General features: G+C 44.9%; 2 protein-coding genes and 1 pseudogene across 7 annotated transcripts; 2 read left to right on the top strand and 1 right to left on the bottom strand.

Moving 5' to 3' along the window:
• Window positions 1-7,088: 7,088 nt before the first annotated feature.
• LOC112578220 lies at window positions 7,089-57,576 on the bottom strand (annotated as a pseudogene).
• On the top strand, window positions 21,298-25,993 carry LOC102399055 (antimicrobial peptide NK-lysin-like). Its single transcript, XM_044926011.2, has 5 exons — window positions 21,298-21,652; window positions 22,606-22,709; window positions 23,187-23,288; window positions 24,705-24,873; window positions 25,831-25,993. The coding sequence occupies exons 1-5, from the start codon at window positions 21,601-21,603 to the stop codon at window positions 25,839-25,841; spliced, it is 438 nt and encodes a 145-aa protein (XP_044781946.1). The 5' UTR covers window positions 21,298-21,600; the 3' UTR covers window positions 25,842-25,993.
• A 6,945-nt stretch (window positions 57,577-64,521) lies between the features above and the next one.
• LOC102397020 (antimicrobial peptide NK-lysin) lies at window positions 64,522-101,340 on the top strand. Of its 6 annotated transcripts, none has more exons than XM_044926005.2 (5): window positions 64,522-64,706; window positions 99,281-99,384; window positions 99,849-99,950; window positions 100,655-100,823; window positions 101,169-101,340. In XM_044926005.2, the coding sequence occupies exons 1-5, from the start codon at window positions 64,655-64,657 to the stop codon at window positions 101,180-101,182; spliced, it is 441 nt and encodes a 146-aa protein (XP_044781940.1). In that variant the 5' UTR covers window positions 64,522-64,654; the 3' UTR covers window positions 101,183-101,340. The 6 variants fall into 6 exon arrangements, with proteins under 6 accessions (XP_044781940.1, XP_044781941.1, XP_044781939.1 ...); XM_044926006.2 differs by lacking the exons at window positions 99,281-99,384; window positions 99,849-99,950; window positions 100,655-100,823; window positions 101,169-101,340 and adding exons at window positions 64,975-65,078; window positions 65,552-65,653; window positions 66,355-66,523; window positions 66,872-67,040 and having other exon boundaries at window positions 64,545-64,706; XM_044926004.2 differs by lacking the exons at window positions 99,281-99,384; window positions 99,849-99,950; window positions 100,655-100,823; window positions 101,169-101,340 and adding exons at window positions 64,975-65,078; window positions 65,552-65,653; window positions 66,355-66,523; window positions 66,869-67,040 and having other exon boundaries at window positions 64,548-64,706.
• The last annotated feature ends 24,903 nt before the right edge of the window (window positions 101,341-126,243 follow it).

Raw genomic sequence — 126,243 nt, 5'->3', positions numbered from 1 at the left:
CCCATCCTTCCTCTTGTTCTGCTGTTCCCCAGGCCTTGGGGTCCTCCCCTGGTTCCTCTGTATCTGGACGGCAGAAAGATGGGTGGGGAGTTGAGGATCAGGCCCAAGAGTAGCCTTCATTTCTGCTCCCAGTTCATGGGCCAGGACTCCATCACACTGTCCCACTTAATGGTGGGAAGGCTGGGAGACCCCAGGCTCCCGGGCGCCCAGGGGAATGGGACCTGGGGTTGGACACATGGCATTGTCTCAGATCCATCATGCTGAACACAATGCTGTGTGTTCTGGGGGGGGTTTTCTGGATAGTGTTTCCATGGCTCCCATCAAATCCTCAAAGAGCCGCTCTCACCTTCTGAGATAGCCCATGCTCTATCTGTGGAGTGTGTTTCTCTCTAAATAAATCCACTTCTTAGCTTTCACTTCGTCTCTCACTGAATTCTGTCTGCAATGAGACATCACGAATCTGAGCCTCATTAAGTCCTGAAACTCGGCACTGTGGATGCTTGCTGCTCTGGACTCACATCCTCTTGACATGGTAACTCCAGACAAAGGGGAGTCTCTTCCAGGGTTCGTGAATTAATCTCAGGGAAGCCTACATTTGGCTCTAATTAGGTCACATGTTTCCAAACCAATTGCTATGGCAGGAGGATAAAATTGGCCTAGGCAGCTTCTGGGGGTGGAGCAGGGTGGAGGGCAGAGAGAATTTCCATTTTACAAGGTGACCAAATGTCTCAGACAACCACCTTGAGGTAAAGATACTGAAACTCCTTCAAGTGGGAGAAGTTAACTCGTATGCTGCCCCTAAGCACATAGACCCCAGATAAGTTGGACCTGAAGATTAATGATGCTGACTCCCAACTGCTTCACCACAAACTCATCAGAAGAAAGTCCATGAGCTGATCACGCCCTTTACTATAAACCATTGTATGAATTGTATGTAGAGTATGAACCATTACTACAAAACTTCTCCAAGTTAGGACACGTAGTTTTTGAGGCTGGAGCCCACTGTGTCCCCATTTGCCTGGCAAAGTAATAAAGCTATTTTCTTCTGCTTCAGCCTCCCTTCACCCCCAAATCCTCAAAGAGAGATCTGGGTCACCACACTCTTTAGAGCTGTGATCCAAGAGGATAAAATAAACACACAATACCAGTCATTGGCTGAGCTGCTCTGGCCCAGGGCAAGGGTGAGATTGTTGGCCTCGTGGTCCCTGGGTGGGCCTCTGGTTTTTCCTGCTTTGATGTTACCTGCATCTCAATCTCTGATTAAAATTTTACTTCTCAGGGGTGGGAGGAGGGAAGGGTGGGTGGGCAGTTTGGGGTTAGTAGATGCAAACTATTATATATAGAATGGATAAAAAACAGAATCCTACTGTACAGAACAGGGGACTATCTTCAGCATCCTGTGATAAACCGTAATGGAAAACAATATAAAAAAGAATGTACACATGCATATAACTGAGTCACTTTATTGTACAGCAGAAATTAACACAACATTGTAAATCAACTCTGCTTCAATGTAAAATAAATTTAAAAAGAGAAAAGAAACCAAAAAAAATAGAAGGAAAAGAAAGAAAATAATATTGGGCTTCTACAGGGAGAGCCTGCATAGATGTGCTGTACAGCTAGTTGTCCTGACCCACCTATTTTTTTTTTTTTACCTATTTATTTTGTATTGAAGAATAGCCAGTTAACAAACAAGGTTGTGATAGTTTCAGGTAAACAGCAAAGGGACTCAGCCATACAAATACATGAATCCATTCTCCCCTATACTCCCCTCCCATCTAGGCTGTGAAACAACATTGAGCAGAATTCCTTGCTGGTTATCCATTTTAATCAGTGGTGTGTACATGACCATCCCCAAATCCCTAACTATCCCTTCCCCCTATCCTCCCCACCCACTCAAACTCTGAAACCACAACTTTGTTCTCTAAGTCTGTGAGTCTCTTTCTATTTTGTAAGTAAGTTCATTTCTATCATTTCTTTTTAGATTCCACATTTAAGGGATGTCATACAATGTTTCTCCTTTTCTGACTTATTTCACTCATCATGACATTCTCTAGGTCCAGCCATGTTGCTGAAAATGGCATTATTCCATTCTTTTCAATGGTTTAGTAATATTCCATTGTATACATGTATCACATCTTCTTTATGCATTCCTCTGTCGATGGACATTTAGGCTGATTCTATGTCTTGGCTATTGTAAACAGTGCTGCAATGAACACTAGGGTGTATGCATCCTTTTGGATCATGTTTTTCTAGATACATGCCCAGGAGTGGACTTGCAGGGTCATACAGAAGGTCCATGTTTAGTTTTTTAAGGAACATCCATACTGTTCTTCATAGTGGCTGTACCAATTTACATTCCCATTAAGATGGGCTCAATACAGGACAGAAATGGTATGGACCTAACAGAAGCAGAATATATTAAGAAGAGGGGGCAAGAATACACAGAAGAACTATACAAAAAAGATATTCATGACCCAGATAATCATGGTGGTGTGATCACTCACCTAGAGCCAGACATCCTGGAATGAGAAGCCAAGTGGGCCTTAGGAAGCATCACTACGAACAAAGCTAGGGGAGGTGATGGAATTCCAGTTGAGCTGTTCCAAATCCTGAAAGAGGATGCTGTGAAAGTGCTGCACTCAATATGCCAGCAAATTTGGAAAACTCAGCAGTGGCCACAGGACTGGAATATGTCAGTTTCCATTCCAATCCCAAAGAAAGGCAATGCCAAAGAATGCTCAAACTACCACACAATTGCACTCATCTCACACGCTAGTAAAGTGATGCTTAAAATTCTCCAAGCCAGGCTTCAGCAATACGTGAACCATGAACTTCCAGATGTTCAAGCTGGTTTTAGAAAAGGCAGAGGAACCAGAGATCAAATTGCCAACATCTGCTGGATCATCAAAAAAGCAAGAGAGTTCCAGAAAAACATCTATTTCTGCTTTATTGACTATGCCAAAACCTTTGACTGTGTGGATCACAATAAACTGTGGAAAATTCTGAAAGAGATGGGAATACTAGACCACCTGACCTGCCTCTTGAGAAATCTGTAAGCAGGTCAGGAAGCAACAGTTAGAACTGGACATGGAACAACAGACTGGTTCCAAATAGGAAAAGGAGTACATCAAGGCTGTATATTGTCACCCTGCTTATTTAACTTATATGCAGAGTACATCATGAGAAATGCTGGGCTGGAAGAAGCACAAGCTGGAATCAAGATTGCCGGGAGAAATATCAATAACCTCAGGTATGCAGATGACACCACCCTTATGGCAGAAAGTGAAGAGGAACTAAAGAGCCTCTTGATGAAACTGAAAGAGTAGAGTGAAGTAGTTGGCTTAAAACTCAACATTCAGAAAACTAAGATCATGGCATCTGGTCCCATCACTTCATGGCAAATAGATGGGGAAACAGTGGAAACAGTGGTTGACTTTATTTTTTTTTTGGCTTCAAAATCACTGCAGATGGTGACTGCAGCCATGAAATTAAAAGACACCTACTTCTTGGAAGGAAAGTTATGATCAACTTAGACAGCATATTAAAAAGCAGAGACATTACTTTGTCAACAAAGGTCTGTCTAGTCAAAGCTATGGTTTTTCCAGTAGTCATATATGGATGTGAGAGTTGGACTGTGAAGAAAGCTGAGCGCCGAAGAATTGATGTTTTTGAACTGTGGTGTTGGAGAAGACTCTTGAGAGTCCCTTGGACTGCAAGGAGATACAACCAGTCCATCCTAAAGGAGATCAATCCTGGGTCTTCATTGGAAGGACTGATGTTGAAGCTGAAACTCCAATACTTTGGCTACCTGATGCGAAGAGCTGACTCATTTGAAAAGACCCTGATTCTGGGAAAGATTGAAGGTGGGAGGAGAAGAGGACGACAGAGGATGAGATGGTTGGATGGCATCACCGACTCAGTGGATATGGGTGTGGGTGGACTCCAAGAGTTGGTGACGGACAGGGAGGCCTGCTGCTGCTGCTGCTGCTGCTAAGTCGTTTCAGTTGTGTCCGACTCTGTGCGACCCCATAGATGGCAGCCCACCAGGCTCCCCCATCCCTGGGATTCTCCAGGCAAGAACACTGGAGTGGGTTGCCATTTCCTTCTCCAATGCATGGAAGTGAAAAGTGAAAGTGAAGTCGCTCAGTTGTGTCTGACTCTTCGAGACCTCATGGACTGCAGCCCACCAGGCTCCTCCATCCATGGGATTTTCCAGGCAAGAGTACTGGAGTGGGATTCCATTGCCTTCTCCGCAGGGAGGCCTGGTGTGCTGCAATTTATGGGGTCGCAAAGAGTTGGACACGACTGAGCGACTGAACTGAACTGACTCTGTATGAGGGGTCCTTCTCTCTACATCCTCTCTGGCATTTATTGTTTGTGGATTTTTTGGTGATAGCCATTCTAGCTGATGTAAGGTGATGCTGCTGCTGCTGCTGCTGCTAAGTCACTTCAGTCGTGTCTGACTCTTTGCGACCCCATGGACTGCAGCCCACCAGGCTCCTCCATCCATGGGATTTTCCAGGCAAGAGTACTGGTGGGTTGCCATTGCCTTCTAGCTCATAGTTTTTATTTGCATCTCTTTAATAATTAGTGATGTTGAAATCTTTTCAAGTGCCTCTTGGCCATCTGTACGTCTTCTTTTTTTTTTTTAAGTAACAAATTGTTTTGATTTCATGATTTTTTTCATTTAGTTAATTAATTAACTTTTGGCTGTGCTGGGTCTTTGTTGCTGTGTGGGCTTTCTCTAGTTGTGGCCAGCAGGGGCTATTCTCTATCAATAGTTGCAGTGAGGGCTTCCCATTGTGGTGGCTTCTCTTCTTGCAAAGCTTGGGCTCTAGGGTGCTTGGGCTCAGTAGCTGTGGTGCATGGGCTTAGTTTCTCTGTTGCCAGCATCTGGGATCTTCCTGGATCAGGGATCAAAGCAGTGTCTCCTGCATTGGCAGGCAGTTCTTTACCACCAAGCCACCAGGGAAACCAGCAATGAAATAGTATGTGGCCATATGAAGGAATAAAATTCTGATGTATGCTACAACACAGACGAACTTTAAAAACAAGATGCTCAGTGAAATGTCAGACACAAAAGGACAAATAATGTATGATTCTATTTATATGAAATTCCTAGAGCAGTCAAATTCATAGACAGAAAGTAGAAGGGTGGTTGCCTGGGGCCGAGGGGAAAAAAAGTGTGGAGTTAATGTTTAATAGGGACATAATTTCAGCTTTGCAAGATGAGAAAATGCTGGAGGTGGACGGTGGTGATGGTTATACAATATTGTGAATGTGCTTAATGCCACCAAACTATATGCTCAGGATTGTTACAATGGGACTTCCCTGGTGGTCCACTGGTTAAGACTTCTCATTTCTAATTTGGAGGGTGCAGGTTCAATCCCTGGTCAGGGAATAAAGATTGCTAAAATGGTAAATTTAACGTTTTACCCCAATTAAAAAGAAATTGGGTGGGGTGGAGAGAAGAAAAGGCGAGAAATAAGTCAAGCTGGAGGAGAGTAAAAACTGTTTTCCTTTTCTTTTTTTCTGTGGCTCCGATGCATGTGGGGTCTTAGTTCTGTGACCATGGATCAAACCTGTATTCCTGCAATGGAAGCACAGAGTCTTAACTACTGGACTTCCCTGTTTTTCTTTCTTTTTGTCTTTTGTTTTCATCTTTTATTCCCCCCCCCCCCCAATTTTTCTTTTGATTGTGAGAAACACGAGGCTCCAAAGTGGGGACTTGAGAGCCTTCAAAGCTGAGACTCAAGAGGATCAGCCAAGAGTTGTTATAGGTTGCATATTGAAATCACTTTTATATCCTCTGAGAGATGAAAGTGAAGAGAATTCCTATCAATTCCTTCTGTGGTTTCAGGCTGCCCTTCCCCAACATTGCTCTGGGAGTGACTCATCAGGGTCTGTGACTTTCCTCCCCTCTCCCACCTCTGTTCTTTTATGGGGTATGCTTTTTAAATTAATTAATTCATTTCTTTATTTATTTTTCGCTGGGTTGGGTCTTTGTCAGGGCTTCCCTGTGGCTCAGAGGTTAAAGCATCTGCCTTCAATGTGGGAGACCCGGGTTCGATCCCTGGGTCGGGAAGATCCCCTGGAGAAGGAAATGGTAACCCACCCCAGTATTCTTGCCTGGAGAATCCCATGGGCAGAGAAGACTGGTAGGCTATGCCTGCGGACTTTCCCTAGTTGTGGAGAGCAGGGCCTGCTCTAGTTGCAGTGTTTGGGCTTCTCATTGTGGTGGCTTCTCCTGATGAGGAGTACAGACTCTAGAATACAAGGGCTCAATAGTTCTGATGTACAAAGTTAGTTGCCCTGTGGCCTATGGAATCTTCCCAGATCAGGGATTGAACCCCTGTTCCCTGCATTGAAAGGCAGATTATTAACTGCTGGACCACCAGGGAAGTCCTAGTGGAATGTATTTGAATATAGCTTCTGGGTTTGGAGTAGAACCCATGGGAGAAAACAAGGCAAATGCCATGTTTCCCAGCACAGTCCTTTCTTTCTTTCTTCTTCTTCTGCTGCTGCTAAGTCACTTCAGTCATGTCCAGCTCTATGCGACCCCATAGACGGCAGCCCACCAGGCTCCTCCGTCCCTGGGATTCTCCAGGCAAGAATACTGGAGTGGGTTGTTATTTCCTTCTCCAATGCATGCATGCATGCTAAGTCGCTTCAGTCGTGTCCGCCTCTGTGCAACCCAACAGACAGAAATCCACCAGGCTCCTCTGTCCACAGGATTCTCTAGGCAAGAATACTGGAGTGGGTTGCCATTTCTTTCTCCCTTTTTCTTCTGACTTCTACTTATTTTATCCTATTTTGTTGACTGCGCAGCATAGAATTCAAGATCTTAGTTCCTCCACCAGGGGTTGAATCTGCACCTTCTCCAGTGAAAGTGTGGAGTCTTAACCACTGAACCATCAGGGAAGTCCCAGCACAGTTTTTTCTTGTGTTTTACTTTCTTTCAAAAGAAGAAATTTATTTATTTGGGAGAGGGGAAAAGAGGGAGGGAGGGCAATGGAACTTGGAGTTTAGAAAGAACTTTCATTTGTTCATTCATTTGACCAAAGAACAGTTAATGATCTGGGAGCTTAAACCACAAGGCTCACTGCCTTCCTGGATACCAGGGTGAGCTCAGGAACTCCTGAGATACAGAGAGTGGAAGAGACGTTGTAAAGGCTGAGATTCTTGCAGTAACTGGAAGCAAGAGATACGGGAAGTTCAAGTTATTATGCTGGCATTGATTCCATTTTTAAGCCTGTGTTGTGATGACTTGGGGCTTCCCTTGTGAGTCAGACAGTAGAGAATCTGCCGGCAATGCAGGAGACATGGGTTTGATCCTTGGTTCAGGAAGATCCCCTGGAGAAGGGAATGGCTACCCACTCCAGTATTCTTGCCTAGAGAATCCCATGGACAGAAGAGCCTGGTGGGCTACAGTCCATGGGGTCACAAAGAGTGGGACATAACTGAGCAACCAAGCATGGGATGACTTGAAGAAATAATGACTCTATTTATTTATTTCTCTGAATTAAGGGGAATTCCAAAGTGGCATAGCGGTAAAAGAATCCACCTGCCAATGCAGGAGATGTAAGAGACACATCTTCGATCCCTGGGTCGAGAAGATCCCTTGGTGTAGGAACTGGCAACCCATTCCAGTATTCTTGCCTGGAAAATTCCATGGACAGAGGAACCTGGCAGGCCACAGTCCATAGGATCACAAACAGTTGGAAACAACTGAGTGACTGAGCACACACACACACTGAATTAAGAAAGATATAGTGATACACAACTGGCAATGTGCCAGGTACTGTTCTAGGCACTGGAGATACATCTGTGAATAAACTCAATATTGTTCTTACCTTCAAGGAGCTTCCCACCCAACAGGTGCTGTTTAGGGAGCCAGGTCAGAAGAAGCCTTTCTTCTCTGAAACCACAGCAAATATATCATATTGTGTGTGCGTGCTCAGTTGCTAAGTTATGCCTGACTCTTTGTGACTCCATGGACTGTAGCCTGCCAGGCTCCTCTGTCCATGGAATTTCCCAGGCAAGAATACTGGTGTGGGTTGCCATTCCCTTCTCCAGGGGATCTTCCCACCCAAGGATTGAACACATGTCTCCTGCATTGCAGGCGGATTCTTTACCCCTGAGCCACCTGGGAAGCAAGGTTGAAATTGGGATACATCCCAACCCTGAGCCCATCACTGTGCCATGAAAATGGGACACAGTGATTGGTTGGGAAGAGTCAGACTCTGTCCTGGCAGATGACTGAAGTGACGGGGGACAGGGCCCTCAAATTCGTGATAGTGACACAAAAGGAAGACAGCAGATACTGGGAGGAAACCCTGATAACTATTTCTTCATACATCAAGAGCCTCAAGCTCAGGAAATTATGACCATGAAACTCAAAAGCTTAGTGGTTTAAGACCACAGAGGTCTGTTTCATCTTCAAGTTTGTGTGCATAGTGGGTGGCCAGGGGCTAGCTCATCACAGCCCCGCCCTGGGGGTACAGGCTGACACAGAGCACCATCTTGAACATTTTCACTCACCATGCCAGGAAAAGAGAACCCTGAGGATTTCACACTGGCTGGCAAATGCTACAGCTCAGAAAGGAACACACTTGACCTCTTGTTGTTGTTAAGTCACTAGATTGTATCCAACTCTTGGTATCTCCATGGATTGCAGGATGCCAGGCTCCCCTGTCCTTCATTATCTCCCAGAGTTTACTCAACCTCATGTTCCTTGAGTTTGTGATGCCATCCAACCATCTCATCCTCTGTAGCTACCTTCTCCTCCTGTTCTCAATCTTTCCCAGCATCAGGATCTTCTCCAGTGAGGGTCTCTTCACATCAGTTGGCCAAAGTATTGGAGCTTCAGCTTCAGCAACAGTCCTTCCAATGAATACTAAGGGTTGGTTTCCTTAAGAATTGACTGGTTTGATCTCCTTGCAGTCCACGGCACTCTCAATAGTCTTTCCCAGCACCATGATTTGAAAGCAACAGTTCTTTGGCACTAAGCCTTCTTTATGGTCTGATTCTTGCATCCATACATGACTACTGGAAAAACCATAGATTTGACTATATGGAAATTTGTGGCAAAGTGATGTCTCTGCTTTTTAATATGCTGTCTAGGTTTGTCATAGTTTTTCTTCCAAGGAGCAAGCGTCTATTAATTTCATGGTTGCAGTCACCGTCTGCAGTGATCTTGGAGCCCAAGGAAATAGATGTGAGAGAAGGACCATAAGGAAGGCTGAGCACCAACGAATTGATACTTTCAAATTGTGGTGCTGGAGAAGACTCTTAAGAGTCCCTTGAACAGCAAGGAGATCAAACCAGCCAATCCTAAAGGATATCAACCCTGAATATTCATTAGAATGACTGTTGTGAAGCTGAAGCCTCAATACTTTGGCCACTTGATAAGAAGAGCCGACTCATTGGAAAAGACCCTGATGCTGGGAAAGATTGAGGGCAGGAGGAGAAGGGGGCGACGGAGGATGAGATGGTTGGATGGCATCACAAGCTCGATGAACATGAGTTTGAGCAAACTCTGGGAGATAGTGAAGGACAAGGAAGCCTGATGTGCTGTAGTCCATGGGTAACATAGAGTCAGATACGACTTAGCAACTGAACAACAACTAATAAGGGGGTCCTGAAGACAATGTTCCATTGGTCAGGGGCTTCTGGGAGCAAAATGGAGACAGATTAATGAAGGACATTGACTGAGAGGCTGCACTGTCAACCCCACTGGCTCAGATGGACAGGGGAAGTGGTACAAAGGATGAGCATTCGTCCTTCTAAGATGATTTATTACCTCTAATACTGATCTACTCTTCAAAACTTCAGCCACATGCTTGTTGACCACAAGCATGTGGTCAAGAGTTGGCAGTTTAAACCAGAGGGTTATGAGGACAAGACTCTGTGTGTGTGTGTATACCACACTTTCAGGGTCCACTGGAGACATAGAGGACACAATGCAGGTCCAGAGAAGCCTGTCTTTGGCAGAGTTCATTAGACCCTACCCACTTCTCCTCTCTTCTCTGGGAGCATTATTGGGATTATGAAAGTTGGGTCAGTCAGTGTTCAATGCCAGAAAGAGAAACATCCCAGGTAGTTTGAGAGTAGGGGACTTAACACAGGGATTTGGGTCCTTAAAAATGGTTGTGAACTGAAGAAGCAGGTTCTGAAATGGGCTTCAAGGAATACTCCTGGAACTTTAAGAAATTGCCCTCAACAATTGTTTCTGAAGACAATTTCAAGCTGGTTCTACAGCTCAGAGTTCAAGAATACACTGCCATCCAGGGATTGGAAAGCCAATTTAAGAAGACTTCTGGTACTGGAAATGCTCCTGCCCCCAAATGTCACACTTCTATGACCTTGCTTGCCAGCAGCCAAAATAGTCAAAAGAGAATAGAGAGATGGTCTCGGGGTCAGCGTCCCAAATCCACGTCAGTGCCATCTAATTGTAGACATGGTTTCACACCCAGACCCAAGTTGCAATGAATTCTGGTAAGTGTTGGTGTAACTTTCCAACCTCTTCAGGTTAAAAAAAGGAAGAAGAGAAGGTGAGAGAGTCTAACCATAATAGCCACCCAAAGGTGTCTTTGTCTGGTTTTCCTCTCTCACACTTATATTTTGAGTGGTAAGCTGCTGCTGAGAGGCTTAAAAGTTTGTTTTGTTTTATTTTTAATTGAAATAGAGTTGATATGGGTTTCCCTGGTGGCTCAGATGGTGAAAAAAATCTACCTGCAATGCACAAAACCCAGGTTTGATCCCTGTGTTGGGAGGATCCTCTGGAGAAGGAAATGGCTACCCACTCCAGTATTCTTGCCTGGAGAATCCCATGGACAGAGGAGCCTGGTGGGCTACAGTCCATGGGTCACAAAGAGTTGGACACAACTGAATGATTAACACTTTCACTGTCAGAACTGATATACAGTGTTTCAGGTGTACAGCAGTGATTGTTATACATATACATGCTGCTGCTGCTGCTAAGTCGCTCAGCCGTGTCCGACTCTGTGCGACCCCATAGACGGCAGCCCACCAGGCTCCTCTGTCCTTGGAATTCTCCAGGCAAGAGTACTGGAGTGGGGTGCCATTGCCTTCTCCATACACATACATAGATGTCTATTTTTTCAGATTCTTTTTGGTAATAGGTTATGATGGCATATTGAATATAAATCCTTGTGCTATACTGTAGGTTGGAGAAGGAAATGAACCCACTCCAGTAGTCTTGCTTGGAAAATTCCATGGATTGGGGTGCCTGGTAGGCTACAGTCCATGGGGTCACAAAGAGTTGGACACGACTGAGTGACTTCACTGTCTTTCTTTCTATAGTTCCTTTTGGAGAGGGAAATGGCAACCCACTCCAGTGTTCTTGCCTGGAGAATCCCATGGACAGAGGGGCCTGGTGGGCTGCAGTCTATGGGCTTCCAAGGAGTCGGACATGACTAAGCAACTAACACACACACACACACACACACACAGACTGGGGGTCACTGATAAAATTTTTGATTAAAATGTTTATTTAGACTCGTATCCTAAGTTTGCAGTGAATCTCATATTTACATAACAGTTTGCATTCAGTAGTTCTCTGGGTAACACAAATATCAGTATATCCAAAAATTAACTCATTTAACTTTAATAAAGTTAAAAGTTAACAAAATTAACTCATTTAACTCATTACAAATTATCATTTGTAATAACAATGTTCCTGAACAGGTATAAACTGTTTCTTGAAATTATCATGAATAGTATCACAGTCGTAAAATATGCATTATGAAGAGGTATGAAAGTTAGAGTGGAAGAGTTCATTTTTGTATGTCCTGTGTCTTCATTCTAACTCACTTAAAAATTGTGATTTTGTTGTAATTGTAAGTTTTGATTAGCATTAATATTAAAACTAAGTTGTTAAAATATAAAAGAATTATTGCTGACTTTTCAATTTGCTCAAGATTATGAATTAAAAGTGGACAGAGCAGAGTTTCCAGTTGACAAATGGAATTGCAAATAATGTTTTCTTTCTCTCTCCCTCTCTCTCTCTTTTTTTTTTTTTTTGAATGTCCTGGGTCACCGTTGAAGTGTGTGTTTTTTTCTTATTTTTGTCTAGTTGTGTTGCTCAGGCTTCTCTTACTGTGGAGTATGGGCTCTAGAGGGCTCAGGCTCAGTAGTTGTGGCCCAAGGGCTTAGTTGCCCTGTAGACCATGGGATCTTAGTTCTCTGACCAGGGTTGAACCCACATCCTCTGCATTGGAAGACAAATTATTAACCACTGGACCAGCAGGAAAGTCCAGTATGATGTCTCTTAAATTAAGCCTGTGACAATTGAACCAGTCAACTGTAGCAGTAAGAAAACAATTGACAAAGTAGAACCAAGAAATGTTCCTCTTCAAATATGCTGGAGTCTGTACTTTCAGTAAAAAGATGACTACCTGAAGTAGCACAGATGGTTACCAAGTACCAAGAAAGCAGATAATAAGCTTGGACAAGAGTATTTTTTAGAGCTCACGTTATAATTGGAGAGGGATAAAAAGCCAAAAGAGAGAATAGTCATCAGCCATACAGGAAGTCATCCTCAATAGCCTGTCCAAGGATCATAACTTCTGATCAGAGGTTATAAGTCATAGATAAAGTCATGACCGTGCAAAATGACAGGCAGTAGCCTTGAATGCTGACAAAGACTAAACAAGCTGTGTCTTCAGATTTTAATACATAATTGGAGCTCCCAAAACAAGCAAGAACTAAATAAAATAAAATTTTATTTAGAGCCCCCTACAACCAAATAGAAAAATCAAGGCTATGATTTTTCCAGTAGTCATGTATGGATGTGAGAGTTGGACTATAAAGAAAGCTGAGCGCCAAAGAATTGATGCTTTTGAACTGTGGTGTTGGTGAAGACTCTTATGAGTCCCTTGGACTGCAAGGAGATCCAAACAGTCCATTCTAAAGGAGACCAGTCCTGAATATTTACTGGAAGGACTGATGTTGAAGCTGAAACTCCAGTACTTTGGCCACCTGATGTGAAGAACGGACTCATTTGAAAAGACCCTGATGCTGGGAAAGATTGAAGGTGGGAGGAGAAGGGGACGACAGAGGATGAGATGGTTTGATGGCATCACGGACTTAATGGACATGAGTTTTAAACTCCGGGAGTTGGTGATGGACAGGGAGGCCTGGTGTGCTGCACTCCATGGGGTCGCAAAGAGTTGGACACAACTGAGCAACTGGATTGAACTGAACTGAACTGAGAACCAAATTAAAATACTGTACAGAAATCAAAATAAGTTTTGACATAAATGGAAACTTAATGATTTTAGAGAAATTCAGTACAAGCTATCAGGAAAACTGGAGGGACTTCCACTATGTCCAGTGGCTAAGAACCCGTTCTCCCAATGCATGGGGCCTGGGTTTGACACTTGGTCAGGGAACTAGATCCCATGTGCTGCAGCCAGAGATTCTGCATGGCACAACTTAGAGTTTTACATGATGCAAGGAAGTCATAGACAGCAAAGCAAATAAATAAATATTTCTTTAAATAAAAGGAAAACTGGAAAACTTACAGCTGCAAAAAGCTGTAACTCAAGGAGATAATTTGAGTAAACAGGCAGATAAACTATTTAGTAAACCTAATGCTTAAAAGTTAGAACTGGACATGGAACAGCAGACTGGCTCCAAATAGGAAAAGGAGCACATCGAGGCTGTATATTGTCACCCTGCTTCTTTAACTTACGTGCAGAGTACATCATGAGACATGCTGTGCTAGAGGAAGCACAAGCTGTAATCAAGATTGCTGGGAGAAATATCAATAACCTCAGACATGCAGATGACACCACCCTTATGGCAGAAAGTGAAGAGGAACTCAAAAGCCTCTTGAAAGTGAAAGAGGGGAGTGAAAAAGTTGGCTTAAAGCTCAACATTCAGAAAACGAAGATCATGGCATCTGGTCCCATCACTTCATGGGAAATAGATGGGAAACAGTGGAAACAGTGGTTGACTTTATTTTTTTTGGCTCCAAAATCACTGCAGATGGTGACTGCAGCCATGAAATTAAAAGACGCTTACTTCCTGTAAGGAAAGTTATGACCAACCTAGACAGTATATTAAAAAGCAGAGACATTACTTTGCCAACAAAGGTCCATCTAGTCAAGGCTATGATTTTTCCAGTGGTCATGTGAGAATTGAACTATAAAGAAAGCTGAGTGCTGAAGAATTGATGCTTTTGAACTGTGGTGTTGGAGAAGACTCTTGAGAGTCCCTTAAACTGCAAGGAGATCCAACCAGTCCATCCTAAAGGAGATCAGTCCTGGTGTTCATTGGAAGGACTGATGTTGAAGCTGAAACTCCAACACTTTGACCACCTGATGCAAAGGGCTGACTCATTTGAAAAAATCCTGATGCTAGGAAAGATTGAGGGCAGGAGAAGGGGACAACAGAGGATAAGATGGTTGGATGGCATCACCAACTCAATGGATGTGGGTTTGGGTAGACTCCAGGAGTTGGAGATGGACAGGGAGGCCTGGACTGCTGCGGTTCATGGGGTCACAAAGAGTTGGACACGACTCAGTGACTGAACTGAACTCAACTGACTTAATGCTTAAAAGTACAAAATCTCTATTTTGACCTCTCCCCACATTGTACTTCTGGCAGCCACTGATCTATTTTCTGTTTCTATGAGTTCTGTTTTTTTTTGTTTTCTTTTGTTTGTTTCATTTTCAGATTCCACACGTAAGCGAGATCTTGTTGTTTAATTGTAGTCATTTTGATGCCATCATTTCCTGGTAGTTTTAACATAGAATTCCCTCATGAGTTATGGTATTTAACACTTTTTCAAATATTCATTGGCTATTCTTCCTTTATGAAGTGACTGTTCAAATATTGTGCCTGTTTAAAAAAATCAGTGTTTTGGTACTATTATTAATGCAGTACTTGCTGTGATAAAGAACCTACGAACAGACCCACATTTATATAGTCATTTGATTTCTGACCCAGATGTCAAAGCAATTCAATGGGAAAATAAAAATCTTTTCAACAAATTGATCTGAAGCAACAGAATTTCAACCCAGCTCATTTGAGGTGAATCACAGACCTAAATGTAGAAAACATAAAACTGCTAGAAGAAACAAGAGGATATCTTCATGACACTGGGGAAAGCAAAGATTTCTTGAAGAAGATTGACTTGCAATGGGCCAGTCCATGGGACCCCACGACTGCAAACAGATAGAACTTGTGGACTTGTGCTAGGTTCGTGTCACGTGGGACCCCAGGGCCCCTTGTCCATACCCCTTAGCACCCCAGAAAAGGGCTTGCTGGAATATCTGATCTTACTGAATTCCCCAAAGATATTTGTATATGTGTGTATTTACTGATATGTGTATTTACTGAATACGGTAAAGAAAGACATGAGTCACCTTCTTGGGCTTTTCCCCCTTCACTAATGTGGTCTCCACATGTACGCCATGGTCTCTTTATGTGGTTAGAAAAGAGGAGGCTTATCGGTGGAGGTTGAGGGCAGTATCTGACCTGTTGGCCACAGGGGAAGCAGCTCTAGCCTGGAAACCTAGAGACAGGGCCAGTGTGGACTGGGGAGGAACTTGGACTTTGGAGTCTGAGTTCAAATCCCCAGGTCTATTGGATTTGAGCCGTGTGTCTTTGGAAAATTCACTGGACCTCTCTGAGTCCTGGTTTTCTTATATGAGGTGAACCAGTTTGACATCAGATGACTATATGGACTTAGGAATTAAGGACGGATCAGACAGCAGAAGCCAGGTGGTGCTCATGGTAAAGAACCCGCCTGCCAATGCAAGAGATGTAAGAGTTTCAGGTTCAATCCCTGGTCTGGAAAGATTCCACCTGCAGGGGGCAACTAAGCCCGTGTGCCACAACTACTGAACCCTTGCCCTAGAGCCTGTGCTCCTCAACAAGAGAAGCCACTGCAGTGAGAAACCCATGCACTAGGCTTTGCTTGCCGCAACTAGAGAAAGCCCACATGCAGCAATGGACACCCAGTGCTGTCAAAAAATTTAAAAGAAAATTTAAAGAAAGCTACTTAAAAACCATTTTATGGTATAAAATTATACATAAACATATATTTATCTATAAATATATGCATTTAAAGGTGTAAATGGGTATTTCTATAAATCTTTTATAATTAATTTCCAGTTTTATTGAGATATAATTGACATATAGCATTATATAAGTTTAAGGTATACAGCATAATGATTTGACTTCTAAGTCACTTCAGTCGTGTCTGACTCTGTGTGACCCCATAGACGGCAGCCCACCAGGCTCCCCCTTCCCCAGGATTCTCCAGGCAAGAACACTGGAGTGGGTTGCCATTTCCTTCTCAAATGCATGAAAGTAAAAAATGAAAGTCAAGTCGCTCAGTTGTATCCGACTCTTAGTGACCCCATGGACTGCAGCCTACCAGGCTCCTCTGTCCATGGAATTTCCCAGGCAGGAGTACTGGAGTGGGGTGCCATTGCCTTCTCTGAATGATTTGACTTACATTCATCATAAAATTATTATCACAGCAGGTTAGTGAATATCCATCATCTTATATAAATACAACAATAAATAAATAGAAACAAATTTTTTATTTATAAGAAGAGCTCTTAAATTTTACTATGTTTATAATTTTCATTTATAATGCACAGCAGCATTCATTATCTTTATCAGATTGTACCTTAAATCCCTAATATTTACTTATCTTATAACTGGACATTTGTACCTTCTGACCATCTTCACCCAATCCCACACCTTACCCTACCACCCCAGCCTCTGGTAACCACAAATCTGATCTCTTTTTTCTAAGAGTTTGTCTTTAAAGTATAATTGACCTACAACACTATGTTAGCAGAGTTCCAAAGAATAGCAAGGCAAGATAAGAAAGCCTTCCTCAGTGACAGTGCAAAGAAATAGAGGATAACAACAGAATGGGAAAGACTAGAGATCTCTTCAAGAAAATTAAAGATACCAAGGGAACATTTCATGCAAAGATGGGCTCAATAAAGGACAGAAATGGTATGGACCTAACAGAAGCAGAAGATATTAAGAAGAGGTGGCAAGAATACACAGAAGAACTGTACAAAAAAGAGCTTCACAACTCAGATAATCACAATGGTGTGATCACTCATCTAGAGCCAGACATCCTGGAATGTGAAGTCAAGTGGGTCTTAGGAAGCATCACTACGAGCAAAGCTAGTGGAGGTGATGGAATTCCAGTTGAGCTATTTTAAATCCTGAAAGATGATGCTGTGAAAGTGCTGCACTCAATATGTCAGCAAATTTGGAAAACTCAGTAGTGGCCACTGGACTGGAAAAGGTCAGTTTCCATTCCAATCCCAAAGAAAGGCAATGCCAAAGAATGCCCAAACTACCACACAATTGCACTCATCTCACACGCTAGTAAGGTAATGCTCAAAATTCTCCAAGCCAGGCTTCACCAATACGTGCATCATGAACTTCCAGAAGTTCAAGCTGGTTTTAGAAAAGGCAGAGGAACCAGAGATCAAATTGCCAACATCTTCTGGGTCATCAAAAAAGCAAGAGAGTTCCAGAAAAACATCTATTTCTGCTTTATTGACTATGCCAAAGCCTTTGACTGTGTGGATCACAATAAACTGTGGAAAATTCTGAAAGATATGGGAATACCAGACCATCTGACCTGCCTCTTGAGAAATCTGTATGCAGGTCAGGAAGCAACAGTTAGAACTAGACATGGAGCAGCAGACTGGTCCCAAATAGGAAAAGGAGTATGTCAAGGTTGTATATTGTCACCCTGCTTCTTTAACGTACATGCAGAGTACATCATGAGACACGCTGGGCTGAATGAAGCACAGGCTGGAATCAAGATTGCTGGGAGAAATATCAATAACCTCAGAAATGCAGATGACACCACCCTTATGACAAAAAGTGAAGAAGAACTAAAGAGCCTCTTGATGAAAGTGAAAGAGGAGAGTGAAACAGTTGGCTTAAAGCTCAACATTCAGAAAACGAAGATCATGGCATCTGGTCCCATCACTTCATGGGAAATAGATGGGAAACAGTGGAAACAGTGGTTGACTTTATTTTTTTTGGCTCCAAAATCACTGCAGATGGTGACTGCAGCCATGAAATTAAAAGATGCTTACCCCTTGGAAGGAAACTTATGACCAACCTAGACAGTATATTAAAAAGCAGAGACATTACTTTGCCAACAAAGGTCCATCTAGTCAAGGCTATGGTTTTTCCAGTGGTCATGTATGGATGTGAGAGTTGGCCTATAAAGAAAGCTGAGCGCCGAAGAATTGATGCTTTTGAACTGTGGTGTTGGAGAAGACTTTTGAGAGTCCCTTGGACTGCAAGGAGATCCAACCAGTCCATCCTTAAGCAAATTAGTCCTGAATATTCATTGGAAGGACTGATGCTGAATCTGAAACTCCAATACTTTGACCACATGATGCGAAGAGCTGACTCATTTGAAAAGACCCTGATGCTGGGAAAGATTGAAGGTGGGAGGAGAAGGGGACAACAGAGGATGAGATGGTTGGATGGCATCACTGACTCAATGGGCTTGAGTTTGGGTGAACTCTGGGAGCTGGTGATGGACAGGGAGGCCTGGTGTGTTGCAGTCCATGGGGTCACAAAGAGTCGGACATGACTGAGCAGCTGGACTGAACTGAACATAGAGATTCAATATTTCTATAAATTTCATAATGATCCCCCTATGAGTCTGTGTCATCTGTCATCTGTCAATATTCCTATAAATCTGCTTGGTGAACTTATAAGTAGTCTCATTTATTGTTTCTTTCTTATCTGATTAAAGTGTTTTCAATAAAAAACAAAAATAACAGATCAAAAGTGCTGAAAATGCTTGAATTCCTTGCTCTTTAGTCTGACATTCAGTGGCTTCCATACAGGTAGGAATAAAGACGGTGTGTTTCTATGTGTGTGTGTGTGAATTTAGAGTATTTGAAAGTGTGTGGCTGTGAATTAGTGTGAATATATGTGAATACGTGGGTGTCCAGGAGGGTGTGTGTGAGTGTGTCAGTTTGTGAGTGCTTTGGAGAGTGTGTGGCTCTCAGTTCGTGTAACCCTGTGTAAGTGTGTGACGTGAGTTAGTGTGAGTTGTCTGCTTGCCTGGGGTTGGAGCGAACAACCCGAAAGCATTCAGGGGATCCCCACCCTTCTCAGTTCAGTCCGGTTCATCGTAGGCTGCAGCACTGTGAGTGTTTCCCCCATTCTCGACTCTTCAGGAGGAAAAGAAGCGACAGTGAGGAGGACCCCAGCTCTTCTCCTCACAGAGAGGACAGTCAGGGTCCTGTCCCCCACCGTCACTCACAGTTGCAGAGAGCCAGTCACCATCTGCAGTGGCGCACGTCTGTCTGTCTGTTTCTTGTTTTCATGAAGATTGCTTCTTGGGCTCCAGAAGTTGCTAGGCCAGTGACCTTCCTGGTCACACAGGCCTGAGAAGGTAGCTGGATCAGCCACCATCTTTCAGCCCCTCAAATCCTTCTTGATCAAAAGATTTTGTGGCCGAAGTTGTTGGGAAAGGCTGAGAACTCAGCTCAGGATCCACAGCCCACCCTATCATGGGAAAGGTGCTGAGAAGTCCCATGGCAAGCACGTAAACCTGTGGAATCTTCTAGCCCTGCATTTTCACATGAGGACTGGTGCACCACCTCCCACTCCCCTTGACAGTACCTATTAATCTCCCACAGAACTGGCATTTACTTACAGAAGCTATGTTGGGGTTATCCTCTAGTTCATGTTAACAGCCTATATGTGCTAGCACATCTCAGGCTACCAAGCTTCCTCAGACACACACACACGCCGCCTTGGGGCCCTCCGAGGAGACAACACTAAATACATTTTTACAGATAAGGGGCCAGGGCAGCTAAGAGATGGAGTATCTTGCTTAAGGCACCCCCATTTCATAAGAGGCTAACCTGCCTTGGGACTCTATCCTTTTACTTCTCGGTAGAATCTCAGTGGAGAGCTTGGCCTTGCATGGGCTCAGGAAACATGCAGCATTTTATTATTTTATTTATATTTATTTTTATTTATTTGCCTGTGCTGGGTCTTACTTGCAGCACATGGGATCTAGTTCCCTGACCAGGGCTCAAACCTGCCCCCCCTGCATTGGGACCATAGAGTCTTAGCCACTGGACCACCAGAGAAGTCCCAACATACAACATTTTAGAGGAAGAGGCTCAGTTGATGCTTGGGACTCAGACATTGATGGGATTCCTAGGGAGGTGGGAGGAGGTGTCTTATTAGAGATAACACTAAAGGGGGTTGCAATTCCCCCATAATTTGGTGGTAAAGAATCCATCTGCAATGCAGGAGATGCAGGCTTCATCCCTGGGTCAGGAAGATCCCCTGAAGGAGGCCATGACAACCCACTCCAGTATTCTTGCCTGGAGAATCCCATGGACAGAGGAGCCTGGCAGGCTACAGTCCGTGGGGTCACAGAGTCAGACATGACTGAAGCGACTTAGCACATATGCACAGGGGGATTGAGGGGTGGGAGGTGCTGAAGCGGGGTGCTAATTTGTCCTGGCTGGACACCTCTGCCACTTCAGCAGCTGGCAGTGAAAGGCCTGAAGGAGACAGAAGGGAGGTTCTAGTCCCTACAATGCCTCCTGTCAGCCTTGTGGCTCCTGTCAGTCCCTTCTGTTCACTCAGTTTCCTCATCTGAACCATGGAGAAGTTGACTTAAGGTTGTCAGACAAACTACGGCATGCCCAGTTTAATTTGAATTTCAGGTAAACAACAAATACTTTCCAGTGTAAGTATATCCCATGCAATATTTGGGACATATGGATACTAAGAAATTATTTTTATCTACTAGTCAATTTTTCTGACAGATGAAGGCCAATGACCTTTATGACACAGATGACTATTCAGACACCCAGAAGTTGGGACCAGACCCTGGCTGGGGCTCCTGTCCTTCCCACCGGCTCTCTCTGCCCATCGGCCAGGTCACTGCCAGGCTGGGCTGAACCCAGCTCTGAGGGAAAGGCCCGGCCTCCTTGATGATGGTGAGAAGGCTGGTGTGGGTCTAGGGACCCAGGGTGCCCATAGAGCTCATGATCAGGGTCCATGAAGCTGGAGCATCCAGGGCTGGGAGGAGGAGCTTCAGGATCCACCCTGAGGGCACCTTTTTCTTCATCTGAATCAGGTAGTGCTACACTGGCTTAAATGGCTGGAAGGAGACCCAAGGGATGAGGAGAAGGATGACATGGCGACACCAGCCCAGACCTCTGGGGTGGAGGAAGAGATGAGGCAGGGGGCACGGATGCTCACCTGGCCAAGGGCCCTACCCGACCCCTCGGTAGTGGGGACTTCTCTTCCCGTTACCACATCAGGGCAGGGTGGGCATCATGGCGGCCAATGCTCTCCATCAACACCCGGCTCAGCTCAGAAAGTTCTAGTGCTGGGCAGGGTGGGTGGAGAGGGGTGTGTGGAAGCTCTGAGGTACACTCCTCCTCCCACTTCTCCACAGACCAGTACTGGTGTTTGTGGTAAACTCAGAAACACGGGAGGTGGCCAAAAAGAGGAAGAGGACCCTGCCAGGTTCCCAGCCTCTATAAAACAGGCTGTGGAGAGAGCCTGGGCAGCTGCCTCAAAATGACCTCCTGGGTTGTCCTGCTCATCGCCTCGGTGCTCCTGGTCTCCCCAGGTGAGGACATTCCCCTTGGGGTAGATCCCGATGGCTCCTCCTCCCAGCCCTGCTTTCTCAGGCTTTGTGGACCCAAACATGAGCTCCAAGGTCACCTCAGGTCCCACAGCCTTCTCACCATCACCACGGAGGCCGGGCCTTACCCTCAGAGTCAGGTTCAGCCCGGCCTGGCAGTGACCTGGCCAATGGGGAGAGAGAGAGCCAGTGGGAAAGAAAGGAGCCCCAGCCAGGGGTCTGGTCCCAATTCTACTGCTCAGGCTATGGGGCCCTGGGGGCTCCCTTTCCCTTCCTGGGCCTCTGGCTCTTTGTCTGCGTCATGAAGATCACTGACCCACCGGTGGGTCTGAGGTTTCTTCTGGCCCACAATGGCCAGGGTGATGACAGGACATCTGAGTGAATGGGGACCTCTCACTGTTTCAGACTCACTCCCTTGTCCCCATACCTTTCCTCTCTGCCAGTACCCGGGCTCACTGGAAGTTCTAAGGGCTTAGCTGAGTGCAAGGACCCTTCTGGAGGGGAGAGCAGGTTGGGCTGGGCCACCTGACATGAAGTTTTTTTTTTTTTTTGAGGAAAGAGAAAAAGAAAAACAATCCCTTGAAAGAAGATGAGGGAAGTTTCCTTTTAGACGGGCCCCAAATCTGTGTGTGTGTGTGTGTGTAAGACACACACACACACACACACACAGATAAGACAGAGAGACAGAGATGGTGGTGCAACGGTGATGGCTGGGGGGACTCATCCTCTTTGCTCTCCAAGGAACTTGAGAGTGTGTGTTTCTCCTGATAGTGGGTCAGAGCAGCCCCAGGGCAGAGCAGGGCAGGAGGCGCCCAGGTCCCCTCACAAGGCCGCCTCCCCATCCTGGGCTCCAGCTGCCTCCTGGGCTCTCCCCAGCCAGAAGCACTGACTTCTCTCCCTCTGTCTGTGGAGGGCTGCTCATGCTGTTTCTTCCCCAGGGCTGGCCTTTTCCGGTCTGACTCCTGAGAGCCATGACCAGGCGACGGCCCATCTGTGTGATGGAGACGAGTTGTGCCAGGGCCTGGCCCCGGAGGATCCCCAGGTACACGGATGGCTTCCTGCTGCCCCCCCCCCCCACCATCCCTCTCCTTCCTCTCCTCCCTGGGCAGTGCCAGGGGCGAGGGCCTGGAGACTGAACTGCTCAGGGGGTGGGGAGGCAGGGCTGGGAGCTGAAGATGCTGGTTTTGTTCACGCTGGTACCTGACTGGGGTGGGGGCTACACTGGTGGCTGGGCCCTCCCCAAGAGCCTCCTCCTTGTCTGACGGTAGAACAGCAGAGGGGCAGATGCTGGGCTGGGGCCGCTGCTGTGGGTGTGGGGGCAGGTCGTGGGGTCTCTCAGCCCCTCTAAGACAGGCTGAGAGATGGGCAGGGGCCAGCCAGTCTGGCTCAGGTCCTCATATGGACAGACAGATCATGGGTCATCCTACTGGCCTTGAAAGCCCCCAAGGGCCCCTTCCTGGTGCCCTTCCAAGGTTGGGGTGTCCGAGAGACCACTCTGAGGGACTTCCTTTCCTAACAGGGTGACCTGGTGCTCCAAAGAGAGGAGCTGAACCAATTCTGTGGTCCGTGTCAGAAGATAATGCAGATGTTGAAGTACATGGTGGGAAATAGGCCCAGCAAGGTGAGACTGGAGGCTTGTGGAGCCTGTTGGGTGGAGTGGTGCCCCTGAGGGGGTGGGGAGGGCGGCAGGTGGTGAGGAGGGCTATCAGAATGGCTGAGGGTCTGCAGGCTCCTCAAATGTGTGCCAATGGACTTTGGAGAATTCCCTCAACTTGAGGCATTCTGGGAGTGTGAAAGTGGGAGGAAGGGTGTGTGGTTTCCATCAAGTTCTTGAAGGGAACCTGTCCCCAGAGAAGGTAGGGACCTCCCATTCATGTCCAGGATATGGCTCTGGGAGGTTGGTTCCAGATCAAGCCTGAGTCAGGAAAGGTAAGTCCCAGGTTCTCCACATCCAAGCTGTATGGCTTGGACAAGTCATAAACACTTTGTGAGCCTCAGTTTTCTTACCTGTGGAATGGGGTGGACAAGAACCCCAAGTTGCCTAGGACTTTTTTTAAACAGATGATTTTATTTATGTATTTATTTGACTGTGCTGGGTCTTGGCTGCCTCTCAGACTTTCTCTCTAGTTGCTCTGAGTGGGAGCTACTCTGTCACTGGGGTGCTCAGGCTTCTCACTGCGGTGGCTCCTCCTGTTGCGGAGCAGTGGCTCTCAGCATGCGGGCTTCAGTAGTTGAGACACGCGGGCTCAGTAGTTGTGGCTCCCGGGCTCTAGAGCACAGGCTCAGTGGTTGTGGTGCACCAGCTTCCTTGCTCCCCAGCGTGTGGGGTCTTCCTGGACCTCAGATCCTCTCCTGTACTGGCAGGTGGATTCTTCACCATGAGCCACCAGGGAAATACTGCCTAGGCCTTTTGAAGGAGCTGAAAAGTGGGATGTACTTAGCTCCAACTTAATGCTTAAGAAGTGGATGTATCATCACAGGAATCATAGTTTCACTCTCCCCTTGCCCCCCTTAGCTCCCTTGACCTGCTCAGCCCTCTGTCTTCATCCTGGGATCCTCAGATTTATCCTCTTCCACTGATATGGCAGGATAAGATATTCCAAAATCAATGAACCAAGGCTTCAAGTTCAGATCCCCTCCTAACCCACTGCACCCACCCCCACCCCCCACCCCCAACCCAGCACTAGTTGGGCCCTGGACCCAGAAGCTACGTAGGCAGAGCCTTTAAAGTGGGTCTGGGCACCACTCTCCACCCAGAAGACAGGGCCCAGGTATATAGGAGCTGAGACTCGGCAGGACCAGTTGTCTTTTCCGTAGCCCCTGCTGGTCAGGCTTGGGCCAGGACTCAGGGATGAGGAACAGGGGCTGAGCCCTGTTTCTCCAGTCCCTGCTCCGGTGGCCACCAGGCACCAGCTCCCTGGCCACTGGTCCCATTGCCAGACCCGCCTGGGGACCAAAGCTGCCAGGGCTTGCAGAAAGGCAATGCCAGGCAGATTTCACCTGAGGTCTATTTCCCACCACGGCGCTGCCGCTCCAGAATGTCATCATCCATGTGACCTCCAAGGTGTGCAGCAAGATGGGGCTGTGGAGCATCCTTTGCAAGCAGATGATGAAGAACTATCTCCATCGCATCTCTAAGGACATCATGGCTAGGAAGACGCCTCAGGCCATCTGTGTGGACATCAAGTTGTGCAAGCTCAAGGCAGGTACGTGCAGAGGCAACAGAAGGGAGTTATTTCCTGACAGCCTCCCTGCGAATGTGCAATAGAGTTTACAAACACAGGAAGGCACCTGTCAGAGAGAACTTCCTAAGCAGCTCACACCTGCCCCTCCCAGCCTTCTGGCCATATGACACATCACTCCAACCACTCCCAACAGGGACAGTGTGGAGCAGATGGGCAGGTGGACCTTGGCTCCTACTAAAGTCCTTTCTCAAACATTTGAGAAAAACTCCTAACAGCCTGAGGCAACCTCCCCCCGCCCCTCCCCACACTCCCGCAAACAGTCCTGGACTAAAATCAGGTCCCCATTTCTCCTCAGCTGTGTGACTTTGGGCAAGCGGCTTAACCTCTTTGAGCTTCAGTTTTCTCGCCTGTGAAAGGGGGATAATGACCCCTGTTTCTGAGGTTGGGGTGAGGACTGAATAAGACCATCATGTATGACGAGGTTGACACCAAGGAAATGGCCCGAGACTAAGATACTGGAGACATCAGAGCCCTGATCGAACTCCAACCTCCCAGCCCACCCCTGATCCCAGAATGGGAGCCAAGGCCACATCCTTCTCCATGACATAGGGGCCTAAGAGCTGGGCTGGAGGAATCTCATGGGGTGGGGGGAGGGCTAGGGCTGCCCAGGCTATGCCTGGAGATTTCAGGCAATGGCTACAAGAGATGGGCCGGGGAAGGGGTCCTCCGTTTGGGTCTGGCAGCTCATCCACTCTCACTGATGCTTTGCGGCCTGATGCTTGCAGATTGCCCGTTAGTATGAGGTCCCCACCGTTTCCCGTGGCTTTTATCTTCAAAGCCCCACCACCCACACAGGCTCCTGAAGGGCTTCCAGGAGGGGACACTGCATGTGTACCACAAGGACAGGTGGCTCTGAGTCCCCATCCCCTCTAGAGACCCCACACACCTGCCCATTGCTGTCTCTTCTCTCCACACCAGGTCTCATCTGAGCCCCCGGATCCCCCAACCCCACCTTGGGGAAGAAGCACAGAAACTCAAGCATCCTTGATCAGCTCCTTCCTTCCTGAATCCAGGAGTCTTCCCTCTAGTTTCTCTCATCTAACTCCTTCCACTGCCTTCCCCGCTCAGGAGAATAAAATATCAAGCAAGAATTTTTGCAGCTTCTTTTCCTTTGCTGGGTTTCAGAGGAGGGGCACGCTCATCTGACTCATGAGTTCATTCAATAAACATGCTGTATGTCCACATGTGATCCTAGATGTTAGGCATTTAGCAGTGAACAAGACAACTTAGCAGCTCTCACACATGTGGTCATGAAATGCTTATTGTGCTGCATGTCACTCCAAGAACCTGGAGTACACTACGAATATACCCCCGGGAGCTCTCAGATCAGCTGGGGAAACCAGCCGGGTTAGGGTTTTGTTGTTATTCAGTCAATCAGTTGTGTTCGACTCTTTGCCACCACATGGACTGCAGCATGCCAGGCTTCCCTGTCCTTCACTATATTCTGAAGCTTGCTCAACTCATATCCATTGAATCAGTGATGTCATCCAACCATCTCATTCTCTGTCATCCCTTTCTCCTCCTGCCCTCATTCTTTCCCAGCATCAGGGTCTTTTCTAATGAGTTGGCTCTTTGCATCAAGTGGTCAAAGTATTAGAGCTTCAGCTTCAGCATCAGTCTTCCAATGAAAATTCAGAGTTGATTTCCTTTAAGATTGACTGGTTGGTTCTCCTTGATGTCCAAGGTATTCTCAAGAGTCTTCTCCAGCACCACAATTTGAAAGCATCAGTTCTTCAGTGCTCAGCCTTCTTTATTGTTCAACTCTCACATCTGTACATGAGTACTGGAAAAACCATAGCTTTGACTATATGGACCTTTGTCAGCAAAGTGATGTCTCTAGATTTTCTTTCAAGGAGCAAACATCTTTTAATTTCAAGGCTGTCGTCACTGTCCTCAGTGATTTTGGAGCCCAAGAAAATAAAGTCTGACACTGTTTCCATTTTTTTCCTCATCTATTTGCCATGAAGTGATGAGACCGGATGCCATGATCTTAATTTTTTGAATGTTAAGTTTTAAGCCAGGTTTTTTACTCTTAGGGTTAGAGTTCTTCTGGATATTAGGAACTGAAACTTAGCCTTTTACTTCTCACAGAAGGCAGCCTTCTCCTTTTTTTTTTTTTTTTTTTTTTTTGGCTGTGCCTTGAGTTTGGGTGAACTCCGGGAGTTGGTGATGGACAGGGAGGCCTGGGGTGCTGCAGTTCATGGGGTCACAAAGAGTCAGACATGACTGAGTGACTGAACTGAACTGAACTGAGGCTTGCAGGATCTTAGTTCCCCAACCAGGGTTCAAACCCGTGCCCCCTGCAGTGGAAACGCAGAGTCCTAATCACTGGGCCTCCAGGGAATTCCCAGGCAGCTTTCTTTTGCTGTTTTGGGGGAGTGTATTATTTAGTGCACTTTTGCCCTCCAGCAACTGAAGTTTTAGCTTATTCTGGCTTAAATAAAAAAGGTAATTTAATGGCACCAATACTTAACCAGTCCACAGAGCTTCAGGCACAGAATGATCCAGAAATCTGTGGTGTCACCAGAGCTTTGTTTCTGTGGTCCTACCATTTTCTTTTTTCTTCCCACCTCTGTATAGTAAAATTGACCTCAGGCCAGCTTCTTCTCAGCAGCAGAAATGGCTGCATTAGATCAAAACTTGCCATCTTTCCGAAGTGTCAACAGTAAACAGAGGGTTCTTTGGTAGCCTCTCGTTTAGTAGCTCCCTTGGAAGGGAAAAGAAACTTCTTTCCCAGAATCCCATCAGACATCTCCCAGTTTTTATTTGCAAAGGGGTCAGCTGCCCATTTTGAACCAACCAGTGTGTTTAGGGGCACGGCATACAATGGTTAGCATAAGCCAAGTCAGGGTACATCCCTGTGGCTGAGATGGAGTCCAGCTCACCCTAATCATTTGGTTGACAATGGACATGAAAATTTGGGAAGAGATTGAGGCTCAAAGAGGGGAAAATAAAGAGTTCAATCAGAAAAAGAGTTCAAATGATGAAATCTGGGGCAATTTGAGTATCAAAAAAGACAATGACAATAATAGATTATAACCCACTGAATAAGTTAGAATCCATGAAAGTGAAAGTCGCTCAGTCATGTCTGACTCTTTGTGACCCCATGGACTGTAGCCTGCCAATCTCCTCTGTCCATCCAGGCAAGAATACTTAAGTGGGTAGCTGTTTCCTTCCCCAGGGGATCTTCCCAACCCAGGGATTGAACCCAGGTCTCCTGCATTATAGGCTGATTCTTTACCATCTGAGCCACGAGGGAAGCCCAAGAATACTGGAATGGGTAGCCTATCCTTTCTCCAGGGGATCTTCTTGACCCAGGACTCGAACGGGAGTCTCCTGCATTGCAGGAGGATCCTTTACCAGTTGATCTCCCAGGGAAGCCCAATGAAGTCATATAAATAATAAATTAATAAGCAAGGGAAAATGGAAAGTGTTACCCTATAGTAGAATGCCAATGAATAAATGTAGACATAGTTATTAAGTCTACCTCACAAATTGCTTATTAATTAGATTTTTTTTGCAGGGGGGCTGCACCATGCAGCTTGAGGGATCTCAGTCCCTGAATGAGGGATAGAACCCCCACCCTCAGCAATGAAAGAATGGAGTCCATTGGAATTAATAAATAATTAATTTCTGGGTTTTCCTTTGCAGTCCAGTGGTTAGGACTCGGCACTTTCACTCTAGTGGGCCTGAGTTTGATCCCTGGTCAGGGAAATAGGATCCTGCAAACCTTGAGGCATGGCCAAGGAAAAAAAGCAACTTCCATTATTAGTTAACTTGACAGCAGAGAAACTTAGCAGACAGGGGATGCTACTAATGGACAAGTCAACATCATGGGGTTCATGACGTAATGCAATGAGAAGAATGTACAACTCATTTCTGACAATAAGCATAAATCATCAGGAAAGGTCAGAGGAACTCAAACTGATATTTTACATAGTAGCTGCCCTATACTTTTAAAAAATGCCAAGGTCAAGAAAGACAAGGAAAGACTGAAGAACTGCTCAAGGTCAAAGGAAACTAAGAAATACGTTGATCTAATTGCAATACTTGATCTTGTTTGGGATCCAGACCTATAAGAGACACTATTGGGGACAATCTATGGAATGTGACTGGAGTCTGTGATGCTAATATTATGTTAATGCTAGTTTTCTGACTTTGATGGTTGTACCAAGTTATGTATGAGATTGTCCTTGTAAGGAAATACACACTGAAGTATCAAGAGGGGATGTAAGGCACCATTTTCTGCAATTTACTGTCAAATGATTTAGAAGGAATCGTGATATTTTCACATAGAAAAGGGGCTTCCTTGGTGGCTCAGTGGTAAAGAACTTCCTTGTCAATGCAGGAAATGTGGGTTCAATCTCTGGGTTGGGAAAATCCACTGGAGAAGGAAATGGCAACCCACTCCAGCATTCTTGCCTGCGAAATCCTATGGACAGAGGAACCGGGAGGGCTACAGTCCGTGGGGTTGCAAAAGAGTCAGACACCACTTAGCGACTGATCAATAACAACAGCACACAGAAAGACACATACCACACGCCTACGGTAAAATGCGAACAGTGGGGAATATGGTTAAAGTTAACGGAAAATCTTTGTATTAGTCTTGCAATTTTTCTCTAAATTTGAAATTATTTAAAGGTGAAAATAAATGACTTGTAGTCATTTGGCCTTAGCAAATGCATAGATGGTGTTAAGGGTGTCATCAAAAAGACATGACTCCAGTTTGACCTGCGGGCTGGACCCAGGTGTTTGGAGGCTGTTCATAGTAGGGGTAATCCTTTTCCTCTCTGTAGGGTCAGTCATAACGTCCCTTCTTCTATTTCTGATTCTAATAATTTGAGTATTTTCTCTTTTTATCTTGGTCAGTCTAGATAAACTTTTCACTTTTGTTGATCTTTTCAAAGAACCAGTTTCTGTTTTCATTGTTTTTTTCTCTGTGCTGTCCTGTGCTTAGTCATTCAGGTGTGTCTGACTCTTTGCAACGCCATGGACTGCAGCCCACCATGCTCCTCTGTCCATGGGGATTCTCCAGGCAAGAATACAGGAGTGGGTTGCCATGCCCTTAGCTGGTAAAGAATCTGCCTGCAATGCAGGAGACCCCAGTTCAATTCTTGGGTCAGGAAGATTTCCCAGAGAAGGGATAGGCTACCAACTCCAGTATTCTTGAGCTTCCCTGGTGGCTCAGATGATAAAGAATCTGCTGCAACTGGGGAGACCTGGGTTTGATCCTTGGGTTGGGAAGATCCCCTGGAGGAGATTTTTCCTCTAATGTTTCTCTATTCTTTTCTTTTTTTTTAAATTGAAGTATAGTTGATTTACAGTGTTTTAAGTGTACTGAAAAGTGATTCAGTTATATATATACACATACTTTTTCAGATTATTTCACATGATAGGTTATTACAAGATACTGAATATAGTTCCCTGTGCTATATGGTAGGTCACTGGTATTGATTTTATATATAATAGTCAGTCAGTCAGTTCAGTCACTCAGTCATGTCCGACTCTTTTCGACCCCTTGAATTGCAGCACGCCAGGCCTCCCTGTCCATCATCATCTCCCGGAGTTCACTCAAACTCACGTCCATTGAGTCAGTGATGCCATCCAGCCATCTTATTCTCTGTCGTCCCCTTCTCCTCCTGCCCCCAATCCCTCCCAGCATCAGAGTCTTTTTCAATGAGTCAACTCTTTCCATGAGGTGGCCAAAGTACTGGAGTTTCAGCTTTAGTATCATTCCTTCCAAAGAACACCCAGGACTGATCTCCTTTAGAATGGACTTGTTGGATCTCCTTGCAGTCCAAGAGACTCTCAAGAGTCTTCTCCAACACCACAGTTCAAAAGCATCAATTCTTCGGCGCTCAGCTTTCTTCACAGTCCAACTCTCACATCCATACATGACTACTGGAAAAACCATAGCCTTGACTAGATGAACCTTTGTTGGCAAAGTAATGTCGCTGCTTTTGAATATACTATCTAGGTTGGTCATAATGTTCCTTCCAAGAAGTAAGCGTCTTTTAATTTAATGGCTGCAATCACCATCTGCAGTGATTTTGGAGCCCCCAAAATAAAGTCTGACACTGTTTCCACTGTTTCCCCATCTATTTGCCATGAAGTGGTGGGACCAGATGCCATGATCTTCATTTTCTGAATGTTGAGCTTTAAGCCAACTTTTTCACTCTCCTCTTTCACTTTCATCAAGAGGCTTTTTAGTTCTTCTTCACTTTCTGCCATAAGGGTGGTGTTATCTGCATATCTGAGGTTATTGCTATTTCTCCCAGCAATCTTGATTCCAGCTTGTGCTTCTTCCAGCCCAACGTTTTTCATGATGTATTAATCCAATATTCCTGACTTGTCCCTTCCCCTCTTTTCCCTTTGGTAACCATAAGTCTGTTTTCTACGTTTGTGAGTCGATTTCTGTAAGTTCATTTGTACCACACTGTATTTTTCATTATTTCTTGCTTATTTATTTATTTTTGGTTGCACTGGTCTTCATTGCTGCGCATGAGCTTTTTCTAGTTGCAGAGACTGTGGACTACTATCTAGTAGCAATGCCTGGGCTTCTCTTGTTGCAGAGCACAGGCCCTAGAGCATAGGCTCAGTAGTTGTGGCACATAGGCTTAGCTGCCCTGCAGCATGTGAAATCTTCTAGGACTTGGGGTTGAGCCCATGTCCCCTGCATTGGCAGGTGGACTCTGCCAATTTGTATCATATTTTATTCTTTTTTTTTTTCAAGAGGATACTAAATGTTTTATTGATCACACATGATACAAGGTTGATACACCAGCTTCATTCCCATCTATAACTTTATCTGATATCATAATTCAATTTATATATATTGCATAGGATGTGCCAATGATCATTAACAACCAAAAAACTCCATGACTTTGAGTGGGTGAACCTTTTAATGGTGAACTCATATCACAACACAGTAACTGTCAGTTCAACTACATCAAGGTTCTGAAGACAACAACTTCTCCACCAAAGCAGGTTGTAAATAAATTTTGAATTAAACCTGGGATCACCCTGAAGGAATTCTAACTTCATACTGCTGGGGTAGTTTACCAAAATGGCTTTTGGTAAACTAACTTTACATGGCACATTAAAAAAAAGAGACATTTATTCAGTGTCATGATCAGACTATTACATTTAGTAATTAACAGCATGGGTGCAAAAAAAAAAAAAAGAAATCCACATTAAAATCCTTTTTTGGCATACTTTACATTTTCCACAAAACAGAAATTAAGTTTACCTGTTATACAATTAGTCAAAGCTACAGTTTTTCCATGTGGTCACATGGATGGATATGAGGTCACATATGGATATGAGAATTGGACCATAAAGAAAGCTGAGTGCTAAAGAATTGATGCTTTGAACTGTGGTGTTGGAGAAGACTCTTGAGAGTCCCTTGAACTGTAAGGAAATCAAACCAGTCAATCATAAAGGAAATCAGTCCTGAATATTCATTAGAAGGACTGATTCTGAATTTGAAGCTAAAATACTTTGGCCACCTGATGTGAAGAACTGATTTATTGGAAAAGACCTCGATACTGGGAAAGATTGAAGGCAGGAGAAGGGGATGACAGAGGATCATCACTGGACGACATCACTGACTTGATGGATATGAGTTTGAGCAAGCTCTGGGAGTTGGTGATGGACAGAGAAGCCTGACGTGCTGCAGTCCATGGGGTCACAAAGAGTTGGACAAAACTTAGTGAACTGAGCTGAACAGAACAATTAGCCAAAGGGCTTCCCAGGTGGTGCTAGTGGTAAAGAACCTGCCTGCCAAGAGACATGGGTTTGATCAAGGAGAAGGGCATGGCAACCTGCTCCAGTATTCTTGCCTGGAGAACCCCATGGACAGAGGAGCCTGGTGGGCTACAGTCCGTAGGGTTGCACAGAGTTGGACACGACTGAAGCAACTTAGCACGCACACATGATTAGCCACAGTATGGTTCTTGAGTTTTTTGCCCATACAGACGAGTATTGTCTAAAACATGTCTTATTTGCAGCAGGGAGGCCCTGTCACCACTGTCCTTGGCTGAGTTCACAAATCTGTTGTAACCTGCAGCTTTCCTGTCACTTCTCTGGCTCTCCTCTCTGGCTAAGCTTTGTTTCCTGGCAATAATTTAAACCTTCTGCCCTTGCTATAGCTACTGCTGCTGCTGGAACCTCCATAGCCACCTTGCTTTCATGGTTTGTCAAAGTATCGGCCTTCACCACCATAGGGGCTAGAACTTCTGCCTCCAAAATTTCCTTCTTTCATGAGACCAAAATTTGAAGATCGATTGTCATAATTGCCAGAATCATTGTAACTTCTGTCAGCTCCAAATTGCTTCCATCATTACCAAATTCATTATAGCCATCCCCTCTGCCACCATATCCACCACCATCATGGCTGCCACCAAAGCCACTTTGACTACTCCATGACCAACATTGTCATTCCCTCCTAAACCACCTCCACAACCATCACCAAAGTTTCCAGAACCACTTCGACCTCTTTGGCTGCATGAAGCAGTGATCTCTGGCTTAGATAGGGCTTTCCTTACTTCACAGTGTGGCATTTCTGATTGCCAGTCTTATCTATGGAGTCATGGTCATCAAAGGTTATGAACGCAGAGCCTCTCTTTTGCCACTGCCTTGGTCAGTCATGATTTCAATCATTTCAGTTTTCCTATACTGTTTAAAATAATCTCTCAGGTGATATTCTTCAGTGTTTTCTTTAATGCCACCAACAAAAATCTTTTCCACAGTTACATGGGCACTGGGTCTTTGAGAATGTTCTCTTGAGACGGCCCTCTTTGGTTCCACAAATCTTCCATCCGTCTTGTGTGGCCTTGCCCTCCGGGCTGCATTAACCTCCTCCACAGTGATGTATGTGACAGACCCAAAGCCTCTGGAGGGCGTGGTGTTCAGATCCTTCATTACCACACAGTCTGTGAGTGTTCCCCTTGCTCAGAATGGCTCCTCAGATTTTCATTTGTTGTTTCAAAGCTCAATCCTCCAATGAAGAGCTTCCACAGCTCTTCTGGCTCTTTGAAAGACTGACTTAGACTTTGACGCTGACTTAGATGGCAGTGGAGGGGGGAAACTTCAAAGATGCTTACTCATGGGCAGAAAGTTGTATCATATTTTGAATTACACATATAGGTGGCATCATATTATATTTCTTTTTCTCTGTTTGACTTACTACATTCAGTATGATAATCTCTAAGTCCATCCATGTTGCCGCAAATGGCATTACTTTCTTCTTTTTTTATGGCTGAGTAATAGTCCATCATGTATATGTGTGTGTGTGTGTGTGTGTGTGTGTGTGTGTGTGTGTATCACATCTACTTTATCTATTCATTTGTTAGTGGACATTTAGGTTGTTTCCATGCCTTGGCTATTGTAAATAGTGCTCTATGAACATTAGGGTGCATGTTATATTTTGAATTAGAGTTTTTGTCTTTTCTGGATATACATACTCAGAAGTGGGGTCACTGGATTATATGGTAACTCTATTTTTAGTTTCTTAAGGAACATCCATAATGTTCTCCATAGTGGCTATACCAATTTACATTCCAGCCAACAGTATAGGAGGGTTCCCTTTTTTTATACACTCTCTAGGAGAAGGCAATGGCAACCCACTCCAGTACTCCTGCCTGGCAAATCCCATGGATGGAGGAGCCTGGTAGGCTGCAGTCCGTGGGGTCACTAGGAGTCAGACACGACTGAGTGACTTCACTTTCACTTTTCACTTTCATGCACTGGAGAATGAAATGGGAACCCACTCCAGTGTTCTTGCCTGGAGAATCCCAGGGACGGGGGAGCCTGGTGGGCTGCCGTCTATGGGGTCGCCCAGAGTCGGACACAACTGAAGTGACTTAGCAGCAGCAGCAGCATTTATTATTTGTAGACTTTTTGATGATGGCCATTCTGACAAGCAAGGAGAGGTAAGAAAGCCTTCTTAAGTGAACAATGCAAAGAAATAGAGGAAAACAATAGAATGGGAAAGATTAGAGATCTCTTCAAGAAAACTAGAGATACCAAGGGAATATTTCTTGCAAGGATGGGCATAAAAAAGAACAGAATTGGTAATGACCTAACAGAAGCAGAAGAGATTAAGAAGAGATGGCAAGAATACACAGAAGAACTCTACAAAACAGGTTTTAGTGACTCGGATAAGCACAATGGTGTGGTCATTCACCTAGAGCCAGAAATCATGGTGTGTGAAGTCAAGCGGGCCTTAGGAAGCATTACTATGAACAAAGTTAGTGGAGGTGATGGGATTACAGCTGAGCTATTTCAAATCCTAAAAGATGATGCTGTTAAAGTGCTACATTCAATATGCCACCAAATTTGGAAAAAGGAGTGGCCACAGGACTGGAAATGGTGAGTTTTCATTCCAATCCCGAAGAAGGACAATGCCAAAAAATGTTCAAACCACTGTACAGCTGTGCACATCTCACACGCCAGAAGGTAATATTCAAAATCCTTTAAGCTAGGCTTCAGCAGTATGTGAACCGAGAACTTCCAGATGTACAAGCTGAATTTAGAAAAGGCAGAGATCGAACTGCTAACATTCATTGGATCATAGAAAAAGTAAGGGAATTCCCAAAAAACATCTACTTCTGCTTCATTTACTATGAGAAAGCCTTTGACTGCGTGATCACAACAAACTTTAGAAAACTCTTAAAGAGATGGGAATAGCAGACTATCTATCTGTCTCCTGAGAAACCTGTATGCAGGTCAAGAAGCAACAGTTAAGATATGGAACTGTTCCTTTAGGATTGACTAGTTTGATCTCCTTGCTGTCCAAGGGACTCTCAAGAGTCTTCCCCAGCATCACAATATGAAGTGTCAGTTCCTTGGCTCTCAATCATTTTTATGGTCCAACAGTCATATCATACATGACTACTGGAAAAGCCATAACTTTGACTATATGGACTGTCTGGTTAGCAACCAGACAGGAAGAACAGACTGGTTCAAAATTGGGAAAGGAATACATCAAGGCTGTATGTTGTTACCTGGCTTATTTAACTTCTATGCAGAGTCCATTATGGGAAATTCTGGGCTGGATGAATCATAAGTTGGAATCAAGATTTCCAGGAGAAATATCAACAACCTCAGATATGGAGATGATACAACTCAAATGGCAGAAAGTTAACAGGAACTAAAGTACCTCTTGATGAGGGTGAAAGAGGAAAGTGAAAAAGCTGGCTTAAAACTCAACATTCAAAAAACTAACATCATGGCATCTGGTCCTATCACTTCATGGCAAATAGAAGGAGAAAAAGTAGAAGCAGTGACAGATTTTCTTTTCCTGGGCTCCAAAATCACTGTGGATGGTGACTATAGCCATGAAATTAAAAGATGCTTGCTCCTTGGAAGGGCTTCCCTTGCAGCTCAGTCGATAAAGAATCTGTCTGCAATGCAGGAGACCTGTGTTCGATCCCTGGATTGGGAAGATCCCCTGGAGAAGGAAATGGAAACCCACTCCAGTATTCTTGCCTGGAGAATCCAACGGACAGAGGAGCCAGGCAGGCTACAGTCCATGGGGTTTCACGAGTCGGACACGACTTAGCAACTAAACCACTACCACCTTGGAAGGAAAGCTATGACAAACCTAAACAGCATATTAAAAAGCAGAGACACTACTTTGCTGATGGTCCCTATAGTCAAAGCTATGGCTTTTCCAGTAGTCATGTATGATATGACTGTTGGGCCATAAAAATGATTGACAGCCAAAGAATTGACACTTCCATATGTGGTGCTGGAGAAGAGTCTTGAGAGTCCTTTGTACCGCAAGGAGATCAAACCAGTCAATCCTAAAGGAAATCAGCTCTGAATATTCATCGTAAGGACTGACGCTGAAGCTGAAACACAAATCCTTTGGCCTCCTGATGCGAAGAGCCTATTCCTTGGAAAAGACCCTGATGATGGGAAAGATTCAGGGCAGGAGGTAGAGGAGACGACAGGATAAGATGGTTGGATAGTGTTACGGACTGAATGGACATTAATTTGAGCAAACTCTGGGAGACAGTGAAGGACAGGGAAGCCCTGCATGCTTCAGTCCATGGGTGGCAAACAGTCAGACATGACTCAGCAACTTAACATCAACAGTAAATTCTAATCAGTGTGAGGTGATTCCTCACTGTAGTTTTGAGTTGCATTTCTCTAATAATTAGTGATGTTGAGCAAGTTTCCTTGTGCCTGTTAGCCATCTGTGTGACTTCCTTGGGAAAATGTCTATTGCCGGGAGCCGGCATATTGCATATTGAGTGAGGATCTGTAATAGCTCAACTGGAATTCTATCACTGCCGGGAGCCAGCGTGAGGCACTCCGCCCATGACAAAGGTCATGAGGAAGGAGGCTCGGCATACGCAAAGGCGGGATCGAGCCTCAGGAGTCCCCCTGGAAATTCTCGAGCATCTACCCCCAAAACCAGAGTCTGCCTACTTTCTGCTTTGTGCTTTCACCTACACCTCTGACTTTACAGGGGGCTGTCCCCCACTACCTCTCTCTGAAAAAAAGAGTTAGCTTACAGCTCCAGTTAATAATTCCTGGGTGTGACAGTGTTTCAACCTACAAACTCCTTTGGAAATCCTCTAGCCTGACTGAATGGGTTTTTCTGGCCACATGTGATTGTTCAGAGCCTCCCAACTGTGAGAGGCAGGAGATGTTCTAAACTGCCTAAACACAGATTCCTTTGAGTAGTTAAAAGATTGATTAGAAATTGTATTGGTGAAGAGTTTTTCACTTGTTGGGCCAATGTTTGCTGCTAAGTCTCCATACTCCTTACCTACTGTGTCCTTGGCAGTGTATTGATTGATATAATGGGTGTATAGAAATGTAAAATGCAGCTTTGTCCAATGCTTTTTTGGAGGCTGGTGCCTGACTTTGGAATAATCACCTTTAGAGAAAAATAAGTTTCTTAAAATGTTAACAGGCCTCTGGGCCAGAAGATGATGTCAATCACCTGAACTTTTGCATATGATAAGTTTGAAAGCCTGGCTTCGATTAGGACCAGGAACTGCTGTCCTTGCATGACTCCACCCCTTCCCCCATTATCCTCTATGCATAACTTAAGGTATAAAAACTACTTTGGAAAATAAAGTGCGGGCCTTGTTCACTGAAACTTGGTCTCCCCATGTCACTCTCTCTCCCAAATTCTAGCTGAGTCTCCATCTGGAGCGCGGAACCCACCATGCTTGCTAATTATGCCTGGGCTTCTAAGATCCGACCGGGGAGGCCTCAGTGTCTCCTCTCCTTCGGGAGAACGGAAGGACGCCTGCGGCCTACGTAAGTGGTGCAAACTTCTTGTCTTGAAGTTTTATTGGTCTCCCGCGTAAACCAAGCTACTCAGCCTCTTTTCTCCACTGAATTTTCCTACTGAGCAATCCTCATTCTATTACTCTTTGTATCCTTAATTAACGTGTAATTAAGCAGTTGTTTCCTGACCCTCGCCTATGCCGTCTCTCCTTCGAATACCCTGGATCAGCTGGGGCTGGACCCCGGCAGACTATTTAGGTCCTATGCTCACTTTTTGATTCAGTTTTTTTTTTTTTTGAGCTGTATAATCTGTTTGTATATTTTGGAAATTAAGCTCTTGTTGTTTGCATCATTTACAAATATTTTCTCCCACTCCATAGGTTGTCTTTTCATTTTGCTTATGGTTTCTTTTGCTCTGCAATAAATTTTAAGTTTAATTAGGTCCCATTTGTTTATTTTTCCTTTTGTTTCCATTACTCTAGGAGATGGATCCAAAAAACGAGGGCTGTAATTTTTTATTCTATCTTTTTATTTAAAATTTGACAAGGCTGTGTTGGTTTCTGCCTTACAACAATGCAAATCCACCATAAGTACACACACATACCCTTCTTCCCTAGTCTCCCTTCCCTCCCCCCATCCCATCCCTCCCAGTCATCACAGACAGACCAGGCTTTCTGTGCTAGGCAGCAACACCTCATGGCATATACATGTTGATGCTACTTTCTCCATTCTCTCCCGCCTGCTCTGTGTCCACAAGTCCACTATCTACGTCTGCATCTCCATTCTTTCCCTGCAAATAGGTTCATCAATATAATTTTTCTAGATTCCAAATATATGTGTCAATATACTCTATTTGTTTTTCTCTTTCTGACTTACTTCATTCTGTATTACAGGTTCTAGGTTCACCCACCTCACTAGAACTGACTCAAATTTGTTCTTTTTTATGGCTGACTAATATTTCATTGTATGGATGTGCTGCTGCTGCTAAGTCACTTCAGTCGTGTCCGACTCTGTGCGACCCCATAGACGGCAGCCCACCAGGCTCCCCCGTCCCTGGGATTCTCCAGGCAAGAACACTGGAGTGGGTTGCCATTTCCTTCTCCAATGTATGAAAGTGAAAAGTGAAAGTGAAGTTGCTCAGTCATATCTGACTCTTAGCGACCCCATGGACTGCAGCCTACCAGGCTCCTCCATCCATGGGATTTTCCAGGCAAGAGTACTGGAGTGGGGTGCCATTGCCTTCTCCATGGATGTACTACATCTCTTTTATCCATTCATCTGTTGTGGACATCTAGGTTGCTTCCATGTCCTAGCTATTGTAAACAGTACTACTATGAACATTGGAGTATATGTATTTTTTTCAATTATGGTTTTCTCGGAGCATAAGCCCAGTAGTGGGGTTCCTGGGTCATGTGGTAGATTTATTGCTAGTTTTTTAAGGATACTGCTGCAATTATTGTCAAAGAGTATTCAGCCTACATTTTCCTCTAGGAATTTTGTAGTATCTAATTTTACATTTAGGTTTTTAATTCATTTGAATTTATTTTTGTGTATGTGACAGAATGAGAATTTTCTATTTCATTCTTTTTCATGTAGCTGTCCAGTTTTCCCAGCACCTTTTGTTGAAGAGACTGTCTTCTCCATTGTATGTTCTTGCCTACTTTGTTATAGATTAATTGGCCATAAGTGTGTGAATTCTCTATTCTTGATGTAATCAATTTCTATACAATCTTTATTTTTTCTGAAGTCTATGAAAATGAAGGTTGCTCAGTCGTGTCCAACTCTTTGCGACCCCATGGACACATAGTCCACGGCATTCTCCAGGCCAGAATACTGGGAGTGGGTAGCCTTGCCCCTCTCCAGGGGATCTTCCCAACCTAGGGATCGAACCCAGGTCTCCCACATTGCAGGTGGATTCTTTACCAGCTGAGCCATAAGGGAATCTCCTGTTTATTTATTTATTTATTTTGGCTGTCCTGGGTCTTCACTGTGGTATGCAGGGTTTCTCTAGTTGCAGCACACAGGCTTGGCATTTGGGATATAAGTTTCCTGACCAGGGATCGAATCCAGAGCCCTGGTAGTGAAAGCACCTAACCACAGGGCCTCCAGGGAATTCCCTATTCTTTCCTATTTCTTTATGTCTTTTAATCTTGTGTTGTTGTTGGAAACTGGTTTCTTAGATAACATGCAAATATTATATATTATTACAGCAAATATGGCTACTGTTCATATCGTTCACCCTCCCCTCCCCAGGTATGTTACTGTCTTTTAGAGATGAATTGCTTGTTGTTTAGTGACTGGATAATTTTAGTGAGGTACCTCCACCCCCGATAGTATGAAGCCTCAGATGTTGCTCCTCAAGGGGTGCAACCTTGAGCATGCCCACAACTGTCCTGTGATGGCAGAGGCTTGGGCAGGGTTCCTTTGTCTCTTTCTCTCAAAACATATCATGTGAATCTCCACAAACGCCTGGCTGACTGCTCTACTGTTTTCAACAATGCTCCAAGGGATAAGTTGCTTTACAGTGAAGTCTAACCAAACCCAAATCCTTTATAGGGATAGTACCAGAGGTCAATGTCGGAGACTTTTCTCAGATCAAAGGAGGCCTCTTCACAGCTTTTTCTGTGTTTTCTCTCCAGCAAATTAGCCACTTAGAGTTTAACTTCATGTCTCCAAGGAAGCTATCATCCTCCTTCCAAACGTCTTTCACCACAACTTCTACTGTTTTTGAGAGCACTTGGAAGCTTGAATCTCTCCACACTCTGTTCCAAATGAAGTCAGTTTTTCTTCTTTTTTAAAAAATTTAATTTTTAATTGAAAGTAATTGCTTTACAATATTGTATTGGTTTCTGCCATACATCAACATGAATCAGCCACAGGTATACATCTATCACCTCCCTCTTGAACCTCCCTCCCACCTCCCACTCCATCCCACCCCTCTACGCTGTCACAGAGCATCAGTTTCAGCTCCCTGAGTCATACAGCAAATTCCCACTGGCTATCTATTTTACATATGGTAGTGTATTTGTTTCCATGCTACTCTTTCCATTCATCCCACCCTCTCCTGTATTCACAAGTCTGTTATCTATATCTGTGTTTCCATCGCTTCCTTGCAAATAGGTTCATTAGTACCACCTTTCTAGATTCCATATACATGCATTGATATACGATATTTGTTTCCTCTTTCTGATTTACTTCACTCTGTATAATAGACTCTAGGTTCATTCACCTCATTATAACTTTTTATGGCTCTATTATTCAGCATTCCTTTTTAATGGCTGAGTAATAGTCCATCGTGTATATGTACCACAGCTGCTTTATCCATTCATCTGTTGATAGACATCTAGGTTGGTTCCCTGTCCTAGCTATTGTAAATAATGCTGCAATGAACACTGAGGTATTGCAGTCAGTTTTTTAGGGTGAGATTTGGAGCTCTCTGTTTCTAGTTTGCTTCTTTCTTATGGCAGAAATCTCTGAGCCAAGGCTTGGGTGCTGGAGGTGGGGACAATGATGTGCTTCTGTCTTTGCGACACCTCTACTCTGGGAGCTGAGTGCTCAGTGGAGAAGGGGGCAGCAGCCCCAGATTTTGCTCTCCTTTAGGAATTTCCTGCTTTCCATGAACTGGAGCAAAAGGAAACTGTGGCCTCAGTATTTTCATTCATGCCACACTCAACACGGAGTCTCAGTCAGGGGTGGAGAAAGCCAAGGCTTTGGTGGCAACATTCTTGTCTGTATTAGTCTGGGGACTTCCCTGGTGGCTCAGACAGTAAAGCGTCTGTCTACAATGAGGGAGACCTGGGTTCAATCCCTGGGTTGGGAAGATCCCCTGGAGAAGGAAATGACAATCCACTCCAGTACTATTGCCTGGAAAATCCCATGGACAGAGGAGCCTGGTAGGCTACAGTCCATGGGGTTGCAATGAGTTGGACATGACTGAGCCAGTCTGGAGAGGATTCTTATTCATTGTACTACCAGGGAAGCTACCATCTTACTGAGCTGGGAAGAAGGGGGAGATGGTGAGTTTTGCTTCAAATACCACAGACTTGTGTAGTTCTTACTGAATTTTACAAGATTTTCTTTTTTGGGGGGAATACAGCAATACATGAACCGTGAACTTCCAGATGTTCAAGCTGGTTTTAGAAAAGGCAGAGGAACCAGGGATCAAATTGCCAACATCTGCTGGATCATCAAAAAAGCAAGAGAGTTCCAGACAAACATCTATTTCTGCTTTATTGACTATGCCAAAACCTTTGACTGTGTGGATCACAATAAACTCTGGAAAATTCTGAAAGAGATGGGAATACCAGACCACCTGACCTGCCTCTTGAGAAACCTATATGCAGGTCAGGAAGCAACAGGTAGAACTGGACATGGACCAACAGACTGGTTCCAAATGGGAAAAGGAGTCCATCAAGGCTGTATATTGTCACCCTGCTTATTTAACTTATATGCAGAGTACATCATGAGAAATGCTGAGCTGGATGAAGCACAAGCTGGAATCAAGATTGCTGGGAGAAATATCAATAACCTCAGATAGGAAGATGACACCACCCTTATGGCAGAAAGTGAAGAGGAACTAAAAATCCTCTTGATGAAAGTGAAAGAGGAGAGTGAAACTGTTGGCTTAAGGCTCAACATTCTGAAAACTAAGATCATGGCATCTGGTCCCATTACTTCATGGCAAATAGATGGGGAGACAGTGGAAACAGTGGCAGACTTTATTTTTTTGGGCTCCAAAATCACTGCAGATGGTGATTGCAGCCATTAAATTAAAAGACACTTACTCCTTGGAAGAAAAGTTATGACCAACCTAGATAGCATATTGAAAAGCAGAGATATTACTTTGCCAACAAAGGTCCATCTAGTCAAGGCTATGGTTTTTCCAGTGGTCATGTATGGATGCGGGAGTTGGACTGTGAAGAAAGCTGAACACCGAAGAATTGATGCTTTTGAACTGTGGTGTTAGAGAAGACTCTTGAGAGTCCCTTGGACTGCAAGGAAATCCAACCAGTCCATTCTAAAGGACATCAGTCCTGGGTGTTCATTGGAAGGACTGATGCTGAAGCTGAAACTCGAATACTTTGGCCACCTCATGTGAAGGGTTGACTCATTGGAAAAGAGTCTGATGCTGGGAGGGATTGGGGGCAGGAGGAGAAGGGGACAACAGAGGATGAGATGGCTGGATGGCATCACCAACTTGATGGACATGAGTTTGAGTGAACTCCAGGGATTGGTGATGGACAGGGAGGCCTGACGTGCTGTGATTCATGAGGTCGCAAAGAGTCAGACACGACTGAGTGACTGAACTGAACTGAACTGAATTCATTTATTTATTTTGTTTATTTATGACTGTGCTGGGTCTTCATTGCTGTGCAAAGGCTTTCTCTAATTGTGATGTGCAGGGGTTACTATCATTGCCGTGCACAGGCTTCTCATTGCAGTGACTTATCTTGTTGCAGAACTTGGTTCTATGTGCACAAGCTTCTGTAGTTTTGTTGCAGGAAGGGGAACCCCTTCCAGGGCCCAAAACTGAGCTCTTGTCTAACACTCAGAAATGAATTGTCTGAGGAGACACATGTGCTGACAAAGCAAGAGATTTTATTGGGAAAGGGCGCCTTGGGGGAGAGCAGTAGGGTAAGGAAACCCAGGAGAACTGCTCTGCCATGTGGCTCACAGTCTCGGGTTTTATGGTGATGGGATTAGTTTCTGGGTTGTCTTTAGCCAATCATTCAGACTCAGAGTCCTTCTTGGTGGTGCAAGCCTTGTTCATCCAAGATGGATGCCAGTGAGAATGATTCTGGGAGGTGGTCGGACATGTGCAGTTTCTTTTTGACCTTTCCTGAACTCTTCCGCTTGGTGGTGACTTATTAGTTCCATGTTCCTTACCAGGACCTCCTGTTGTAAAACAACTCATGCAAATGGTTACTATAGTGCCTGGTCAGGGTGGGCAGTTTCAGTCAGTGTGCGTTCCCTAACAGTGTAGTTGCCTGCTGCATGTGTAATCTTCCCAGACCAGGGATTGAACCTGTGTCCCCTACATTGGCAGGAGGATTCTTATTCACTGTACCACCAGGGACATCCAATAGATTTTTTTGAACGAATTTTTGTTTTTCATCTCCTCTCTAGGTCAATTTCTAGAGACTTTAAATAGTTGTTTTTAAAATAATTTTCACCAGTTCACGGTGCTAGGCCAGAAGTTGAACTCCCTTCAGTGTTTTATTGGACAAGTGTTAACTGCAGATAAACAAGAGAAGGCAGGTCTTGTAGCTTCAGTCGGCTGCTTAGGGTTTGGTTGCTTGTTTGGTGGCCTGACGTCACAGCAAGGTCAGGAAGACAGTGATGTGGAGTAACTGCGTTTCCAATGCTAAATGCTTCCCACATATTGATTCTGAAGCCAGTTTTGCAAATGTGGAGGTTGAGACATGGAGAGATGAAAAGACATGCCAAGCTCCCACAGCCTTCTCAGATTTGGGCTTTGAACCTAGGCAGTCTGAGCTATCTCTGCAAATGCTGACTTTCTCAAGCGATGGAGGTTTGGGTTCCCTTGGAACTTAGGACAAATGTCCAGCATAGTAAATAACCTGGGCATGTGTCCTTAGGAACAGCAGGATGAGAATGTTCTGCGTACATTGGAAATGGCAGGAAAATGAAGAACCTGACCATGTTGACCATTTCCTCCATCCTAGGATGCAGTGAGCTTGACCCAACTCGGTTTCCAGAACAAATTTGAAGAATGTTGCAATAGCACGTAGGTAATCACTGGGCTTTTCCTGTGAGTTGAGTAAACACTCGAAATTCCACCACTCCCTTCTCTTTTCATACAGGTGGCCTGATTTTGTCAAGTGAACTCAGGTTTTCCGTGTTCTTATCAGAAGTTGTCAGCTGGCAGATGGTTTGCTGTTGCTCAGTTGCTAGGTTGTGTCTGACTCCTTGAGCCTCATTGACTGTAGCACGCCAAGCTCCTCTGTCCTCTACTGTCTCTCAGAATTTGCACAAATTAATGTTCATCGAGTTGGTGATTCTATCTAGCCATTTCGTCCTCTGCTGCCCACTTCCCGTTTTACCTTCAATCTTTCCCAGCATCAGGATCTTTTCCAATGAGTCAGTTCTTTGCATCAGGTGGCCAAAGTATTGGAATTTCAGCTTTAGTATCAGTCCTTCCAATGAATATTCAAGGATGATTTCTTTTAGGATTGATTGGTTTGATCTCCTTGCAGTCCAAGGGACTCACAAGAGTCTTCCCCAGCACCATATTTCAAAAGCATCTATTCTTTATCACTCAACTTCTTTACAGTCCAACTCTTACATCTGTAAATGACTACTGGAAAAACCATAGCTTTGACTAAATGGACATTTGTTGGCAAAGTGGTGACTCTGCTTTTTAATACTCTGTCTAGGTTTGTCATAGCTTTCCTTCCAAGGAACATGTGTCTTTGAATTTCATGGCTGCAGACATTGTCTGCAGTGATTTTGGAGAACAAGGAAATAAAATTCTGTCACTGCTACCACTTTTTCCCTTTGTATTTGCCATGAAGTGATGGGACCAGAATGGTCTAGTGGTTTTCCCTACTTTCTTCAATTTAAGTCTGAATTTGGCAATAAGGAGTTCATGATCTGAGCCACAGTCAGCTCCTGGTCTTGTTTTTGCTGACTGTATAGAGCTTCTCCATCTTTGGCTGCAAAGAATATAATCAATCTGATTTCGGTGTTGACCATCTGGTGAAGTCCATGTGTAGAGTCTTCTCTTGTTTTGTTGGAAGAGGGTGTTTGCTATGACCAGTGCATTTTCTTGGCAAAACTCTATTAGTCTTTGCCCTGCTTCACTCCGTATTCCAAAGCCAAATTTGCCTGTTACTCCAGGTGTTTCTTGACTTCCTACTTTTGCATTCCAGTCCCCTAGAATGAAAAGGACATCTTTTTTGGGTGTTAGTTCTAAAAGGTCTTGTAGGTCATCATAGAACCGTTCAACTTCAGCTTCTTCAGCGTTACTGGTTGGGGCATAGACTTGGATTACTGTGATATTGAATGGTTTGCCTTGGAAACGAACAGAGATCATTCTGTCGTTTTTGAGATTGCATCCAAGTACTGCATTTTGGACTCTTTTGTTGACCATGATGGCTACTCCATTTCTTCTGAGGGATTCCTCCCCGCAGTAGTAGATATAATGGTCATCTGAATTAAATTCACCCATTCCAGTCCATTTTAGTTCGCTGATTCCTAGAATGTCAACATTCACTCTTGCCATCTCTTGTTTGACCACTTCCAATTTGCCTTGATTCATGGACCTGACATTCCAGGTTCCTATGCAATATTGCTCTTTACAGCATCCGACCTTGCTTCTATCACCAGTCACATCCACAGCTGGGTATTGTTTTTGCTTTGGCTCCATCCCTTCATTCTTTCTGGAGTTATTTCTCCACTGATCTCCAGTAGCATATTGGGCACCTACTGACCTGGGGAGTTCCTCTTTCAGTATCCCATCATTTTGCCTTTTCATACTGTTCATGGGGTTCTCAAAGCAAGAATACTGAAGTGGTTTGCCATTCCCTTCTCCAGTGGACCACATTCTGTCAGACCTCTCCACCATGACCCTCCTGTCTTGGGTGGCCCCATGGGCATGGCTTAGTTTCATTGAGTTAGACAAGGCTGTGGTCCTAGTGTGATTAGATTGACTAGTTTTCTGTGAATACGGGTTCAGTGTATCTTCCCTCTGATGCCCTCTTGCAACACCTACTGTCTTACTTGGTCTTCTCTTACCTTGGACATGGGGTAACTCTTCACAGCTGCTCCAGTAAAGCGCAGCTGCTGCTCCTTACCTTGGACAAGGGGTATCTCCTCACCGGCGCCCCTTTTGACTTTGAATGTGGAATAGCTCCTCTAGGCCCTCCTGCGCCTGCTCAGCCACCACTCCTTGGAGATAGGGTTGCTCCTCCTGGCCGCTGCCCCTGGCCTCAGGCATGGGGTAGGTCCTCCCGGCTGCTGCCCCTTGCCCCTCGCCGCCCCTGTGGAAAATCCTGAAAGAGATGGGAATACCAGACCACCTGACCTGCCTCTTGAGAAATTTGAATGCAGGTCAGGAAGCAACAGTCAGAACTGGAGATGGAACAACAGACTGGTTCCAAATAGGAAAAGGAGTCCATCAAGGCTGTATATTGTCACCCTGCTTATTTAACTTACATGCAGAATACATCATGAGAAATGCTGGGCTGGAAGAAGTACAAGCTGGAATCAAGATTGCCGGGAGAAATATCAATCACCTCAGATATGCAGATGACACTACCCTTATGGCAGAAAGTGAAGAGGAACTAAAAAGCCTCTTGATGAAGGTGAAAGAGGAGAGTGAAAAAGTTGGCTTAAAACTCAACATTCAGAAAACGAAGATCATGGCATCTGGTCCCATCACTTCATGGCAAATAGATGGGGAGACAGTGGAAACAGTAGCAGACTTTATTTTTTGGGGCTCCAAAATCACTGCAGATGGTGACTGCAGCCATTAAATTAAAAGATGCTTACTCCTTGGAAGAAAAGTTATGACCAACCTAGATAGCATATTCAAAAGCAGAGACATTACTTTGCCAACAAAGGTCTGTCTAGTCAAGGCTATGGTTTTTCCAGTGGTCATGTATGGATGAGAGTTGGACTGTGAAGAAGGCTGAACACCGAAGAATTGATGCTTTTGAACTGTGGTGTTGGAGAAGACTCTTGAGAGTCCCTTGGACTGCAAGGAGATCCAACCAGTCCATTCTGAAGGAGATCAGCCCTGGGATTTCTTTGGAAGGAATGATGCTAAAGCTGAAACTCCAGTACTTTGGAGACCTCATGCGAAGAGTGGACTCATTGGAAAAGACTCTGATGCTGGGAGGGATTGGGGGAGGAGGAGAAGGGGACGACAGAGGATGAGATGGCTGGATGGCATCACCGACTTGATGGACATGAGTTTGAGTGAACTCCAGGAGTTGGTGATGGACAGGGAGGCCTGGCGTGCTGCAGTCCATGGGGTCACAAAGAGTCGGACAAGGCTTAGTGACTAAACAACAGCAACAACATGGATGTGGATTGAGGCAGGGCTTCTGGTTCAGGGTGTGTCCTACTGACTGGTTGGGGTGACTATCCAGAGGCTACCTGAGCAGTTGCTGGGAGATTCCACCTTCTCAGGGAAGAAGGAAGCAGCTGGAAACTCTAGTCTGTAGCAGAGAAGGCAATGGCAATCCACTCCAGTACTCTCACCTGGAAAATCCCATGGACGGAGGAGCCTGGTAAGCTGCAGTCCATGGGGTCGTTAAGAGTCAGACATGACTGAGCGACTTCACTTTCACTTTTCACTTTCATGCATTGGAGAAGGAAATGGCAACCCACTCCAGTGTTCTTGCCTGGATAATCCCAGGGACGGGGCAGCCTGGTGGGCTGAGGTCTATGGGGTCACACAGAGTCGGACATGACTGAAGCAACTTAGCAGCAGCAGCAGCAGCAGAGCTCCAGCATGCCAGGTTGGGACAAATCTGAAAACAGCCAGGTCTGCCCCCAGCCCCGCCCCCAGGGACCCTTGTCCAAATCCCAGCGACAGGATGTCTGTGGGTAAAAACTGAAAGAGATGCTTCAGCTAAACCCCCTGGGACAGGGACTTCCCTGGTGGTCTAATGGTTAAGAATACGCCTCCCAGTGCAGGGGACACTGGATTGATCCCTGGTTAGGGAACTAAGATCCTGCATGCCTCAGAGCAACTAAGCCCATGCGCCATGACTGCTGAAGCCCCCGCACTCTGGAGCCCCTGTGCCACAACTAAAGAGCACGATCACTGTAACGAAAGGTCCCACACGATGCAATGAGGATCCCGCATGCCACAACTAAGACCTGATGCAGCCAAATAAATTAAACTAAAACATAAAAGACCTGGGACATGCTGGTTCATGTCTCCTAAAAGATGGAGAAGCCAGAGTGGTGCAAGAGCTTTTCTTCACTTTAGGATAGAACCCTTGGTGCTTTGGGATCTCAGGGGCCCAGCTTTGAACCCCTGGCAGAGATGGCAGCCAGCAGGCCCTGGTGGCAGTGCAGAACAAACAGCTGTGCTGTGCTAAATTACCTTAGCCATGTCCCACTCTTTGAAACCCCATGGACTGTAGCCCACCAGGCTCCTCTGTCCATGGGATTCTCCAGGCAAGAATACTGGAGTGGGTTGCCATGACCTTCCCCAGGGGATCTTCAGAACCTAGGGATCGAACTAGCATCTCTTAAGTCTCCTGCTTTGGCAGGTGGGTTCTTTACAACAAGTGCCACCTGGAACGCCCAGAAGGAACAGTACCCATCACTAAGTACCCTCGGGAAAAGGTGATACCCAGCGTGGCCACACACACTGCAGTTGGCCTGACTTGTAAGTGATCGAGTCACAGAAAGAGCTGGAGGGCAGTTTGTAGGAGTCCTGTGATGCATAAAGTTCACCCTCTCAAATTTACTCACAGTGAGTAATAACTTTTAAAAAATCTAAAGACAAGTAGTGTATTGACCGGCTGATGGTACGGGCTGAAGCTATTTCTTGGTAGAATTATGTTTGATCATCACCCATTGTCTCTATACTTAAAAAACACTGAAACAAAAGAAAGGAAAGCTTCCCTCACTCCTCAGGTATACTAGCAAATAAGAAGCTATTTGAGAATGATTCAAGTTACTGTAGATTTTATCCTATTTTAGTTGTGTGGTGAGGCAGGACTGGTGTGAGTCAATGGTAAAAAGACTGAATGCCAAAACCTGGAAGGTTGGGCTGGGGAATAAAATTCCAGAAGAATGACGCAGTGTCCCCTGTCCTGCCACATGTGGTGGATGTGGCAAGGGTCAGGTACCAGGTCACCCAGTGGCAGAGGTCACTGTGTAAGTGAGCTGCAGGGGAAGCTGGAGTCACTGGGTGATTCCGGGCTGGAGCTCGTAGATGTGAGGATGGGGAAGGGGTCCAGGTGAGGGCTCAGAATGGACTGTGAGAACCCCATTTAGACGGTTTCTGGATCCAAGGTCTCATCAGTCTTAGAAGCCAGAGATGGAAGTTGCCAGTGACTGTGAAGTGATGTGAAGATGAGTAAAAGGTGATACAAGGGAGAAAGGGTGTTGATAAGAAAATGAATTTCTGAGAGAGAGGCCTCAGCGAAGACTGGGCCCCTCTTGTGGCCTGGGAGCTTGAGAAACTGGTTATGGGCAATCCAGATGAGGTCTGCTGAGTCCGTGAGAGATTGCTAACCTCTCTTTTGCATCACACCCTGAAGTGTGACTCAGGTGGTGGTGGCCGTGTGGTTACGAGTGTGTCCTGAGCTCTGATCAGCAACAAGCAGGAGAGGTTCCAGAGTCTGTCCTCTCCATCTGGTCTGTCTTTCATTGGCCAGAGCGGTGTGTTCAGGAGCTCCTGTCTGAGACACAAAGCAAGGCAGGCTTGTAATTTATCAAGCACCAGTCAAGCTTCCAGTGTCAACAGGCTTCCCAGGTACCAGGGTGGGTCCACAGAGTCAGCTTATGATGAACTGTCACTATAACGCCCATTTTTAGAAGATAGTGAGGCAAGTACATCCAAAATGTGTGTGTGTTAGTTGCTCAGCTGTGTCCAATCCTGTGTGACCTCATGGGCTGTAGTCTGTGCTCCTCTGTTCATGGAATTCTCCAGGCAAGAATACTGGAGTGGAAAGCCATTCCCTTCTCCAGGGGATCTTCCTGACCCAGTGTTCGAACCCATATAGCTGCATTGAGGGTGGATTCCTTACTGTCTGAGCCACGAGGGAAGCCAACATTCAAAATAGTAAAAGGAAACTATGCCACGTGAGCTCCTTCCAGTCTGTCTGCCATTCGTCCATCTAACCATTCATCCCTCTCTCCCCTATCCCTCCCCTCCATCCATCCATTCATCTACCCAAAAGGACACTAGGTGGTGATGAACACATTCACTTTCTCAACTGCCATGATATTTTCACACATATATACATGTATCAAAGTGGTAGAAGGTGTGCACTTCAGATATATCCTGGTGAGTATACTTTAACTTAAATCTCAGTAAAGTTGGGAAAATGAAGGAACTCAGTGTATATCTGTAGGTCAGAACTGATGACAACTCACACAACCATCAATGGAGAATGGATGAAGTATGGCATATTCATGCAAGGGAATGGTACTCAGCAATGGAAAGGAACAAACTCTTCATACACACAACAACGTGGGTAAATCTCACATACCTTAATGCTAATTAAAATGAGTCAGACATGGGCCTTCCCTGGTGTTCCTATAGCTCCCCATGCTTCCAATGCAGGGAGTATGGAGTAGATCCTTGGTTGTGGAACTAGGATGCCGTGTAGTGTGCTCCCCCAAAACAGTCACACCAGAGGATCCATTGTTTGTGATTTATTTATACACGTTTCAAATCCAGAGAAGAGAGAACTATCGTGTTTAAGAGTATGTGCTCAGATGGTAAAACTATAGAGAAGCAAGGATAGGATTATCATTAAGGTTAGGGTAGTATTAGCTTTGGAGAAAGCAATGGCACCCCACTCCAGTACACTTGCCTGGAAAATCCCATGGACAGAAGAGCCGGGTAGGCTGCAGTCCATGGGGTCGCGAAAGGTTGGACACTACTGAGCGACTTCACTTTCACTTTTCACTTTAATGCATTGGAGAAGGAAATGGAAACCCACTCCAGTGTTCTTGCCTGGAGAATCCCAGGGATGAGGGAGCCTGGTGGGATGCCGTCTCTGGGATTGCACAGAGTCGGACACGACTGAAGAGACTTAGCAGCAGCAGCAGTATTAGCTTAGTGGAGGAGGGTCTGGAAGTTAAGATGCTTCTGGGCTCAGGCAACATTTTGTGATTATGCACCTATTTGCTTCCTAATAAACAATAGTCCATTTTGTTTTGTGCACATTTCTGAATATACTTTACATTTCATAACTGAGAATGGAGCAATGTGTATGTGCTATGCTTGTATGGAAAGAGAAAAAAGAGTTTTAGCAGTAGTTTACTCTGAGGAGAGAGTCTATGTGAAGGTGGGACAGTGGAAGATTTTATTTGCTTTCCTTATACATTTCATTAAAAAAAATGTAAATTCCCTCATGCAGTTCATAAATAAAATTAAAAAGCATAATCATAAACTCATGGATAATAAAGCAAAGGAGGGACTGCCCAACTGTAGCTGCTGAAATGGGGACCCAAGGAGAGAAAAAGAAAGAACAGGCAGGATGGCCTGTGTACCTATGTCAGTAAGTGTATGTCAAGTGAAAGACAGGAAGATGAGGCAGAGAGAGCCTCAGAGGGATTCAAAGCATGAGTAAGGCTTGATCTGGACAGAGAGGGCCATGAGTCAGGAAATGCCAGTGGCCTCTAGAAGCTGAGAATGAACTTCAGATGACAGGCAACAAGGAAAAGGAAACTTCAGTTCTACAACCACGGGGAACTGAATTCTGCCAACAACCTGAATGACTTTGGAAGTGGATTCTTCCCAGAAAAGAGTCCACCCAGCCAACACCTTGATTTTGGCCTCATGAGACCCACAGCTGCTGCTGCTGCTGCTAAGTTGCTTCAGTCGTGTCTGACTCTGTGCAACCCCAGAGACGGCAGCCCACCAGGCTCCCCCGTCCCTGGGATTCTCCAGGCAAGAACACTGGAGTGGGTTGCCATTTCCTTCTCCAATGCATGAAAGTGAAAAGTGAAAAGTGAAAGTGAAGTCACTCAGTCGTGTCCAACTCCTAGCGACCCCATGGACTGCAGCCTACCAGGCTCCTCCGTCCATGGGAGTTTCCCGGCAAGAGTCCTGGAGTTGGGTTCCATTGCCTTCTCCAAGACCCACAGCAGAGGAACCAACTGAACCGACTCAGACTTCTGACCTACAGAGTTGTCGGATCATTAAATGGGTGTTTTTTGATTGCTTGTTTGTTTGTGAGTTTGGAGCAGAGAGGGGTTTATTAAAGGGCCATGCAAGGAGATGGGTGGCTCATACCCTAGAAGCCCTGAGCTCCCTGGAGGGTCTATATGGGTGTGGTCTTAAGGCACTATGTTTGTGATCACTGTCACAGCAACAAGAGAAAACTAATATAGCCACGGGCTGACTTGGAAAATAGAAGTGATTCTGTAGCCTATTGTATAGGCTGTCCTTGAAGACAATGCTCCATGGGTCAGGGGCTTCTGGGAGCAAAATGGAGACACATTAATAAAGGACACGGAAAGGTTCCATCTATTAATAGATAGAGGAGGTGGTGGGAAGGACGAGCATTTGTGCCTCTAAGATAGCGTGTCACCTCTAAGACTGATCTACTCTTCAAAGCTTCAGCCACATCCTTGTTAACCACTGACCTGGAGGTTTAAATCATGGGGTTAAGAGAACAAAACTACTGTGAGAGAGTGTGTGTGTGTGTGTGTGTGTGTACCACACTCTCAGGTTCCATGAAGATATAGAGGACACAATGCAGGTAGAGGTACAGAGAAGCCCCTCTTTGGCAGAATAAATTAGATGCCACCCTCTCCTACTTTCTTTTCTGGGAGGATTTTACACAGGGAATTAGGTCCTTAAAAATCGTATGTAGGACTAAAGAAGTAGGTTCTGAATTGGGCCTTGAAAAATTCAGAAGTGGTTCTCAATAGTTGATGCTAAAGGCAACTTGAAGCTGGTTCTGAAGCTCAGGGTTCAAGAACACACATCCAGGAATTAGATTAGAAAGCCAAATTCAAGAAGACTTTTGATACTAGAAATGCTCCTGCCCCCAAATGTCACACTTCCATGACCTTTCTTGCCAGCAGCCAAAATAGTCAAAAGAGAATAGAAAGATGGTACTGGGGTCAGCCTCCCGAATCCCATATCAGTGCATCTAACTGTAGACACGGTTTCACATCCAGACGCAAGCTGCAATGAATTCTGGGAAGTGCTGCTGTAACTTTCCAACCTCTCCATATAGAAGGAAGGGGAAAAAAGAAGGTGAGAGAGTCTAGGCATAATAGCCACCCAAGGCGGCTTTGTCTTGTTTTCCTCTCTCACGTTTATATTTTGAGTGGTATGCTGCTGCTGAGAGGTTTAACAAAGATTTTTGAAATTGACATATAGTTGATATACAATGTTGCATATATACAGCAAAGTGATTCAGTTACAAATATACATACAATCTATTCTTTTTCAGATTCTTTTCTATAATAAGTTATTATAAGATATTGAATATACTTCCTTGTGCTATACAGTAGATCCATAAGAAAAATTTAGATTAAAATATTTTAAAGGCTCATTTCCAAAGTTTGCAAAAATTTCTATTTACAGAACAGTTTGCATCCAAGTTTTTGGGTAGTACGAACATCAGTATAGCCAGAAATCAACTCATTTAACTTCAGCAAAGTTAAAAGTTAACAGAAGTTAACGCATTTTACTTTTGTGTTAACAACAAATTGGCATTTGTAATGTACAATGTTCCTGAACGGATATAAACACTTTCTTGGAATTATTTTGTTTTTAAAGGAAAGCATTATTTAATAAATAGTATCATGGCCCCAAAAGATGCATTACGAAAAGGTATGAAAGTTGATGGGGGAAAAACTACAGTTCAGTTAATTTTTATATGTGCTGAGTCATCATTCTAACTGATTTAATAATTATGATTCTTGTTGTTGTTATAAGTTTTGATTAGTTTTAATGTTAAAACTAAGTTGTTAAAATATAAAAAATTATTTTTTTAATTAATTAATTTATTTTAATTGGAGGCTAATTACTTAATAATATTGTAGTGGTTTTTGCCATACATTGACATGAAACAGCCATGGGTGTACATGTCTCCTCCATCCTGAACCCCCCTCCCACCTCCCTCCCCATCCCATCCCTCAGGGTCATCCCAGTGCACCGGCCCTGACCACCCTGTCTCATGCACTGAACCTGGACTGGCGATCTCTTTCACATATGGTAATATACATGTTTCAATGCTATTCTCTCAAATCATCCCACCTCGCCTTCTCCCACAGAGTCCAAAAGTCTGTTCTTTACATCTGTGTCTCTTTTGCTGTCTTGCAAGTAGAGTCATCGTTACCATCTTTCTAAATTCCATATATGTGTGTTAGTATAATGTATTGGTGTTTTTCTTTCTGACTTACTTCCCTCTGTATAATAGGCTCCAGTTTCATCCACCTCATTAGAACTGATTCAAATGCATTCTTTTTAATGGCTGAGTAATACTCCATTGTGTATATGTACCACAGCTTTCTTATCCATTCATCTGCCGATGAACACCTAGGTTTCTTCCATGTCCTGGCTATTGTAAACAGTGCTGCAATGAACTTTGGGGTACACGTGTCTCTTTCAATTCTAGTTTCCTCGTTGTGTATGCCCAGTAGTGGGATTGCTGGGTTGTATGGCAGTTCTATTTCCAGTTTTTTAAGGAATCTCCATACTGTTCTCCCCAGTGGCTGTACTAGTTTGCATTCCCACCAAGAGTGTAAAAGAGTTCCCTTTTCTCTGCACCCTCTCCAGCATTTATTGTTTGTAGACTTTTTGATAGCAGCCATTCTGACCAGTGTGAGTTGGTACCTCATTGTGGTTTTGATTTGCATTTCTCAGATATATTATTGATTATTTTCAATTTGCTCAAGATTCTGAATTATAAGCGGACAAAGCTGCATTTCTAGTTGACAAAAGGAACCACAAGTCATGTGATGTTTCTTTTTTTTGGCTGTGCTGGGTTTTTTGGCTGTGCAGGGTCTTTGTTGTGGTGTGCAGTCTTTTTTTTTGTCTAAGTGTGTTGCTCAGGCTTCTCTTACTGCAGAGCACAGGTTCTAGAGTGCTCAGGCTCAGTAGCTGCGGCTCAGGGCTTAGCTGACCTTCATGTGGGATCTCAATTCTGTCACCAGGGATTCAACCCATACCCCCTGCATTGGAAGCCCAGTTTTTAACCACTAGACCACCAGGGAAGCCCAAAATGATGTCTCTTAAGTTAAGCTTGTGACAATTAAACCAATCCACTGTAGCAGTAAGAAAACTATTGACAAAGTAGAACCAAAGAATGATCCTCTTCAAATATGCTAGGGACTGTACTTTCAGTGAAAGGATGACTACTTGAAATAGCACTGATGGTTACCATGGAAACAGATAATGAGCTTGGACAAGAGTATTTTTTAGAGCTCTCATTATAATTGGAATGGGATAAAAAGGGAAGAGAAGGTAGTCTCATGCATACAGGAAGTTACCCTAAATAGCCTATAAAAGGATCATGACTTCTGACCCGAGGTTTATGTCACAAATAAAATTGTCACTATGGAAAATGACAGGCAGTAGCCCTAAATGCTGAAATCAAAAGAACATTGATAAAACTAAACACACTGTGTCTTCAGGTTTTAGTAGATAGTTGGAGCTCTCAAAACATAAGCAAGGACTGAAATTCAAATTAAAATACTGTAGATATTTGGCAAAACTAATACAATTATGTAAAGTTTAAAAATAAAATAAAATTAAAAAAAAATAAAACAAAGTGTTGACATAAACAGAAACTTGATGACTTTAGAGAAATTCGGGTAATAATCTATACATGCTATCAGGAAAATTGGAGAGACTTCCATGATGGTCCAGTGGCTAAGACCCCATTCTCCCAATGCTGGGGGCTGGGGTTCAATCCCTAGTCAGGGAACTAGATCCCACTTGCTGCAGCTGAAGATTCTGCATGCCACAACTCAGAGTTCACATGCTGCCGCGAAGATCTGCCACAGCCAAGTAAATAATTCATGAGTAAATAAATAAATAAATTAAAAAAAAGAAAACTGGAGAACTCATGGCTGCAAAAAGCTGTAAGTCAAGGAAATAATTTGGATAAATAGGCAGACATAGTACTCAGTAAATCTAATGCCTTAAAGTACTAAATTCCTGAAATATGATACAACAGAAATGTTTACGGAAGAGAAAGATCCATGAACCAGTGAAAAGCAAAATACTCCATACAATTTTGGTGGGTATTTTTTCCCTTCTTATTCCAAGTGTGAGGCTATTTAATATTTTTCCAAGTACAATCAAGAAAAGCAGACAGTTAACCTCAAGGGGCTGATTTGTTTCATGGAATTGGAACTGAATAGAGCAGCTCTCTAAAGAAAGAGCAGGTTTTTTGTTTCTTTGTTTTTGTTTTGTAGAGCAGTCACTTGTTGGTTAAATTTCAGGTGGCCTGGTGAAATACAAAACCTTGCTTCACTCTGTTTTTCACCACCCACTTTCTCCAGTGGGCTGATGATCTTTCCATTTATTTCAGCTTTACTGCCTTTAATGATCTCTCTCTTTTCTACCATTTCATTTCGTTATACGAAAATGCCCCGTGAGTAAGCTCAGAGTCATGTGCCAAGTGTGGGACTGTGCGAGCGCAGTGCCTCTAAGCTGCACCTTCCTCGGAGGGCGGTGGGTCCCTCCTGGGGCTGCGGGGGGTGGGGGTCGTGCTTTGCAGTCACCATCTCCGGCCACTCGATGGAGCTCAGTGTCCCTGAGTTTGAGTTATTCCTAAAACTTTTTTGAGAGGTATTAAAGGAAGACAGAGAAACTGAAAGTCATAGTATGCTCATGGCCGGAAAAGTGACTGCAAAGAGATGAATTTTTTCCATATTAATTTTTAGTTTTAACAAAATTTGGTATGAGAATGTCATTGTGATAGTTTATTAGTAAAAAAATTTCTAAATTGTTATCTTTAGTATTTAGTATTTAGTAAAGTACTATCAAAGAAAAATCTGAAAAGAAAGTTGCAGTAGTTAAACCATGTGGTGTTAAATAGAACACTAGATATTCAGACCAGTGGGACAGAAGAAATAGCTCAGAATTTGATTTTATTAAAGGTAACTTGATATATGATAAAAGAATAAATTCAAATCGGCAGAAAATCAGGGAAACCAGGGAAAATATACCATCAACAATTTAAATTAACTGAACATATCATTTTGTAAAGAATAAAATTTGATTCGTGTATATCTTACTAAAATAAAGTTCCAGAGAATTAAAATACCACATTAAAAAACTAGGTAACAGCAAAAATTTGAAAAAAAATTTTTTTAGATAAAAGGCAGTAATGACATGACAACTTTCTAAACTGAAAAAACATGTCATAAAGAAAAGATGTGTTTGACTATAGAAAATGAAACCTTTCTAAACAAAAGAAAAACGTCACCAGCATTTAAAGGTAAGCTATGAAGTGACAAAGCATTCGGAGAATTTTCTTTTATTTTTTTATTTATTTTTTAATGTTTACTCTTGCTTTTTTTAATCCCCTCTCCTCCCCCAAGTGGAGTAGTTTAATCATACCATTCATATACTTATGACATAAAGAATCCTTAGAAATTAAAAAAAAATAGTCGCGTCTAATAGATAATGGGCAAGGGACAAAAATCAAAATAAGAAAGATAATTCCCCCAAATAAAAAGTTTAAAAAATATATGTAGATATGTATGTATTTGGCTGCCTCTGGTCTCAGTTGCAGGAACTTCATTGAATCATGTGAGATCTTTTGTTGTTATGCAGGGGCTCTCTAGTTGTGTTTGGGAGGGCTTAGCTGCTCAGAGGCTTGTGCAATCCCAGTTCCCTGACCAGGGATCAAACACAGATTCCTTGCATTGTGAGGTAGATTAACCACTGGACCACTAGGAAAGTCCTCCTCCCCAAATGCATTTGACAGTAAATAAATATTTGGGAAAATATTAAACAATTTGTGGTCATAAGTGGAGATTAAAAGTACTTACTATTTCTACTTATTACATTTGCAGATGAAAGACTATGATAATATCTAACGCTGGTGAAAGTACAGCAAACTTGTAGGTAATGGCAGTGTAAACTGATATAATACTTTTGGAAAGTATTTGATAATGTTCATTGTTGCTGTTGTTTAGTTGCTAAGTCGTGTCCAACTCTTTTGAGACCCCATGGACTGTAGCCCACCAGTTTCCTCTGTCCGTGGGATTTCCCAGGCAAGAATATAGGAGTGGGTTGCCATTTTCCTCTCCAGGGGATCTTCCCGAACCAGGAGTTGAACCTGTATCTCCTGCACTGGCAGGCCAATTCTTTACCACTGAGTCACCAGGGAATCCCTCATGTTCATTAGGAACCATGAGATTGTAACTTAAGCACTTTGGATACTCGTTTTGTTGGGACGTGATTACATATAGTGAAATGCATAAATCTTAAGTGTAGAGAGTGATGAGATTTGATAGATGCATGTACCCATGAGATTCACACCCCAGACAGGATGGAAAACATTTTCATCACCTGAGAGAGCCCCTTTGTGTACTTTCCCCAAAACTCACACATCCTCTTCTCCCCTCCTATCGTTTTTCTGCTGTTTTTCACCAGATGTGAATTTTGCCTGTTCTAGAATTTCATATCAATGGGATCATGCAGAGTGTGGTTTTTTTGTGTTTGGTATCTTTTTGCTCAGTGTTTGGCATTCATCTATTTTGTTGCATGTATTAGCATTTTATTTCTTTTTTATCACCAAGTAGTATTGCATTGTATGGCTAAACTGTATTTATCCATTTACCTGTTGGTGGGCATTTGGGTTATTTCTAATGTTTGGCTTTTGTGGGAAAGTTTCTAAGAGCATTATCTCTCTCTCTCTCTTTTTTTTTTGTTATTGTTGTGGTAAAATACATACAACACAAACTTGCCATTGTAGCCATTTCAAAATGTACAATTCAGTGGCACTAATTAAATATTCTGCAAATATCATCACTATTTCCAAAATTTATTTTTATGACCTTAAATAGAAACTCAGTAACCAATAGCAATAATTCCCTCTTTTCCCCTCCCCTCAGTCTCTGGTAATCCTTGATCTATTTTCTATCCCTATGAATTTGCTTTTTATAGATATTTCATGGAAGTGGTATCATATGTATTATTTTGTATCTGGCTTACTTCACTTAGCTTAATTCTTTCAAGGTTCATCCATGTTGTTACCTGTATCAGAACTTTATTCCTTCTCATGGTTGAATAATATTCCATTGTATGTATATACCATATTTTGTTGATCCATTCATCTATCAATGGACACTTGGGTCATTCCCACTTTTGGTTATTTTGAATAATGTTATGAACATTGATGAACAAGTGTCCCTTTGAATCTCTGTTTTCAGTTTTTTGGAGTATATATCTAGGAGTGTAGGTGCTGGGTCATGTTTCTGTGAACATTTTTGTAATAGTCTTTGTATGTGCATATGTTTTCATTAGTGTATATTAACTCTGTGAAACAATGTCAATCTACATTTAAAAAGTTCATTTTATATTCTCACCAACAACTTTTGAAGTACCCATTGCTCCACATCCTTATTAACACTTAGTATTGTTTGTCTTTTCTCCCCCCACATATGACAAATATTTAATATGATTTTTAATATCTCAGTGATCCTTGCACAATAGATATTATTATTCATTTAAAAAATTTGAGATGTAATTGGCATATGACATATGATATGTTTCATGTTTACAACATAATGCTTTGATATAATATAGATTGCAAAAAGACTATGACCAGAAGTCTAGTTGTCATTCATCACCACGTTATGATTTTTTTTTTGTGATGGGAACTTTAAAGATTTCTCTCAGCAGCTTTCAAATATACATATAGTATTATTAACTATAGTCACTGTGCTATATGTTACACATCCAGGACTTGCTCTATAACTGGAAGCTTGTGCTTTTTTACCACCTTCACCTATTTTGCCCTCTTCCCACTTCGGGCCCCACGCCCAGAAAAGGGCTCTGTTTCTACGAGTTCTGTTTTTTTGTTTTCTTTTGTGTGTTTCATTTTCAGATAACACACGTAAGCAAGATCTTGTTGTTTTAATTGTAGTCATTTTGGTGCCATCATTTCATGGTAGTTTTAACATAGAATTCCCTCATGAGTTATGGTATTTAACACTTTTTCAAATATTTATTGGCTATTCTTCCTTTATGAAGTGACTGTTCAAATATTGTGCCCGTTTAAAAGAATCAGAGTGTTTTGCTATTATTATTAATGCAGTACTTGCTGTGATGAAGAACCTAAGAACAGACCCACATTTATACAGTATTTGATTTCTGACCCAGATGTTAAAGCAATTCAATGGGAAAATGAAAATTTTTTCAACAAATTGATCTGAAGCAACAGAATTTCAACCCAGCTTATTTGAGGTGAATCGCAGATCTACATGTAGAAAACTATAAAACTGCTAGAAGAAACAAGAGGATATCTTCATGACACTGGGGAAAGCAAAGATTTCTTGAAGACTGACTTGCAATGGGCTGGCCCATGGGACCCCACGACCGCAAATGGATAGGACTTGTGGACTTGTGCTAGGTTCCTGTCACATGGGACCCCAGGGTCCCTTGTCCATACCCCTTAGCACCCCAGAAAAGGGCTTGCTGGAATATCTGATCTTACTGAATTCCCCAAAGATATTTGTATATGTGTGTATTTACTGATATGTGTATTTACTGAATACGGTAAAGAAAGACATGAGTCACCTTCTTGGGCTTTTCCCCCTTCACTAATGTGGTCTCCACATGTACCCCATGGTATCTTCATGTGGTTAGGAAAGAGGAGGCTTGTGGAGGGGAGCGGGGACAGCGCCTAACCTGGCGGGCCACATGGCAAACAACTTTGGCCTAGAAACCTAGAGATAGGGCCAATGTGGAGTGGGGACGAACTTGGATTTTGGAGTCTGAGTTCAAATCCCCAGACATATGTGGTTTGAGCTGTGTGTCCTTGGAGCATTCACTGGACCTCTCTGAGTCCGGGTTTCCTTATAGGAGGCGAACCCTTAGCTGACTATCTGGTCTCAGGACAGTTCTAGTAATCAAGGGCGGATGTGACAGCAGAGGCAGCCCTGCCCTCAAGCAGACCACACAAATGCAACACCTCAAGTTCAGCTTTCACACACAAGCTCCATTTCCTAAATTTGTTGCTTCACCACTGGCCCCTCAGCCTTCAAATACTATAAAACTTTTGCATCCTGTCTCCTCTGTCTCTTTTATCTGATTAGTTACAAAATCCCATCAATTTTCCTTCAAAACACTGTTTAGCAAGAAGTTCTTCTGTAGCTGATACTGCTGTTGCCTACCTGATCCCCCTGACTTCTCATCTGTCCTTCCTGGCAGAATCTCAGTTTTGTTCAAAGTCCAGCCAAAGGCTTCCTTCTGTATAGCCCTTCACAGCTGCGAGTACCCCCTGGGATGTACTGATGAGACAAGCTGAAGGTCTCTGGGAAATATTTGCTTTTTAAAAATATATATAAGTACCTCCCTTTCCTGCTTCACTCTCCAAGTTTTCCACCTGGGGCGGGGCCCTAGGGCCTGGAGGGCCTACAGTAGTCATCTTGGGATTATGAGGCAACCAGTCTGAAGAAGGCATTCGTGTCACTCCCCCAGACTACTGCACACGCTGTTGGTGGGCTCTCCCGACCTCTGCTCTGCAAGTAGAAGCCTCATGAGTCCCAGAATTGAGGACTCCAGTTAGAGTTCACCCCCAAAATAGAATATGAGGAAACCAATCGAAATGATGACGGAAATCTAAATTTATTGACTGGGATGATGTTCATGATATCTTGTTAAATTTAAAAGCTGTTCCAAAACATTTTTTATGATATATAACTTTATATAAACATATATTTATTTATAAGTATATTCATTGAAAGGTATAAATGGATATTTATGTAAATTTTTTATAATTAATTAATTTCCAATGTATTGAATTATCAGACATGCTGCATTATATAATTTTAAGGTGTACAACATAATGATTTGACTTACATTCACCATGAAATGATGATCACAGTGGATTTACTGAACATCCATCATCTCATAGAAATCAACATTAAGTAGACAAAAAGTTTTCCTTGTAGTGAGAGCTCTTAGGATTTACTTTCTTTACAATTTTCATTTATAACGTAATAAATATAATGTAAAAATAAATATAATAGCAGTGTTCATTATCTTTATCATATTATACATTATATCCCTAGTATTTATTTATCTTATAACTGGAAGTTGGTACCTTCTGACCACCACCTTCATCCAACCCTACCCCTTGCCCTTCCACCCCAGCCTCTGATAACCATTAATCCAATCTCTTTTTTCCAAGAGTTTGTTTTTAAAGTATAATTGACCAACAACACTATGTAATTTCCTGGTACACACCATAGAGAATCAATATTTCTATAAATTTAAAAATGATGACCACTATGAGTCTACTTGTCATCCGTCAATATTCCTGTAAATCTGTTTGGTGAACTTATAAGTGGTTTCGTTTATTGTTTCTTACTTATCTAATTAAAATTTATTTCAATAAAAATAAGAGAGCCAAAGTGCTTAAAAATGCTTCAATTCCTTGCTCCTTAGTGTGGCATTCACTGACTTCCACAATGGGCAAAGGTGGTGTGTTTATGTGTGAATTTATGAATATATGAAAGTATGTGGCTGTGAATTAATGTGTGAGTATGTGTGTGTGGGTATCTGGGAGTGTGAGCGGCTATGAGTGTGTGTGAATTTGTCAGTGCTTTGGAGAGTGTAGGTCCCTGAGTTCATGTAACCATGTGTAAGTGTGTAACATGAGTTAGTGTGAGTGTGTCTGCTACCCTGGGATTTGGGTAATAAACCAGAAAGGATTTAAGGGGCCAGACAAACTATGGAATGCTCAGTTTATTTGGAATTTCAGGTAAACAACAAATACTTTCCAGTGTAAGTATATCCCATGCAATATTTGGGACATATGGATACTAAGAAATTATTTTTATCTACTAGTCAATTTTTCTGACAGATGAAGGCCAATGACCTTTATGACACAGATGACTATTCAGACACCCAGAAGTTGGGACCAGACCCTGGCTGGGGCTCCTGTCCTTCCCACCGGCTCTCTCTGCCCATCGGCCAGGTCACTGCCAGGCTGGGCTGAACCCAGCTCTGAGGGAAAGGCCCGGCCTCCTTGATGATGGTGAGAAGGCTGGTGTGGGTCTAGGGGACCCAGGGTGCCCATAGAGCTCATGATCAGGGTCCGTGAAGCTGGAGCATCCAGGGCTGGGAGGAGGAGCTTCAGGATCTACCCTGAGGGCACCTTTTTCTACATCTGAATCAGGTAGTGCTACACTGGCTTAAATGGCTGGAAGGAGACCCAAGAGATGAGAAGTATGACGTAGTGACACCAGCCCAGACCTCTGGGGTGGAGGAAGAGATGAGGAAGGGGGCACAGATGCTCACCTGGCCAAGGGCCCTACCCGACCCCTCGGTAGTGGGGACTTCTCTTCCCGTTACCACATCAGGGCAGGGTGGGCATCATGGCGGCCAATGCTCTCCATCAACACCCGGCTCAGCTCAGAAAGTTCTAGTGCTGGGCAGGGTGGGTGGAGAGGGGTGTGTGGAAGCTCTGAGGTACACTCCTCCTCCCACTTCTCCACAGACCAGTACCGGTGTTTGTGGTAAACCCAGTTACAGGGGAGGTGGCCAAAAAGAGGAAGAGGACCCTGCCAGGTTCCCAGCCTCTATAAAACAGGCTGTGGAGGGAGCCTGGGCAGCTGCTTCAACATGACCTCCTGGGTTGTCCTGCTCATCGCCTCTGTGCTCCTGGTCGCCCCAGGTGAGGACATTCCCCTTGGGGTAGATCCCGATGGCTCCTCCTCCCAGCCCTGCTTTCTCAGATTTGATGGACCCAAGCATGAGCTCCAAGGGCACCTGGCATGGGTAAGAGCAGCCCCAGGGCAGAGCAGGGCAGGAGGCACCCGGGACACCTCACAAGGCTGCCTCCCCATCCTGGGCGCCAGCTGCCTCCTGGGCTCTCCCCAGCCAGAAGCACTGACTTCTCTCCCTCTGTCTGTGGAGGGCTGCTCATGCTGTTTCTTCTCCAGGGCTGGCCTTTTCCGGTCTGACTCCTGAGAGCCACGACCAGGCGACGGCCCATCTGTGTGATGGAGATGAGTTGTGCCAGGGCCTGGCCCCGGAGGATCCCCAGGTACTCGGATGGCTTCCTGCTGCCCCCCCCCCCCCCCCACCATCCCTCTCCTTCCTCTCCTCCCTGGGCAGTGCCAGGGGCGAGGGCCTGGAGACTGAACTGGTCAGGGGGTGGGGAGGCAGGGCTGGGAGCTGAAGATGCTGGTTTTGTTCACGCTGGTACCTGACTGGGGTGGGGGCTACACTGGTGGCTGGGCCCTCCCCAAGAGCCTCCTCCTTGTCTGACGGTAGAACAGAAGAGGGGCAGATGCTGGGCTGGGGCCGCTGCTGTGGGTGTGGGGGCAGGTCGTGGGGTCTCTCAGCCCCTCTAAGACAGGCAGAGAGATGGGCAGGCGCTCTGGCTGAGGTCCTCATATGGACAGACAGATCATGGGTCATCCTGCTGGCTTGAAAGCCCCCAGGGGACCCTTCCTGGCGCCCTTATGAAGCTGGGGTGTCTGAGAGACCACCCTAATGGGCTTCTTTTCCTGATAGGGTGACCTGCTGCTCCAAGGAGAAGAGCTGAGCCTACGCTGTGGTTCTTGTCGGAGGATAATACAACATCTGATGGACAAGTTGGGAGATCAGCCTGATGAGGTGAGACGGGAGGCTTGTGGGACCTGGTGGGTGGAGAGGTGCCCCCAAGTGGAGTGGGGAGGGCTGGGAATCCTTACCTAGGCTTTTTAAATGAGCTGGAAAGTGGGATGTACTTAGCTCTGAGTGAATACTTAACAAGTGGAGGCATCATCACCAGAACCATAGTTTCACTTTCCCTCCCTCCCTCTCCGTGGCTCCCCCAACCTGCTCAGCATCACTACCTTCATCCTGGGGTACTCAGATTTATCCCCTTCCATGGGAGATGTCAGAAGAAGATATTTCAAAAGGAATGTACCAAAGCTCCAAGCTTGGATCCCCCCCTTTAACCCGCCACGCCCCACCCCCCAGCAGATGGAGCCCCCAGTCTGGCCCTGGACCAGAAGCTATATAGACAGAGCCTTTAAAGTGGGTCTGGGCACCACTCTCCACCCAGAAGACAGGGCCTGGGTATACAGAGGCTAAGACTCGGCAGGGTCAATTGTCCTTTCCAGAGCTCCTGCTGGCCAGGCTCGGGATGAGGAGGGGGGCTCAGCCCTGTCTCTCCAGTCCCTGCTCCCACTACCACCTGGCACCAACTCCTGGGACCCAGCACTCCCACTGCCAGACCCGCTGAGAGCCCAAGGCTGCCGGGGCCTGCAGAGAGACAGTGCCCGGCAGGGCTCACCTGAGGCCCATTTCCCACCACCGTGCTGCCACTGCAGAATACCGTTATGGAGGAGGCCTCCAAGGTGTGCAGCAAGATGGGGCTGCTGAAAGGTCTGTGCAAGTCAATCATGAAGAAATTTCTCCGTACCATCGCTGAGGACATCGTAGCTGGAAAAACCTCTCGGGTTATCTGTGTGGACATCAAGATGTGCAAAAGCAAGCCAGGTATGTGCATAGGCAACAGCAGGGACTCATTCCCTGACAGCCTCCCTGTGAAAGGGAAACTCCTAACAGCCTGAGGCAACCTCCCCCTGCCCCTCCCCACACTCCTGCAGACAATCCTGGAGTAAAATCAGGTCTCCATTTCTCCTCAGATGTGTGACCTTGGGCAAGTAACCTAACCTCTTTGAGCTTCAGTTTTCTTACCTGTGAAAGGGCAATAATTATTTCTATTTCTGAGGCTGAAATGAGGCTTGAATGAGACCATCACGTAAGATGAGGTGGACACCAAGGAAATGGCCCGAGACTGAGAGATCAGAGCCCTAATCAGCCTGTCTCTTCTCTCCACAGTAGGTTTCATTTGATTCCCTGGGTCCTCTTACCCCATCCTGGGGAAAAAGCACAGAAACTCCAGCATCCTCAGCCGGCTCCTTCGTTCCTGAATCCAGGAGTCTTCTCTCCAGTTTCTCTCACCAAACTCCCTCCACTGCCTTTCCCTCTCAGAATAAAATATCATGCAAGACTTTTGCTTCAGCTTCTTTTCCTTTGTTGGGTTTCAGAAGAGGGGCACGCTCATCTGACTCATAAGTGCCATCAATAAACATGTTGTATGTCATGTGGTTCTAGATGATAGGGGTTTAGTGGTGAACAAGACAACTTAGCAGCTCTCACACATATGGTCATGAAATAATTATTGTACTGCTTGTCACTCCAAGAGCCTGGGGTACATCACAAACATACCCCCAGGAGCTCTCAGACCAACTGAGGAGACCATTCGGGTTAGGGTTTTGTTGTTGTTGCTCAGTTGCTCAGACTTGTACGACTTTTTGCGACCCTATGGACTGTAGCCCACCAGGCTCCTCTATCCATGGGATTCTCCAGGCAAGAGTACTGGAGTGGCTTGTCATTCCCTCCTTCAGGGGATCTTCCCGACCCAGGGATGGAACCCAAATTATCTGCGTTTCCTGCATTGCAGGTGGATTCTTTACCAATTAAACTACGGAGGAACCTATATATGTGTGTGTGTGTGTATATATATATATATATATATATGAATAGATAAAGATGTGGGCTATTATAAATAATGCTATTGAACATTGGGGTACATGTTATATTTTCAAATTAAAGTTTTTGTCTTTTCTGGGTATATACTCGGAGGCAGGGCTGCTGGATTATATGGTCACTCTATTTTTAGTTTTTTAAGTAACCTCCTTACTGTTCAGCACAATGGGTGTACCAATTTACATTCCCACTGACAGTGTAGGAGGGTTCCTTTTTCTCTATACCCTCTCTAGGATTTATTACTTGTAGACTTTTTGATGATGGCCATTCTGACCAGAGTGAGGTCAGATGGCCATCATCAAAACTACCTGAATGTAGTTTTAATTTGCATTTCTCTAATAATTAGTGAAGAAAGCTGAGCGCTGAATAATTGATGCTTTTGAACTGTGGTGTTGGAGAAGACTCTTGAGAGTCCCTTGGACTGCAAGGAGATCCAACCAGTCCATTCTAAAGGAGGTCAGTCCTGGGTGTTCATTGGAAGGACTGATGCCAAAGCTGAAACTCCAATACTTTGGCCACTTCATGCAAAGAGTTGACTCATTGGAAAAGACTCTGATGCTGGGAGGGATTGGGGGCAGGAGGAGAAGGGGATGACAGAGGATGAGATGGCTGGATGGCATCACCGACTTCATGGACATGAGTTTGAGTAAAATCTGGGAGTTGGTGATGGACAGGGAGGCCTGGCGTGCTGCGATTCACGGGGTCGCAAAGACTCAGCAGACACGACTGAGTGACTGAACTGAACTGAATAATTATTGATGTTGAGCCTCTTTTCATGTTTCTGTTGGCCATCTGTCTATTTTTTTTTGAGAAATGTCTACTTAGGTCTTCTGCTCATTTTTGGTTGTTTTTAAAAATTTTTTTATTGAACTGTGTAAACTGTTTTTATGTCTTGGAAATTCAGTTCTTGTTGTTGGTTGATTTACAAATATTTTCTCCCATTCCATAGGTTATCTTTGCATTTTATGGTTTCTCTTGCTGTGCAAACAATTTAGAGTTTAATAGGTCCCATTTGTTTATTTTTGCTTTTGTTTCCATTACCCTACGAGATGGATCCAAAAAACTACTGCTGCAAGTTTTGTCAAAGAGTGTTTGGCCTACATTTTCCTCTAGGAGTTTTACAGTATTTGATTTTGCATTTAGGTTTTGAACCCATTTAAGCTTATATATGACAAAATGAAAATGTTCATTCTTTTACATGTAGCTGTCCAGTTTTCCTGGCACCACTTGTCGAAGAGATTGTCTTTTCTTCATTGTGTATTTTGCATACTTTGTTGTAGATTAATTGGCCATAAGTGTGTGGGTTCTCTATTCTTGATGCAATCAATTTCCACATAATCTTTATTTATTTGTTTTTCCTAAAGTCTACGGTTTATTCAGATTTCCTATTTATTTACTTTTGGCTGCACTGGGTCTTCATTGTGGTGTTTGGGGTTTCTCTAGTCACAGCACGCAGGCTTTGTTGCCTCTTGGCATGTGGGATCTAAGTTTCCTGACCAGGGATTGAACCTACAATGTGAAAGGGCCAAGTTCTAACCACTGGAGCACCAGGGAATTCCCTATTCTTTCCTATTTCTTTATGTCTTGTAATTTTTTGTTGGAAACTGGTTATCTTAGATAATATATTATAGCAAATATGGCTACTGGTCACACTCCGCTCCCCAGGTATATTATTGCCTTTTCGAGATGAATTGCTTGTTTTCATGTTTAGTAACTGACTGGGTACTTTTAGTGCGGTCCCTCCACCCTTCATAGTGTGATGCCTCAGATGTTGCACCTCAAGGGCTACAGCCTTGAGCATGACCACAACTATCCTGTGATGACAGAGGTTTGGGAAGGGTTCTCTTTGTCTCAAAACACCGCGTTGTGAATCTCCAAAATTTCTGGCTGACTGCTCTATTGTTTTCAACAATGTCCCAGGGGATACATTGCTTTATGAAGTCCAATCAAACCTAAGTCCTGTATGGGTCACTGTTAGAGACTTTTTTCTGACTCAGGGAGGCCTCTTCACAGGTTTTTCTTTCTTTGCTTTCTCTCCAGCAAATGAGCCAGCTTACAGTTTAGCCTTATGTCTCCAAGGCAGCTATCACTCTCCTTCCAAGTGTCTTTCACCACAACTTCCACTGTGGAATTCTGTTCCCAGGACAAATCTGAGGACTGCTGCAATAGTGAGGAGGTAATCGCTCGACTTTCCCTGTGAGTTGAGTAAACACCTGAAATTCCACTCCTGCCTTCATCCAGTGGCCTAACTTGGTCAAGTGAACTTGAAACGGAGCAAGACCTTATGGTCCTTGCCCCATCCCCACCACGTCTTCTCCCTGCCTTTTGTCTGTGGAAAACTTTAGTCAAAGAATAAGTTTAAGCAGAGGAGTGAGAAATGCTGAAACAAAGGAAAACAGTCAAAGGAGACTAAATAATAATGCAGTCATTAAGCATAGTCAAGGACTTTTAGTTTCTTCTTAAGGGCTATAGATAATTTGGGGGCTTCCCTAGTAGCTCAGATGGTAAGGAATCACCTGCAATGCAGGAGACCACGGTTCGATCCCCGGGATGGAAAGATCCCCTGCGGAAAGGATAGGCTACCAACTCCAGTATTCTTGGGCTTCCCTGGTGGTTCAGACAGTAAAGAATCCACCTGCAATGCAGGAGACCTGGGTTCCATTCCTGGGTCAGGAAGATCCCCTAAAGAAGGGCATGGCAACCCACTACAGTATTCTTGCCTGGAGAATCCCATGGTCAGAGGAGCCTGGTGGGCTACAGTCCATGGGGTGGCAAAGAGTAGGACACAACTGAGTGACTAACCCCAGCACAGCACTGCACATAGGTAATATTCTGAGCCATATCCTGTAAGCAGTCTTATAAATGCCAAAACACCCAGTGGAGAAGTTAACATGATGAGCAAACTGTACCCGTGAGCTGCCAGAATTCTGAGAATTGACCTCAAAGAAATGGAAACAAATGAACCCTGGAACTGATGATTAACTGTACCTAAAACAATCAAGATGATGCTGGTCAGACCACTGGTGACCAGGTTAAAGATGACTGTTAGAGATGACTGTGCTCTTTCTGCATGTAGACCCACCCCACCCACCCCTGTCTATGAAAGCTCTCACCCCCTGCTTATTGGGGACGGGTGGAATTGGCCCTTGAGCAGATGTCCACCACCCTCGCCTCCTCCCCCCACTCCACCCCTCCAGTTGCCGGCATCTGAAATAAAGCAAACTTCCTTTCGACCAACCTGGCCTGTTTATTGGCTTTTGAGTAGCTAGCAGCCAGACCCACCATACCCTTTCAGTAACAAACTAAGGCTTTCTGTGTTCTGATTGGAAGTTGTCACGTGGCAGATGGTTAGGGCTAGCACATTTTATAGGCTTCTTTTCTTTTTTGGTTAAGAATCTTGGGCAGGACTTCCCTGGTGGTGCAGTGGATAAGAATCTGCCTGCCAACGCAGGGAATGTGGGTTCAGTTCCTGGTCAGGGAAGGTTCCACATTGCTGCTACTTACTGCTGCTAAGTCGCTTCAGTCATGTCCGACTCTGTGCGACCCCATACACGGCAGCCCACCATGCTCAGCCATTCCTGGGATTCTCCAGGCAAGAACACTGAAGTGGGTTGCCATTTCCTTCTCCAACGCATCAAAGTGAAAAGTGAAAGCGAAGTCTCTCAGTCGTGCCCGACTCTTCGCGATCCCATGGACTGCAGCCTACCGGTCTCCTCCGTCCATGGGATTTTCCAGGCAAGAGTACTGGAGTGGGGTGCCATTGCCTTCTCCCTTCCACATTTCATGAGGCCAACTTTCCATGAGGCCAACTAAGCCTGAGAGCCACAAGTACTGAGCTTGTATGCTGGAACTACTGAAACCCGCAAGCCTAGAGCCTGTGCTCCACAACAAGAAAGGCACTACAATGAGAAACCTACACGCTTTAATGAAGAGTAGCCCCTGCTTGCCACAACTAGAGAAAACCTGCACGCAGCAACAAAGACCCAGTGCGGCCAAAAATAAAACAAAATAAAAAAGAATCTTGGCGAGTTCACGCTTGGTCTTTGAATCCCTCATGTGGAAGGGAAATGGGGAATTCTTTCTTCCTTAGCATGAGCTGGTGTATTTTAGCCAGATTCATTGATGGCAAGCAACAGAAACTGACTCAGGCTAAATTAAGAAAAGAAAAGTGATTGGGTGGCCAAGGATGCCTCAGGCTGGAAGGGAAGACCTAGAACAGAAGTTGGACAGGAGCTGGGCAGCTCAAAGGGTCCTTTGAAGCAGGGAGAGCACTTCAGTCTCACCCAGGTGCAGTCATTGGGGTGAATGAATTGCCACAATGAGCTCAGTCTGTCTTTGTGTCTCTTGCTCCAAAGCCAAATTCCTAGGAAAGAGAGCATTCAACCAGCCAAGCTTAGATCAGATACTTGGCTTTGATTGTTCTAAGGTGATGAAAAGGAAGTCAGGCTCTAGGAGATCTGGGTGACAGTTTTTGCTTATGAAGTGGAGGATAGATTGCTAGATGAGTTACTGTCCACCGAGACAGTACACAGTAGCTGTCAGATAATTCCCCAAAGGAAATTAGTGTGACTATTAGGAAGGAGGAGTAGATGCTGTGTGGCCAAAGCGGCAAAAGTCCAGTCCAACTTGTAATGCTGGTGAGTGTTGTCTCTGCGTGTGTTGCATTGTTTCAGTCGTGTCTGGCTCTTTGTGACCTCATGGACTGTAGCCTGCCAGGTCCTCTGTCCATGGGATTCTCCAGGCAAAGATACTGGAGTGAGTTGCCAAGACCTCCTGCAGGGGATCGTCCCAACCCAGGGATGAAACCTGCCTCACTTTATGTCTCCTGCATTGGCAGGCAGGTTCTTTACCACTAGTGCCACCTGGGAAGCCCGTATTGTCTCTGAGGCACTTCCCAATAGGAAGATATTTCTCTGGCGGGAATCAGGAACTGTGGATTCCTGGTATCAGGAGCTTGCCTGTCTCTAAGTAAGATGTGCCTTCCCATATACTCAGGTTGAGAATCTTGGAGTTTACTCAACAGGCTTCAAGAGTACTGCCTGTGGGCACAGGCCAGGGCCCTAGACAGGTCTTGGTTTCATTCAGATGTGTTGATCTTGGCCTCTTTGCCTCTTTGGTTTCCTTATCTGACATAGAACCTACAATACTTGCAAGACTCCTACGTTGCTCTGCTTAGATAACTCGTGTGTGCCTAGCATGGTGTAAGCTGTGCTAAGAGGTTACCTGGAAGATGGGGCATTACCTAGAAGGTGCTGGGAGTAAAGAATTTTAGGCAGAGGACGAGGTGGTGAGAATCGCAGTTGTCCGTGGTGAATGAGACAGTTTCCTGCAGGCTGTATCACAGAGAGAAGCTGGAGTCATCACCTTGCCTTGCTGCAGATTCAGCCCGTGTTCCAGCAGTTGCCAGAAAGCCAGAGCCTGGAGATGGGGTCCTGTCCTGAGGCACAAGACTCATCTCACATGCCTGCCTTATGTTTCTCTCTTAGATGCTACCATCCCTCCCTAATGTCCTCCAGAGGACCAGAGAATCACTGTATCTTCAGAATAGATGCTGGATGCCCCTCCCCTACCACCCAGTTCATTCCCACCCAAGGAGATGTTTTTTGAGGAGTGGGGATGATGCTCAGGAGAACACTTATAGGTACATCTAATAATCACAGCACCCAGACACTGCAGGCTGCATGCTCACAGGCAGAGACTAAGAGTCGGGAGGGGTATGGATCCCAGGCCAATAGAACCCTGGAGCCTCTGTGCCAGGGGAGGGTTCTGGGGAGGAGAGTGGACTGGTCCAGAGATTTAAGGCTCAGTCAGCTACTTTAAAGGTGGACCAGAAGCAGCCCAGTGTAGTGTTGAGGGCTTATATACCAAATATTTGAGGATGCATGAAGACTGTTTTTACAATCAAGACATTTCATAAAGACCAACATGGTAAAGACCATCACTTCATGGGAAATAGGTAGGGAAACAATGGAAACAGTGAGAGACTAAATTTTGGGAGGTCCAAATTCACTGCAGACGGTGACTGCAGCCATGGAATTAAGATACCTGCTCCTTGGAAGAAAAGCTGTGACCAACCTAGACAGCATATTCAAAAGCAGAGACATTACTTTGCTGACAAGGGCTTCCCGGGTGGATTAGAGGGTAAAGTGTCTGCCTGCAATGTGGGAGACCCGGCTTCAATGCCTGGGTATGGAAGATTCCCTGGAGAAGGAAATGGCAACTCACTCCAGTACTCTTGCCTGGAAAATTCCATGGACAGAGGAGCCTGGTAGGCTACAGTCCATGGGGTCGCAAAGAGTGGGACACGACTGAGTGACACATTTGTTTGTACTTTGCTGACAAAGGTCCGTCTAGTCAAAGCTATGGTTTTTCCAGTAGTCATGCATGGATGTGAGAGTTGGACTGTAAAGAAAGCTGAACACTGAAGAATTGATGCTTTTGAACTGTGGCGCTGGAGAAGACTCTTGAGAGTCCCTTGAACTGCAAGGAGATCAAACCAGTCAATCCTAAAGGAAATCAGTCCTGAATATTCATTGGAAGGACTGATGCTGAAGCTAAAGCTCCCATACTTTGGACACCTGATGCGAAGAACTGACTCATTGGAAAAGACCCTGATGCTGGGGAAGATTGAAGGCGAGAGGAGAAGGGGATGACAGAGAATGAGATGCTTGTATGGCATCACTGATTCAGTAGACATGAGTTTGAGCAAGCTTTGGGAGTTGGTTATGGACAGGGAAGCCTGGCATGCTGCAGTCCATGGGGTCTGCAGCAAAGAGTTGGACATGATTGAGCGATTGAACTGAACTGAACATGGTAAAATTTGCACCTGAAGTTGCATTGAGGAAGTGAATGATGATCATTTATATTTACTGATATAAAATATTAATATAATAATATATGAATATATTATTGATAACAAGAATAATTAAGAAAAGTACTGTGGCTCAATGACACCTTTAAATACATTCATATTTTATCCACAAGCTTCCCTAGCAGCTCAGTTGGTAAAGAATCCACCTGCTTGCAGGAGACAGCGGTTCCATTCCTGGGCTGGGAAGATCCCTTGCAGAAGGGATAGGCTACCCACTCCAGTATTCTTGGGCTTCGCTTGTGGTTCAGCTGGTAAAGAATCCACCTGAAATGCGGGAGACCAGGTTCAATCCCTGGCTTGGGAAGATCCTCTGGAGAAGCAAAAAGCTACCCACTCCAATATTCTGGCCTGGAGAATTCCGTTGACTGTATAGCCCATGGGGTCACAAAGAGTCCGACACGACTGAACCACTTTCACTTTTTTCTTATTCACAACAGCACATACATATCTTTGAAAAATGTTTTATGTGTGTGTTGACTTTACTGCTCTATTCCTGGCTGTCCACCTTTTGGAAGAAAACTCTCCATGGTTGGGTGCCCTCAGTGACCTTGCAACCTGGGACGCCCATATGGGCGAAGCCTGGTCTGTGGCCCAGGCTTACAGCGATGTGCTGGGCCAATCAGAGCCCTTGATCTAGAATTAGAACTAACACGCCTGGAGGTGAGAGGCTGTTTAAAGTCCTGGGGCTGGGCAGCAATACCCACTGCAAGCTGAAACTGTTGGGGATCAGGAACCATAATGAAGCAGTGCATGAAAATGAAATAACAGTAGTATTTGTGGTAAGGAAAATGAAAGCTAAGCTTTGTTGAGCCTTTTCTTTGTGCCCCGCTCAGTTCTAAGAACTTGACAGTGTAATCTCACGCAGTCCTCATAAACACCCCAAATCGCTACGAAATTTGCAGATAAGGAGAATAAAGCACAGAGAGGGTAGGTAACTTGGTCAAGGCCCACAGCTAGGAGGTGGCACATCTGGGATTGGAGCCCAGGCTACCTCTTGTCCTCTCCTGCCACTCCAGGAAGCAGGACTGGCAGCCCTCGGGCCGTGAAGGGAGACAGCGACTCTGTGTAGCCACCTTGATTTCCTGAGTCTGAATGTCTTGATCTGTGGTTTCCCTTGCCACAGGATTCCCCGGCAGTGCCCCACCCTCCTCCAGGTCGACTGGGTCTCTGTTTCTTGCTTCAGATGGAAACTCTAAGCGGAGACAGTTAAGGTGCACACAAGGGTTCATGTCCCTTTGTGTCTCTTGGGACCCCAGAGTATGAAGCAGCAGGGCCCTGAGACCTTCAAGAAGTCCGGTCCATCTTGCCCCCCACCTCCAGCCCCACCTAGGGATGATGATCTGAGGCTGGGGGGCTGGAGCTGTCCCCACTTAGGGGAACAGCTGCCCTGTGGCCTGGGCAGGGTTTGGACAGACTTGCTTGAATTCCCTTCGCAAACTTCCTTAGATGTGGGCTTTTTTTAACCCTTTTTTAAAGCTGTGGTTCGAGTGAGGCTATTAACCCTGAAGTTGCGTTCTGTCTCCACCTGACTTGGGTGAACTGCCCTGATGACTTTATTACCTAAATGCAGCAGGAATCCACTCCAAAGTGATGGTACAAGTGCTGCCACCTACTGGAGGAAAATTAACAGTGTCAAAAAGAAGAGAGCGCTTTGCCAACAAGCTATGGTTTTTCTAGTAGTCATGTATGGCTGTGAGAGTTGGATCATAAAGAAGATTAATTGCTGAAGAACTGATGCTTTTGAACTGTGGTGCTGGAAAAGACTCTTGAGAGTCCCTTGGACAGCAAGGAGATCAAACCAGTCAGTCCTAAAGGAAATCAACCCTGAATATTCATTGGAAGGAATGATGCTGAAGCTGAAGCTCCAATACTTGGGCCACCTGATGCGAAAAGCTGACTCATTGGAAAAGACCCTGATACTGGAAAGACTGAGGGCAGGAGGAGAAGGGGGTGGCAGAGGATGAGATGGTTAAATAGCATCACCGGTTCAATAGACATGAGTTTGAGCAAACCCCAGGAGATGCTGAAGGACAGAGGAGCCTGTCGTGCTACAGTCCATGGGGGTGCAAAGAGTCAGACATGACTTAGCGACTGAACAACAACATTGTTTTATATACATGGGTGATTGGATATAGATATAAAAATAGATATAGGTGTATATGTATGTGTGTGTGCATACAGATGTTTATTCCCTAGCTTCATCCTTTGTAAGGGACTGGAAATAATGACGGTAGCTATGAGTATACTAGTCTCTGGATCTTGGTTTCTAAGTACCATTTCCCAGTGAAAAAAAGTAGGGCTCCTTGGAGAACTGGCTGATTTTAGGGCTGGAGCAGTGAAAATATAAATTATACAGAAGATTTTGCAGTGCTAGAAAAAGTGCTCAGAAATGGTGTGTGTGTATGTTTGTGTGTGTTAGTCACTCAGTCGTGTCTTTTTGCGACCCCATGGACTGTAGCCCATCAGGCTCCTCTGTCCATGGAATTCTCCAGGCAAGAATTCTGGAGTCACTTGCCATTTCCTTCTCCATGGGGTCTTCCCAACCCAGGAATGATGAGGATATTATTAAAAAACACAGGATTCACATTGAAGGGGTTCCCAATGGCCAGATCTCAGACAATTTTAGTAACAAAATAAATAATAATAGTAATAATAATAACTCATGGAATAAAGAATATATCCATGACTCCATATACATATAAATAAATAATTTCATAAATAAATAAATGAAGTGAAGCCTCATACAATAGAATTCCAATGAATAAATATAGAAGGAATGATGGAAATAGGAAATTGCTGTTTGGCTAACCCCACAATGGCTGCCCTGGTAGCTCAGATGGTAAAGAATCCACCTATAAAACAGGAGACCTGGATTCAATCCCTGGGTTGGAAAAATCCTCTGGAGAAGTGAATGGCTCCCCACTCCAGTGTTCTTGTCCGAAGAAGTCCATGGACAGAGAAGCCTGGGTGGGCTACAGGCCATGTTGTCACAGAGTCGGACACGACTGAGCGACTAACACTAACCTCACCGTAATTGTTGCAGGCAAGAACCACTGATGTGTGCTAGAATTAGTGGGTAAAATTATAATGAAAAAAAAAAAAAGGTTTCTGTTTATAGTCTCAAGATATCTCCACACAAAATACTTATAATTACAAAGGGTACAAAGGTAACTTTGCCATGGATAAATCTGATAGACACCACCGTATCCAAGGGGTAAAACTTCCTATCAGCAGAAATGAGATGTATGGGCATCACGTTCCTCCTGGTGTGATGTGCCGAGAAGACAACATTCCTTCTGGGGGCTTCCCCGGCGGTCCAGTGGTTAAGACTCCACACTCCCAATGGAGGGGGCACGGGTTCAGTTCCTGGTCAGGGAAGTAACATCTTGCAAATAAATAAAGTTTTAAAAAAATCACTTCTGTAGGCATTTGTGCCAAAAATGAAAAACCTCAGTCTAATCCTGGAAAAGCACCAGACACACCCCGAATGAGGAACATTCTGCAGAGCAACTGGCCACTGCTCTTCAAAAGTGCTGTGATCAGGGAAGACAAAGCTTGAGGGAACTGTCCCAGACTGGAGGAGACTAAGGAGACATGATAACTCAGCGCCCTGTGTGAGACTGCATGGGATCCTGGGGAGAAGAAGAACCCAGGGGCAGTGGACAAAGTTGGAATACCAGCTGAAGATAAGTTTGTAGTGCTGTATCAGTGTTCATATCCTGCATGCGTGCTAAGTCACTTCAGTCCCATCCGACTCTGCGACCCTACGGACTGTGACCCCTCAGGCTCCTCTGTCCATGGGATTGTCCAGGCAAAATACTGGAGTGGGTTGCCATGTCCTCCTCGTGGGGCTCTTCCCACCCAGGGACTGAACTCACATCTCACTGTGTCTCCTGCATTGCAGGCAGGTTTTTTACCACTACCTGGGAATCCCTGTTCATATTCTGGTCTTGATCATTATGCTCTGGTTATAGATGTTAACATTTGGAAGAGCTGTGTGAAGCGTATTTAGGCATTTTTCCTACTATTTTTGCAAAGTTTCTCAAGTCTAAAATTATCTCAAAATGAAAAATAAAATTAAAAACAAGATTGTATGAAATATACACACATAATGCTTTTTAAAAGGCATTGCACAAAGTATTATATATAGAATGAATAAACAACAAGGTGCTGCTGTATAGCACAGGAAACTATATTCAGTGTCCTTTGATAAACCATAATGGAAAAGAATATAAAAAAAAATATGTGTTGCTCGCTCAGTCATGTCTGACTCTTGGTGATCCTATGCACTGTAACCCACTAGGCTCCTCTGTCCATGGGATTTTCCATGCAAGAAAACTGGAATGAATAGCCATTCCCTTCTCCAGGAGATTTTCCCAATCCAGGGATCAAACTCGGGTCTCCTGCATTGCAAACAAATTCTTTACCATCTAAGCCTGGTACTAGTGGTAAAAAAGAAAAAAAAAATATGTATAACTGAATCACATTGCTGTACAGCAGAAATGAACACAAGACTGTAAATCAACTGTACTTATATTTTTTTTTAAAGGCATTACAATGTGTATCAGGTTTCTGATTATCCAAAGTTTGAAACCTCCCTTTAGCCAGAGCCCAATCTGTGAGATGAAAACCTCTACTTTTATCACAACACAGAAGTAGAAAGAAGGGAAGTATTGGGGCACATATTGAGCAAGACACATGTAGATATTCTTACGATGTTTTAGTGGAATTGTAGAACACACTGAGGGGCTTCCATGGTGGCTCAGAATATAAAGAATCCACCTGCAATGCAGGAGACCGGGTTTGATCTGTGTGTTGGGAAGATCCCCTGGAGAAGGGAATGGCTACCCACTCCAGTATTCTTGCCTGAAGGATTTTACGAACAGAGGAGCCTGGCGGGCTGCAGTTCATGGGGTTGCAAAGAGTTGGACAACACTGAGTGACTAACATTTTCACTTTCAGAACACACCACAGACTGACCAAACCCTCCACTCCTGTTCTGGAATGTTCTGACCATTGCTCTGGCCTAAATTCCCACATTTCACAGACATCCCCAGAACTGCACGTAGTGTGGTCCTGAGGATCACAGGACTTAATATTTCCTGCTTTCATAATGCTGGCCCTTGGGTGGCACAGGTAATGGGATAAAGGAAGCAGATCATATCTGCTGCGGCATGAGATAATAGCAATGAAATGATGATGGTAGCTGAGTGATCACCTGCCAATGCTCTGATGCTTAATCCGACCCCTAGAGGAAGGGTCTCTTACTATACACAGTTTACGAAGAGGGTGACAGACTTGCCCAGGGTCTTCTCCTCTGACGTGCACAGCTAGTAACTTGTGGGGCTAGGATCTGAGCCCAGGCAGGCCACCTCCAGAGCCCACATGCTGATGAGTTAGAAGGTGCAGGGGGTGGGGCTGAATGCAAGGTAAGTGGGGGTTAGTCCTCCAACCCATCTTGGGTTTTTGTTGTTGGTGGTGGTTTTTTGGCTGCTCTGGGTCTTTGTAGTTGTGGCACGTGGGCTTAGTTGCCCCACAGCATGTGGGATCTTAGTTCCCTGTCCAGGAATCAAACCCAAGCTCTCTGCAGTGGAAGTGCTGAGTCTTAACCACTGGACAGCCAAGGAGTTCCCTCCTGTTACTTCTTGCAACACTGGGTATCTGGGATTCTCAGCATTTAAAAAAAATAAGTGTATTTGTTTATTTATTTGCTGTGCTGGGTCTTCACTGCTGCGAGAGCATTTCTCTAGTTGTGATGTGTGAGTTTCTCATTGCCATGGTTTTTCTGGCTGTGAAGCACTGGCCCTAGGGTGCATGGGCTTCAGTAGTTGTGACATGGGCATAGTTGCTCCATGGCATGTGGGATCTTCCCAGACCAGGTATTGAACCCGTGTCTCCTGCATTGACAGGTGAATTCTTTACCACAGAGCCACCAGGGAAGCCTGCTTCACGGCATCTTAAATACTGTTTCTTCTGTTCACACTTACATGTATGGTTGTTGTCTTCTTTCCCGGTAGAATGTAAACTCCATGAAGGCAGGTCCAGGTTCGACTTTACTCACTTTCCTATCCTCAGTGCCTGGTGGGACGTGTGGAAAGAGTAGACATTCATTAGATATTCGTTACTATTTGCTGGAAAAATGGATGTGGAAATCAACCCTGAATACTCATTGGAAGGACTGATGCTGAAGCTGAAGGTCCAATACTTTGGCTACCTGATGGGAAGAGCTGACTGACTCATTGGAAAAGACCCTGATTCTGGGAAAGGTTGAAGATGGGAGGAGAAGGGGGTGACAGAAGATGAGATGGTTGGATGGCATCACTGATTCAAAGGACATGAACTTGGGCAAACTCCGGGAGACAGTGAGGGACAGGGAGGCCTGGCGTGTTGCAGTCCATGGGGCCACAAAGAGTCAGACAAGCTTAATGACTAAACAATAGCAACAACATGGATGGGGATTGAGGCAGGGTGCCGGGGTCCAGCCCCGGCTGATCCAGGGTATTCGAAGCGGGGACGGCGTCGGCGACTTATTTATTTATAAATATTTATCAAAGATTTAAAGAATAATAGAATAAGGATAGCTCAGTGAGGAAATTCAGTGGAGAAAAGCGGCTGAAATAAGGATAGCTCAGTAGGAAAATTCAGTGGAGAAAAGAAGCTGAGTGGCTTGGTTTACGCGGAAAATCAATATAACCCGTGACACCAGGTTAGCTCTGACCACGGAGGCCGCAGGCGCCCTCTCGAATAGCGGAAGGTGCCCCACCTTAGACACCTTCTCGAGTGGGTCTTAGAAGCCCAGGCAAATAAATGGTCGCAGAGGACATCCACGCTCCAGATGGACGCTCAGCCGGAAGTTAAAGGGAAGAATGACATGGGGAGACCAAGTTTCAGTGAACAAGGCCCGCACTTTATTTTCCAAAGTAGTTTTTATACCTTAAGTTATGCATAGAGGATAATGGGGGAAGGGGTAGAGTCATGCAGCAAGCCAGGCTTTTTTCCTGTAAACTTATCATATGCAAAAGTTCAGGTGATAGACATCATCTTCTGGCCCGGAGGCCTGTTAACATTTTAAGAAACTTATCTTTCTCTAAAGGTGATTATTCCAAAGTCAGGCGCCAGCCTTCCAAAAAGCATTGAACAAAGCTGCATTTTACATTTCTATACACCCATTATATCAATCAATACACTGCCAAAGACACAGTAGGTAAGGAGTATGGAGACTTAGCAGCAAACATTGGCCCAACAAGTGAAAAACCCTTCACCAATACATTTTCTAATCAATCTTTTAACTGCTCAAAGGAATCTGTGTTTAGGCAGTTTAGAACATCTCCTGCCTCTCACAGTTGGGAGGCTCTGAACAATCACATGTGGCCGGAAAAACCTATTCAGGCAGGCTAGAGGATTTCCAAAGGAGTTTGTAGGTTGAAACACTGTCACATCCAGGAATTATTAACTGGAGCTGTGAGCTAACTCTTTTTTCAGAGAGAGGTAGTGGGGGACAGCCCCCCGTAAAGTCAGAGGTGTAGGTGAAAGCACAAAGCAGAAAGTAGGCAGACTCTGGTTTTGGGGGTAGATGCTCGAGAATTTCCAGGGGGACTCCTGAGGCTCGATCCCGCCTTTGCGTATGCCGAGCCTCCTTCCTCATGACCTTTGTCATGGGCGGAGTGCTCACGCTGGCTCCCGGCAGTGATAGAATTCCAGTTGAGCTATTACAGATCCTCACTCAATATGCAATATGCACTCAATATGCAATATGCCGGCTCCCGGCAGCAGGGCTTCTGGTTCAGGGTGTGTCCTACTGACTGGCTGGGGGGACTATCCAGAGGCTACCTGAGCAGCCGCTGGGAGAGTCCACCTTCTCAGGGAAGAAGGAAGCAGCTGGAAACTCTAGTCGGTAGCAGAGCTCCAGCGTGCCAGGCTGGGACAAATCTGAAAACAGCCAGGTCTGCCCCCAGCCCCGCCCCCAGGGACCCTTGTCCAAGTCCCAGGGACAGGATGTCTGTGAGTAAACACTGAAAGAGATGCTTCAGCTAAACCCCCTGGGACAGGGACTTCCCTAGTGGTCTAATGGTTAAGAATATGCCTCCCAGTGCAGGGGACACTGGATTGATCCCTGGTTAGGGAACTAAGATCCTGCATGCCTCAGAGCAACTAAGCCCATGTGCCATGACTGCTGAACCCCCTGCACTCTGCATCCCATGTGCCACAACTAAAGAGCACGATCACTGTAACGAATGGTCCCACACGATGCAATGAAGATCCCGCATGCCGCACTAAGACCTGATGCAGCCAAATAAATTAAACTAAAACATAAAAGACCTGGGACATGCTGGTTCATGTCTCCTAAAAGACGGAGAAGCCAGAGTGGTGCAAGAGCTTTTCTTCACTTTAGGATAGACCCCTTGGTGCTTTGGGATCTCAGGGGCCCAGCTTTGAACCCCTGGCAGAGATGGCAGCCAGCAGTGCAGAACAAACAGCTGTGCTGTGCTAAATTACCTTAGCCATGTCCCACTCTTTGAAACCCCATGGACTGTAGCCCACCAGGCTCCTCTGTCCATGGGATTCTCCAGGCAAGAATACTGGAGTGGGTTGCCATGACCTTCTCCAGGGGATCTTCAGAACCTAGGGATCGAACTAGCATCTCTTAAGTCTCCTGCTTTGGCAGGTGGGTTCTTTACAACAAGTGCCACCTGGAACGCCCAGAAGGAACAGTACCCATCACTAAGTACCCTCGGGAAAAGGTGATACCCAGCGTGGCCACACACACTGCAGTTGGCCTGACTTGTAAGTGATCGAGTCACAGAAAGAGCTGGAGGGCAGTTTGTAGGAGTCCTGTGATGCATAAAGGTCACCCTCTCAAATTTACTCACAGTGAGTAATAATTTTTAAAAAATCTAAAGACAAGTAGTGTATCGACCGGCTGATGGTACGGGCTGAAGCTATTTCTTGGTAGAATTATGTTTGATCATCACCCATTGTCTCTATACTTAAAAAACACTGAAACAAAAGAAAGGAAAGCTTCCCTCTCTCCTCAGGTAACTAGCAAATAAGAAGCTATTTGAGAATGATTCAAGTTACTGTAGATTTTATCCTATTTTGTTGTGTGGTGAGGCAGGACTGGTGTGAGTCAATGGTAAAAAGACTGAATGCCAAAACCTGGAAGGTTGGGCTGGGGAATAAAATTCCAGAAGAATGACGCAGTGTCCCCTGTCCTGCCACATGTGGTGGATGTGGCAAGGGTCAGGTACCAGGTCACTCAGTGGCAGAGGTCACTGTGTAAGTGAGCTGCAGGGGAAGCTGGAGTCACTGGGTGATTCTGGGCTGGAGCTCGTAGATGTGAGGATGGGGAAGGGGTCCAGGTGAGGGCTCAGAGTGGACTGTGAGAACCCCATTTAGATGGTTTCTGGATCCAAGGTCTCATCAGTCTTAGAAGCCAGAGATGGAAGTTGCCAGTGACTGTGAAGTGATGTGAAGATGAGTAGAAGGTGATACAAGGGAGAAAGGGTGATGATAAGAAAATGAATTTCTGGGAGAGAGGCCTCAGCGAAGACTGGGCCCCTCTTGCGGCCTGGGAGCTTGAGAAACTGGTTATGGGCAATCCAGATGAGGTCTGCTGAGTCCGTGAGAGATTGCTAACCTCTCTTTTGCATCACACCCTGAAGTGTGACTCAGGTGGTGGTGGCTGTGTGGTTACGAGTGTGTCCTGAGCTCTGATCAGCAACAAGCAGGAGAGGTTCCAGAGTCTGTCCTCTCCATCTGGTCTGTCTTTCATTGGCCAGAGCGGTGTGTTCAGGAGCTCCTGTCTGAGACACAAAGCAAGGCAGGCTTGTAATTTTTCAAGCACCAGTCAAGCTTCCAGTGTCAACAGGCTTCCCAGGTACCAGGGTGGGTCCACAGAGTCAGCTTATGATGAACTGTCACTATAACGCCCATTTTTAGAAGATAGTGAGGCAAGTACATCCAAAATGTGTGTGTGTTCGTTGCTCAGCTGTGTCCGACCCTGTGTGACCTCATGGGCTGTAGTCTGTGCTCCTCTGTTCATGGAATTCTCCAGGCAAGAATACTGGAGTGGAAAGCCATTCCCTTCTCCAGGGGATCTTCCTGACCAAGTGTTCGAACCCATATCACTGCATTGAGGGTGGATTCCTTACTGTCTGAGCCACGAGGGAAGCCAACATTCAAAATAGTAAAAGGAAACTATGCCACGTGAGGCTCCTTCCAGTCTGTCTGCCATTCGTCCATCTATCCATCCATCCCCCTCTCCCCCATTCCTCCCCTCCATCCATCCATTCATCTACCCAAAAGGACACAAGGTGATGATGAACACATTCACTTTCTCAACTGCCATGATATTTTCACACATATATACACGTGTCAAAAGTGGTAGAAGGTGTGCACTTCAGATGTATGCTGGTGAGTATACTTTAATTATAGCTCAGTAAAGTTGGGAAAATGAAGGAACTCAGTGTATATCTGTAGGTCAGAACTGATGCCAACTCACACAACCATCAATGGAGAATGGATGAAGTATGGCATATTCATGCAAGGGAATGGTACTCAGCAATGGAAAGGAACAAACTCTTCATACACACAACAACGTGGGTAAATCTCACATACCTTAATGCTAATTAAAATGAGTCAGACATGGGCCTTCCCTGGTGTTCCTATAGCTCCCCATGCTTCCAATGCAGGGGATGTGGTGTAGATCCCTGGTTGGGGAACTAGGATGCCATGTAGTGTGCTCCCCCAAAACAGTCACACCAGAGGATCCATTGTTTGTGATTTATTTATACACATTTCAAAATCAGAGAAGAGAGAACTATCGTGTTTAAGAGTATGTGCTCAGATGGTAAAACTATAGAGAAGCAAGGATAGGATTATTTTTAAGGTTAGGGTAGTATTAGTATTAGCATCGGAGAAGGAAATGGCAACCCACTCCAGCGTTCTTGCCTGGAGAATCCTAGGGACGGGGGAGCCTGGTGGGCTGCCGTCTATGGGGTCGCACAGAGTCAGACACGACCACAGTGACTTAGCAGCAGCAGCAGCAGCAGTAGTATTATCTTAGGGGAGGAGGGTCTGGAAGTTAAGATGCTTCTGGGCTCAGGTATCATTTTGTGATTATGCACCTATTTGCTTCCTAATAAACAATAGTCCATTTTGTTCTGTGCACATTTCTGAATATACTTTACATTTCATAACTGAGAATGGAGCAATGTGTATGTGCTATGCTTGTAGGAAAGAGAAAAAAGAGTTTTAGCAGTAGTTTACTCTGAGGAGAGAGTCTATGTGAAGGTAGGACAGTGGAAGCTTTTATTTGCTTTCCTTATATAGTTCATTAAAAAAATGTAAATTCCCTCATGCAGTTCATAAATAAAATTAAAAAGCATAATCATAAACTCATGGATAATAAAGCAAAGGAGGGACTGCCCAACTGTAGCTGCTGAAATGGGGACCCAAGGAGAGAAAAAGAAAGAACAGGCAGGATGGCCTGTGTATCTATGTCAGTTTGTATGTCAAGTGAAAGACAGGAAGATGAGGCAGACAGAGCCTCAGATGGATTCAAAGCATGAGTAAGGCTTGATCTGGACAGAGAGGGCCATGAGTCAGGAAATGCCAGTGGCCTCTAGAAGCTGAGAATGAACTTCAGATGACAGGCAACAAGGAAAAGGAAACTTCAGTTCTACAACCACGGGGAACTGAATTCTGCCAACAACCTGAATGACTTTGGAAGTGGATTCTTCCCAGAAAAGAGTCCACCCAGCCAACACCTTGATTTTGGCCTCATGAGACCCACAGCTGCTGCTGCTGCTGCTAAGTTGCTTCAGTCATGTCCGACTCTGTGCAAGCCCGGAGACGGCAGCCCACCAGGCTCCCCCGTCCCTGGGATTCTCCAGGCAAGAACACTGGAGTGGGTTGCCATTTCCTTCTCCAATGCATGAAAGTGAAAAGTGAAAGTGAAGTTGCTCAGTTGTGCCCGACTCCTAGCGACCCCATGGACTGCAGCCTACCAGGCTCCTCCGTCCATGGGAGTTTCCCGGCAAGAGTCCTGGAGTGGGGTGCCATTGCCTTCTCCAAGACCCACCGCAGAGGAACCAATTGAACCGACTCAGGCTTATGACCTACAGAGTTGTCGGATCATTAAATGGGTGTTTTTTGCTTGCTTGTTTGTTTGTGAGTTTGGAGCAGAGAGGGGTTTATTAAAGGGCCATGCAAGGAGATGGGTGGCTCATACCCTAGAAGCCCTGAGCTCCCTGGAGGGTCTATATGGGTGTGGTCTTAAGGCACTATGTTTGTGATCACTGTCACAGCAACAAGAGAAAACTAATATAGCCACGGGCTGACTTGGAAAATAGAAGTGATTCTGTAGCCTATTGTATAGGCTGTCCTTGAAGACAATGCTCCATGGGTCAGGGGCTTCTGGGAGCAAAATGGAGACACATTAATAAAGGACACGGAAAGGTTCCATCTCTTAATAGATAGGGGAGGTGGTGGGAAGGACGAGCATTTGTGCCTCTAAGATAGCGTGTCACCTCTAAGACTGATCTACTCTTCAAAGCTTCAGCCACATCCTTGTTAACCACTGACCTGGAAGTTTAAACCAAGGGGTTAAGAGGACAAAACTACTGTGAGTGTGTGTGTGTGTGTGTGTGTGTGTGTATGTGTGTGTACCACACTCTCAGGGTTCCCTGAAGATACAGAGGACACAGTGCAGGTACAGGTACAGAGAAGCCCCTCTTTGGCAGAATAAATTAGAGCCCACCCTCTCCTACTTTCTTTTCTGGGAGGATTTTACACAGGGAATTAGGTCCTTAAAAATCATATGTAGGACTAAAGAAGTAGGTTCTGAATTGGGCCTTGAAAAATTCAGAAGTGGTTCTCAATAGTTGATGCTAAAGGCAACTTGAAGCTGGTTCTGAAGCTCAGAGTTCAAGAACACACATCCAGGAATAAATGCTGTCCAGGGATCAGAAAGCCAGATTCAAGAAGACTTTTGATACTGGAAATGCTCCTGCCCCCATATGTCACACTTCCATGACCTTGCTTGCCAGCAGCCAAAATAGTCAAAAGAGAATAGAAAGATGGTACTGGGGTCAGCCTCCCGAATCCCATATCAGTGCATCTAACTGTAGACACGGTTTCACATCCAGACGCAAGCTGCAATGAATTCTGGGAAGTGCTGCTGTAACTTTCCAACCTCTCCATATAGAAGGAAGGGGAAAAAAGAAGGTGAGAGAGTCTAGGCATAATAGCCACCCAAGGCGGCTTTGTCTTGTTTTCCTCTCTCACGTTTATATTTTGAGTGGTAAGCTGCTGCTGAGAGGTTTAAAAAAGATGTTTTAAACTGACATGTAGTTGATATACAATGTTGCATATATACAGCAAAGTGATTCAGTTATAAATATACATACAACCTATTCTTTTTCAGATTCTTTTCTATAATAAGTTATTATAAGAGAGTGAATATACTTCCTTGTGCTATACAGTAGATCCAAGATAAAAATTTTGATTAAAATGTTTTAAAGGCTCATTTCCAAAGTTTGCACAAATCTCATATTTACAGAAGAGTTTGCATCCAAGTTTTTGGGTAGTACAAACATCAGTATAGCCAGAAATCAACTCATTTAACTTCAGCAAAGTTAAAAGTTAACAGAAGTTAACTCATTTTACTTTGGTGTTAACATCAAATTAGCATTTGTAATGAACAATTCCTATATATTACATTATATCTGTACATTATATCTGTTCCTGAATTATTTTGTTGGAATTATTTTGTTTTTAAAGGAAAGCATTATTTAATAAATAGTATCATGGCCCCAAAAGATGCATTATGAAAAGGTATGAAAGTTGATGGGGGAAAAACTACAGTTCAGTTCATTTTTGTATGTGCTGAGTCATCATTCTAACTTATTTAATAATTATGATTCTTACTGTTGTTATACGTTTTGATTAGTTTTAATGTTAAAACTCAGTTCTTAAAATATAAAAAATTATTATTTTTTAAATTAATTAATTTATTTTAATTGGAGGCTAATTACTTTATAATATTGTAGTGGTTTTTGCCATACATTGACATGAATCAGCCATGAGTGTACATGTCTCCCCCATCCTGAACCCCCCTCCCACCTCCCTCCCCATCCCATCCCTCAGGGTCGTCCCAGTGCACCGGCCCTGACCACCCTGTCTCATGCACTGAACCTGGACTGGCGATCTCTTTCACATATGGTAATATACATGTTTCAATGCTATTCTCACAAATCATCCCACCCTCGCCTTCTCCCCCAGAGTCCAAAAGTCTGTTCTTTACATCTGTGTCTCTTTTGCTGTCTTGCAAGTAGAGTCATCGTTACCATCTTTCTAAATTCCATATATGTGTGTTAATATACTGTATTGGTGTTTTTCTTTCTGACTTACTTCACTCTGTATAATAGGCTCCAGTTTCATCCACCTCATTAGAACTGATTCAAATGCATTCTTTTTAATGGCTGAGTAATACTCCATTGTGTGTATGTACCACAGCTTTCTTATCCATTCATCTGCCGATGGACATCTAGGTTTCTTCCATGTCCTGGCTATTGTAAACAGTGCTGCGATGAACATTGGGGTACACGTGTCTCTTTCAATTCTGGTTTCCTCGTTATGTATGCCCAGTAGTGGGATTGCTGGGTCATATGGCAGTTCTATTTCCAGTTTTTTAAGGAATCTCCATACTGTTCTCCACAGTGGCTGTACTAGTTTGCAACCCACCAACAGTGTAAGAGTTCCCTTTTCTCTGCACCCTCTCTAGCATTTATTATTTGTAGACTTTTTGATAGCAGCCATTCTGATTGGTGTGAGTTGGTACCTCATTGTGGTTTTGATTTGCATTTCTCTGATATATTATTGATTATTTTCAATTTGCTCAAGATTATGAATTATAAGTGGACAAAGCTGCATTTCTAGTTGACAAAAGGAACCACAAGTCATGTGATGTTTCTTTTTTTTGGCTGTGCTGGGTTTTTTGGCTGTGCAGGGTCTTTGTTGTGGTGTGCAGTCTTTTTTTTTGTCTAAGTGTGTTGCTCAGGCTTCTCTTACTGTGGAGCACAGGTTCTAGAGTGCTCAGGCTCAGTAGCTGCGGCTCGGGGCTTAGCTGACCCTCATGTGGGATCTCAATTCTGTCACCAGGGATTGAACCCACACCCCCTGCATTGGAAGGCCAATTTTTAACCACTAGACCACCAGGGCGGAGAAGGCAATGGCACCCCACTCCAGTACTCTTGTCTGGAAAATCCCATGGATGGAGGAGCCTGGTAGGCTGCAGTCCATGGGGTCGCTAAGAGTCGGACACGACTGAAGTGACTTAGCATAGCATAGCATAGACCACCAGGGAAGCCCCAAATAATGTCTCTTAAGTTAAGCTTGTGACAATTAAACCAATCCACTGTAGCTGTAAGAAAACTATTGACAAAGTAGAACCAAAGAATGATCCTCTTCAAATATGCTAGGGACTGTACTTTCAGTGAAAGGATGACTACTTGAAGTAGCACTGATGCTTACCAGGTACCAAGAAAACAGATAATGAGCTTGGACAAGAGTATTTTTTAGAGCTCTCATTATAATTGGAATGGGATAAAAAGGGAAGAGAAGATAGTCTCATGCATACAGGAAGTTACCCTAAATAGCCTATAAAAGGATCATGACTTCTGACCAGAGGTTATGTCATAAATAAAATTGTCACTATGGAAAATGACAGGCAGTAGCCCTAAATGCTGAAATCAAAAGAACATTGATAAGACTAAACACACTGTGTCTTCAGGTTCTAGTAGATAGTTGGAGCTCTCAAAACATAAGCAAGGACTGAAATTCAAATTAAATACTGTAGATTAAAATAAAACGAAGTGTTGACATAAACAGAAACTTGATGACTTTAGAGAAATTCGGGTAATAATCTATACATGCTATCAGGAAAATTGGAGAGACTTCCATGATGGTCCAGTGGCTAAGACCCCATTCTCCCAATGCTGGGGGCTGGGGTTCAATCCCTAGTCAGGGAACTAGATCCCACTTGCTGCAGCTGAAGATTCTGCATGCCACAACTCAGAGTTCACATGCTGCCGCGAAGATCTGCCACAGCCAAGTAAATAATTCATGAGTAAATAAATAAATAAATTAAAAAAAAGAAAACTGGAGAACTCGTGGCTGCAAAAAGCTGCAAGTCAAGGAAATAATTTGGATAAATAGGCAGACATAGTACTCAGTAAATCTAATGCCTTAAAGTACTAAATTCCTGAAATATGATACAACAGAAATGTTTACGGAAGAGAAAGATCCATGAAGACCAGTGGAAAGCAAAATACCCCATACAATTTTGGTGGGTATTTTTTCCCTTCTTATTCCAAGTGTGAGGCTATTTAATATTTTTCCAAGTATAATCAAGAAAAGCAGACAGTTAACCTCAAGGGGCTGATTTATTTCATGGAATTGGAACTGAATAGAGCAGCTCTCTAAAGAAAGAGCAGGTTTTTTGTTTCTTTGTTTTTGTTTTGTAGAGCAGTCACTTGTTGGTTAAATTTCAGGTGGCCTGGTGAAATACAAAACCTTGCTTCACTCTGTTTTTCACCACCCACTTTCTCCAGTGGGCTGATGATCTTTCCATTTATTTCAGCTTTACTGCCTCTAATGATCTCTCTCTTTTCTACCATTTCATTTCGTTATACGAAAATGCCCCGTGAGTAAGCTCAGAGTCATGTGCCAAGTGTGGGACTGTGCGAGCGCAGTGCCTCTAAGCTGCACCTTCCTCGGAGGGCGGTGGGTCCCTCCTGGGGCTGCGGGGGGTGGGGGTCGTGCTTTGCAGTCACCATCTCCGGCCACTCGATGGAGCTCAGTGTCCCTGAGTCTGAGTTATTCCTAAAACTTTTTTGAGAGGTGTAAAGGAAGACAGAAAAACGGAAAGTCATAGTAGGCTCATGGCTGGAAAAGTGACTGCAAAGAGATGAATTTTTTCCATATTAATTTTTAGTTTTAACAAAATTTGGTATGAGAATGTCATTGTGATAGTTTATTAGTAAAAAAATTTCTAAATTGTTATCTTTAGTATTTAGTCGGAGAAGGCAATGGCAACCCACTCCAGTACTCTTGCCTGGAAAATCCCATGGATGGAGGGGCCTGGTGGGCTGCATGCAGTCCATGGGGTCGCTAGGAGTCGGACGTGAATGAGCGACTTCACTTTCACTTTTCACTTTCCTGCATTGGAGAAGGAAATGGCAACCCACTCCAGTCTTCTTGCCTGGAGAATCCCAGGGACAGGGGGACCTGGTGGGCTGCTGTCTATGGGGTTGCGCAGAGTCGGACACGACTGAAGCGACTTAGCAGCAGCAGCAGTATTTAGTATTAACACGGTGGCAAAGAATCCGCCTGCCAGTGCAGGAGATGCAAGAGACTCGGCTTTGACCCCTGGGTCAGGAAGATCCCTTGGGGTAGGAAATGGCAACCCACTCCAGTATTCTTGGCTGGGAAATTCCATGGAGAGAGGAGCCTGGCGGGCTACAGGCCATGGGGTCGCTAAGAGTTGAACGCCACTATGCACACACACACACACATGCAAAATATACTTTACACATACTTTTGGAAAATAAAGTATTAAAGCATATAAAATATTTTAAAGATACTTTTTCTTGTTTTTTGAAGTATACTTTTAAAGTAAAGTACTATCAAAAAAAATATGAAAAGAAAGTTGCAGTAGTTAAACCATGTGGTGTTAAATAGAACACTAGATATTCAGACCAGTGGGACAGAAGAAATAGCTCAGAATTTGATTTTATTAAAGGTAACTTGATATATGATAAAAGAATAAATTCAAATCGGCAGAAAATCAGGGAAACCAGGGAAAATATACCATCAACAATTTAAATTAACTGAACATATCATTTTGTAAAGAATAAAATTTGATTTGCGCATATCTTACTAAAATAAAGTTCCAGAGAATTAAAATACCACATTAAAAAACTAGGTAACAGCAAAAATTTGAAAAAAAAATTTTTTAGATAAAAGGCAGTAATGACATGACAACTTTCTAAACTGAAAAAACATGTCATAAAGAAAAGATGTGTTTGACTATAGAAAATGAAACCTTTCTAAACAAAAGAAAAACGTCACCAGCATTTAAAGGTAAGCTATGAAGTGACAAAGCATTCGGAGTATTTTGTTTTATTTTTTATTTTTTTTTAATGTTTACTCTTGCTTTTTTTAATCCCCTCTCCTCCCCCAAGTGGAGTAGTTTAATCATACCATTCATATACTTATGACATAAAGAATCCTTAGAAATTAAAAAAAAATAGTCGCGTCTAATAGATAATGGGCAAGGGACAAAAATCAAAATAAGAAAGATAATTCCCCCAAATAAGAAGTTTAAAAAATATATGTAGATATGTATTTATTTGGCTGCCTCTGATCTCAGTTGCAGGAATTTCATTGCATCATGTGAGATCTTTTGTTGTTATGCAGGGGCTCTCTAGTTGTGTTTGGGAGGGCTTAGCTGCTCAGTGGCTTGTGCAATCCCAGTTCCCTGACCAGGGATCGAACACAGATTCCTTGCATTGTGAGGTAGATTCTTAACCACCGGACCACTAGGAAAGTCCTCCTCCCCAAATGCATTTGACAGTAAATAAATATTTGGGAAAATATTAAACAATTTGTGGTCATAAGTGGAGATTAAAAGTACTTACTATTTCTACTCATTACATTTGCAGATGAAAGACTGATAATATCTAACGCTGGTGAAAGTACAGCAAACTTGTAGGTAATGGCAGTGTAAACTGATATAATACTTTTGGAAAGTATTTGATAATGTTCATTGTTGCTGTTGTTTAGTTGCTAAGTCATGTCCAAACTTTTGAGACCCCATGGACTGTAGCCCACCAGTTTCCTCTGTCTGTGGGATTTCCCAGGCAAGAATATAGGAGTGGGTTGCCATTTTCCTCTCCAGGGGATCTTCCCGAACCAGGAGTTGAACCTGTATCTCCTGCACTGGCAGGCCAATTCTTTACCACTGAGTCACCAGGGAATCCCTCATGTTCATTAGGAACCATGAGATTGTAACTTAAGCATTTTTGGATACTCGTTTTGTTGGGACGTGATTACATATAGTGAAATGCATAAATCTTAAGTGTAGAGAGTGATGAGATTTGATAGATGCATGTACCCATGAGATTCACACCCCAGTCAGGATGGAGAACATTTTCATCACCTGAAAGAGGCCCTTTGTGTACTTTCCCCAAAACTCACACATCCTCTTCTCCCCTCCTATCATTTTTCTGCTGTTTTTCACCAGATGTGAATTTTGCCTGTTCTAGAATTTCATATCAATGGGATCATGCAGAGTGTGGTTTTTTTGTGTTTGGTATCTTTTTGCTCAGTGTTTGGCATTCATCTATTTTGTTGCATGTATTAGTATTTTATTTCTTTTTTATCACCAAGTAGTATTGCATTGTATGGCTAAACTGTATTTATCCATTTACCTGTTGGTGGGCATTTGGGTTATTTCTAATGTTTGGCTTTTGTGGGAAAGTTTCTAAGAGCATTATCTCTCTCTCTCTCTCTTTTTTTTTTGTTATTGTTGTGGTAAAATACATACAACACAAACTTGCCATTGTAGCCATTTCAAAATGTACAATTCAGTGGCACTGATTAAATATTCTGCACTATTTCCAAAATTTATTTTTATGACCTTAAATAGAAACTCAGTAACCAATAGCAATAATTCCCTCTTTTCCCCTCCCCTCAGTCTCTGGTAATCCTTGATCTATTTTCTATCCCTATGAATTTGCCTTTTACAGATATTTCATGGAAGTCGTATCATATGTATTATTTTGTATCTGGCTTACTTCACTTAGCCTAATTCTTTCAAGGTTCATCCATGTTGTTACCTGTATCAGAACTTTATTCCTTCTCATGGTTGAATAATATTCCATTGTATGTATATACCATATTTTGTTGATCCATTCATCTATCAATGGACACTTGGGTCATTCCCACTTTTGGTTATTTTGAATAATGTTATGAACATTGATGAACAAGCGTCCCTTTGAATCTCGGTTTTCAGTTTTTTGGAGTATATATCTAGGAGTGTAGGTGCTGGGTCATGTTTCTGTGAACATTTTTGTAATAGTCTTTGTATGTGCGTATGTTTTCATTAGTGTGGGTAGACATGTAGAGGTTATATGGCATGTGTATACTTAACTCTGTGAAACAATGTCAATCTACGTTTAAAATGTTCATTTTATATTCTCACCAACAACTTTTGAAGTACCCATTGCTCCACATCCTTATTAACACTTAGTATTGTTTGTCTTTTCTCCCCGACATATGACAAATATTTAATATGATTTTTAATATCTCAGTACATCCTTGCACAATAGATATTATTATTCATTTAAAAAATTTGAGATGTAATTGACATATGACATATGATATGTTTCATGTTTACAACATAATGCTTTGATACAATATAGATTGCAAAAAGACTATGACCAGAAGTCTAGTTGTCATTCATCACCACGTTATGATTTTTTTTCTTGTGATGGGAACTTTTAAGATTTCTCTCAGCAGCTTTCAAATATACATATAGTATTATTAACTATAGTCACTGTGCTATATGTTACACATCCAGGACTTGCTCTATAACTGGAAGCTTGTGCTTTTTTACCACCTTCACCTATTTTGCCCTCTTCCCACATCGGGCCCCACGCCCAGAAAAGGGCTCTGTTTCTACGAGTTCTGTTTTTTTGTTTTCTTTTGTTTGTTTCATTTTCAGATAACACACGTAAACGAGATCTTGTTTTAATTGTAGTCATTTTGATGCCATCATTTCATGGTAGTTTTAACATAGAATTCCCTCATGAGTTACTGTATTTAACACTTTTTCAAACATTCATTGGCTATTCTTCCTTTATGAAGTGACTGTTCAAATATTGTGCCCGTTTAAAAGAATCAGAGTGTTTTGCTATTATTATTAATGCAGTACTTGCTGTGATGAAGAACCTACGAACAGACCCACATTTATACAGTATTTGATTTCTGACCCAGATGTTAAAGCAATTCAATGGGAAAATGAAAATCTTTTCAACAAATTGATCTAAAGCAACAGAATTTCAACCCAGCTTATTTGAGGTGAATCGCAGACCTACATGTAGAAAACTATAAAACGGCTAGAAGAAACAAGAGGATATCTTCATGACGCTGGGGAAAGCAAAGATTTCTCGAAGACTGACTTGCAATGGGCCGGCCCATGGAACCCCACGACCGCAAACGGATAGGACTTGTGGACTTGTGCTAGGTTCTTGTCACGTGGGACCCCAGGGCTCTTTGTCCATACCCCTTAGCACCCCAGAAAAGGGCTTGCTGGAATATCTGATCTTACTGATTTCCCCAAAGATATTTGTATATGTGTGTATTTACTGATATGTGTATTTACTGAATACGGTAAAGAAAGACATGAGTCATCTTCTTGGGCTTTTTCCGCTTCACTAATGTGGTCTCCACATGTACCCCATGGTATCTTCATGTGGTTAGGAAAGAGGAGGCTTGTGGAGGGGAGCGGGGACAGCGCCTGACCTGGTGGCCAGATGGCAAGCAACTTTGGCCTAGAAACCTAGAGATAGGGCCAATGTGGAGTGGGGACGAACTTGGATTTCGGAGTCTGAGTTCAAATCCCCAGACATATGTGGTTTGAGCTGTGTGTCCTTGGAGCATTCACTGGACCTCTCTGAGTCCGGGTTTCCTTATAGGAGGCGAACCCTTAGCTGACTATCTGGTCTCAGGACAGTTCTAGTAATCAAGGGCGGATGTGACAGCAGAGGCAGCCCTGCCCTCAAGCAGACCACACAAATGCAACACCTCAAGTTCAGCTTTCACACACAAGCTCCATTTCCTAATTTTCCCGCTTCACCACTGGCCCCTCAGCCTTCAAATACTATCAAACTTTTGCCTCCTGTCTCCTCTGTCTCTTGTATCTGATTAGTTTCAAAATCCCATCAATTTTCCTTCAAAACACTGTTTAGCAAGAAGTTCTTCTGTAGCTGATACTGCTGTTGCCTACCTGATCCCCCTGACTTCTCATCTGTCCTTCCTGGCAGAATCTCAGTTTTGTTCAAAGTCCAGCCAAAGGCTTCCTTCTGTATAGCCCTTCACAGCTGCGAGTACCCCCTGGGATGTACCGATGAGACAAGCTGAAGGTCTCTGGGAAATATGTGCTTTTTAAAAATATATATAAGTACCTCCCTTTCCTGCTTTACTCTTCCAAGTTTTCCACCTGGGGCGGGGCCCTAGGGCCTGGAGGGCCTACAGTAGTCATCTTGGGATTATGAGGCAACCAGTCTGAAGAAGGCATTCGTGTCACGCCCCCAGACTACTGCACACGCTGTTGGTGGGCTCTCCCGACCTCTGCTCTGCAAGTAGAAGCCTCATGAGTCCCAGAATTGAGGACTCCAGTTAGAGTTCACCCCTAAAATAGAATATGAGGAAACCAATCGAAATGATGACGGAAATCTAAATTTATTGACTGGGATGATGTTCATGATATCTTGTTAAATTTAAAAAGCTGTTCCAAAACATGTTTTATGATATATAACTTTATATAAACATATACTTATTTATAAATATATTCACTGAAAGGTATAAATGGATATTTATGTAAATTTTTTATAATTAATTAATTTCCAAAGTATTGCGATATCAGACATGCAGCATTATATAATTTTAAGGTGTACAACATAATGATTTGACTTACATTCATCATGAAATGATGATCACAGTGGATTTAGTGAATATCCATCATCTCATAGAAATCAACATTAAATAGACAAAAAGTTTTCCTTGTAGTGAGAGCTCTTAGGATTTACTTTCTTTACAATTTTCATTTATAATGTACAGCAGTGTTCATTATCTTTATCATATTATACATTATATCCCTAGTATTTACTTATCTTATAACTGGAAGTTTGTACCTTCTGACCACCACCTTCATCCAACCCTACCCCTTACCCTTCCACCCCAGCCTCTGGTAACCATTAACCCAATCTCTTTTTTCCAAGAGTTTGTTTTTAAAGTATAATTGACCAACAACACTATGTAATTTCCTGGTACACACCATAGAGAATCAATATTTCTATAAATTTAAAAATGATGACCACTATGAGTCTACTTGTCATCCGTCAATATTCCTGTAAATCTATTTGGTGAACTTATAGGTGGTTTCATTTATTGTTTCTTACTTATCTAATTAAAATTTATTTCAATAAAAATAAGAGAGCCAAAGTGCTTAAAAATGCTTCAATTCCTTGCTCCTTAAGTGGCATTCACTGACTTCCACAATGGGCAAGAATAAAGGTGGTGTGTTTATGTGTGAATTTATGAGTATATGAAAGTATGTGGTTGTGAATTAATGTGTGAGTATGTGTGTGTGGGTATCTGGGAGTGTGAGCGGCTATGAGTGTGTGTGAATTTGTCAGTGCTTTGGAGAGTGTATGTTCCTGAGTTCATGTAACCGTGTGTAAGTGTGTGACATGAGTTAGTGTGAGTGTGTCTGCTACCCTGGGATTTGGGTAATAAACAAGAAAGGTTTCAAGGGGCCAGACAAACTATGGAATGCTCAGTTTAATTTGAATTTCAGGTAAACAACAAATACTTTCCAGTGTAAGTATATCCCATGCAATATTTGGGACATATGGATACTGAGAAATTATTTTTATCTACTATTCAATTTTTCTGACAGATGAAGGCCAATGACCTTTATGACACAGATGACTATTCAGACACCCAGAAGTTGGGACCAGACCCTGGCTGGGGCTCCTGTCCTTCCCACTGGCTCTCTCTGCCCATCGGCCAGGTCACTGCCAGGCTGGGCTGAACCCAGCTCTGAGGGAAAGGCCCAGCCTCCTTGATGATGGTGAGAAGGCTGGTGTGGGTCTAGGGGACCCAGGGTGCCCATAGAGCTCATGATCAGGGTCCATGAAGCTGGAGCATCCAGGGCTGGGAGGAGGAGCTTCAGGATCTACCCTGAGGGCACCTTTTTCTACATCTGAATCAGGTAGTGCTACACTGGCTTAAATGGCTGGAAGGAGACCCAAGAGATGAGGAGAAGGATGACATGGCGACACCAGCCCAGACCTCTGGGGTGGAGGAAGAGATGAGGCAGGGGGCACGGATGCTCACCTGGCCAAGGGCCCTACCCGACCCCTCGGTAGTGGGGACTTCTCTTCCCGTTACCACGTCAGGGCAGGGTGGGCATCATGGCGGCCAATGCTCTCCATCAACACCCGGCTCAGCTCAGAAAGTTCTAGTGCTGGGCAGGGTGGGTGGAGAGGGGTGTGTGGAAGCTCTGAGGTACACTCCTCCTCCCACTTCTCCACAGACCAGTACTTGTGTTTGTGGTAAACTCAGAGACACGGGAGGTGGCCAAAAAGAGGAAGAGGACCCTGCCAGGTTCCCAGCCTCTATAAAAAAGCCTGTGGAGAGAGCCTGGGCAGCTGCCTCAAAATGACCTCCTGGGTTGTCCTGCTCATCGCCTCGGTGCTCCTGGTCGCCCCAGGTGAGGACATTCCCCTTGGGGTAGATCCCGATGGCTCCTCCTCCCAGCCCTGCTTTCTCAGATTTGATGGACCCGAGCATGAGCTCCAAGGGCACCTGGCGTGGGTCAGAGCAGCCCCAGGGCAGAGCAGGGCAGGAGGCACTCGGGACACCTCACAAGGCTGCCTCCCAGTCCTGGGCGCCAGCTGCCTCCTGGGCTCTCCCCAGCCAGAAGCACTGACTTCTCTCCCTCTGTCTGTGGAGGGCTGCTCATGCTGTTTCTTCTCCAGGGCTGGCCTTTTCTGGTCTGACTCCTGAGAGCCACGACCAGGCGACGGCCCATCTGTGTGATGGAGATGAGTTGTGCCAGGGCCTGGACCCGGAGCATCCCCAGGTACTCGGATGGCTTCCTGCTGCCCCCCCACCATCGCTCTCCTTCCTCTCCTCCCTGGGCAGCGCCAGGGGCGAGGGCCTGGAGACTGAACTGCTCAGGGGGTGGGGAGGCAGGGCTGGGAGCTGAAGATGCTGGTTTTGTTCACGCTGGTACCTGACTGGGGTGGGGGCTACACTGGTGGCTGGGCCCTCCCCAAGAGCCTCCTCCTTGTCTGACGGTAGAACAGCAGAGGGGCAGATGCTGGGCTGGGGCCGCTGCTGTGGGTGTGGGGGCAGGTCGTGGGGTCTCTCAGCCCCTCTAAGACAGGCAGAGAGATGGGCAGGCGCTCTGGCTGAGGTCCTCATATGGACAGACAGATCATGGGTCATCCTACTGGCTTGAAAGCCCCCAGGGGACCCTTCATGGCGCCCTTATGAAACTGGGGTGTCTGAGAGAACGCCCTAATGGGCTTCCTTTCCTGATAGGGTGACCTGCTGCTCCAAGGAGAAGAGCTGAGCCTACTCTGTGATCGTTGTCAGAAGATAATACAACATCTGATGGACAAGTTGGGAGATCAGCCTGATGAGGTGAGACGGGAGGCTTGTGGGACTTGGCGGGTGGAGAGGTGCCCCCAAGTGGAGTGGGGAGGGCTGGGAATCCTTACCTAGGCTTTTTAAATGAGCTGGAAAGTGGGATGTACTTAGCTCTGAGTGAATACTTAACAAGTGGAGGCATCATCACCAGAACCATAGTTTCACTTTCCCTCCCTCCGTCTCCTTGGCTCCCCCAACCTGCTCAGCATCACTACCTTCACCCTGGGGTACTCAGATTTATCCCCTTCCATGGGAGATGTCAGAAGAAGATATTTCAAAAGCAATGGACCAAAGCTCCAAGCTTGGATCCCCCCTTTAACCTGCCACCCCCCACCCCCCAGCAGATGGAGTCCCCCAGTCTGGCCCTGGACCCAGAAGCTATATAGACAGAGCCTTTAAAGTGGGTCTGGGCACCACTCTCCACCCAGAAGACAGGGCCTGGGTATACAGAGGCTAAGACTCGGCAGGGTCAATTGTCCTTTCCAGAGCTCCTGCTGGCCAGGCTTGGGGAATGGGGAGGGGGGCTGAACCCTGTCTCTCCAGTCCCTGCTCCCACTACCACCTGGCACCAACTCCCGGGACCCAGCACTCCCACTGCCAGACCCGCTGAGAGCCCAAGGCTGCCGGGGCCTGCAGAGAGACAGTGCCCGGCAGGGCTCACCTGAGGCCCATTTCCCATCACGGCGCGGCCGCTGCAGAATACCGTCATCGAGGCGGCCTCCAAGGTGTGCAGCAAGATGGGGCTGCTGAAAGGTCTGTGCAAGTCAATCATGAAGAGATTTCTCCGTCGCATCGCTGCGGACATCACAGCTGGAAAAACCTCTCGGGTTGTCTGTGTGGACATCAAGATGTGCAAAAGTAAGCCAGGTATGTGCATAGGCAACAGCAGGGACTCATTCCCTGACAGCCTCCCTGTGAAAGGGAAACTCCTAACAGCCTGAGGCAACCTCCCCCTGCCCCTCCCCACACTCCTGCAAACAATCCTGGAGTAAAATCAGGTCTCCATTTCTCCTCAAATGTGTGACGTTGGACAAGTAACCTAACCTCTTTGAGCTTCAGTTTCCTTACCTGCGAAAGGGCGATAATTATTTCTATTTCTGAGATTGAAATGAGGATTGAATGAGACCATCACATAAGATGAGGTGGACACCAAGGAAATGGCCCGAGACTGAGAAATCAGAGCCCTAATCAACCTGTCTCTTCTCTCCACAGTAGGTTTCATTTGATTCCCTGGGTCCTCTTACCCCATCCTGGGGTAAAAGCACAGAAACTCCAGCATCCTCGGCCGGCTCCTTCCTTCCTGAATCCAGGAGTCTTCTCTCCAGTTTCTCTCACCAAACTCCCTCCACTGCCTTTCCCTCTCAGAATAAAATATCATGCAAGACTTTTGCTTCAGCTTCTTTTCCTTTGTTGGGTTTCAGACGAGGGGCACGCTCATCTGACACATATGGTCATGAAATAATTATTGTACTGCTTGTCACTCCAAGAACCTGGGGTACATCACAAACATACCCCCAGGAGCTCTCAGACCAGCTGAGGAGACCATTCGGGTTAGGGTTTTGTTGTTGTTGCTCAGTTGCTCAGACTTGTACGACTTTTTGCAAGCCTATGGACTGTAGCCCACCAGGCTCCTCTATCCATGGGATTCTCCAGGCAAGAGTGCTGGAGTGGCTTGTCATTCCCTCCTTCAGGGGATCTTCCCAACCCAGGGATGGAACCCGAATTATCTGCGTTTCCTGCATTGCAGGTGGATTCTTTACCAATTAAACTACCGAGGAACCTATATATGTGTGTGTGTGTGTATATATATATATATATATATGAATAGATAAAGACGAGGGCTATTATAAATAGTGCTATTGAACTTTGGGGTACATGTTATAGCTTCAAATTAAAGTTTTTGTCTTTTCTGGGTATATACTCAGAAGCAGGGCTGCTGGATTATATGGTTACTCTATTTTTAGTTTTTTAAGTAACCTCCTTACTGTTCAGCACAGTGGGTGTACCAATTTACATTCCCACCGGCAGTGCAGGAGGGTTCCTTTTTCTCTATACCCTTGCTAGGATTTATTACTTGTAGACTTTTTGATGATGGCCATTCTGACCAGAGTGAGGTCAGATGGCCATCATCAAAGCTACCTGAATGTAGTTTTAATTTGCATTTCTCTAATAATTACTGAAGAAAGCTGAGCGCTGAATAATTGATGCTTTTGAACTGTGGTGTTGGAGAAGACTCTTGAGAGTCCCTTGGACTGCAAGGAGATCCAACCAGTCCATTCTGAAGGAGATCAGTCCTGGGTGTTCATTGGAAGGACTGATGCCAAAGCTGAAACTCCAATACTTTGGCCACTTCATGCGAAGAGTTGACTCATTGGAAAAGACTCTGATGCTGGGAGGGATTGGGGGCAGGAGGAGAAGGGGATGACAGAGGATGAGATGGCTGGATGGCATCACCAACTTGATGGACATGAGTTTGAGTGAAGTCTGGGAGGTGGTGATGGACAGGGAGGCCTGGCGTGCTGCGATTCACGGGGTCGCAAAGAGTCGGCAGACACGACTGAGTGACTGAACTGAACTGAATAATTAGTGATGTTGAGCCTCTTTTCATGTTTCTGTTGGCCATCTGTCTATCTTTTTTTGAGAAATGCCTACTTAGGTCTTCTGCTCATTTTTGGTTGTTTTTAAAAATTTTTTTTATTGAACTGTGTAAACTGTTTTTATGTCTTGGAAATTCAGTTCTTGTTGTTGGTTGATTTACAAATATTTTCTCCCATTCCATAGGTTATCTTTGCATTTTATGGTTTCTCTTGCTGTGCAAACAATTTAGAGTTTAATAGGTCCCATTTGTTTATTTTTGCTTTTGTTTCCATTACCCTACGAGATGGATCCAAAAAACTACTGCTGCAAGTTTTGTCAAAGAGTGTTTGGCCTACATTTTCCTCTAGGAGTTTTACAGTATTTGATTTTGCATTTAGGTTTTGAACCCATTTAAGCTTGTATATGACAAAATGAAAATGTTCATTCTTTTACATGTAGCTGTCCAGTTTTCCTGGCACCACTTGTCAAAGAGATTGTCTTTTCTTCATTGTGTATTTTGCATACTTTGTTGTAGATTAATTGGCCATAAGTGTGTGGGTTCTCTATTCTTGATGCAATCAATTTCCACATAATCTTTATTTATTTGTTTTTCCTAAAGTCTACAGTTTATTCAGATTTCTTATTTATTTACTTTTGGCTGCACTGGGTCTTCATTGTGGTGTTTGGGGTTTCTCTAGTCACAGCACGCAGGCTTTGTTGCCTCTTGGCATGTGGGATCTAAGTTTCCTGACCAGGGATTGAACCTACAATGTGAAAGGGCCAAGTTCTAACCACTGGAGCACCAGGGAATTCCCTATTCTTTCCTATTTCTTTATGTCTTGTAATTTTTTGTTGGAAACTGGTTATCTTAGATAATATATTATAGCAAATATGGCTACTGGTCACACTCCGCTCCCCAGGTATATTATTGCCTTTTCGAGATGAATTGCTTGTTTTCATGTTTAGTAACTGACTGGGTACTTTTAGTGCGGTCCCTCCACCCTTCATAGTGTGATGCCTCAGATGTTGCACCTCAAGGGCTACAGCCTTGAGCATGACCACAAATATCCTGTGATGACAGAGGTTTGGGAAGGGTTCTCTTTGTCTCAAAACACCGCCTTGTGAATCTCCAAAATTTCTGGCTGACTGCTCTATTGTTTTCAACAATGTCCCAGGGGATACATTGCTTTATGAAGTCCAATCAAACCTAAGTCCTGTATGGGTCACTGTTAGAGACTTTTTTCTGACTCAGGGAGGCCTCTTCACAGGTTTTTCTTTCTTTGCTTTCTCTCCAGCAAATGAGCCAGCTTACAGTTTAGCCTTATGTCTCCAAGGCAGCTATCACTCTCCTTCCAAGTGTCTTTCACCACAGCTTCCACTGTGGAATTCTGTTCCCAGGACAAATCTGAGGACTGCTGCAATAGTGAGGAGGTAATCGCTCGACTTTCCCTGTGAGTTGAGTAAACACCTGAAATTCCACTCCTGCCTTCATCCAGTGGCCTAACTTGGTCAAGTGAACTTGAAACGGAGCAAGACCTTATGGTCCTTGCCCCATCCCCACCACGTCTTCTCCCTGCCTTTTGTCTGTGGAAAACTTTAGTCAAAGAATAAGCTTAAGCAGAGGAGTGAGAAATGCTGAAACAAAGGAAAACAGTCAAAGGAGACTAAATAATAATGCAGTCATTAAGCATAGTCAAGGACTTTTAGTTTCTTCTTAAGGGCTATAGATAATATGGGGGCTTCCCTAGTAGCTCAGATGGTAAGGAATCACCTGCAATGCAGGAGACCACGGTTCGATCCCCGGGATGGGAAGATCCCCTGCAGAAAGGATAGGCTACCAACTCCAGTATTCTTGGGCTTCCCTGGTGGTTCAGACAGTAAAGAATCCACCTGCAATGCAGGAGACCTGGGTTCCATTCCTGGGTCAGGAAGATCCCCTGAAGAAGGGCATGGCAACCCACTACAGTATTCTTGCCTGGAGAATCCCATGGTCAGAGGAGCCTGGTGGGCTACAGTCCATAGGGTGGCAAAGAGTAGGATACAACTGAGTGACTAACCTCAGCACAGCACTGCACATAGGTAATATTCTGAGCCATATCCTGTGAGTGGTCTTATAAATGCCAAAACACCCAGTGGAGAAGTTAACATGATGAGCAAACTGTACCCGTGAGCTGCCAGAATTCTGAGAATTGACCTCAATGAAATGGAAACAAATGAACCCTGGAACTGATGATTAACTGTACCTAAAACAATCAAGATGATGCTGGTCAGACCACTGGTGACCAGGTTAAAGATGACTGTTAGAGATGACTGTGCTCTTTCTGCATGTAGACCCACCCCACCCACCCCTGTCTATGAAAGCTCTCACCCCCTGCTTATTGGGGACGGGTGGAATTGGCCCTTGAGCAGATGTCCACCACCCTCGCCTCCTCCCCCCACTCCACCCCTCCAGTTGCCGGCATCTGAAATAAAGCAAACTTCCTTTCGACCAACCTGGCCTGTTTATTGGCTTTTGAGTAGCTAGCAGCCAGACCCACCATACCCTTTCAGTAACAAACTAAGGCTTTCTGTGTTCTGATTGGAAGTTGTCACGTGGCAGATGGTTAGGGCTAGCACATTTTATAGGCTTCTTTTCTTTTTTGGTTAAGAATCTTGGGCAGGACTTCCCTGGTGGTGCAGTGGATAAGAATCTGCCTGGCAACGCAGGGAATGTAGGTTCAGTTCTGTCAGGGAAGGTTCCACATTGCTGCTACTTACTGCTGCTAAGTCGCTTCAGTCATGTCCGACTCTGTGTGACCCCATACACGGCAGCCCACCAGGCTCAGCCATTCCTGGGATTCTCCAAGCAAGAACACTGAAGTGGGTTGCCATTTCCTTCTCCAATGCATCAAAGTGAAAAGTGAAAGTGAAGTCGCTCAGTCGTGCCCGACTCTTCGCGATCCCATGGACTGCAGCCTACCAGTCTCCTCCGTCCATGGGATTTTCCAGGCAAGAGTACTGGAGTGGGGTGCCATTGCCTTCTCCCTTCCACATTTCATGAGGCCAACATTCCATGAGGCCAACTAAGCCTGTGAGCCACAAGTACTGAGCTTGTATGCTGGAACTACTGAAACCCGCAAGCCTAGAGCCTGTGCTCCACAACAAGAAAGGCACTACAATGAGAAACCTACACGCTTTAATGAAGAGTAGCCCCTGCTTGCCACAACTAGAGAAAACCTGCACGCAGCAACAAAGACCCAGTGCGGCCAAAAATAAAACAAAATAAAAAAGAATCTTGGCGAGTTCACGCTTGGTCTTTGAATCCCTCATGTGGAAGGGAAATGGGGAATTCTTTCTTCCTTAGCATGAGCTGGTGTATTTTAGCCAGATTCATTGATGGCAAGCAACAGAAACTGACTCAGGCTAAATTAAGAAAAGGAAAGTGATTGGGTGGCCAAGGATGCCTCAGGCTGGAAGGGAAGACCTAGAACAGAAGTTGGACAGGAGCTGGGCAGCTCAAAGGGTCCTTTGAAGCAGGGAGAGCACTTCAGTCTCACCCAGGTGCAGTCATTGGGGTGAATGAATTGCCACAATGAGCTCAGTCTGTCTTTGTGTCTCTTGCTCCAAAGCCAAATTCCTAGGAAAGAGAGCATTCAACCAGCCAAGCTTAGATCAGATACTTGGCTTTGATTGTTCTAAGGTGATGAAAAGGAAGTCAGGCTCTAGGAGATCTGGGTGACAGTTTTTGCTTATGAAGTGGAGGATAGATTGCTACATGAGTTACTGTCCACCGAGACAGTACACAGTAGCTGTCAGATAATTCCCCAAAGGAAATTAGAGTGACTATTAGGAAGGAGGAGTAGATGCTGTGTGGCCAAAGTGGCAAATGTCCAGTCCAGCTTGTAATGCTGGTGAGTGTTGTCTCTGCGTGTGTTGCATTGTTTCAGTCGTGTCTGGCTCTTTGTGACCTCATGGACTGTAGCCTGCCAGGTCCTCTGTCCATGGGATTCTCCAGGCAAAGATACTGGAGTGAGTTGCCAAGACCTCCTGCAGGGGATCGTCCCAACCCAGGGATGAAACCTGCCTCACTTTATGTCTCCTGCATTGGCAGGCAGGTTCTTTACCACTAGTGCCACCTGGGAAGCCAGTATTGTCTCTGAGGCACTTCCCAATAGGAAGATATTTCTCTGGCGGGAATCAGGAACTGTGGATTCCTGGTATCAGGAGCTTGCCTGTCTCTAAGTAAGATGTGCCTTCCCATATACTCAGGTTGAGAATCTTGGAGTTTACTCAACAGGCTTCAAGAGTACTGCCTGTGGGCACAGGCCAGGGCCCTAGACAGGTCTTGGTTTCATTCAGATGTGTTGATCTTGGCCTCTTTGCCTCTTTGGTTTCCTTATCTGACATAGAACCTACAATACTTGCAAGACTCCTACGTTGCTCTGCTTAGATAACTCATGTGTGTGCCTAGCATGGTGTAAGCTGTGCTAAGAGGTTACCTGGAAGATGGGGCATTACCTAGAAGGTGCTGGGAGTAAAGAATTTTAGGCAGAGGACGAGGTGGTGAGAATCGCAGTTGTCCATGGTGAATGAGACAGTTTCCTGCAGGCTGTATCACAGAGAGAAGCTGGAGTCATCACCTTGCCTTGCTGCAGATTCAGCCCGTGTTCCAGCAGTTGCCAGAAAGCCAGAGCCTGGAGATGGGGTCCTGTCCTGAGGCACAAGACTCATCTCACATGCCTGCCTTATGTTTCTCTCTTAGATGCTACCATCCCTCCCTAATGTCCTCCAGAGGACCAGAGAATCACTGTATCTTCAGAATAGATGCTGGATGCCCCTCCCCTACCACCCAGTTCATTCCCACCCAAGGAGATGTTTTTTGAGGAGTGGGGATGATGCTCAGGAGAACACTTATAGGTACATCTAATAATCACAGCACCCAGACACTGCAGGCTGCATGCTCACAGGCAGAGACTAAGAGTCGGGAGGGGTATGGATCCCAGGCCAATAGACCCCTGGAGCCTCTGTGCCAGGGGAGGGTTCTGGGGAGGAGAGTGGACTGGTCCAGAGATTTAAGGCTCAGTCAGCTACTTTAAAGGTGGACCAGAAGCAGCCCAGTGTAGTGTTGAGGGCTTATATACCAAATATTTGAGGATGCATGAAGACTGTTTTTACAATCAAGACATTTCATAAAGACCAACATGGTAAAGACCATCACTTCATGGGAAATAGGTAGGGAAACAATGGAAACAGTGAGAGACTAAATTTTGGGAGGTCCAAATTCACTGCAGACGGTGACTGCAGCCATGGAATTAAGATACCTGCTCCTTGGAAGAAAAGCTGTGACCAACCTAGACAGCATATTCAAAAGCAGAGACATTACTTTGCTGACAAGGGCTTCCCGGGTGGATTAGAGGGTAAAGTGTCTGCCTGCAATGTGGGAGACCCGGCTTCAATGCCTGGGTGTGGAAGATTCCCTGGAGAAGGAAATGGCAACTCACTCCAGTACTCTTGCCTGGAAAATTCCATGGACAGAGGAGCCTGGTAGGCTACAGTCCATGGGGTCGCAAAGAGTGGGACACGACTGAGTGACACATTTGTTTGTACTTTGCTGACAAAGGTCCGTCTAGTCAAAGCTATGGTTTTTCCAGTAGTCATGTATGGATGTGAGAGTTGGATTGTAAAGAAAGCTGAACACTGAAGAATTGATGCTTTTGAACTGTGGCGCTGGAGAAGACTCTTGAGAGTCCCTTGAACTGCAAGGAGATCAAACCAGTCAATCCTAAAGGAAATCAGTCCTGAATATTCATTGGAAGGACTGATGCTGAAGCTGAAGCTCCCATACTTTGGACACCTGATGCGAAGAACTGACTCATTGGAAAAGACCCTGATGCTGGGGAAGATTGAAGGCGAGAGGAGAAGGGGACGACAGAGAATGAGATGCTTGTATGGCATCACTGATTCAGTAGACATGAGTTTGAGCAAGCTTTGGGAGTTGGTTATGGACAGGGAAGCCTGGCATGCTGCAGTCCATGGGGTCTGCAGCAAAGAGTTGGACACGACTGAGAGATTGAACTGAACTGAACATGGTAAAATTTGCACCTGAAGTTGCATTGAGGAAGTGAATGATGATCATTTATATTTACTGATATAAAATATTAATATAATAATATATGAATATATTATTGATAACAGGAATAATTAAGAAAAGTACTGTGGCTCAATGACACCTTTAAATACATTCATATTTTATCCACAAGCTTCCCTAGCAGCTCAGTTGGTAAAGAATCCACCTGCTTGCAGGAGACAGCGGTTCCATTCCTGGGCTGGGAAGATCCCTTGCAGAAGGGATAGGCTACCCACTCAGTATTCTTGAGCTTCGCTTGTGGTTCAGCTGGTAAAGAATCCACCTGCAATGCGGGAGACCAGGTTCAATCCCTGGCTTGGGAAGATCCTCTGGAGAAGCAAAAAGCTACCCACTCCAATATTCTGGCCTGGAGAATTCCGTTGACTGTATAGCCCATGGGGTCACAAAGAGTCCGACACGACTGAACCACTTTCACTTTTTTCTTATTCACAACAGCACATACATATCTTTGAAAAATGTTTTATGTGTGTGTTGACTTTACTGCTCTATTCCTGGCTGTCCACCTTTTGGAAGAAAACTCTCCATGGTTGGGTGCCCTCAGTGACCTTGCAACCTGGGACGCCCATATGGGCGAAGCCTGGTCTGTGGCCCAGGCTTACAGCGATGTGCTGGCCCAATCAGAGCCCTTGATCTAGAATTAGAACTAACACGCCTGGAGGTGAGAGGCTGTTTAAAGTCCTGGGGCTGGGCAGCAATACCCACTGCAAGCTGAAACTGTTGGGGATCAGGAACCATAATGAAGCAGTGCATGAAAATGAAATAACAGTAGTATTTGTGGTAAGGAAAATGAAAGCTAAGCTTTGTTGAGCCTTTTCTTTGTGCCCCGCTCAGTTCTAAGAACTTGACAGTGTAATCTCACGCAGTCCTCATAAACACCCCAAATCGCTATGAAATTTGCAGATAAGGAGAATAAAGCACAGAGAGGGTAGGTAACTTGGTCAAGGCCCACAGCTAGGAGGTGGCACATCTGGGATTGGAGCCCAGGCTACCTCTTGTCCTCTCCTGCCACTCCAGGAAGCAGGACTGGCAGCCCTCGGGCCGTGAAGGGAGACAGCGACTCTGTGTAGCCACCTTGACTTCCTGAGTCTGAAAGTCTTGATCTGTGGTTTCTCTTGCCACAGGATTCCCCGGCAGTGCCCCACCCTCCTCCAGGTCGACTGGGTCTCTGTTTCTTGCTTCAGATGGAAACTCTAAGCGGAGACAGTTAAGGTGCACACAAGGGTTCATGTCCTTTTGTGTCTCTTGGAACCCCAGAGTATGAAGCAGCAGGGCCCTGAGACCTTCAAGAAGTCCGGTCCATCTTGCCCCCCACCTCCAGCCCCACCTAGGGATGATGATCTGAGGCTGGGGGGCTGAAGCTGTCCCCACTTAGGGGAACAGCTGCCCTGTGGCCTGGGCAGGGTTTGGACAGACTTGCTTGAATTCCCTTCGCAAACTTCCTTAGATGTGGGCTTTTTTTAACCCTTTTTTAAAGTTGAGGTTCGGGTGAGGCTATTAACCCTGAAGTTGCGTTCTGTCTCCACCTGACTTGGGTGAACTGCCCTGATGACTTTATTACCTAAATGCAGCAGGAATCCACTCCAAAGTGATGGTACAAGTGCTGCCACCTACTGGAGGAAAATTAACAGTGTCAAAAAGAAGAGAGCCCTTTGCCAACAAGCTATGGTTTTTCTAGTAGTCATGTATGGCTGTGAGAGTTGGATCATAAAGAAGGTTAATTGCTGAAGAACTGATGCTTTTGAACTGTGGTGCTGGAAAAGACTCTTGAGAGTCCCTTGGACAGCAAGGAGATCAAACCAGTCAGTCCTAAAGGAAATCAACCCTGAATATTCATTGGAAGGAATGATGCTGAAGCTGAAGCTCCAATACTTGGGCCACCTGATGCGAAAAGCTGACTCATTGGAAAAGACCCTGATACTGGAAAGACTGAGGGCAGGAGGAGAAGGGGGTGGCAGAGGATGAGATGGTTAAATAGCATCACCGGTTCAATAGACATGAGTTTGAGCAAACCCCAGGAGATGGTGGAGGACAGAGGAGCCTCTCATGCTGCAGTCCATGGGGGTGCAAAGAGTCAGACATGACTTAGCGACTGAACAACAACATTGTTTTATATACATGGATACTTGGATATAGAAATAAAAATAGATATAGGTGTATATGTACGTGTGTGTGCATACAGATATATATTCCCTAGCTTCATCCTTTGTAAGGGACTGGAAATAATGACGGTAGCTATGAGTATACTAGTCTCTGGATCTTGGTTTCTAAGTACCATTTCCCAGTGAAAAAAATTAGGGCTCCTTGGAGAACTGGCTGATTTTAGGGCTGGAGCAGTGAAAATATAAATTATACAGAAGATTTTGCAGTGCTAGAAAAAGTGCTCAGAAATGGTGTGTGTGTATGTTTGTGTGTGTTAGTCACTCAGTCGTGTCTTTTTGCGACCCCATGGACTGTAGCCCATCAGGCTCCTCTGTCCATGGAATTCTCCAGGCAAGAATTCTGGAGTCACTTGCCATTTCCTTCTCCATGGGGTCTTCCCAACCCAGGAATGATGAGGATATTATTAAAAAACACAGGATTCACATTGAAGGGGTTCCCAATGGCCAGATCTCAGACAATTTTAGTAACAAAATAAATAATAATAGTAATAATAATAACTCATGGAATAAAGAATATATCCATGACTCCATATACATATAAATAAATAATTTCATAAATAAATAAATGAAGTGAAGCCTCATACAATAGAATTCCAATGAATAAATATAGAAGGAATGATGGAAATAGGAAATTGCTGTTTGGCTAACCCCACAATGGCTGCCCTGGTAGCTCAGATGGTAAAGAATCCACCTATAAAACAGGAGACCTGGATTCAATCCCTGGGTTGGAAAAATCCTCTGGAGAAGTGAATGGCTCCCCACTCCAGTGTTCTTGTCCGAAGAAGTCCAGGGACAGAGAAGCCTGGGTGGGCTACAGGCCATGTTGTCACAGAGTCGGACACGACTGAGCGACTAACACTAACCTCACCGTAATTGTTGCAGGCAAGAACCACTGATGTGTGCTAGAATTAGTGGGTAAAAGTATAATGAAAAAAAAAAAAAGGTTTCTGTTTATAGTCTCAAGATATCTCCACACAAAATACTTATAATTACAAAGGGGACAAAGGTAACTTTGCCATGGATAAATCTGATAGACACCACCGTATCCAAGGGGTAAAACTTCCTATCAGCAGAAATGAAATGTATGGGCATCACATTCCTCCTGGTGTGATGTGCCGAGAAGACAACATTCCTTCTGGGGGCTTCCCTGGCGGTCCAGTGGTTAAGACTCCACACTCCCAATGGAGGGGGCACGGGTTCAGTTCCTGGTCAGGGAAGTAACATCTTGCAAATAAATAAAGTTTTAAAAAAATCACTTCTGTAGGCATTTGTGCCAAAAATGAAAAACCTCAGTCTAATTCTGGAAAAGCACCAGACACACCCCGAATGAGGAACATTCTGCAGAGCAACTGGCCACTGCTCTTCAAAAGTGCTGTGATCAGGAAAGACAAAGCTTGAGGGAATGTCCCAGACTGGAGGAGACTAAGGAGACATGATAACTCAGCGCCCTGTGTGAGACTGCATGGGATCCTGGGGAGAAGAAGAATCCAGGGGCAGTGGACAAAGTTGGAATACCAGCTGAAGATAAGTTAGTAGTGCTGTATCAGTGTTCATATCCTGCATGCGTGCTAAGTCACTTCAGTCCCATCCGACTCTGCGACCCTACAGACTGTGACCCCTCAGGCTCCTCTGTCCATGGGATTGTCCAGGCAAAATACTGGAGTGGGTTGCCATGTCCTCCTCGTGGGGCTCTTCCCACCCAGGGACTGAACTCACATCTCACTGTGTCTCCTGCATTGCAGGCAGGTTTTTTACCACTACCTGGGAATCCCTGTTCATATTCTGGTCTTGATCATTATGCTCTGGTTATAGAAGATGTTAACATTTGGAAGAGCTGTGTGAAGCGTATTTAGGCATTTTTCCTACTATTTTCGCAAAGTTTCTCAAGTCTAAAATTATCTCAAAATGAAAAATAAAATTAAAAACAAGATTGTATGAAATATACACACATAATGCTTTTTAAAAGGCATTGCACAAAGTATTATATATAGAATGAATAAACAACAAGGTGCTGCTGTATAGCACAGGAAACTATATTCAGTGTCCTTTGATAAACCATAATGGAAAAGAATATAAAAAAAATATGTGTTGCTCGCTCAGTCATGTCTGACTCTTGGTGATCCTATGCACTGTAACCCACTAGGCTCCTCTGTCCATGGGATTTTCCATGCAAGAGAACTGGAATGAATAGCCATTCCCTTCTCCAGGAGATTTTCCCAATCCAGGGATCAAACTCGGGTCTCCTGCATTGCAAACAAATTCTTTACCATCTAAGCCTGGTACTAGTGGTAAAAAAGAAAAAAAAAATATGTATAACTGAATCACATTGCTGTACAGCAGAAATGAACACAAGACTGTAAATCAACTGTACTTATATATTTTTTTTAAAGGCATTACAAGGTGTATCAGGTTTCTGATTATCCAAAGTTTGAAACCTCCCTTAAGCCAGAGCCCAATCTGTGAGATGAAAACCTCTACTTTTATCACAACACAGAAGTAGAAAGAAGGGAAGTATTGGGGCACATATTGAGCAAGACACATGTAGATATTCATACGACGTTTTAGTGGAATTGTAGAACACACTGTGGGGCTTCCATGGTGGCTCAGATGATAAAGAATCCACCTGCAATGCAGGAGACCGGGTTTGATCTGTGTGTTGGGAAGATCCCCTGGAGAAGGGAATGGCTACCCACTCCAGTATTCTTGCCTGAAGGATTTTACGAACAGAGGAGCCTGGCGGGCTGCAGTTCATGGGGTTGCAAAGAGTCGGACAACACTGAGTGACTAACATTTTCACTTTCAGAACACACCACAGACTGACCAAACCCTCCAGTCCTGTTCTGGAATGTTCTGACCATTGCTCTGGCTTATGTTCCCACATTTCACAGACATCCCCAGAACTGCACGTAGTGTGGTCCTGAGGATCACAGGACTTAATATTTCCTGCTTTCATAATGCTGGCCCTTGGGTGGCACAGGTAATGGGATAAAGGAAGCAGATCATATCTGCTGCAGCATGAGATAATAGCAATGAAATGATGATGGTAGCTGAGTGATCACCTGCCAATGCTCTGATGCTTAATCCGACCCCTAGAGGAAGGGTCTCTTACTATACACAGTTTACGAAGAGGGTGACAGACTTGCCCAGGGTCTTCTCCTCTGACGTGCACAGCTAGTAACTTGTGGGGCTAGGATCTGAGCCCAGGCAGGCCACCTCCAGAGCCCACATGCTGATGAGTTAGAAGGTGCAGGGGGTGGGGCTGAATGCAAGGTAAGTGGGGGTTAGTCCTCCAACCCATCTTGGGTTTTGTTGTTGGTGGTGGTTTTTTGGCTGCTCTGGGTCTTTGTAGTTGTGGCACGTGGGCTTAGTTGCCCCACAGCATGTGGGATCTTAGTTCCCTGGCAACCGCTGCGTTGGAAGTAGTAGTAGCAGTCGCTCAGTCGTGTCCAACTCTTTGCAACTCCCTGGACTGTTACCTGCCGAGCTCCTCTGTCCATGGGATTCTCCAGGCAAGAATGCTGAAGTAGGTTGTCATTCCCTTCTCCAGGGGATCTTTTCAACCTGGGGACTGAACCTGGGTCTCCTGCATTGCTCGCAGATTCTTTACTATCTGAGCCATTAGAAGGTGGATTCTTAACCACTGGACCACCAGGGAAATCCCTTCTCCTGGGTTTGGTAGAACTCCTCTCTGAGTTTCAGAATGGAACAGGATCAGAGCTACTCAAGCACTGGCAGGAGCTCTGGCAGCCACCCTGCAGGAGTGTGGGCTTAGCTGCAAGGGCTGGTGCCTGGACTTCCCCATGACAGCAACTCTTTTTATTATTGACCATTTACCTAGTCAGACCAGTCAACCCTAAGGGAAATCAACCCTGAATATTCATTGGAAGGACTGATGCTGAAGCTGAAGCTCCAATAGTTTGGCCACCTGATGCAAAGAGCCGATTCATTAGAAAAGACCCTGATGCTGGGAAAGATTGAGGGCAGGAGGAGAAGGGGACAACAGAGGACAGGAATAGTTGGATGGCATCACTGAAAGCAAGCTCTGGGACATGGTGAAGGAGAGGGAAGCCTGGTGTGCTGCAGTCCATGGGGTTGCAAAGAGTCAGACACAACTGAGCGACTGAATGACAACCTAGCCACTTAGCAGTTTCATCTGTTAAGTACCACAGTCAGGACACTGGGAGGCTCTGATTCATGGGGGTTTCTGATACTCTCCCTTCTGGGCAAAGCCCCTCCTCATACTAGGATTGCCTAAGCCTGTTCCTACTGCTGAAAGAAGCCCCAGTGCTGACCCTGGAAGTGGAACAAGCACCCCTTCTGGGCCAGTGTAGGGTGGAGAACTGTATGTGTGCTCAGTCGCTGTCATGTCTGACTCATGTCACTAAGATTTGGCTTCTCTCCCTGCCTGTCCTCTGCTTTCTGGGTGTCACAGTCTCAGCACACACTGTCCAGGCAGGGAGTGGGGCTCTGCTGGAAGCTCTGGTGGTGGTCAGAGGAGGCTTTCTTCCCTGAAACCTCAGCAAATATCTCACGCTGTGCATGCATGCTTAGTCACTAAATCGCATCCAACTCTTTGCTACCTCGAGGACTTAGCCCACCAGGCTCCTCTGTCTGTGGAATTTTCCAGGCAAGAACACTGGAGCGGATTGCTATTTCCTACTTCAGGGCTTTCCAAGGGATCTTCCTGACCCAGAAATCGAAACTGCATCTCTCACATCTCCTGCATTTGCAGGCAGATGCTTTACCATTGAGCCTCACCTGGAAAGTGCAGGATGGAGGCTTAAATAGGAAGAAATTTGAACAGCCACAAACTGCCCCCTCCCCAGTTTTTCTCCCTTCTCCTCATGTTCTCTGAGAAGTAACATACATAGAAAGCAAGGGTCTGGACCAGGACTCCTGACCTTGCTGTGTGACCTTGAGCAACAACCTGCCCTCTCTGGGCTTTAGTGAACTCAGCTATGAAGGACAGGGTGAGACCGGGTGATTTCTAGGGTCCCTTCCGGCTCCTGCACTTTGTGGCGCCAGGAGCTGGTGACAAGGCAGAAGGAAGCCAGGCCCATTCCGGATGGACTTGAAGGTGTTTGCTCTGTGCTCTTGCGGAAGAGCTTGACCGAGGTGTGAGTTAGGGAGGGACTGTGGCCGCTCTGGCTGCACACAATCGGGGCTGAGGTGACTCAGAAGAGAACACGCCATGTGTTAAAATAAGAGTTGGCATTTCTGAGAAGGGAAGTCCAGGAGCCGGCCAGGATGGGATTAGCTGTTGATAAGGGCCCAGCATTGTTCTTAAGTCTCCCCTGAGGTCCACACCACATCCTAGAAGAGGAGAAGCCAGGTCCTTGGACCCTGATGGGGTTGGGACAAAGTCAAGGCGTTGCTGAGAATGAGGCCCAAGGGGCGCCTGGGGCTGCGACAGGAGGAGGCAGGGGAGTGCTGTGGTGAGGAGTCAAGGCCGTCTGATCCTGAGCGCCGAGTGCCCTGCCCTGTCACTTGTCCTGGGCCAGAGGAGGGTTTGAGAGGGGATGATGAACATGGACTCTGAAGGCCTAAAAATGGACAACCTGAAACAGCTGTCCAAGCCCAGCGACCCTGAGCACCCCACCCTTTCCCCGCAAAAGTTCAGGCAAGAGCCATGAACACAGTGTGGGGAGTGGGGAGGGGAGTGCCCTCAGGTTCAAGACTCTTCAGTCTGTGAAAAACAAATGCTGACAGGAATGCAAGGAAACCACTGTTTACTTTGTTCAAGTGTTCTAGCAAATGTGTTCTAAAGTGTCTCTGGGGCAGGATGATGAGGGAGGTGAGGCCTGGGCTACGGGAAGTGGAGACAGGGGCGAGGACCCTGCAGAGGCCACGGCGAGGAGGTCATCTCCCCCTGACTCCTGGGGAACAGACCCACAGGGAGCGGGTGCAGGCCCTCTCTAGAGTTGAAAGGGAGCGCAAAAGACGGGGCTCAGGGCGTCTTGTCGGTGCAGGAAAGGCTGACATTTAGGCTCCCAAGAAGGGGCCTGTGTGTGTTGGGGTGGGTGGGCAGTGGACACTGGTGACTCTCGGGGGGGTTGATGAGTGGCAAGTGACAGAAACGTATGAAGCTGGCTAAGCTAAAGAGGAAGCTAGAACAAGGGTCCCGCAGGACCTGAAGTTACCAAGAGGATGAGAATGGGGGCCAGGAAGCTTCTGGAACAGAGTGGGCTCAGAGTCCCTGTCTCTGTCTCCTTCACCCAGGCTGCCTGGTCACCTGTCTCCATTGTCCATCCACTGACCTGGCCTCCTAGTTTGATCACTGTTGCTCAAGGACCTCAAAAGTTCTTTCCCCACATGGCAACCACAGGCCCTGAGACTCACAAACTTTTAGATACAGAACACGAAGCAGGCTCACCAGAGGCCCTAAGGCTGAGCCCCGGATTTTAGAGACAGAGAATGTGTTCTATCCAGGCTGGCCAGGATTCCCATCCCTCCCCCACCCCCCGCCCACATCCCCCAACCCTCCATCTAATGGGCTGGCCAGGTGAGACAGGTCCATAGCGACCATGTGGGATCCTCCACTTTGGCTGAGCTGTGGGTGCGGGAATTTCTTTTTTTTTTTTTAATTTAATAAAAAAAAAGTTTTTTAACATCAAAACATTTTGTACTGGGGTATAGCCGATTAACAATGTTGTGATAGTTTCAGGGGAACAGTGAAGGGACTCAGTCATACATATATATGTATTCATTCTCTCCCAACGCCCATCTGAGAGTGGGGGAAGTTCTTGATTCCAGAAATGACAGAAACAAGAGAAGATGGGGCCAAGAGGAAGAGCCAAGGAAATCTCCTGAAGCTGGGGATCCAGGTGAGGAGAAGCCCAGGAGAGAGCCGGGAGGGAAGAGAATCCAGGACATACATCCACACCCATGAATGAACTCTGTGTTCTCACAGATGGTGAAGAGTGGTTTGAACTTTTTTTTTAGTTGGAGTATAGTTGATTTATAATATTGTGCCAATCTCAATTGTACAGCAAAGTGATTCAGTTATACACATATAGACATTTAAAAAATATTCTTTTCCATTACGGTTTATCACAGGATATTAAAAAAATTTTTTTTAATTGGAGGCTAATTACTTTACAATATTGTGGTGGTTTTTGCCATACATTCACATGAATCAGCCATGGGTGTACATGTGTTCCCCATCCTGACCTTCCCTCCCACCTCCCTCCTCATCCCATCCTTTTGCTCCCGTAAAAAGAATCTATAACCTGACTGCCACTGATACAGCAAAAAGGTCTGATTCATCAAAGTCATCTTTCTTTATTTCTCTTTCTTTTTCTTTTTTATCTTTTTCTGGCTGCACCAGGTGCCATGCGGGATCTTAGTTCCCCATCCATGGATTGAACCCCTACTGCCTGCACTGGAAGTATGGAGTCCTAACTACTGGACCACCAGGAAATTCCCCATCAAGGTCATTTTTTGCTAAAGGTAACCTCAGGGAAAGAAGTAGAGAAGTTTACGTGTGACAAATTTTTTTTACAGTCAGGGAGAAATTTCCTGCCTAGAAATGGGAAAGATCAAGAAATGTATACCTGCATGCATGCTCAATCTTGTCCAACTCTTTGTTACCTCATGGACTGGAGGCCTCCAGGCTCTTCTGTCCATGGAATTTCCCAGGTGAGAATAGGGAATGGGTTGCCATTTCCTATTCCAAAGAAATGTACATGTGTGTGCAAATCCCCAGACCCAAGCAATCAGAAACCTCCCATGTGTGTGCAGGGCTGTCACTCACAAGTCTCAGGACAGACAACATTCCACGCCCCCTTTCTCCATGATAGGCACCCTGATGTTTGGAGCCGGCTGATAGAAGGCAGCTTGCTCCATTTCTTAGGCCTTGGGCTCTGCCACTGGCATCTAAAAGCCTCATGGTGCAGAGGGGTGCTCTCAATATCCCTGTTTCTGTGAGTGAAGCACCCTGCCTGGTTCCACCTGCCTCTTAAACTGGTAGGAGGTAAGATTCCTTCCCTGATACGTGTTCAGGCAGTCAGCAGGCATTTACCATGCTCAGGAGTCTGTAAAGCATCTTGCTCGAAAGAAACTTGCAGAACTATTAAAAGACAGAGAAAGTGCTAGAAGTTCCCAACACTTGTAGGAGGTTGACTGTCTTAATTTTCTGGAACTTTCCCAATTTTAACACTGAAAAGTCTTGCACCCCAGGAAACCCCTCAGGCCTGAGCAAACTGAGCCAATGACTTACTGATGTGGAGGGCACGTGGGGAAAGATGCTAAGTCACGATCAAAAAGCCCAGCTGACTGTTTCTAGCATCACACCCAAGCCTCACTCTCACAGCCTTTCAGAGGCATTTCTTCCCAGAGTGTTCCTAGCCTGCATCATTTTCAGCACTGGCCTCTACCCTCTTGGAGATGGTTGATTTTTCTCACACCCACACATGCACAGACACAAGCAAAAAAAAAAAAAAAGAAAAAAAAACCCTCAAAAGGCAGGCATTGTTTAAACATATAGCAGGTTATATTCTAGGAAAAGGTGGTGTAAGTCAAAAAGATAAAAATTGGGTCAATTTTCCCACAGAAACAATACCATGATGAGAAAGCCTGAGCAAGGAAAACTTCTATAAAAAGTTCTATCCTGGCCTTGAACAATTTCTGCAAACTTCTCTAACTTGCTAAACTATTCTAAGTATTTCTCTGAGGTAACAAGGAGCAAAGTGCTCTCTTAGAAAAATCAGACGCCAGGAATGATTAACTGGACATTGAATACCTGTACTTTGATGTACATATACTTCAAAGGAAAAAGACAAATCAGTAATTTATCCTTGGACAGCAAGGAGATCAAACCAGTCAATTCTAAAGGAAATCAACCTTGTATATTCATTAGAAGGATTGATGCTGAAGCTGAAGCTCTAATACTTTGGCCCCCTGAGGTGAAGAGAAGACTCATTGGAAAAGACTCTGATGCTGGGAAAGATTTGAAGGCAAATGGAGAAGAGGTGGGCAGAGGATGAGATGGTTAGATAGCATCACTGACTCAATGGACATGAATCTTAGCAAACCCCAGGAGATAGTGAAGGACAGGGAAGCCCGGTGTACTGCAGTCCATGAGGTTCAGAGTCAGACATGACTTATCGACTCAACAATAACAACAACAACTGTTATTTTATTTGTTGAAAGGATCCCTCTGCTCAGGGTTCCCACTGAGCAGTTAAATGAGTGGTCTTCAACCATGTCCTCAACCACCAGGGTGCCATAAAACCTGCTGATGCCTGGGTACCACCCAGAGATGCTGATGAACTAGGTTTGGGTTCCAGTGGGTGGTGGATACACCTGGGGCCAAGAGCTTTCAGCAAGAGAAGGGGAGGAATAGGAGGGGTGCCTGAGGTCTGGGGTCAAGTCCTAGGATCTTGAGTGCTGGAGCTGGAACACTGAGACACCTACTAACTGGAAACAAAACCCTAGTGGTCATTGAAGTCAATCTTCTTATCTTGGGGAAATAGATCTAGAGGGATGAGGGGATGTCCCTCAGCATTTAGATGTAAAATTAGAACACAGTTTTGAAAAAAAATTTTTAATTTAATTTTAAATTAAAAAAATCTTTTTTAACTTAATTTAACATTTTTTTAATTTTAAAAATTTTAATTAGAGGATGGTTGCTTTACAGTGTTGTGTTGGTTTCTCCAGACAACAATGTGAATCAGCCAATACATATACTCCCTCCCTCTTAAGCCTCCTTCTTACCCCCAGACCCTCCCCATCTCACACCTCTCAACTGTCACAAAGCACCGGGCTGAGCTCCGTGTGTTATTACATAAAGCAGCTTCCACTAGCTATCTGTTTTACACATGGTAGTGTGTATATGTCAGTGCAACCCCCTCAGCTAGTCCCACTCCCTCCTTCTCTCTCTGTGTCCACACATCTGCTCTTACGTCTGCTGCTCTATTCCTGCCCTGTAACTAAGTTCATCAGTACCATTTTTCTAGATTCCATATATATGTGTTAATATACTTTGTTTTCTCTTTCTGAGTTACTTCACTCTATATAACAGGCTCTAGAGAACATAGGTACTTTGATGCTTTATCTTTTTTTTTGTTTTGTTTCTTTTCTTCTATTTATTTATCTTTATTTGGAGGATAATCACTTTACAATAGTGTGTTGGTTTCTGCCATACATCAACATGAATCAGCCATAAGTATATATGTATGTCCCCTCTCTCTTGAACCTTCCTCCCACCCCATCGAGCCCCTCTAGATTGTCACAGAGCACCAGTTTTCTGAAAACAGAAAATTCCCACTGGCTATCTATTTTACATATGGTAATGTATATGTTTTCCTGCTGCCCTCTCAATTCATCGATCGCATCCTCTCCTTCTCTTGCTGTGTCCACAAGTCTTTTCTCTATGTCTGCTTCTCTATCCCTGCCCTGAAAATAGGTTCAGCAGTACCATTTTTCTAGATTCTATACTACGTGTTGATAAACGATATTTGTTTTTCTCTTTCTGACTTACTTCACTCTGTAACAGGCTCTAGAGAACATAGGTATTTTGACATCTTATCTTTATACTGCTTTCACACTTTGGTGGCTTTAAAATATGCCTACATATTCCTTGAAATGCCTCCCTTTAAAAAGTGAAGTTTAATTCCTTTCCCCTTGAGTGTGGGTGGACTTCATGGCTCATTTCAAATGCGTACAGTCTGGAGGAACTGATGGCTTGTGACTTTTGAGGCCAGATCGTGGGTGCTCTGTTTCTTGTATCACTCACTCTGGGGAAGTTAGCTGGCATGCCCATGAGGACACCCCAGCAGCCTGAAGGAAAGGCCGTGTGCTGACAGCAGCTTGTGGGGGTGGCATCTTGGAAGCTTCCCTGGTGGCTCGGATGGTAAAGAATCTGCTCTTCACTTTCATCTTGGAAGCAGACCCTCTGGCTCCAAGCAAGCGTCAGATGACTGGAGTCTTGGCTCACATCTTGTCCACCCCCTGCTGGGAATCCCTGAGCCAGTACCATTCAACTAAGTCAGTCCTTAACTCCTGACCCACAGAAATGGTGAGACAGTAACGGTGAGTTTTAAGCAGCTAAGTTTTGAGGTAATTTGTTACACAGCAATTGATGATGAATACACGCACCAGCCTAAAATAAAATCATTCAGAGTTAGTAATATCCAATTTGAGGACAAACTCTAGTGCAGGAGGAGAAAATGAATGAAAGGAATAGAAAGTATAGCAGCATTTTCCTTCTAAGGGAGGAAGGGGTTAGGGTGGTGGAGAAATCTCTGTGTATGCTATTCCCCTCTGTTGGTGGAAGCTGGAGAAAGGAAAGGTGCAAACTTCAAGGTGTCTAGCAGCTCTTCAGTCTGTTGAAGCTTACAACCTAGAGTGGGTGGCTTTTGTTTTATCAGGGCTCACGAAGCAGGCCTGAAACTGAGTTGTTGTTGTTCAGTGGCTAAGTCGTGTCCAACTCTTTGCAACCCCATGAACTGCAGCACGCCAGGCTTCCCTGTCCTTCACTGTTTCCCAGAGTTTGCTCAGATTCATGTCCATTGATCTGGTGATGCTATCTAACCATCTCATCCTTTACCACCCTTTTCTCCTTTTGCCTTCAATCTTTTCCAGCATCAGACTCTTTTCCAATGAACTTACTCTTTTCATCAGGTGGCCAAACTGAGTAGAGGTGGAGAAAATGGATGGAGCAACTTTTAAGAATCATGGTGTATGACATTTCTTCATGTCATTGGTGCTAACCTCTAGGCATCCTGTGAGGTCTGCTGCATACACAGAGCCTCGAGGAAGGGGGCTGAGCTCTCCATGTGGGTCAGTGCTGAGCATGGGTGGGAATGGAGTCATGAGAGGCCCTGTGTAAGGCTGAGGGTTAAATCAGAGAGCAGAGAGAACTTGAGGGCCTCAGCATCGATCAGGTGGTCAGAAAAACAGAAGCTGTTCTGTGACTTGGGGACCCAGTCTGCAACCAGAAGTGTGAGGGGAGAAAGTGGGAGCCCTTAGAGTTCCGTGATACTCTTGCACCTGACCAAGCTTCTGGGAAAAATGGCTTCTGCTTCCTTCCTGCCATCTAAGTCCAGGGCATGAGTCTCTCACTGACAAAGTCTAACCTGGGAGCACATGAGGGAGGGGACTGTGGGAGGCAGCTTCCAGCCCAGGTGGCAGGGTGATACATCAGGGTTAGCACTGGACTTCCCAATATACAAGCCTGGGGAAGCTGCCACTGAGGGCTGGATTACGCGGGGATGTTCCCTTTCACTTGCAAACAGTCCTAGTTGCTATTTACTTGCCAAATGTATATTCAAGAAATTTCCAGAGAGAGGTCTTCATGTTGACCAGAAACTGTTGCCCAGGAAGTGAGTGGTCATGTGGTTGGTAACACAAGGCTCCCAGGTGACAGCCTGTGGACACCTAGCCTCTACCCACAATTCTAAACTTTTCTCAGCCACTCCTTCATTGAATGCTTTAATGTCTGGCCTATGTGGAAAACATTTCTTCAGCTCATTGGAGACCCTTATCTTTATTAGGGAAACTTTGCCTGCTAGGTCTGCTTTTGGTGATTCTCAGAGAGTGAGTGTATTCATGATTCTGAGAATATTCATTTCAGAGTCTGTCTGTTAAGGATCTGTGATGTTAGAAGTGAATGGTTTCTGGGATTTCCCTGGTGGTCCAGTGGCTAAACCTCTGCACTCTGAAAGCAGGGGGCCTGGGTTTGATCCCTGGTCAGGGAACTAGATCCCACATGCCACAGTTAAGAGTTCACAAGCTGCAACTAGAAGATTCTGCATGCCTCAACTAAGACCTGGTGCAGCCAAATAAATTAAAAAAGAAAAAAGAAGTGAATGGGTTCTGAGCAGTCAGTGCTTCATTTAACCAAAGATATAGGGTTGCTGGTTTGGAATGTGTGGACACTGGGAACAAAGATTCACATGGGTAGCCAGTGAAGAAAATAATTCCAGAAAAGTTTGTCAGTATTCTCTATGTAAAGGCATAGAGAGAATCATGTAATACCCAAATTCAAATATTGCTTAAAATAAGGCCTGGGAATTATTGGTGCTTTCGACAGCATTGAGTTCTTGAATACCCTCCCCTCCACCCTACCTCCCACAATCCCAAAGCGTGTAAGAAAAAAATCTGTCTTGAATTTGGGGCTCTGTAATTAAGAATGGATGCTAATTAATCTCCACCTTTGCATACTTCAGGAAGAAAGGGCTGTCATGCAAATGAGTAGGAGTAGCACATTTATGCTAGAGAGATTTTAATTTTTGAAGTTTAATTTCAAGCTTGCCAGAAGTACCTACTTGAAGCCCTACCACTAGCCCAAAAGAAAGATGCCCTTCTTTCCTTCCTTAAGACACCTGGCTGTCACCCGCCAGAGATCTGTGATAAGTATTCAAGTTCACAATCTGTACAATGTGAAGGGGGCCCTAGAGTTGTGCAGTGCACGTGCTGGGCTTCTGCACATAGAATCCTGGTGTGCACACAGATACGGGTCATTCAAATTCCAAAGGTTGTCTACTACAGGACATTCTACCAGCTTTTATTTGGACCTATTGAAAGTCCTTTAAAAACAAATGCTCTATTTCTAAAAAAAAAAAAAATCCCACCTTTCATTCTCTCCTACTTCCTGAATCAGCTCTGCCTACTGTAATCTGATTAGCAGAAATCTACCAGGTGCCCACCCTGTCCTGTTCTATTCAAAGGGCCAGTCACCCGCTGTGTGGACTCCTCCCATCCTCCCCCGTCTCCGGCCCTGCTGGCCATCCCCAGGCAGCGCCCCTTCCTGCGTCTGTTCCAGACCATCCAGCTGGTCTCCCTTAGGTACCTTCCCGCTCCCTCCTCCCAGGCCTGTGGGAACCTTCAAGAAAAGTGAGTCTGGAGCCCTGCTTGCCACAAGGGGCTGATGAAGCTTGTGGCTGGATGCCCCAGTTTTGTGGGTGTGAGGATAGTGGGTTTGTGTGGTCGGGCCAGCTGTGAGGTCTGGTGAATGAGCTGGACCAGCAGGCAGTGTATTCAGCACCCAAGGTGGAAGTGGCCGGAAACAGCGGGGTCCCAGTAGCTGACGGCAGCAGCTGACGAGGCTACACTGCTCTCAGTGCCAATGAACAGGGTCAGAGTCCACAGGACAAAGGGTCCCTGAGAGCAGGTGACAGGTAGATGTGATCAATCCCAGGGCAGAGGCTGTGGACTCTGCTGGGCATGTCCCCTCTGTGAGGAAGGTTCCACCAGGATAAGGCACTGAGTCTAGAATGGGGCTCTGCACTGGCATCCAGTTTGTCGGTCAACTCACATGCTAAGTTGGAAGACACCCTTGACCTCCTGAGCTTTGACATGGGATAAGGCCCACCTGGTCCATCTCAGGGGTATGTTGGGAGGGAGAGGGGGTAGGAAGTGAAGCCCGAGGGTTCTTTGAAAGCAGAGATGAGTGCAGGGGTCTATGGGAAGGTGGCTGGAAATCAGGGAGCTCCAGACCAAGGTCAGGGATCCCGGTAGTGGGGTAGAAGGAAATCCGGGACTGGCCTCCTTTCAGATTTCTCCATCTGTGGTGGACAGAAGCACCCCACCTTGACCTTGGGCTATTTCTAGAGAGCTGGCCAGGCCACGCTCTCCATGACGGCAGCAGCTGGCCACCTCCCCCTGGGGACTGGCTGCTCGCTCTTCGGCTCCAGTTGGACCTGCTCCAGGCTGGGCTGTCAATGGGTGAGCTGTGGTAGTTGAGGGGGAGGACAGAGCCCAAGCTGGGCCCTCTGGAGAGGCCTTGTGTCTCAGGGGCACTTTAGCTCCCAAGGAGAATAAACGATCTTGTGAGGTTGGGCCCATAGTCACCTTAAAGAATCCCCTCTCAAGGGCAGGCTGAATAGGCCTGTGATATTCACTAGCCCATGAGCACTACAGCCTTACATTTACTTAGGGCATTGTTGTTGTTTAGTCACTAAGTCATGTCTGACTCTTTGCAACCCCATGGACTGTAGCCTGCCAGGTTCCTCTGTCCATGGACTTTTCCAGGTAAGAATAAAGAACAGATTTTTGGACTCAGTGAGAGAAGGAGAGGGTGGGATGATTTGAGAGAATAGTATTGAAGCATATACATTACCATATGTAAAACAGATGGCCAGTGGAAGTTTGATGTATAATGCAGGGAACATAAACTCAGTGCTCTGTGATGATCTGGAAGGATGGGGTGGGGAGGGAGGTGGGGGGTTCAGGGTGGAGGGGACACATGTATGCCTATGGCCAATTCATACTGATGTGTGGCAAAAACCATCACAATATTGTAAAGTAGTTATCCTCCAATTAAATAAATCTAAAAAGAATAATGGAGTGGGTTGTCATTTCCTTATCCAGGGGATCTTCCTGACCCAGGGATTGAACCCTCATCTCCTGCATTGCAGGTGGATTCTTTACCACTGAGCCTTTGCAATTCCTTCTCACTCAGTCATTCCTCCATCCAACAAAT

This window comes from Bubalus bubalis, chromosome 12 (assembly GCF_019923935.1).
Source record: "Bubalus bubalis isolate 160015118507 breed Murrah chromosome 12, NDDB_SH_1, whole genome shotgun sequence".
NCBI lineage: Eukaryota > Metazoa > Chordata > Mammalia > Artiodactyla > Bovidae > Bubalus > Bubalus bubalis.
The sequence above is the reverse complement of the archived record's forward strand: the minus strand, read 5'-3'. Positions and strand labels throughout refer to the sequence as shown.

Excerpts from the sequence above, each read along its gene's own strand:
- LOC102397020 (XM_044926005.2), top strand. The coding sequence starts at position 64,655 with ATGACCTCCTGGGTTGTCCTGCTCATCGCCTCTGTGCTCCTGGTCGCC. Across the intron at positions 64,707-99,280 it reads TGTGCTCCTGGTCGCCCCAG|GGCTGGCCTTTTCTGGTCTG; the intron begins GTGAGGACATTC and ends TTTCTTCTCCAG. Across the intron at positions 99,385-99,848 it reads TGGACCCGGAGCATCCCCAG|GGTGACCTGCTGCTCCAAGG; the intron begins GTACTCGGATGG and ends CTTTCCTGATAG.
- LOC102399055 (XM_044926011.2), top strand. The coding sequence starts at position 21,601 with ATGACCTCCTGGGTTGTCCTGCTCATCGCCTCGGTGCTCCTGGTCTCC. Across the intron at positions 21,653-22,605 it reads GGTGCTCCTGGTCTCCCCAG|GGCTGGCCTTTTCCGGTCTG; the intron begins GTGAGGACATTC and ends TTTCTTCCCCAG. Across the intron at positions 23,289-24,704 it reads TGGGAAATAGGCCCAGCAAG|AATGTCATCATCCATGTGAC; the intron begins GTGAGACTGGAG and ends CTGCCGCTCCAG.